The sequence below is a fragment of the Pristis pectinata genome, chromosome 3 (genome assembly GCF_009764475.1).
Source record: "Pristis pectinata isolate sPriPec2 chromosome 3, sPriPec2.1.pri, whole genome shotgun sequence".
In the NCBI taxonomy this organism is placed as follows: domain Eukaryota; kingdom Metazoa; phylum Chordata; class Chondrichthyes; order Rhinopristiformes; family Pristidae; genus Pristis; species Pristis pectinata.
In genome coordinates, this window is record NC_067407.1 from 58792081 (window position 1) to 58936259 (window position 144179).

Consider the following 144179-nt stretch of genomic DNA (forward strand, 5'->3'; position numbering starts at 1 on the left):
TGGAAATGTGAGATTTTATTTTATGAGCTACTCTGGCACAACGTTAGTAGCACAAAGTGCATAAAATTTACAGCATTTGTATTGAATTATTGTGGCAGCTCTCTCAGTGTTTAAAAAATTATTCTGATTGCCTGCACCTTTCGGCTGCCTTAGGATGGAGGCGGCCATTTGAAGATAGCTTGCTGAGAGGATTAAATTTTCAACAAAGCCTTTTGCAGTTGCATGGCTCAAGCAGCCCGTCAGTGGTGACAGGTTTCTCGAGTCCAGGAACTAGCGATTTCTTGACAGCTGTTAAGGAGCAGGAAGCAGCAAAACTGATTAAATATTAAAACTGACTAACACCTGCACTTGATTAGGAAATGCAGACACAGTGAGGAATTCGATGTATAGAATTTTCCTGCACAGTCCTAATTCTACTGGCAATGTACAATGTCCATCAATTATTAGTTAGAACATAGAACATAGAACATTACAGCACAGTGCAGACCCTTCGGCCCATGATGTTGTGCCAACATTTTATCCTGCTCTAAGATCTATTTAACCCTTCCCTCCCACATCGCCCTCCATTTTGCTATCATTCATGTGACTATCTAAGAGTCTCTTAAATGTCCCTATTGTATCTGCCTCCACCACCTCTGCCGGCAGTGTGTTCCACACACCCACCACCCTCTGTGTAAAAAACTTACCTCTGACATCCCCTTTATACCTTCCTCCAATCACCTTAAAATTATGCCCCCCTCGTGTTAGCCATTGTCACCCTGGGAAAAAGTCTGACTGTCCACTCAATCTATGCCTCTTATCATCTGTACACCTCTATCAAGTTACCTCTCATCCTCCTTCTTTCCAAAGATAAAAGCCCTAGCTTGCTCAACCTATCCTCAAAAGACATGCTCTTTAATCCAGGCAGCATTCTGGTATATCTCCTCTGCACCCTCTCTAAAGCTTGCACATCCTTCCTATAATGAGGCGACCAGAACTGAACACAATACTCCAAGTGTGATCTAACCAGTTTTAAAGAACTGCAACATTACCTCATGGCTCTTGAACTCAATGCCCCAACTAATGAAGGCCAACACACCATACGCCTTCTTAACAACCCTATCAACCTGTGCGGCAACCTTGAGGGATCTATGGATGTGGACCCCAAGATCCCTCTCTTCCTCCACACTGCTAAGAGTCCTGCCTTTAACATTATCTTCTGCCTTCAAATTTGACCTTCCAAAGTGTATCAGTTCACACTTTTCTGGGTTGAACTCCATCTGCCACTTCTCAGCCCAGCTCTGCATCCTATCGATGTCAACCTAAAGCAACCTTCTACACGATTCACAACACCACCAATCTTTGTGTCATCTGCAAACTCACCAATCCACCCTTCCACATCCTCATCCAAGTCATTTATAAAAATCACAAAGAGCAGGGGTCCCAGAACAGATCTTTTCAGTACACCACTGGTCACCAACCTCCAGGCAGAATACGCTGCATCTACAACTACCCTCTGTCCTCTATGGGTGAGCCAATTCTGAATCCACACAGCCAAGTTTCCCTGGATCCCATGCCTCCTGACTTTCTGAATGAGCTTTCCATGAGGAACCTTATCAAATGCCTTACTAAAATCCATGTACACCACATTCACTGCTCTACCTTCATCAATGTGCTTTGTCACAACCTCAAAGAATTCAGTCAGGCTTGTGAGGCACAACCTGCACATCACAAAGCCATGCTAACTGTCCCGAATCAGCCTATGCTTTTCCAAATGCCCATAAATCCTGTCTCTAAGAATCTTCTCCAGTAATTTGCCCACCATTGAAGTAATACTCACTGGCCTGTAATTTGCAGGGTTATCCCTACTCTCTTTCTTGAACAAAGGAACATTTGCCACCCTCCAATCATCTGGCATTACTCTTGTGGCCAGTGAGGATGCAAAGATCATCGCCAAAGGTGCAACAATCTCTTCTTTCGCTGCCCATAATAACCTTGGATATATCTCTTCTGGCCCTGGACTTATCTACCCTAATTTTTTTCAACAGTTCCAACACATCCTTTTTCTTCACGTCGCCATGCCCTAGTGTATCAGCCTGTTGTACGCCATCCTCACAAATGTCAAGGTCTATCTCACTGGTGAATACTGAAGCAAAATATTCAGTAAGGACCTCCCCACCTCTTCCAACTCCAGGCACATGTTTCCTCTTTTATCCCTGATCAGTCCTACCCTCACTCTAGTCATCTTCCTATTCTTCACATACGTGTAGAACGCCTTGGGGTTTTCCTTAATCCTATTCACCAAGGCCTTCTCATGCTCCCTTCTAACTCTCCTAAGTCCATTCTTAAGCTCCCTCCTGGCTACCTTGTAATTCTCCAGAGCCCTGTCTGATCCTTGCTTTCTAAACCTTAGGTAATCTTTCTTCCTTTTGACATATTCTATGTCTCTTGTCAACCATGGTTCCTTCACTCTACCATCCTTACCCTTAATGGGACAAACCTATCCAGAACCCCATGCAAGTACTCCCTAAACAACCTCCACATTTCCACAGTGCACTTCCCCAAGAACATCTGTTCCCAATTTACGCTCCCAAGTTCTTGCCCAATAGCATCATAATTCCCCCTCCACTAATTAAATACTTTCCCGTATTGTCTGCTCCTATCCCTCTCCAAGGCTATGGTAAAGGTCAAGGAGTTATGGTCACTATCTCCAAAATGCTCTCCCACCGAGAGATCTGAAACCTGATCAGACTCGTTGCCTAGTACCAGGTCCATTATGGCCTCTCCTCTGATCGGCCTGTCCACATACTGTGTCAGGAATCTTTCCTGGACACACCTAACAAACTCCGCCCCACCTATCCCCTTTACACTAAGGAGGTGCCAATCAATATTAGGGAAGTTGAAATCACCCATGACAACAACCCTGTTATTTTTGCACCTTTCCAAAATCTGCCTCTCAATCTGCTCCTCAGTGTCTCTGCTGTTATTGGTCATCTTCTTTGATTTAGCTGCAGAATTGTGTGCTGCACTCAACTGGTTAAGTCTGTGAGTGGAGGCATCTCGGTAAATGCTCAAATTTATCTATCTTCTGATATGTATTTTTGAATCATGTATTTAAAGGAGATAAAGAAACATCCCAGAGTGTTTTTAAATGCCTCACTCTCAGTTGGATTCCATTATCAAACCCCAGAGGCTGTCAATCACTTCAGCAAGATCCACTTCACAATGTGTGCACCTCACCCCCATAAGGTTTTTGTATTTTGGGCTCGTGCAATTATTTCATTCTCATCCTTCAGATGGCCAGTTTCTGCAAAGTCTCTGGAAATGAAGGGTCTCTGGGAATGGAGTTTTTGAGAAGGTTCATGGCTGCTCATCTGTAAACGGCCCTTAATTTGCAACCAGCTAGGACAAAGAGGTTGGAGTTCCAGAAGCCAGAGTGCTGTCACTGAAGAAGTGCCATGGTACACTATTTTGCTGGTCAGGTGAATTTTTTAAAAGCTACACCTGTACTTCCTTTTGTCTGCAAACTGTTTGATTCTGCTGATATTGTGCTAAGGAGTTGCAACACTAGTTTAAGAGAGAGGAATGAGGTAAGGAAAGGAGCTTTTACTGAGAAAACCCTGGAATTTAGTTGATGGATGTGAAGAATGAGGCCCTTCATTGGTTGAGACTAGGGAGAGCAGTCACCTTGGCAAGCTGCAGCCCAGGTAAGAAGGACACACAGAAAAGGAAGGACAGCTAGGACCTCAAAGTAGTTTGCCCAAATACACATGTGTTGAATTATTAAGGAGATGCATTGCATGCAGGGATAGATTGTATTGCTTGCGTAGATCACACAGATGTGCAACTAGTTTCTTCTCAGCCAGCTGTGCATGCATCTTGCATGGTTCATTATTTTATGCATTAATTTTTTCTTATGATTCCTCTACCAATCTTTCCACTGAAAGAGGTTGGGGCTGTACTTACTATGACACAGGAGGCCATTCACCCCATAGCTCCATGCTGGCTCCCAGCAGAGCAATCCCAGTCCCCTTATTTCCCTGTACCCCTGCAACTTATTCTCTCTTGCACATGCCCATCAACTCCTCTTTGATTCTTTGGTCACTTACCTGCATTAAAGGGTAATTTACAGCAGCCAATTAACTTACCAGTACGTCTTTGGGAGGAGACCAGAGCACCTGGCTCTAAATTTTTACATCAGGAGCGAGGCCCTTAATTTAACCTTTGCAAATACCCTTAAAATTCTGTTGTTAAATGCTGGAGCAAAGAGCTCAGGAACAACACAGTAAGGTGCAGATCACCAAGTACAGATGGGAACAAGGGACAATAAAAGGCAGAATAGACATGGGTGCCACTGACCAGTCATGTATTTCTAAGCAAAAATCTTGCTTCTATGTATGGGTTCACCTCTTGCTGAATAAAGTCTCTGAGCTGCTCAAGAAATCTCTGTATTAACCTTAAGCCAAGATTATGCTTTCCAATTTTCTTTTCACATTAAAGTGTCAGCTTCAACATTTTCCACAAAGCTTCACAGGAAACTACAATGACAGTTGTTCCTCTTTACACAACGGTTTAACAAGTTGCAGATCCAACTCAGTCACATTGGGGGAAGGCAGCTATCTGGATTGAGAGACAAAGGAGGCTTTTCTGGGTATGTTTGTAGCTTGAGTTGTTCTCTTTGGATAGTCAATGACTCGTGGTTACAGTTACAAACACTTACACGTGGACACACTCTCAGGCTTACACACTCAGTCCAGCAAGAATACTAATAACTGGGAGGAAATATCATTGTTCCCCCTCTATCACTGCAAAGCAGACAAACATAACATCAATCACTGAATTATGGGGAGTTGAGAAGAAAATAGATGCATTGATGATGACTCTTCAGACAATGAGATTGTGATGTTTTCATAGTTGATTTGACAAAGCACATTTAAATAGTGATTCCCATTCCATTACTGGGCATATTTTATGACCTTGATGAAAAAAAACTAAAGTAATAAAACAGACAGGATATGATAGCAATAACAGTTCCAAGAGCAAACAGTATGAATCAGTAAGGCCGCACTGGTGAAGTCCCTGAAGCAGATCCTTCCGTAACTGCATAATAATGAGTATTGGAGCATCTCTCACCTGGGTCATCATTCATTTTTTTATTGCCTTCCACAGGCAATTAATCACATTTCCCATTTGCTTGGTAAGTCAATGATAATACTATGAATTTGCAGAATAAGAAACTAAGAGATTATGTTAATGAGAATGTATAATATGTACAGTGATGACATTGAGATCTGCCCTCATCGGCATTATCTTCAGGAAGTACATTACAAAAGAAATGCAATTATGTTAAGATGAGGAACTAAAGTTAAACTGGAAAACATAAAGATCAATTCTCTGAATGGTATCTTCTGACATGCATTGAGCCAAACAAGCAGCTACAGTTTATGCTTTATAATTGGTTTTCATAGTTTCAGACTGTGCTCCTCCAATCCTGGCCCCTCCCTCATCTCCAGTTTTTAACAGTCTACTCCTGGTGGTCATGCCTATACCTTAAGCTCAGCCATTTCCTTTGAAACCTATCTGCCTCTTTGCCTCCCTGAACTATCTCTCTGAACTAATGCTTCTTGGTAGGAAGAGTTGTTTGACAATACTATTGGAATGCACCTTGGGATGATTTATTTTGGTAAGGCTGCTCTATATTGGGGCAGGTTATTCTGGCTTGGGAGGGATAGGGAGCAGATAGTGGCTGGCTGATGGCATGGTGGTGGTATTAATGCAGGAAAAGAAGTCAGCTGCAGTTCTGACACTTCTATGACTGCAGTCATCCAACAGCAGTGGTTTAGCTCATTGAAGAAGAATGAGACCTCAGGCATGAAATCTGTGTTAATTAAAACTCACTGTGGGTCCACACAGGAAATCCAGCAAGAACTTTGAGATCAATAGCGTAATGTGTGTGATATCGCTGTCATATGAGCTGCCATGATGTAAAAGGAACTAAATAAACCTTTTCACTCTCTCATGATCTCCAAAGGGCTTTAACAACCAATGGAGAGCTTTTTGAATTGTAGCTATTTAAACATAGCAAACTGCCACAAATAACAAAGTGACACAATATTGACTGGAATCCTGGGGAGTACCCCACTGCCTTTCCAAAATATTACCCTGGGATCTTTTATGTCCACCTGAGACAACAGGTTAGGACATAGTCTGTGAGGTGTTATTTCTCTTAGTGCAATACTAGTACGCTGGAGTGTCACCCTGGTTCATGTGTTGGAATGGGTCTTAGATCTACAAGTTCTACCACTGGGCCAGCTGAAACCATGTCACTGAATAAAAGCTTTTTAATAATTCACCAGTGACAATGAATCTCTTAAGTTCTTTAGCCTTCCTTTTGGCTTAGTCCACACTTAGCCTATACTAAAACCTAAACCCATTAGTTGTCTCATCTCTACCCCCATTTATGCTGTCAAATTATAAGGGAACATTTTCAAACGTGCAGAAGAATAAATAAACCACTGATCTCTTCAACAAGTGGACTTTCATTGAATCCTTATAATTGTGTGAGATCATTTTTTGATAAGGTTTAAGGAACAGATGTATGAATGTAATAGAATGGGACTCCACAATGCACAGTGCTACTCATGAGAAATACTCACCAAATGCATATAATTAAATAGGTGATTCAGTAGTTGTTATTTATCAACATTACATACTAAAATAGTATATGTATGACATACATTATAATAGATCTTCATTGAATGGAAATTCATTATAGCAGATAATCATTGATTAATGTCAGAGAATGGCAGGATAATCATTGAACGATTCAGAAATACAGAGAATTTACCTTCCATTCTCCCTACCACAGAGATCAGCTAACTCAGCACACAGGCCAAACCCTTCCCAGCCTTTGAATCTCGTTATGTTCAACACGTGACACAGTAATCCACTGAGTAGTCAGTGAAGTATCTCATCACAATATTATTTCCATAACTCATCAATTTTCACAGAATTGTGTCAGGAAAAGAAAAGGGAGGTGGTCAACCACTTGGGGAAATGTAGCCTAAACAGTATAGATGCAAAAGAAAAGCCTGATAATAACCCATTACAGTCAAAATATATCCTTGTGTATAAATCCATCCTTTTCTAAAATATGCACAGAATTTTCATCAGCTCCAAATATTTCCATCTCATTGATTCAGCAAGTTTAAGGATATAGCAGGCACTACACCTCTTTTTGTGCCTAATTTAACCCTGTCAAATGTAACAAATGCAAGCGTTCTGAGTTATAACTTCAAGGGACCACTGGCACATTGTACAGAGCTGCAGTGGTACCTAAAATGTTCAGCCATCTGCTACAAAGAGCAGCTGATGAGCCCTGCTCATGCTGCTTTTGAGAGGAAACAGCTGGCTTTTTGTAGTCACAGTGATCCTGTCTTATAGTTCTTCACAATTAATGGCATTTCATTTTTTTTTATTATTGCAATGAAAGTTGCAGTTTTTTTGGGGGAAACTTACGACACTGAAGAATGGCCACTCAGCCCATCACGTCTGACTGGTCAAACAAAGAGCTACCCAACCTAACTCCATCCTTCAGTTCTGTAGTGCTGCAGGTCATGGCTTGATAAGTGCAAGTACAAGTGCTGTTTGAATGTGATGACAGTTTCTGACTCCACCATCCTTACAGGCAGTGAGTTCCAGATTCCTAACAACCTCTGGGTGAAAAACTTCTTCCTCATTTCTCCTCTCAGCCTCCCACCAATTGCTTTAAATCAATAGCTTTGGATTCCACTGGGGGGATTAGTCCTTCTCATTTGCTCTATGTTACCCCCTTATAAATTTATGCAGCTCCATTAATTATCCCCTTTGGACTGTACCCCATGGAAGCCTCTTGTACACCTTCCAGTCAGAAGAACATGCACTGACAATTATCCATTGCTTTCTGGCACTGAGCCAACTTTGGATGCAATTTGCCATTCTCCATTTGATACCAAAGGATTTTGCAGTTTGTCCAGCCTACCATGTACGACCTTGTCCAAAGACTTTTCTGAATTCTGCATAGACTACATCAAACACACTGCCCTTGTTACCACTTCAAAAAATTCAATCATTATTCAGGCACAAACCTTCCCCTAAAAAGCCGGTGCTGACTATCCATGCTTATCTTATGCTTTTCCGAATGACTTTTCCTCAGAATTGATTTCAATAAGTTTATCATCTCTGAAGTTTAACCAGCAAGTTAGTCCCTTCCTCCCTTCTTAAACAATGGTACAAGGTTAGTGGTCTTCAATCCCCTGGCACCACTCCCGCAGCCTGGAGGTTTGACAATGAAGATCAGAGCTTCTTCAATTTCCTCTCTTGATTTTATTTAACAGCCTCGGATACATTCTATTCGGACCTGATAATTTATCCACTTTCAAAGATGATAAATGTTTATCCACAATAAGAGGTGTAGTGCCTGCTATATCCTTAAACCTGCTGAATCAATGAGAGGGAGATACTTGGAGCTGGTGAAAATTCTGCGCATATTTTAGAAAAGGATGGATTTATACATAAGGATATATTTTGACTGTAAGGGATTATTATCAGGCTTTTCTTTTGCATCTATACTGTTTAGGCTGCATTTTCCCAAGTGATTGACCACCTCCCTTTTGTTTTCCTGACACAATTCTGTGCAAATAGATGAGTTGTGGAAATAATACTGTGATGAGATAAAATGTTTATCCATAGTGTCATAAAATCATAGAGCAATACAGCACGGATACAGGCCCTTTAGCCCAACTAGTCCATGCCAACCATGGTGCCCTTCCAGTTCGTCCCAATTTCCTGCGTTCAGCCTATATCCCTTGAAGCCCCCCCCTCCATGTACCTATCCAAGTGCTTCTTAAATGATACTATTGTATCTGCCTCAACCGCTTCCTCTGGCAGCTCGTTCCATATACTCACCACCCTCTGCTTGAAAAAGTTGCCCCTCGGGTCCCTCTTAAATCTTTCCCCTCTCACCCTAAGTCTATGCTCCCTAGTTTTGAACTGCCCTACCATGGGGAAAAGACTGTTATTGTCCACCTTATCTATGTCTCTCATAATTTTAAACATTTCTATAAGGTCACCCTTCATTCTCCTACGTTCCAAGGAATAAAGACCTAGCCTGGCCAACCTCACCCTATACCTCAGGCCTTATAGTCCCAGCAACATCCTCATAAATCTTCTCTGCACTCTTTTCAGTTTAACGTATTTCCGATAACAGGGTGAACAAAACTGTAAACAGTACTCCAAGTGCCACCTCACCAAAGACTTATACAACTGCAGTATAACGTCCCAACTCCAATATTGCCCAGCGTGCTGAACGCCATTTTCCCCACCCTGTCTACCTGTGATGCCGCTTTCAATGAACTATGCATTTGTACTCTCGGTCCCTGTTTCATTACACTCCCTAGGCTGTAGTGAACCATTCATAGTATAAGTCCTACGCTGGTTTAACTTTCCCTTCCAATATTTCACATTCACCTGCAACATTAGCACCAAAAGTCTCTTCTGTGAAAAAAGCTGCAAATATAGAGCTATAAATAAAAGCTATAAATGAGAATCTTATTTATATATGTGCCATCTCCTCACATCGCTTACCTTCTCAGGCCCTGATAGGCCCTACTTTTTGTGTCCCCTTTCGCCTATGTACCTGAAAATCATCCTCAGACTTTCTTTGAAGGAATCATTGCTCACAGATTCTTGAATATTGTTTAAAAAGGAAGCAAAACTGACGAAAGATTTTTAATGATAGTTGGTTACAGACTGCCTGAACTGAGACTCAGATTGGTGAGTGTTACAATCGGAACACAAGAGCAGATGGGTTCAGATATGGTGATCCAATCCTCTTTGCACAAAGCAAAGCAATGGCTGAAATAATTCCACACCATCCATCTCCTTCTCTATTTCCATTTATTTAGTACTTGTGCTGGCAACAGGAGTAGCCATGAATTATTCCCAAAAGCCTACTTCTCATGCTGGACAAAGCACTACATTAGGTTTAAGGAACTCAGGGGTAAATACTTGTAGTGCATTGCACAACATTTTCAATCTTCAGGCTGTCTTTTCGCTTGCTAGACCTGACCAGAATGCAGCCTGTGATATAATGAGGCTAAATGAGAATGGTCCCTATGATATACACTGGGAAAGTAATGGTCAACACAAAGTGTTACAGTTTTAACAGTGTCACAATTAATTGCATTGTCAGGGAAATCTGTGGATATCTTGTTCCTTGAAGTGACAACCAATACACAACAGTTATAAGCTGTGAACATTTATAAGTTTATTTGCAGAAATTTCTTCTCTCAGAGGATAGTGAATCTTTGGAATTCTCTGCCCGATAGTGTGATGGAGGCCAGATCATTAGAAATATTTCAAGTAGAGATAGATACATTTTTGAAAGATTGAGGACATATATTGTTGACCTAGATGAAAGGATGAGGTATATTCTCACCAGATTAACTGATAACACAAAGATAGGTGGGTTAGCAAGCTGTGATAAGAACACAAAGAGCCTGCAGAAGGATATACGTATATTAAGTGAATGGGCAAGATATTGATAGATAGAGTACAATACGGGAAAAGGTGAGTTGATCCACTTTGGAAGGAGCAATGAAAATGTAAATTAACATTTGAATGGAATGATACTGTAAAATCTTGTGGCAAAAAGGGATCTGGGTTTTTGTACATGAATTACAAAAAGTTAGCTGCAGGTTCAGTTGGAAGGTTAATGGAACTGCAATATCAATGGAGTATATAGTAGGGAAGTTTTTGATGCAACTTTACAGGGCACTGTTGAGATTGCAATTGGGGTACTGCATTCAGTTCTGGTTTACACATTTAAGGAAGGATGTGTTTGTGTAGGAGCAGTGTAAAGAAGGTTCATTAGATTGATTCCTGGAATGATGTAAGAAGGAATGCTGAGAAGGTTGGGCGAATACTCATTGGTGTATCAGAGAATGAGAACTGATCTCGTGAAAACTTCTAAGATCTTGTGGGAGACCGACAGGGTGGCTGAATTATATTTCAGACTAAAGGGTTATTCATTTCAGAGATGAGGGTGAAGTTCTTCTCAGCAAAGTAAATCTTTGGAATTCTCTACCCCAGAGACCTCTGGAGGTGGAGTTAAGGCAGAGATTGACAGCCATCTAATCTGCAAGGGATGTGAGAAGAGAGTGTGAGAGTGGCGTTGAAGCCATGATCTTATCGAATGGCGGACTAGGTTTGAGGGACCAACTGTCCAATTCCTGCTCCTGTTTCTTATGTTCTTATGTTGTCATCATCCATGCTAGCTTCTGTTCTCCTGCTGTTTTGTCCTCTGAGTGTAAGTGGAGATTCAAGGCTGCCATATGTCTTGTATATCACTTCTATTACAGAAAGTGCAGTGCTTGTGATTGATTCTGGATTCCATATTCTGCTTAAAAACGGTTTCTACAGAAACAGGCAGTTTCTGGAAAATGTCAACAATCATCTCAGACCTTTAAGGCTCCCTGCAGGCAAGTATCCCAGATGATAATCTGTTCTATATGTAGTTATGACCTTCTGGTAGATAAATCCATCCACCTTGCCACCATTCATGAACCTTCTTCTGCAGTCATTTAAGCAGACAAGCTGCTTACACCGTATCTTAAGCCCACCATTGACAAAGATGATTGACAGCCAGGGAGCTTTTCCTAATTGTTACCAAGGAGACAACAAGTCTCTGAAATGTTAAGCTGATGCAACTTAATTTAAGAGTAAAGGTCATAGTAGACAGAGGATGCAACAACTCATGGTATAAATACCATCCTACATTAATTTTGGAGATTGAAATGGGGAAGGGGGTTTCGAGGGGGGAGAATGGCAGATTAAGGTCAGGTTACCTGGTTACCACCAACTGAAACAAAAGATTTCCTGCAGTCTTTGCTGTAATGTGACTACATTTCCCTTTTAAGAACCCCGAATGAATTTCCCTTCGAAGGGCATTCTGTACAGTTGACCGAGTATGTAAGGTATGGTAAGAAAGTGATGAATCATTAATATAAGGGCTAAAAAACAAGGAGTTTACAGTTGTAATAATCCTGTATTTGCAATTGTGCACTTCTGCAACAAGCCAGTCCAAATGGTGCCGAACCATTTAAAGTAGTATCAAGGGCTAACACAATGCGTGGGAAAATAGGCAGTCAACCGCATTGAGGGAAGGAAGGCGAGGGGAGTCTGGGTATTCAGTGAAAGGGGTCGCCTGATGCCTTGTTGGCAGCTGTGTTTAGCAAGGCTGAGCTTCCCTGAATGCAGCTGGTGTGAAGGCTCTTTGTCCTGGAAGAAGTGGCTAACAGAAGGAGGCTTCACCTGACAGGGACTGAGGGAGGTTACCATCAAAAAGCTAAGTTTTTGATAAAGGTACTTAGCTGAATGAAGAGGCAGAAGGAGCAACATGGGACAAGTATCAGCTGTGATCCCTCTGCTCCACAACATGAACCAATTTCAAGGCTTTGGGTTTACAGTCTTCGTTCATAGCACATCAACAGTATCTTCTCACCATTCTCTAAATGTTGTTGTCTTACTTTCAAAGGATGGTTAATTCAGGACGAATATGTCTGTGTGGACTGAAGCTCAAATCCAATCATTCCAATCCAAGATTTACCCATACTTAGAAGCTCACCTGAGGGTGTCCCAGTGCAGGAGCCTGGAGACTCCTGCATTCCTTTTCTATAGCTGCCCTGTGTGAACTTCTATCTTCTTTCTTTTGGAAACACCCAGTGGCCAGCTCCTATTGCCATGGACCAAGCATACACAGTGGTAAATTCAGGGGGCTTGACCACATAATCCAGGTGGGCACTTAAGATAAGGTAAGATATCTTTATTGGTCACATGTACATCGAAACACACAGTGAAATGCATCTTTTGCATAGATTGTTCTGGGGCAGCCCGCAAGTGTCACCACGCTTCTATCGCCAGCATAGCATGCCCACAACTTCCTAACCCATACGCCTTTGGAACGTGGGACGAAACCGGAGCACCAGGAGGAAACCCACGCAGACACAGGGAGAACGTACAAACTCCTTACAGACAACAGCCAGAATTGAACCCGGGTCGCTGGTGCTGTAATAACGTTATCTTAACTGCTACACCATCGTACCTGCCCATGACTGGCAGAGATGCCACATGTTGGGGTGACATACTAAATCAAGGACTCGTCTGCTTTCTTATGAAAGATCTCAGGCACCACTTAGAAGAAAAGAAGGGGAAATCTCCAAAATATTCCGGCCAATGTTTATACCACAAATACCTTCACTAAAGAGAAACAGAGTTTCAGGTCATTTCCTCTTCTTAGGCTGTCCCTTAGGTCAAGGGTGACTTGTTTTCACTCCTGTCCTGAGGATTCTGAGTTGGTTGATAAATTTGATGCAAGATTTGTCGGTGCTGCCACAGGGAAAGCAGGTGGTGCTTAACAGGGTGGGTGGATGGGTAGTTTGGAAATATCAAGTGCTCTTTCCACTGTCTGTCAATGCCTTCTGCTCTTCCCATCTTAGGGGCTCTATATGCTCAGTGCCTTCTGCATTTTGAGCCAGGATTCCCAAGAGTCGCTGAGGATGTTACATGTTGTGAAGAATAAAATGAGTGTTGGAGTGATGTCTTAGTCCTCTGGAAATCTATTCCCATGACGGATCTTGGAGCAGAGGGCTTAGAACGTAGAACGCTTATATGCTTAGACCTTAGACCCTTTGGCCCACAATGTCTGTGCTGAACACTAAGCCAGATTAAACTAAATCTCTTCTGGCTCTACGTGATCTATATCCCTACATTCCCTGCATGTGCCTGTCTATAAGCCTCCTAAATGCCACTATCGCATCAGCTTCCACCACTACCCCTGGCAGCCCGCTCCAGGCACCCACCACTCTCTGCATAAAGGACTTGCCCTGCATAACTCCTTTCAACTTTCCCCCTCTCACCTTAAATGCATGCCCTCTACTTGGCATTTCTGCCCTGGGGAAAAGATTCTGACTGTCTACTCTGTCTCTGCTTCTCTGGGGAGTTTGGTGTTGGGCATATGGATGCCTACATGCTGCCCACAGAAGCTGGTTCATTGTCCAATGGCAGACGATGAGAGGCTTCCTGACAGTGGGGAAAACACCTGACAGAACTCTCCAACCTGCCCACAGTGTACCAAGTGACCACAGACTGCCAACATCTGGTACAATCCAGCAGGTGACTGAAAGCTTGCCCGAGGTTATCTGGAGGAGGTTCAGGGGCAGGCTACTTTAGGCTGCAGACTTTCGGCAGTGAGTACCATGTGGGGGCGCGGTGGAGTGGAGTGGGGAGGGTATGATCAGCAGATGGGGAGCTGGTGTTGGACCCAGGTGGGGCTGTGGAAGGGGATGTTCACTGTTCAGGGAGTTGGCATTGGGTCCAGGATGGGAGCATAATTTATCTCACTGTTAATTCTGTATGCCAGCTGGGTACAAATTGGTTGCCATGTTTCAACAGTCACTGTACACTTCAAAAACCCTTCACTTTCACAAAATCTGTTGACTCTAAAAGGTGCTACTTATATCTAAATTATAGTCAGGCAGAACAACCCTTTAGCCCACTGATTCCACACCGACTATCAACCGCCCTTTTACACTAATTGTACATTAATCCCTTTCTTCGCTTCACATTCTCCTCAACCCAGATTCTACTACTCGCCTAGGGGCAATTTACAGTGGCTGATTAACCTACCTAACCACACGTCTTTGGGCTGTGGGAGGAAATTGGTGCAGCCAGGGGAAATCCACACGGTCACAGAGCGAGCGTGCAAATTCCACACCGAGAGCACCCCAAGTCAGGATTGAACCCAGATCCCTGGTGCTGTGAGGCATCGGCTTTACAGTTGTGCTCCTGTGCATTCTTTCATTCTTCTTTCCCTCACTCAATGCAGAGACTTCACTGCATTCAACCATTGCTTCTCTGCCACTATTCCTCCAGTCTATCCCTGTAATTTATCCACATCTCCCATTCCCTCAAACCTTTCCATGTCCTCACTGCCCACGATCTGAGTGTCTTGAGGCCAACTACCTCCCTTAAATGTTGACCTTTTACCCAGTCCTTCCTCTCTCAGAGAGTCACAGAATTGCTGTCTTTTAGTGTTCTCAGCATATATGCCTCACCTCATCAGTTGGCTCCAAGATTTTCAAAGCTCCTCATCTCCTTCATGTTCCATCACAGTATCTGTAGTATTTACTAACTTAGTCATGGAAGGAGGCCAATCAGCCCACCAGGTCCGTGCCAGCTTCCAGCAGAGAACATAGTCCACCCCCCCTCTATTGCCCTGTATTCCTGTAACTTGTTTTCCATCAACTTCCCTTTGATTCTTTTGCCACTGACCTATAATAAGGGGTAACTTACTGTCACTAACTAACTAACCAGTTTATCTTTTGGGATGTGGAAGGAAACCCAGTGGAAGCTGTCACGGTCATGGGTGAGCATGCAACTCTACACAGACGGCACCCAAGGTTAAGATTGAACCCAGTCCCTGGAGCAAGTGGGGCATGACTGTACCTATTTCCTAAACCCCAAGGCTACATCTGTTCTATTTATTTTCAAGGTAAATCACTCTCAATTTCCACATGCAAGTTTTTATTGCAGTAGAAATGTACATCAGTGAAAAACCTTCAAGTTACAAGTTATAGTGCAAGCACGTAAAGTGTTGATAGCAAGGTGATTTAGCCAGTCACCAGCATTTCCCCAGCCTTTTGTGACCACAGTATTTTTATTGCTTCCAATACATTACCAGAGAATGCCAAGACTTACCTTTGAGAGTTCACGGTGTTTAGTCGGCCCTTAAACCATGGAATGATGAGACCCGCCCCTGGGTTTGAGTGTTGGCTGTGATGTCATTTTGGGAGTGACATCATTTTGTAAAAGGGAAAGCACTGGAAGAAATTGATAATCCTGCAGCTTCACAAGGTCCCAATGCAGCCTCATAGGAGCAGAGAGAGGCCACTCAACCCCTTGAGTCTGTTCTATCACTAATTTACATCACTATTGATTTCTCATTTGCATTCATGTCAGGGAAGCAGCAGGTTTAAGTTATCAGAAAAAAAGGCCTCAAATTGATTAACATAAAGATCAAATCCAAGGGGAAATCCTGGCATACCATGTGGTAAAACCATTATTAGTTTATTCACATTACTGTAAAACAGAAGACCATATTCAGGATCGGCTGTGAGTTCTCCACGACATGACATTGTTTTTCTGGGATGGCGTAAGTCTCAGGGAAGGCAGTGGCAGGTTTCATGAGACTGACAGATGTGGAAGTTTGTACAGAAGCTGAGAGTCCTGCTGCCTGTAAATATTAAAAGATTTTATTTTTAGCTGGGTAGACTGTTTCAGAACAGCAAGATCTCAAAACTGCACCAGATAAGAGAAGTGAACTGAGGTAAAATTAAATCAGCAGGAGTTGGGAGATGCTAAACTGTGGAATAATTGGACTGAAGGTTCTGTTGTTCACATAATCCATTATTGCTCCTCCATATCTGATCTTCAGCGTGACATTTGCAACAGGGAGGAAACACGCTGCAACATCTGGCCTACCAGGTGTTTAGCATCTGCAATAAGTTCTGAGGATGTTAGGTTGGCTATTTAAGGAAGACAGTTGAAAAATTAAGCAGGGTTTTGTGTTTTTTGTTCAGTGACTGGGCCATATTGTAGGAGTTTAAAGCACAAAGAACAAGGAGTGTTCCAAACAAAAAGGTCAGGAGTCTCTCAAGGGTACGTGGACTGACTCAGTGCTAACTGTTTTGATAAACAAGCATTAAGAAGAATCTTGCTGCATTTTGAACATTTGTTGCAGGCTCTGCTTGGGTTAGTTTGTCACAAGCTCAGCCTATATCACTGTGGGATTCTCCATGAAGACCGTGCAGCTGATGCCACCACCTATCTGCACACTGTGTGCGATCCTTTGAACCAAATAAAATCCATTACTTTCAGTTAATTTCCCAACCAAAGCAAAAGGGTGGGAATTGGTCAGAAACATAGAACCATAGCGGTAAATAAATAAGGTGGGGGAGTTAAAACAACTTTGTGTACTTTGTGGCACAATAGATTCAGCTTGAACTAACATCAAGGGCTAACTTTCAATGGAGACACAAGGGACTGCAGATGCTGGAATCTGGAGCAACAAACAACCTACTGGAGGAACTCAGTGGGTTGAGCAGCACCTGTGGGAGGAAAGGAATCCTGATGCAGAGTTTTGACTTAAAACGTTGACAATTCCTTTCCTCCCACAGATGCTGCTCGACCCACTGTTTCTCCAGCAGATTGTTTGTTGCTGACTTTCAATGGGCAGAAAAGTACAGGCAAGAAGTTAAATCCAGTAACATGGACAGCATAACTTCAACGTGCTAACTTCTACATTGGGCTTACTATGTTACATTGGTATAACCTGCATTGTTGTCAATAACCACGGGTTGCTGATTCACAGAGCAGAAGTTCATTCATGCAACTCCAGAAGGAACAGAATTATGCTGTTGAAAATTGAGTTAACCAGGAGTAGAACAACTTTACATGCAGCAGTGATGCAGCAAGTGGAGCCACTGTCTTGCAGTGCTGGAGACCCGATTTCAATCCTGATCTCTGGTGCTGTCTGCATGGAGTTTGCATGTTCCCCCCGACCATATGGGTTTCCTCCCACGTTTCAAAGATCTGCAGGTTGTTAGGTTAATTGGCTCCGAGTGTGTAGGTAAGAAAGTAGAAACTGAGGCGAGTTGATGAAAATATGGTGATTAATGTAGGATTAGGGTAAAATAAGTGTGGACTTGATGGGGCAAAGAGCCTGTTTCTCTGCTCTATCGCTCTATGACTCTATGACACCTGGATATCATAGTTCTGGTTAGGAAATTCATCTCTTCATTTCTTGGCAGAATTTTCATTCTCACTGGCATATTTTTTGTGTCAAACTCTCCATATGTCACCAGCAAAGCAGCATTCAAAATTCACTAGTGGTGGGATTTTCAATCTCACTTGTCTGAGGATGGTACTTCAGATCAACCAGCTTTAGCTCACCCTGGTTCCCCAGTACTAGTGAAAGAGCCAACACTCAAGCTGCGTTCCTGGTCCTCACTGAGATCTGTTACCTCCCTATTACCTCAGGTACAACCTGACATATGCATTTTGACTGCTTTGCAAATGGAGTTCAGGGTCATGGTCGCTCTCAGCTTTCTAGTCTTCGGATCACTCCAGGCTGCTGCTGCTGATCTCTGTCACACTTCACACTTTGCTGCTTATTGCTGCATTAGGGAGGTCACCCTAACTCCATATACAAGGAGAAGAGACTTCATTTAGTCTTCTTTCAACTCACAGGAGCAGACAGAACTGGGATGAGTGCTAAACCACACTGCGGGCCTCTTTAATGTGCAGGCCTTCAGAGACTGCACTCATGTATGCACGGAGACATCCGTGGCAACCTTGCGCTAGAAACAGTCTCCATGGCCCCAGACCACAAAAAGCAGTCTTCCTGCAACACTCTTCTTCACCACCTAATTTCCTCTGACTCCCTGGTTGCACTCACCCACCCCCTCCTATCATTGCAGCATCTATTCATTCAGTAGCAACTCTCCCCTGCAGTTGGAAGAGTGTTGCTTTCATTGTGGTGTGTCCATTTAAGAGCTAGTTGTGAAGATCACATCTGCTGTGTCTCATGGTGAGAAATGCGAGGACCTGCTACACATTAGTTCCCTGCTGACATTGACACCGGCAGTTTCAATGCGATGTTACACAGGTAGACATGAAAACACTGTTCCGTGAATCTTGCAATTGAAGTTCTTGCTCATTCAACAATATTAAGGAACTCACAACATAGTTCCTATACCAAAAGAAAAAGTGGAGCAATGTCTTGGCCAGTATTTTTAATTTAAATTTAAGTCCTTGGTTCCTTTTGTTTCTGGAACAGGCCCTTGAAAGCAAGGCAAGAATACTATAGCATTGTGTGGACTGATTGGATCTTCAGATTGTCCAATCAAATTACTCCACAAGCACTTTCTAGACCACTACCCCTTCTCTGGATCTCAGTGTGTTTGCACAGGCTGACAGATGTCCCTCGACTTGGCTTTAAAAGGCCACACTCTTTGAATCAAAGTGTCTTCCAACACAACAGTCTCAATGAAGTGAAACTCTGTGAGAGGGATATTGGCAATAGGGATCACAAAAGTGGAATCTCTGTATAAAGCTCTTCAATTTCTCACCCACAGCCTGCCTGTTATATAAGACCGATACACTGCCTCATCTCCAGGTGGCCAAGCCAGGATGCAATGCAATAATAATCTTAAAAGCTCAATGTCAACAGCAGATTTCATTTATAAAGCCCATCTAATGGATAATGATGATGCAAAACTTCTAACAGGAGTATCACCAAGCAGAATTTGATACCGAGATACAAAAAGAGATAATAATCTTTGGATTATTATCTGGATAAGCAAAGGGTTTGGCCAATGAGGTTGGTTTTAAAGAATGGAGGAGAGACATAAAGTTTTAGGGAGGGAATTCCATGCTTTGTGGCCTGGGTAGCTGAAAGCTGGCTGGAAATGATGGAGTAATTAAAATCGGTAATGTGCAGGAGACTTGAACTGATGGAATGTGTTCTGGAAGTTCTGATGGCCTCAACATCGATTTCTGTAACTTCCAGTAACTCCGCCCCTTCTTTTTCTTCCCCCTCCCCCCCCCCCGTCTTCCCTTATTCCTACGTCTCCCTTCCCCCACCTTGATGACCTGTCCATCGACTCTCCTCCCCTCCTGCATCCTTTATTCCATGGTCACTGTCCTCTCCTACCGGATTCCTCCTTCTTCAGTCCTTTGCCTCTTCTACCTATCCCCTCCTCAGTTTATTACATCTTCTCCCCCTCCCCCACCCACCTACCTTCCCCCCTCACCTGGACTCACCTATTCCCTGCCTGCATGCACTCCTCCCCCTCCCCCCACCTTCTTATTCTGGTTTTTGCCCTCTTCCTTTCCAGTCCCGATGAAGGATCTTGGCCCAAAAAGTCAACTGTTTATTTCCCTCCATGGATGCTGCCTGACCTGCTGAGATCCTCCAGCACTTTTTCTGTACTGTGACAGATTCCAGAATCTGTAGAATTTTTTGTGTCCCTGCTGGAAGTCTTGTATAATTGGAAGGAAGGCAATGAATTGGGGGATGGGTGTGCTGAAGGGATATGGTCTGGCAAGGCAACGGAGGGATGTGAAAAACAAGGATGAATGTTTTAAAAATGGAGATGTCATTTGCATGAACAACGGTGTAATTGGATTGACTTGCAATGATTTATGGTGGGTTAGCAGAGCTTTGAATGAGTAGGTTAATGTCGTGTGGAAAGTGGCATACTGGCCAGAAGAGCATGAGAGAAGTCAGGCAGCATGCTTAAAGGTTTCCACAGCAAACAAGCTGAGAACAAAATAGGCACACTGAATGACTGTGTGGATCCTTGGTGACAAACTCCGCTCAAAGGCTACGTGTGTGACTGATCTAGCTCAGCTTCAGGTAATTTCCTGGGATGGAAATGGTATTGGTATTGGTTTATTATTGTCACTTGTACTGAGGTACAGTGAAAAATTTGTCTCGCATACCGATCATACAGGTCAACTTATTACACAGTGCAGTTACATTGAGTTAGTACAGAGTGCATTGAGGTAGTACAGGTAAAAACAATAACAGTACAGAGTAAAGTGACACAGCTACAGAGAAAGTGCAGTGCAATAAGGTGCAAGGTCACAACAAAATAGATCTGAGGTCAATTGGTAATTTGTTTATTATATAGTGAATAGTGAAATATTCACTATATAATAAACGAGATATAGTGAAAAACTTTGTTTTGCAAGCCATCCATACAGATCATTCCAAAACATAAATACATCGATGTAGTACAAAGGGACCACCAGAGAACCAAGAGTGAGTTGGGAAGAAGAGTGAGCTCCAATCCTCATGTGGACACTGGGGTGAGGTTTGTAACCCATGTGTTCCAGGTCCGACCCAGCTGGAGGGATCGCCACCACTGTGGAAGGCTGTTGTAGAGTTATAGAGTTATAAAATCATCCAGTCATACGACATGGAAACAGGCCCTTCAGCCCAACTCATCCATGCCAATCAAGTTGCCTACCCGAACTAGTCCCATTTGCCTGCGTTTGGCCCATATCCCACCAAACCCTTCTTATACATGTACCTGTCTAAAGGTCTTTTAAACGTTGCAATTGTACCTGTCTCTACCACTTCCTCTGGCAGCTCATTCCACATACCCATCACCCTTGAGCTGTCCCCTCTCACTGCTGCTGAGTGCCTCTCACTGCTTGGACTGACACTGCTACATCTCCTCCAGTCTGTGAAGAACATAGAATAGTACAGCACAGGAACAGGCCCTTCACCCCATGATGCCTGCACCGACCACAATGCTGAATTAAACTAAATCTCTTCTGCCTGTACATGATCCTTATCCTTCTAAACTTTTCTTTTCATGTACCTGTCCAACACGTTATTGATAATCACACATTTGGAAGGCAAACCACTTACATGCACATCCATATTGTTATATCTGATGCCAAATTTTAAAGGAGGTGCATATGTCTGTTTTTGCAGAATTCAGTTGATTGGAAAAATGTTCTGGGGATGAAGAGACCAGGATGAGGCAGTTCCATGACCTCCATCTACAATAAACTTTATTATAAGTGACTTAGAGAACAAGCCAGACTCACGGTCTTCCATGAACACTGAGATTTGGGGGCAACATAAAAAACGCTGGAGGAACTCAGCGAGCCAGGCAGCATCTATGGAGGGAAATGGACGGTCAACATTTCGGGCCAAGACCCTTCACCCGGACGACGAGAACCTAAGAGACTCCGCTCTGCATAGACTGGAGGACAACTTCCTTGAAGATACCATTGGTGATCTGTTGCCACAAGTGAAGCGAAGTAAGTTTATGGAGAAAGAAGGTGGTAGTGGGTGGGGCAGAGAACCAGAAGTCTGGGTGAAGGGTCTCGCCCCAAAACGTCGACTGCCCATTTCCCTCCATAGATGCTGCCTGATCCATTGAGTTCCTTCAGCGCTTCGTGTGTTGCTCCAGACTCCAACATCTGCAGTTTCTTGTGTCTCGACTGAGAATTGAGAGCCTGATTGACTCCCTTCCCCGTAGTTACCAATATCAAATAGTACAAAGAGACGGAACTGAGGGATAGAACGTGAGAGATTTATTCCCTGGAATACCGATGAGAATACATGCATCGAGGAACAGTAAGTAGAACGGGGTTCACACAACAGCAGGAATTGACTGGTGTGGGACTGCAGTAGGTATTCTCAGGAGACAGTGGGGGTCAAAGGGTGCAAGGATTGGGAGGAGTAGGGGAGAGTGAAGGCCACAGAGAAAAAGATTGGGAGGGTTGGGGACTGAGCATATTAGAGTACAAGGATTGCGAGGGGCAGGAGAGACAGTGAGGGCCACACGTTTGAGAGGGATAATGGTGGCACAGCAGTTACTGCTGCTGCTTCACATACTGACCTCGGGTGTCGACTGCATGAAGCTTGTGTGTTCTCCACTTTGGGCTCCCCAAGGTGCTCTGGTTTCCTCCCACATCCTAAAGACATGTCAGTAGGTTAATTTGGTACTGTAAATTCTCCCTCGTGTAGTTAAGTTGCTAAAGAATCAAAGGTGTGTTGAGGTCATGTAAAAGTGAATGTTACAGGGTACAGGGAAGTAAGGAGAGGGGGAATGGAATTCATGGAGTTGCTCTGCTAGGAGCTGGCATGGACGTGATGTATTGAATGGCCTGCTTCTTGGTCATATTAACACATAAGTTGTTAATAGAGGAAGAGTTACAGGATTGAGGGGGATAGGGAAAAGGAAGGGTTACAGAGCTTGGGAATTGAGAGGGCTATGGGAGAGGAAGGATTACAGGGTGTGTTGTTGGGAGAGGAAGGGTTACAGGGTGTGTCATTGGGAGGGGTGTAGGAGAAGAAGGGTTACAAGGGTGTGTCATTGGGAGGGGTGTAGGAGAAGAAGGGTTACAAGGGTGTGTCATTGGGAGGGGTGTAGGAGAAGAAGGGTTGTAGGGTGTGTCATTGGGAGGGGTGTGGGAGAGGAAGGGTTGCAGGGTGTGGGGATTGGGATGGGTAGGGGATACAGTGAGGATCAAATTAGGTGATGATTGGTTTATGCAGGGAACATGATGACAATCATTCCATTTGAAGCAAGTAAGTGGCTGAACATAAAAATAAAATCATGCGTGAATTTGAAATAGCTGCTGTTTTACACCGGCTGTAGGTAAAACCAGCAACAGATTTTCAGGGTGCATGTTCTGACTGAACTTAAACTGTTTCCAGGGTGATATTGGCCTGTGTTCCCAGCTCTACAAGTTGCACGTCATGGATGCAGCTTGCTAACTCACCCTGTATTTTACCCAAGCTTGCTTCTAGTAATTCAAAGCCAGATTTCATTTCCCCTTCTGTCATACAGACATCAATCAAGTTTTAAGCAGGATCTAGCCATGCATGTCGTGATCTATATATAAAGAATATCAATGCATAATATTGAAAAGAAATGAGAATGTCACAAAACAGATTCATTAAGCTTGGCTCACAGATTGTGATTGCATTGAATCTAATATATTTCTCTGTCGGTTTGTTTGAAATTAAAATAGAACATTCTCACCAGTGAGAATATCAGGCAGTTTTTAATATTCATATTCACTTTCTAAACCTTTGAAATCTTCGCTGTAGGTACTGGAATTGAAATAAAAAGGCTGGAAACAGGCTGTGAAATAAGATATTCACTGTTACCCCCTTGTAAAGGAAGCTATGGAGATGTCTGCATGAAACCTTCTTCTTCATTCTGTGTCCTGGCAAAGATCACCAAGCAACCACACAGAAACATACCTGAGCTGTGTAAGCATCTTCAAGATGTCACAGAAGGTTTCATGCAGACATCTCCATGGAGACCCTAATCCTATCCTCTTCCAGTTGCCGCTCACAATCCCCGACTTTACCCAGTGAACAGGACGATTGGGCAGATGTGAAGGAGATGAAGGGTTGGAATCACCGCCCGTGTCACCTGTAATCCTCCCTTAATCCTTCCCTCACTTTGTGTGTAACTAGCAGCACACCTGAGGTGTCCATTTGGAGAAATCTGCTGCAGGATCTGGATGCAGAGCAATGGTGCTGACTTAATGATATTTCAAGTGTAAAACTCAATTTTAGTTTGTTCTTGGAAGTCTGGTTTACACACTGCAATCGATCACCCTGCCAGAAATGCACAGACAATCTTTGCATTAAAGGTTACTGAGGACACCAAAAAAAGTCAAACATATCATGCAATAAGTTGACAATCTATGTTTATACTCTTCAATCCTGCAGCTAATCCCATTAACATGCCCATGTATATAAAAAAATCATGCAGCACAGAAATAGCCTCTTCTGCCCATTGAGTCCATGCTGACCATCAAGCACTTAGGCTGATCCCATTTTATACTCTCCACAACCCCATCAAATCCTCCCGGATTCTACTACTCATCTACACATCAGAGGCAATTTGCTGTTGTCAATTAACTTACCAACCCACACATCTTTGGGATATGGGAGGAAACTCATGAAGTCAACAGGAGGATGCGCAAACTCCACACAGATAGCACTAAGGGTAAGGATTGAATGCAGTTCACTGGAGATGTGAGGCAGCAGCTCTATTAGCTGCGGCATTGTCCCACCTCTAATTTCCCCATAAATACTATTGTGTTATTTGCCTCAACTACTAGATGGAGTACTGAGTCCCCCTTCGTATTATTTTCTGGTTAAAGATATTTATCTTGACTAAATTGATTTATCGGGTCTAATATTTGTGACCATTGAATTTTGATTTCTCCACAAGAGGAAATATTTTCTTTACGTCCATCTATTCTGATAAGTGTATAATCTTGAACGTTGATATTAGGCCACACCTCAGCCTTTAGTTTTCTAGGGAAAGTCCTGTTTCAGGACTCAGTACTGTTGTGTCATGAGGTGTCTCATGTTTGCCAAAACAGATACAAGTGCAGTCTCCCAAGAAGCACAGCAACTTTTATGTACTGCACAAGTAGACTTTGTCTAGAATCCAATTGATTAATGTGATTGGGTGCCTTCTGTGTGGGCAACACACTTCTGTTCAGCCTGTTTCTTGTGTGTACAGTGAATACACATGAGTGTACACAATGACATTGGCCTGTTTCAACACATGACTGATGCCACATGCAAAATATTCTACTGTGCCTGCAGAGCTTGTGAATGGCTCAGAAGCAGGAGTCAACTATTCAGCTGTATGTGCCTGCAACTCCATTCAATGAGATTATGGCTGACCTGTTACCTCAGTGCCACTTTCCTGCACTACTTCATATCCCTTGACTTCCTTATCTGGAGATTTATAAATCTCTTTCTTCAATACTGTATATTCAGTGACTAAGCCTCCACAGCCTCCTGGATAGAGATTTCAAAAGAGTTACCACCGTCTGGGTGAAAAATTACTTCTCACCTCTGTCCTGTATGGCTGACCCCTTATTCTGAGACTGCAATCCCTGGTTCTGAACACCCCAACCAAGGGAAATATCAAGTCCGCATCTACCCTCTCAAACCCCTTGAGGATTTTGTCTGTTTCAGTGAGACTACCTTTCATTCTTCTAAACTTGAGTGTATAAGGCCAGCCTGCTTAATGTCTCTTGATACAACAAGCCACCATCTCAGCAATCAGTCTGGTGAACGTTCGCTGAACTGCCTCTACAGCAGGAGTATCCTTCCTTCCTTCCTTAGGTAGGGAGACTAGATCCATACACATAATCCATGTCCATTCTCAGCAGGGCTTTACTGTATATAATTGGAGCAAAAAATAAACTTGTGCTCAAATCTTCTTGCAATAAATGCCAGTATATCAATAAAGGCCAATATATCATTTTCCTTCCGAACTATTGGAATACTTTCAATGATTCACCCCACTCCAATATTAGTTAAAAGGCGCAATACCCAAAAGGGTGTAATCTATTTTCACCTCTCCCCATTTGTGATTGCTCCCAGCTCCTGAAATCATCATGGCTCCCCAGAGTTCTTCGCAGGTCGAGCAGCAAATTGTTTCTCCAGCAGATGGTTTGCTGCTCCAGATTCCAGCATCTGCAGTTTTTTCTGTCACCCCAGAGTTCTTTCTGGACTTCTCTTTAGTTGCCAATTCACACCAAATCTCCACCTAGTTCCCAAATTATTGAGGCATCCTCCTCCCTTTTCTTGAGTCACCCCTTCCAGCACCAGTTTCCTCCCCATGCTTCCCAATCATCTCTTCAACTCCCTCCTACTCCCCCCAAGGTATCCTCTCCTCCTCCCAACCTTCCCCTGGACCTATCATCACCAATGTTCCTCAGCCATGCATTCCCCTCCCCTACCTCACCCTGATCTTCATTCTCTGTCATGGCAGGAGGAAGTGACCCCCTGCACAATTGACTTGTTCTCTGAGGACAATGTCTCAATCCTCCATCAATAGTGAATCATAAACTTGGAGTCTTGCCTAAAACTGATGAGGTACCCCTAAGAAGATTTTCTAGTCCAGCATCTTCAACAATGCTCCAAACTTTCAGCCAACATCATGTTCCCAAGTCTATAATGCAGCTTGACTCCAATCATCTTCTAGCAGAGGGTCAGGTTATTTCCATCTGATTTAATCTGACACTCAAATTAATATGTGAATCATTGATGGGACACAGTGTAGACTAGTTTGTTAAACTATGAAGAATCCATGCTGGTGACAAATGGGTAAGGAGAGAAAAAGATATAAATGTAAAATGTCCATAATCTATATAGACTCTGACAATAGGATAACCAAGAGAATTTTTAAAATATACACACAAGATTTTGTAAAGAATGCCAGTCGAGTCTATTGAAAAACAAGTAAGTGCAAATGCTAGAAATCTGAAATAAAACCAGAATATTCTGAAGATATTCAGCAGGTCAGAGAATATCACTGCAGACAAAAAAAGAGTTAATGTTTTTGGTTGATAGTATTTCATCAGAATTCAGTTGAAAAGTTAGCAACATGAAACATTCTTTTTTTCTCTCTCCACGGATGCTGCTTGACCTCCTGAGCATTTCCAGCATTATTTGTTTTCCTTCCAGTTAAACCTTTGCCTGATCTTTGGGAAGAAATTGACAATCAGAGTTTGATTAAGGAACCCACCCAGAATGTGAAACTTACTTTTTCTCTTTCGTACCCGAACATGCTGTGAATCTCTGTTTACAGAATCAAAATCTTAATGGAGTGTATATCCATTTTGTTGTTGGGTAACTTGTAAGAGATGCTCACACTTACGTAGAGCTGCAAACACTGAAAATTTGACCTGTTTGCATTTGTATTTCTGTGTGAAAATCATGCATACAAACTATTTGTGCATATTTGATTGTGCTGGTGATCATTTCTGAGTTGATCACTGACCATTAGATTATTGAGTGGACACTTCCAGCCATTCACTTAGTTTCGTATTGGCCAAGCAATTAGTCATAGAAATATTCCTAGAGTTACTCGGCATGGAAACAGGCCATTCAGCCCACCTAAGTCTATCAACCACCCACTTGCACTCATTCTACATTGAAGACATTCTACATTGAACACACTGAAGACATCATCTGGTACGTAACTCCCAATTCCGTGATGAGCAGCAGAGTTGGACTTGAAACATATGGCCAATGACTGCTTTTATCAATCACAAACAAAAGGAAGTCAGCAGATCAGTGAATTAAAGGGTCTCCATTGTTCTGTCGATGTTCTGGTCTCTGCATCCATCTGACACAGTTTGAAACTGCTCAGCAAATTTCCAACAGCATTGCTGGGGATTCTAACATTTATTGCAGGCTTTCTACATTTTCTCACAGTGGAGAGACCCGTGATGAGCCTGTGCCTCACGGTGACTTAGGGTAGACTTAGCGTCATAGATAGATAAAGCACAGAGAAACAGGTCCTTTGGCTCTGCACTGACCATCAACCATCCATTTACACTTATCCTACATGAATCCCAATTTTATTCTTCCCACTTTCTCATTAACTCCTCCCAGATTCTACCACTCACAACTACACTGGGGGCAGTTTACAGAGGCCAATTAATCGACCAACCTGCTTGTCTTTGGGATGTGGGGGGAATCCTGAGTGCCTGGAGCAAACCCACAGTGGGAACAGTGCAAACTTCACACAGATATCACCTGAATTCGGGATTGAACCTGGGTCTCTGGCACTGTGAGGCAGTGGCACTATCAGCTGCGCCACTACGCTGCACTTGGTAAGTGTAGATGATTGCCGGGGAAATGTGGTGGTCAGCCACACATACTCTCTGACCTCACAATAGTTTCTGCCTTCATGGCAGCCTTTTCTGCAGCTGCTCAAAGGCTGCCATGTTCTTTGAAGTCTGACTGGCTTCCCATGCTTCATAGCACAGTAGCGCAGCTAGCAGAGCCACTACCTGAACAGCACCAGTGAGCCGGGTTCAGTCTAGACCTCTGGCAGTATCGGTGTGGAGTTTGCACGTTCTTCCTGTGACTGTGAGATTCCTCCAGGTGCTCCAGTTTCCTCCCATATAGTAAAGATATTCTGGTTGGTAGGTTAATTGGTTTCAGTAGATTTCACCCAGTGTCAATGTTTGGTAGGAAATTCTGGGAGGGCCATCAATATTGGTATTGGTATCAGTTTATTATTGTCACTTGTACCGAGGTACAGTGAAAAACTTGTCTTGCAAACCGATTGTACAGGTCGATTCATTACACAGTGCAGTTACAATGAGTTAGTGCAGAGTGCATTGAGGTAGTACAGGTAAAAACAATAACAGTACAGAGTAAAGTGACACAGCTACAGAGAAAGTGCAGTGCAGGTAGACAATAAGGTACAAGGTCACAACAAGGTAGACTGTGAGGTCAGAGTCCATCTCATCGTATAAGGAAACCATTCAATAGTCTTATCACAGTGGGATAGAAGCTGTCCTTAAGCCTGGTGGTATGCGCCCTCAGGCTCCTGTATCTTCTGCCTGATGGGAGAGGAGAGAAGAGAGAATGACCCGGGTGGGTGGGGTCTTTGATTATGCTGGCTGCTTCACCAAGGCAGCGAGTAGACTGGGCTTCAGTGTTATATACAAAGCCCATTTGTTTTATTTATTCAGTTTTCAGCCTCTGGGCATCACTGGCAATGCCAGCATTTATTGCACATCCCTACTTGCCCTTGAACAGAGTCGTGTGCTATACTAGTTGCATGTCTGCAGTCACATATAGGCCAGGCTGGGTAACAATGGCAAATTTCCTCTCCTGAAGGACATTGGTAAACCAGATGGGTTTTTATGGCAATCCCCAGTGGCCTTGTGCCTAGTTTTGTTTTAAGTTCTAGATTATCGATTGAATTTAAATTCTATAGCTGTCACAGTGGGTTTTGAACTTGGATCTCCGAACTGAGTTCAAACCTTGCTACAGTAGCTCTGGAATTGAAATTGGAATTTAGCACACCAAAAGGAGTTGAACTCTGATATTAAGGCAAATAATTAACCTGATCTGGATTGCAATATCTGTGACTATTCAAGTCAAATTATCAATCATTTTGTACAGTCCAAATAGCAGCAATCTTGTGCACAATGGTAGCTAGCAGGAAGCTCTCTGCATGTTATTATCTTAATCTTTTCTCTGAAAACAAACAATTTTCGCATTAAAATGGAAAATCAAAACTTGCATTCTGTGGAAATTAATCTTGGCGTTGGAGGATCATAAATCCGTTCACCAAGAATAGATTTGAAAAGTCGGAATAGGAAAGCTGATGTGTGATTAGTGTCACTTCGGGATGCCAATAAATCCTTCACTCTTCTAAGCCCATTAAATCACAATCCAACTAAAACAACACCAGTGCACTGTCTGGGTTGGTGTGTGAATCGACATTTTTCATTTATTTTGTCTCACCAGTGAAGTCTTTGCTGAAATTAGATATCATTTCTAGCAGCTTCGATGCCAGCAGTGGGTTTGAACCTTCGGGCTTGAGGGTTGGTCACTTTGAGTAGAGCTGCCCACATGTGGCAGTCAGCAAAGGGTGGATGACAGTTGGTGTAAAGCCCTCAGCTGCTGCTGGCATGCTGTCTGCAGAACAACTGATGGATACACTTGTCTGACAGCAACAAATCTGCATTACTATCTGCGTTACTTCTGCTCACTTTCACTGGGCACCGAGGACTGCCTCTTTGCACATGCTTAATGTATTCTTGTATAAATTTGCATTTATATGTTTATTTTATGTTTGTCTTGTGAATGTTATGTCTCTAATGCTATGCGTCTGTGATGCTACTGCAAGCAAGTTTTTCATTGCTTCTGTGCATACATGTACTTGTGCATAAGACAATAAACTCAACTTTGACTTTGACCTCAGTGTTATTCTCACATAATTCTTCAGCTCCTTTACTGACAAGTTTAGAACTAGGGTGTAAAACCTGTTGGAATCAATTTACTAAAATGGAAGGAAACAATTTAGCTCATTGTTGATCCCATCAATCCCATTTCCTTCTCCTTATTTCCTAGGCCCCCTGCACCTTTCTCTTCTCTCACATGCTCATCAACTCTCTGTTGATTCCTTTGCCACTTACACTAAGTGGTCATTTACAGTAACTGATTAACCTAGCAGAGAACCAGGGGAAGCCCATGAAAGGAGAATATGCAAACCCATCACAGACAGCGGCTGAGGTCAGGATTGAACCTGGGTTGCTGGAGCTATGAAGTAACTGCTCTAACCATTATGCTGCCATAACCTGGATTTACAGTTAATGGGAGTGATGGTTCAGACACCAAGGGACTGTGGATTACCTGCAAGTGCTTAGTAATGTGCAAGATAATTGGGTCACTGGGGTCTTTGGAGTAAACTTTGGTTCAATGGAAAGGAAACTTCTCCCAAGCAAAGTAAGGAGCACTGAGTTATAAAGCATATGCAAGACTGAGATAGAAGCATTTCTGGACAATTGAGGGATCAAGGATTATGAGGATCAGACAAGAAAGCTGAAGTCAACCATCAGATTGCTCTGATCCTATTGAATGTCAGAGCAGGCTTGAGAGTTTGTATAGCTCAATCCTTCTCCTATTCCTTGTGTTAGTATTCTGGTAGCAGCTGAGTTAGACATGTGTTGCACAACCTCAGGGAACTGTTGGTTGTAATTTGCTTCTCCCTTTGCATTCTCTGGACCTTAACAGATGCAACACCAGGAGAGTTTGGGGCAGAGAATCTGTTGTAATCTTGACTTGAAAACAGATACTCACAAATAACACTTGTCATTAGTAAAACATATGTCGCAATTACTTGCTAAACTGACATATTTATTTGGTCTAGTCTCACCCACTGGAGTCGAACATGCTGGACCCAGCCCATGCCTCATGTTTACTCCTCAACTGACCCCACGGGCACCAACCTCTCATGGTCTTGCTGGCCCTATTGAGCTGAAGGCTTTGCTTTTTATGAACATACTTGGAAATGAAGTAAATACAACTGAGCCTCAGTGACAGATCTTAAGGCCCCACCTTAACTGCCCTAATGGCTTTTTGACATCACCTGTTGTCAAGAACATTTCCCACTCTTTCTGCATGTCTCTGATAACCCTGGATACTTTTGAGAGAGATTTAAATATTTTTTAAAGAGTTGAAAATGATAAATTATTCTTATAACACAATTGATATTAAGTAATTGAAAACATTAATATTAATCGAAGGGGCAAAAAGAAGCATTCACTTTCTCTTGCATCCTCAGTCCTGGTTAGCCACATAATTATTTCTACCCTAAGTGAATGGAGCCAGGGGTGAAGTAAAGCCAAGGGGCCAGCTATGAAGTGCACCTGGATCCTCAGCTCAGCATGACAGAGTGCTGTATACAGCAGCAGAGGGGCAGTCCAAATGCTTCAGTGTATTTTCTCCAGAGTGTTCCAGACTCCTGTATTGCAACATGCAAGTACATAAGTCAGGAATGCACCTACCTGGGAAAGATAAGTTGTTTCAGGCCATTGCTTTCAATTGCTTAAATAGCCAGAGAAAATTGGATCACATTTTCTTGTTGGAATTGTCTTCTAATAAATGCTTAGTGTATTTACTCTGCTATTGGCCTGTAAAATATCCTGCCTTGGGTTTCCCTTGTCATCATCAGCCACCTCTGCTGGGGAAGTTTGGAGCATCATGACAAGTAGACCTGGCCCTAACTCCTTCCTCATCGAGGGCTCCACAAAGTCACTTCCAAGCTTGTTGTGATTTGAGGAGGTGCCACTAAATTGTTTCCAGGTAGCTGAGTTCAGATGTGGATACCCTGATCATCTCTTGGTCAAGTAATGGATGGGTCAGTTGGTGGGTCATATCATCGACATTGCCCACTGTTTGAGTTCATGGGTTGGTTGACAGACTAAATATCAAGGTTAACTAAATATAGACACTACAGCAGCCCACTTAGAAAAAAATCCAAGGTAGTCAGGCAAAATTGACATGGTTTTGTGAAAGGAAAATCCTGTGTGTCCAATTGATTTGTGTTCTTTGAGGAAGCACATGTGATGTGAATGAAGCAGAACTTTTGGATGTGCTATACTTCGATTTCTAAAAGGCAGTTGATAAGGCAGAGAATAAAAGCTCAAACCACAGGAGGTCGTGGAAAGGCATGGTAGAAGATAGGTTGATCAACGGAAAACAGGGCATGGGCATTTTCTCGTTGGCAAAACACAAGAAGTAGGGTGTCAGAGAGGTTCGTCCTGGAGCTGCATCTTTATTACAATTTGTATTAGTGGTGTGGACGAAGGATACCAAAGGTATGGTAGCTGAACTTGCTGATGGCACAAAGATTGGTAGGAAATACATTGTGAAGAGGACATAAGGAGGCTGCAAAAGGAAATAGATAGGTTAAATGAGTGGGCAAAGATCTGGCAAATGGGAACAATGTTATGAAAGAGTCCATTTTGGCAGGAAAAATAAAGAAAAACAAAGCATATTTTCTGCACGTACACACCTGTCTAGAAAGCCTGATCATCATTTCTGCTCTTTCCGTGGAAGTCATGTGCATGCATATGACAGTCTGGAGAACTCAGCAGTCTGAAGAAACTTGGGGAGCTGAAGAGTAAAGTTTCCAGGTGCGATGGATTTGTGTGTGTGTGTGTGTGTGTGTGTGTTTAAGGTGATCATTTCTTGGTTCCACCATGGATTCTGTCTTGAAAAGGTGATGGCAAAGAGTGTTGATTAAAATTCACAAATCAACCACTGCACAAGTGACTCTCCATCCATTTTGCATATGGTATTTCAGTTCAATATGAATACGATCCATAACATCATCTGTTGTCCTATCAACTTTTAGGACTGGTTCATACAACACTGAAGAAATTAATACACAGTATCCACAATTAATAATTCCATAGAAAACAAATCAGGAAAGTTATCTGTATATTGTCACCTCAGAGTAAAGCATTGCCTGAATGAAGATCATCAATCTGAAGTATCAATATTCACAGATTAACCTGCTGAGCATTTACAGCATCTTTAGTTGTTTTCTCTATGAATATTCAAGGCATAACAAATATATAGCTTTTCCATTTGATGGGCTTAAGTTACAACATAAGCACCAAGATATTGAATAAACATGATGGTGCTATTAAAGCTATATAAACTCTAACCAGTTGACCTTGGGATACATTAAAATATATAACAGGTCAACAATTAAGAAGGTACCGTTGGGCAGAGATGAGAAAGTAACTATAATTTGGCAGCTCTTTCTATATATACAGATCATTCCGTGGGAATGCAGAACAACTTGTCAAAAAGCAACAGCAGCATCAGACATATTCAAGTCAATCTAATTCCATCTCAAGGCAATCTGGTAGAATCAATAATATGAGATAGATTTAATGAGGGATTGCAAATTCATTGTTCAGTTAGTGAGGATTTGTTAAAGATAGCTTTAAAACAAGTATCCATTTGACAGATAAAGAGATTGCAGCAGATGGGGTATACAAGAATTGTTAGGTACTTAATTGAGTATCTAATAAGGATCTTGTTGGGAAAAAAATCAGACACCTGATATAACTGAACATGCAGTAGTTTGTCTAGAAAATTGGTTAAGATTCAGGAAAAATGAGTTGGGAGTGAATGAGTATAACTCACTCTGGAGATAAATTGGAAATGGTAGACCATGCATGTCAGGAATGGGGGCAGCCTCAAGATATAGTTGAATGCAAGTGACAGAATCTCCATTTTCACTGGCAGTATGATGTTGGATTGATCAAACAATAACAGAGACCATTAAAAACCTTGAGGAAGAGAGCCAGTATGGTGGAATAGGAATTCAGATCGGAGATGCAAATTATTTGTGGAGGGGTGCACGGTAATTTATTTTTGGAAGCAAAATAGGCAAAAATTGAAAGGTACTGAAAAATATGGATTAATTGAGTGAACTAAGAACTAAATCACTTCTCAGGCAAGTTCAGGCAGATGACAAATGCAACAAATTTGAGGCTTGAAAATAGGGACAAAGAGTGGAAGATTAAATAAGTATTGAAAGTTTTCTACAATACATTGCAGAGAGTTTAAGATTAAAGCTGCAGAGAGTAAAACAATTCACGAATAATACTGGGAAGAGGAAGTTATGATTATGAGGAGAGATTCTCAATACGAAAATTGAATTCATTGGAGCAGTGATGACTTAGATAAGATTTCCCACTCTATACAATGACAATGTCGGTGAATCATCAGCTAAAAAGTGAAATTAAAACAGTGAGGACTGAGATTAGAACATAGTTGTTGGAGCATTGAATGCTATATTATTGTGAACGGTTGATGGAGTTTTCTTTTGAAAGTAAGATTGCACAAGTATTTGTATAAAGGGAATGTGCAGAGCTATGGAAAAATATATAGGGGTGGAGGGGGGGAATACATCACTTTGGATTGATTTGACAAAAAGACAATGTGCATGTGATAAATTGATTGGCTCCTATAAATTTAAATGGTTCTAATTTGCCAAAGTCTTTAATCCCAGTTCTTCTCAAGTCTCAGGATCTTATAAGCAGCAAAAATGGGGATAGCTAAGAAGTTACACCTGCTTATAACATGATCTCCTGGCTGCTTTCTTTTATGTGGAATGTAATTGCAAGCAGCTCTGGCCGATAACACCAGTTGATATTCTGCCACAATGCTGCAAATAGAGCCCTGGCAACAAGTAAGCCAGACTAATACCCGCGACTCCAATCTGGATATCCAGGTGGGAAAAAGGGAAGAGCAGCATCCAATTTAAGATCTTCATTCTCTTTCAAAGAAAGCGAACAACATTTAAATACATCAAGAATGGTTAACGATTACATATTGACTTATTATGACAATTATTATTATTGTTAACCTCATGTTTAGTCTTAATATAAACTTGAGATTCAAAGGCATCTATAAGGTGTACCTCAAAAAGACACAGCATTTCCAATTATTCTGAATCATTAAAATGGAATGAAGCATGTTATTGAGGTCAAAATTTCAACAACTCAATATAACAAGGATGTGGCATGTTCTACAACAGAAAGAGACAATTACTGTCAAAATACTGTTACTGGCACTAAAAGTAGTTGATGGACATCAAACAGAAGTCGTGTGAGAAAGTGAAGATTTTGTTTAATGATGAATCCAACAAGAGCTCATCACTTATTGTGGAATGAGGCAATTTACATTGAAACTGAGGCTTCTTGGCACAGGACAGCTGGAATATGCCTGACTGGTGAGGTCTATGTAGATTCAAATTAGAGTGAAAGAAGTAGGAAGGTAGGGTGTATGTTTTACAACTATTTAGAATCCATGTTAATATTATTTATGGGAGAAACTGCTTGAAATGCTCATCAGTAAAACCTACTCACTCTTTCTCAAAGCTGTTGCTGTCCACAGTTCCACTTCATTCATCTCTGCATTTCATAAATTAACGATTTTTCCCCCTTTTTTCGGGTGTCAGGACTCCCAAATTCTATCTTATCTCCCCTTGTCAGGTCTTTACAATCCCTTCTGATCTCCCCCCACCCCCCAGCCCTGCATAGATCTCAGCTTCATTCCCATCCCATCTTTCCCATCTTACCCTTTGCTACATCTTCACTATCCCTTCTGATCTTCCCTTCCTTGACCCTGAACAATCAGATGTCTGAAGAAAATTTAGCTTCATTTCCATCTCAATGAATCCCACAGTTAACTTTTTTTATCCCACTGCCTTTGGCTCCATGCCCATTCCTTAGGCTAGGGGATCTTCACACCTTTTTCCCTGACTTCAAAATTCCCCATCCACATGGACTAGCCCCCCAACCTGACCCTCTGTCTGTTGACTCTTTGCATTGATTTAATTGCTAATGGATAGTATGACATTGATCAAGTCACTTTTTGCCACTCCAGTATCTCACTCTAATTAACTTCCTCTGAACTTGCAACACCTCACTCACTGAAAACCAACTCCAGCATCGTCATTAAACCTTCCAATGAGGGCGGTGCTATTGTCTGACAAGGTGACCTCAACCAAAAGGTGAATGCCAGATCGCTCTGGACCAAGATTCCTCCACAGAGTGCCAGGCCACTGCTTTCCAACAATCACTGGCATCACTTCCTCAGGAGATTTTCCCCTCCATAACCTGCAACATCATTGTCCCACTTGCAGCCTCCATTCGACTCTTCCCTAAGATCCACAAGCAGGACTGTCCTAATAAGCTTGTTGTTTCAGCCTGTCTTTTTCACACACTATTCATTTCTGCCTACCTCCCACGTTGAGTCTCTTCCTACCTACTTTCTGACTCCTCTGATGTCCCGCCACTTTAACTGTTTCCAATTTCCTGACCCTGCCTGTCACATTTTTATTATGGATATCCAATCTCTATACATCTTCATCCAACTAGGATGGTCTGAGGTGCCTTTGCTTCTTCCTTGAACAGATGCTCAAACTTCCCCCTCCACCACTACCCTTCTCCTGTGGTGGTGTTGGAGGGAGCAGTTTGGGGCTCCTTCACATTGAACAACTTCTCCTTTAACTCTATTCACCTGCTGCAAATCAAAGATGCAGCTACAGGAATTTATAAAGCTTCTGACTATGCCTGTCTCTTTGTGGATCCTCGTCTCAGGCCCCATCCCTCGACTCTTTTCTCCTTACATTGATGACTGCTTTGGTGCTGCTTCTTGCACTCGAATATGTCTCAAAAATTTCATTGCCTTTGTTGCAAATTTATGCCCTTAACTTCATCTGGTTCATCTCTGATCCTTCCCTTTCTCAATTTCCCTATCTTCATTTTGGGGGATAGATTGGTAGCCGATATCCATGATAACCCCATAGACTCCCTCAGCTGTCTTCACATCACTCCCACTTTGCTTCCTGCAAAGACACATTACATTCTCCCAACACCTGTTCTGGTTAGGCCATTATCCACATCAGTGCTTCTTTTTCCCTTAGTTGTGCTTTTTCCCTTCCCTGGGTTGATGGGGCTCTCAACCAAGTCTGTTCCATTTTTCACCCCTCCTCTCTCCCCTGTCTCCTCTCACCATGGGCAATAATAGTGTTCCTCTTCTCATCACCTTTCACTACACTAACCTCCACATTCAAAAGATCCTGCTCCATAACTTCTGATAGCTCCAATGTGATATTACCACCAGATATACCTTTCCCTTGTCTCGACTGCTTTCATCATTCTGAAGAAACCATTCCCTCTTTGATGCTTTGGTCCACTCTTCTGCCCAAACACGTCCCTTATCACAACACCTCCTCATGAAAGTGCAGGAGATGCAATACCTGTCCTTATACCTCTTTCCCCACCACCATCCAGGTATCCAAACCTTCCAGCTGAAGCAGCAACTCACTTGCACCTCATCCAATTTCACGTACTGCATTCAGTGCTCACAAAGTGGTCTCTCCTACATTGGAGAAATCAAACAAAGATTGGGTAACTGTCTCACAGAACACCTCTGTTCCACTTGCAAGGAAGACCCTGAGCTGACAGTTGATTGTCACTTTAATTCCCCATCCCACTTCTGTTCTGACATTTTTGTCTTTTGTCTCCTACACTTTTCCAACAAAGCTTAATATAAGTCCGGAGAATTCATTCTTACGACAATGTCAGTCAATCTCTACTGGTCTCCAACCTATCACAATACTTTCCTGTTGTTCTATCCACCCTCCCCCAACCCTTTTCTCTGTAACTTAAAACTTATTTTATCTCCATTTTTCCCAATTATGAGAGAAGGCCATTGACCTGAAACATTGATGTCATTTCTCTCCCCACGGATGCTGCCTGATCTGTTGAGTATTCCCAGCATCTCTGTTCTCATCACTGAATATTTCTTGGCCCATTTTTGCCCTCTTAATTTCTTTCTTCTCTTGTGTTTAAGTATCAACAGATTGAAAATCAACAGCAAATCCATTTTGCAAACTTGGTTTGTACATTCTGACTATTAGAAAAAAAATCAACCAATCACCCTGTGCATGCACTTAGTGTTTATTTTCCATGTGTCTTTGCCTGTCCCATTGATCCAGCTCAATGTTCCTACAGCAGTTGCTGTCTGGCTGGTGAAGGAGGTTGCACATGACAAAGGATGACCATCAGTCTGAGTTACTAATCTGAAGTACCTGGCTGACAGCAAAGTCTGGAGGTATAACCAGGCTGGGCATAGGAATCTTGTGATTCTGAGACAGCTACGAAGCCACTGATATTCCCTGTGGAGGTAAGTCATGGGCTTGTAAGTTGTTAGAAGCTTGTTTGATGGAGTGTCATCAAAGCCTCTTTGAACCCTTGTATCCAAAGCCATCATGGCAGCAATATGAGATTCCAAGAGAAATGGTGCTGCATTTATCAGGCATAATTATGCATACCTTTTATAATTATAATAATTATAGGATTATAGTATAATAATTAGGCATACCTTATATGTATCATACAAATGCTGTAAAGAACAACCCAATAATTACATTGCAGACAGAAACCCAAAGTAAAAGCTCAGATGTTCAACCAATCTTTTTAGACACTGTTGCTACAGACCAGATATGGAACTGGCATCTTTCAGTATCGGCGAGTACAGGATGTGTATTGCATTGAGCCTTGTCTGGGTAGCTGGTGGGAGTTGAACTTTGAAGATGAGTTTGCTGACATTGTGCAATATCAGCATGAATTTTGTGTGTATCCTCTATCAGATCTAACAGACATGGCTTTATCACATATCCTAAACTCAGCATCATCAAATTTGTTTCCCACTAAATTTTAGCTTTGAGTACTTTCTTGGGTTGATCCAGTAACAACAAAGAATTCTTCCTGGTATCCTGACCTATATTTATTCCTAAATCAAAATCACTGAAAACAGATGATCTGATTATTATATTGCTGCTTCAGGGAACCTTGGGTTCAAACTGACAGCGTATTTCTCACATTAGAACAGTAACAGCACTTCAATAGTATTCCAATGGTTGTGCAGTGCTTTGGGATGTCCTGAAGTCATGGGAGAAAAGATATGAAACCATTCTCCTTCACTTATTCAAACAGATCCAGACATTCAGAAGAACAAAGTCTGTCACATGAAAGAAACTCGAAAGGAAAGTTGCTGATGTATCTTCAGAGATTCATTGGACATTCACACTGCAACAGTAATTTTCTTTTTCAGAAAATAAAACATGAATTTTGTTCCTTTTCTGCATTTGAAAATCTGAAGCTGAATGTGTGCGAAATCAATTTTCAACCTCTGCCATGCAGCGGAACTAAATAATCTTTGAAATGAGTGCACTGAAGCCATGTGTGATAAAATTCAAGCAGCAATTTTATTTGAATGAGCAATTCACGCACGAGCCCACGGACTCCCCTCTTCAGTCCGAGTTTGAAGTTGTGGAAATCCTCTGCACACAGCCTGTCAGACTTCACTGTTCACTTCTCAGCAGCACTGCCTTTTCGATCTGCTTCAGGATTTGATTTGAAGTCCTGGTTTTTATTCCCTGTTGTGACTTTCAGGTTGCTTTATTGGCTATGTAACTGATTTTGGCTTCTACATTATCTATTCCTGTCAAATTTCAGCATAGGATCAGCTGTTGCATTATTGCTCCAACAATAATTGTCTATAAGAAACGGCCTAGGGTATAGTGCCCTAAGTGCTTGAATACAGTATGATGTGTGCTGGCATTTATATTCACATGTGGATACAGTTCCATTTAGTGCTGGGACACAGTTCTGTGTGCACAGGGTCATGATTCCATCTGTGCTGGAATACAGTTCTGTGTGTATTGAGGCAGCACAACTCCCTTTTTGCAGGGAGATTTCTGTATGGCCTTAGATACATCTGATAGTACTAGAACATGGTAATGCATACGTAAAGATACACTTGTGTGTGTTTGGAGTTGGGTTGGTTCTGCTTGTGTAAGGATTCTGTTCCAATGTTTAAAATCAATCAATCTGTGAGACAAAAAGGGGAAAGATATCTGGGACAATGAAGAGGGTTTGAAAGACCAATGTAAAAATGGAGATGGAGGGAGGGACTTCCAAAGCTTCGGCTCAAGGCACCACAGCCAACAAACAGGACCCTTAACCATATTGAAGCATGTTGGTGGGATGCCAGCCAGAAGAAAACTGGAGTAGACAAATCTGGTGAGACCAAAAAGTGTATGGTGAGTGATACTTCACACTAAATCCCTGCACCATTGGTATCCAGCCTCCCCTCCATTGACTCTGTCTACACTTCCCGCTGCCTTAGGAAAGCAGCCAATATAATCAAGGACCCCTCCCCACTCCGGTCACTCCCTCTTCTTCCCCCTTCCATCGAGCAGAAGATACAAAAGCTTGAGAACATGTACCACCAGGCCCAAGGACAGCTTCTATCCCACTGTTATCAGACCCTTGAACAGATCTCTTATATGATAAAGATGAACTCTTGATCTCTTAGTCTATCTTGTCATGGGTCTTGCACCTTATTTGTTTACCTGAATTATACTTTCTCTATAACTGTAACATTATATTCTGCATCCTGTTGTTTTCCTTTTGTACTGCATCAATGTACTTTTGTATGGAAGAATCTGTCTGGATGGCATGCAAACAAAACCTTTTCGCTGTATCCCAGTACATGTGACAATAATAAACCAATTACCAATCCTTTTCAATGGAACGTAGTCAGCATATCACACTATAAATGCCCATCTCTATCTGCTTTTGAAATTAGTGAAAAGCCAATTAAGCGAATGAAGCCTGATTAAATAAAACAAGATTGTCTCAAAGAAAGAACTATGAGTTCAGATTAGTCCCCTTGCTGAATTGCCACTGACCATCTGCTGTGGGAGCATAAGAACTGCAGGCCAAAAAAGACCTCATTTTAGTCACATGACACCTTGAAAATGTAGCCATTCCCTCTTAACTAGCCTGCAACGGACCCAGACACGATGTGAGGAATATCCCAGTGTTGGACAGCTTAGGGAAGCATAGTGCAAAAATCACAACCCCACCATCCATCATATCTTACGAAATGTATGTCTCAAATTTCTTATGTACTGATATATAATTCAAAATGTTGTCTTCTGAAAAAAATATCTGATTTGCATTTGATGAATCACTACCAACTATTTCTGCCTTGTCCCCAAGGAGATTGTCTGTCCTTTCACTGAAATATTATTTCAATTATCATTCCCAATCCCCTCCATTTCCTGTGTTATGGCTCATGGCCGTCTCACTTTATGCCTCTTTTGATCTCAATTTTGTTCACCACACTCCAGAGATAATTCTATCCTCCCATTTACTCCAGGCATAGTTCAAACACTGGAATTGTTTTTAAATAAATAAACTCTTTTCCTTGCATGTAATGTAAATAAGTTCTTTTTGGGGTGGGGAGGGTGTGGGTAAGGAAATGGAATGGGAGTAAGTTTACAACATCATATGCATTCTTCCATGGGAGTGGCCCATACCTTTGAGGTGTCATGCATAATAATTGGTTTATTATTGTCACATGTACCGAGATACAGTGAAAAGGTTTTGTTTGCATGCCATCCAGACAGATTATTCCATACATAAGTACATTGATGCAGTACAAAAGGAAAATAAAACAGAATGCAGAATATAATGTTACAGTTATAGAGAAAGTATAATTCAGGTAGACAAATAAGGTGCAAGACCCATGACAAGATAGACTAAGAGATCAAGAGTTCATCTTTATCATATAAGAGATCTGTTCAAGGGTCTGATAACAGTGGGATAGAAGCTGTCCTTGGGCCTGGTGGTACATGTTCTCAAGCTTTTGTACCTTCTGCTCAGTGGAAGGGGGAAGAAGAGGGAGTGACTGGGGTGGGAGGGGTCCTTATATTGGCTGCTTTCCCAAGGCAGCAGGAAGTGTAGTCAGAGTCAATGGAGTGGAGACATGTCCAGAAATTCCTTCAGATGTGACCACTTAGTGGAAACTGCAATCGAGCACTCAATTCTTGTATTTTTTAATGAAATGTTAACTGCATTTAGTAACCTGCTGCAGTGTCTCCTCATTCAGGCCAGTAACTCTTCTGGTCTGATTATACTCCACTGGACTCTTTGGGATGTCTTCCTAAGTCTAAGGAACCATAAGTAAATATCTGTTGCTGATTGCTCTTGCTGTGACTTCAGACATTAATAGCTTTTCTCTGACACCTCGTTTTGTCTTCTTCCTCCAATATGTTGAACATTGTATCATATGTAGTTCTCTATGAGCTAAGAATATTGAAGTGTCCCTCTCCTTCTCACTGAAACTTTGCCAAATTTCCCCAATTCCCTCAAGCTCTCTCTTTGGTGGTGAATCTCTGGAATTTTCTACACTGGAGGGTTGTAGAGGCTGGATCATTGGAAGTAATTAAAAATGAGGTAGATACATTTTTGAAAGGTCAGGGGATGGAGGGTGAGGGGGAACTGGCATAGATGAGGAGATGAGGCCTGGAGCAGATCGGCCATGATTATTATTGGTTTATTATTGTCACATGTACCGAGATACAGTGAAAAGCTTTTATTTGCATGCCATCCAGACAGATCATTCCATACATATTAACATTGAGGTAGGAAAAAGAAAACAGAATGCAGAATATAGTGTTTCAGTAAGAGAAAGTGCAGTGCAGGCAGACAAAAAGTGCAAGGGCCATGCCAAGGTAAACTGGGGAGATCAAGAGTTCATTGTAAAGTTCAGAGTTACATTGAGTGGTGGGGCAGGCTTGAAGGGCCAAGTGGCCTACACCTGCTTCTATTCCCTTCTGTTCTTGTGTTCTTAACACTTATGCAGTTCTGGATTCCAACTATGGAAAGTTCAACAGCGGGTTTCAGCATCAATACACGTCCTGTTCTGAGGGATTGTTGACAAGAAGAGAGGAACACTCAGGCAATGCAATCACATCATACTCATGCCATCTACAAACGCAGACGTGGAAGATACACTTAGCCGAAAGCAGGTCAAATCAGTCACATGCAGTAATAGCAAGCTCCATGCACTGCAAAAGTTGCTGGGATTTCACATGCAAATTCCTAGTGACTGTCAACAATGTCAACTCTAATTATGTACAGATTATGTCAAATGTATTCAGTTAAAACACTGTAAAATCTATTTTGATTTACCCATTGCCCTGTATGACTTTTGTCTTTGTAAAATGCAATTCATGGTATCTATATTACAATCTTGCCCATCAGATTGATGTTAAGGCTGGATGTGAATCAGTATAACTTCTCGGATAACCTTATCTGTCTGCCCCAGTCCCCTTACAACACCATCATGCGTAACATGGGATAACTCAGCCATTCAATTCATATTCTTTGAATTGTATAACCTTTCCTTGGGAAACAGAATACTGTTGTTTGCCTTTGTCATGCCACTTCTTCAACAATTCTGGTACAATTTAATGCCGTATTAAAAAGGACGGGTTAAAGAATTGGACACCTCAGCTGTCAGAGTTTATGTAATAAATTCGCAGAGATTAAATAGCTGATGGAATGGGCCATATTCCAAGTGCTTGGCTTATTTGAGATATGGCTCACTGACTTCATTCACGGTGCTATGTTATCCATTTCAGGATATAATCTAGATCAATGGCAGCAAGGGTGGGGAAGAGGAGCTTCAACCACAGTGAGCACACTTGATAAATTAAGCCACATTGGCATATAAATTTGTTCTGATTTGGAAGCTGCCTTTGTGCTTTTAAGGTTCAATCTCCTCCTTTGTCAGCAGAATGTTTGCAATGTCTGGTAGACCCTATGAAATCCATTTCCCTTTGCATATCCGCAATGCTAATCCTCCTGCGGAATAATGTGCCTCTGCGTATTTTACTAAAATATGCACTGAATTGCTTTTTATTCAGGTGTGGATGATAGTGAACTGTATACAAACAATACCAATATACTCTGCAGTAATCAGTGTATGGTGTACAAGTACTCTGTGCACAGCAGATAGATGCAAATATATACAGGTATCCCCTGTTTACAGAAAGGGTGTGTTTGCAGAAAACATTTTGTTAGGTGAAATGTTGGGAAAGGCTAGGCAAAATGTGTTATAGTCATCTATGCTTTATAAGGAAAGGTTATACAATTCACAGAATATGAATTGAATGGCTGAGTTAGCCCATGTTACGCATGATGTGGGCAGAGAGTGGCACAATATTTGCAATGATTAAAGGCGGATTCATAAATTGAGGACACATCCGTAAAAGTGTCAATGGCATTATAGTAAAGATGTGTAAATAAAGCAATTGAAAACCAGTGAATACTTGGTAGGTGCGTAATAGCTGCTGTCTCTGCAGTATAGCAATGTCCACATACAAGTCATAAGACACATTGCTATGCTCACAGAGTGCACCAAAATTAACTGTGGCTCATTGTGTTTTTTTTTTGCCTTGGGTCAGAGATTGTGGGTGGTGATTGCATGCCAAAGATTTCCATACGGGGGGTTGGTCAAAGGTAAGGAGGAAAAAGGACCAAATGCATCTGCTCTCCCCTCCTGCCCTGCACCTGCCTACCACTATCTCTTACCTGCATCTACCTATCACCACCTTGTGCCCACCCCACCTCCCCTCTTTTGCCCACCGATCACTGCTCTGCTTTTCCCTCCCATATATTGGGCTTCCCCTTTTCCTATCTTCAGTCCTGAAGAATGGTCCTCGCCCAAAACGTTGACCACCTGCTTTTCTCCACGGATGCTGCCTGGCCTGCGAGTTCCTCCAGCATCATCGTGTTTTTCATCTAGATTCCAGCATCTGCAGTCCTTTGTTTCTCTGGCAAGTCTCCTACTGGGCAACAGTAACACATTGACTATGAATTTCTTTAGGACCTACTAATGTGTGGTAAATAACTGCAGCTCTCTCTTTAAAGTTATTAAAGGGCAGACAAATACAACTTTAATCCAAAAACAAGAAAATGCTGATGCTGGACATCAGAAATAAAAACTGAAGATAGTCATTGAACTGAAATGTTGACTCTGTTTCACTCTCCACTGATGCTGCCTGACCTGCTGGCAACCTCCTGCATTTTCTGCTTTTATTACAGCTTTAATCATTGGTTGAACCATAGAACCATACAGCACAAAACAGGCCCTTCGGCCCACCATTTTGTGCTATCCATCAAACCACCCTCACTACCTAACCCCTTCCTCCCGCATATCCCCCCATCCCACACTCCTCCATATGCCTATCCAACAAGCTCTTGAACCTGTCCAATGTATCTGCCTCCACCACCACCCCAGGCAGTGTATTCCATGCACCAACCACTCTCTGGGTGAAAAACCTCCCCCTGACATCTCCCCTGAACCTCCCACCCATAACCTTAAAGCCACGCCCTCTCGTCTTGAGCATTGGTCCCCGGGGAAGGAGGCGCTGACTGTCTACTCTATCTATTCCTCTCAGTATTTTATATACCTCTGTCATGTCTTCTCTCATCCTCCTCCTTTCCAGTGAATAAAGCCCTAGCACCTTAAGCCTTTCCTCATATTCAATACTCTCTAATCCAGGCAGCATCCTGGTAAATCTCCTCTGCACCCTCTCCAAAGTCTCCACATCCTTCCTATAATGAGGCGACCAGAACTGAACACAATACTCTAAGTGTGGCCTAACTAGAGTTTTGTAAAGCTGCATCATCACCTCACGGCTCTTAAACTCAATCCCGCTACTTATGAAAGCCAACGTCCCATTGGCCTTCTTAACTGCTCTTTCCACCTGTGAGGCAACTTTTAATGAACTGTGAATATGAACCCCCAGATCCCTCTGCTCCTCCACACTGCCAAGTACCTTGCCATTCACCCAGTACTCTGCCCTGGAGTTTGTCCTTCCAAAGTGTACCACCTCACACTTCTCTGGGTTGAACTTCATCTGCCACTTGTTAGCCCAGCTCTGCATCCTATCAATATCCCTCTGCAAGCTTCGACAGCTCTCCACACTATCCACAACACCGCCTATCTTAGTGTCATCCGCAAACTTACTAACCCAGCCCTCCACCCCCTCACATAAGTCATCTATAAATATCACAAAAAGTAGAAGTCCCAGAACCGATCCCTGCGGGACACCACTAGTCACTGCCTTCCAATCCGAGGGCAGTCCTTCCACCACAACCCTCTGCTTTCTACATGCAAGCCAATTCCTAATCCACACAGCCAAGCTTCCTTGGATCCCTTGGCCTCTGACCTTCTGAAGAAGCCTACCATGAGGAACCTTATTAAATGCCTTACTAAAATCCATGTAAACCACATCCACCGCACTGCCCTCATCAATCTTCCTGGTCACCTCCTCAAAGAACTCTATCAGGCTTGTGAGGCAAGATCTTCCCTTCACAAAGCCATGATGGCTGTCCCTAATCAGTCCATGAGTCTCAAGGTGTTCATAAATCCTATCCCTTAGAATCTTTTCTAACAGCTTACCCACCACAGAAGTTGCCCATGGGTCCGGGTAATTTCCAGTCTCCATGTCAATTAATTACTATATATTCATCATCAGTGCAAGCAATCTCTGACCTTTGCTTCAAATTTTCCTCAAGTACTGAGATTTAACTCAAGCTAGGCACTGGTGAAAATCAGAATAAAAACTGCAGGTGCTGGAAATCTAACATGAAAACAGAAAATGCTGGAATGTCGGCAAAACAAAAGAGCTGGTCATTGACTTCAGGAAGCAGGCTGGTGCACACGCTCCTGTTTATGTCAACAGTGCTGAGGTTGAGAGGGTCGAGAGCTTCAAGTTCCTTAGTGTAAATATCACCAATAGCTTGCCCTGGTCCAACTATGTTGACGCCATAGCCAAGTGCCTCCAGTGCCTCTCTTTCCTCAGGAGGCTAAGGAAATTTGGCATGTCCCCATTGACCCTCACCAATTTTTCCAGATGCATGATGGAAAGCATCCTATCCAAGAGCATCATGCCTTGGTATGGCAACTGCTTTGCCCAAGACCACAAGAAATTGCAGAGAGTTGTGGACACAACTCAACACACCACGAAAACCAGCCTCCCCTCCATGGACTCTGTCTGTACTTGTCTGTACTTCTCGCTGTCTCGGTAAAGCAGTCAGCATAACCAAAGACCCTACCCACCCTGGACATTTTCTCTTCTCCCCCCTCCTATCGGGCAGAAGATACAAAAGCCTGAAAGCACATACCACCAGGCTCAAGGACAGCTTCTATCCCGCTGTTACAAGACTATTAAACGGACCTCTTGTACAATAAGATGGACGCTTGACCTCACAGTCGAACTTGTCATGGCCTTGCACCTTATTGTCTGCCTGCACTGCACTTTATCTGTAACTGTAACACTTTATTCTGCATTGTTTTTTTCTTTCTCCCTTGTACGACCTCCAGTTTTTCCTTGTACCTCGGTATAGGTGACAATAATAATATTAAAAACTGAGTAAACTAAATAATCTCAGGCTGCATCTGTGGGATGAGAAACAGAAGTAATGTTTCAGGTGGAAGACCCTTCCTCAGAACTGGGAAGGAGGTAAAAGAAGCTCGTGAAGCTGCAGGAAGGATGGGGAGGGGGAAATGCCTCAAATCGGTAAAACCCTGGTGACCATGGGGATAAGCTGCAAACAAGGTCATCTAGTCAATGAGTGAACGGGAAATAGAGAGTGAGAAAGTAGACAAAAGGACACAGAGAAAAGATTGTAGGAGTTGCGAAATTCAGAGGAGGAAGACAGGCTTGGCAGGTCAGCATTACTGTGTGAACTGCCTTTCTTTGTGCAACTTTAGGATAAATGAGACGTCCTGTGATTTTTATTTGGTTTCCTGTTTGCCATACTGTGCACGGAGGCACACATCCTTTTGCTGTCAAACAGGATGAAATGGATCTTCTTCAGAGACCTTCTGCACAGGGAGGGACTCCTGCTGACAGGCTGATTAGAGTCTGCCTGAAGCACAAGCAAAGCTACATCGGGAAAATTTACAAGCTGCTTGGAAAAGAACAAGACAATGATTGACTGACTGCAGTTCATCTGCCAATATCAATAAGTTATTGTTTTAATCCAGCTATTATTTTATCTGTTTCATTACCCACACCTCTCCTCACAAATGTCTGCAATACATGCCAGTATTTCACCCTATCCTTCTGCTGGGATGGCATTGTTCACAACTAACTTTACTGTTTAGAACTTGAGCCAAACAAAGCAAAATACTGCAGACACTGGGAATTTGAAACAAATAGATATTTCTGGAATGATTTTAACCAGTCAGATTTACAGTATCTGTTCAATTCAATAATGAAAGAAGAACGTAAGTGCTGGAAATACTCAGCAAGTCAAGCAGCATCCATGGTAAGAGAAATAGTTAATATTTCAGATTTAATGAAAGATCATCAATCTGTTTTCTCTCTGCAGATGCTGACTGATCTGCTGAGCATTTCTGGTCTATTCTGTTTTTATTATTGAAATAAAAGTAAACAGCAAGTCAAATACACAGGAACACAAGAAAAGAGTAGGAGTAGGCCACCTGACCCGTCAAGCCAGCTCTGCCACTCAATACAATCATGAATGATCTACAATGGCCTCAACTCCTCTTCTGTACTACTTTCCATAATGCTCAAATTTAAATATTTCTACTGATTTGGCCTCCACAACTCTCTAGGGTAGAGAATTCCAGAGATTTACTACCCTCTATCAAAATAAATGAAAGTTCTGTGCACCTCCATTTTAAATGACTCATAAAAGTCAGTTGCAAGTCCTCCTGCAAACTGTTGCTTATGAAGAATCCCAGACATGAAGCATCAACTATTTCTTCGTCCACAGATGCAGAGTGTTTCCAGCATTTTCTGCTTGGTGTTGATGACAATCCCGTTGGGAATATGAGACAAACTAAAACTTAGCCAAGCTGGGGATTCTTGAGAAAGGAAAATGCTGAATCAACAACAAACTGGACTTGGATTTAGTATCTCTGAAGCTTCTGTCCGTAGCCCCACTTTTCCAGCTAATAGCCAGTGCTGTTGGCACTTAGGCTTGGGCAAGTATAGAATAAATTACACATATTAGGAACCCTCAGCAAAAGACAGGATATGGAAGTGGCCTAATGAGCCATCAGCGTAAGCAATTATCCATTCAAAGATGATTAATTTTACTTGGATTATTACCAAAGTTATTGTGGCATATGTGCTCACACTTATAGCATGGTAAATGTATTACAACACAAAGATTATGAAAGCTCTATTAAAATAGCTTGGCAGCTTATTTTTCAACATTGAGATTTCCATGCTGTGGTTGTCTTCCAGAACATCTCGTCTTTCTCTTGAACTTGAAAATAAATTGAACTTTTCTTTGTCAATGTCATTCGTTTCAATGCTGAGGTATGCTTAACCCACCTGCCCACAAGCCCCAAGAGAGAATGAACCAAGCTGCTCCTGTTGCGGGGATCCGGCCGTGATACCCCTCGGGGACTGTTTACTTGAGTCTGGAAAACTCCAATTGACCTTGCATCCAAGTCTTCTGGGGAAAGCAAGTTCCAGATTCCACTGACATCTGCACTTATAACCAGCAGTGACGAGAAGATGGTGAAAAATCAAAAAAAAACTTCAGATGCTGTGAATCTGAAATAAAAACAGAAAATGCTGGAAAAACTTCACAGGTCAGGCAGCATCTATTGATAGGAAAATGGTCAACGCTTTGGGTCTGAGACCCTTTCTCAGTATCTTTGTCGTTGTTCACGATGAGGGGTTGCAGACCCGAAAGGTTAACTGTTTCTCTTTCCACAAATGCTGCCCAACTTGCAGAGTTTTTTCCACCATTTTCTGTTTTTTTTTAAGATTGTGGCCTTGTTCTGGATTCCCACATTAAGAAAAATCATTTATCTGCATCTACCCCATCAAATTACAGAGTCCTACATCATGGAAACAGGCCATTCAGCCCACTGTGCACACCAACCATAAAGACCCATTTACATTAATCCTACATGAACCCATTTTATTCTCCTCCCTTTCCCAGATACTACCACTCACCTACACTCTGGGGCCAAATTGCAGTGTCCAATTAACCTCCCAACCCACGTCTTTGGGATGTGGGAGGAAACTAGAAGACCCGAAGGAAACCCACATGGTCACAGGGAGAATATGCAAACTCCACACACCAGCACCAGAGGTTAGAATTGAACCCACATTAATGGACCAAGATGGCACCTCTACTAATTATGCCACTGTGTCATCCCTTTGAACATGTTTATCACCTTTATTCATGTGCTCCTCAACCCTCAAGAGAATACAAGCCAAGTTTATTTGATCTGTCCTCACGATTCAGTCTATTATTTCAGTAAATCTACAGTACAGTCCTGCCAAGGTCAAAGTATTTTTCTGGAGCTTCAGTCCCCAAAACTGAACATCATACTCCTCAAAAGTTCTGACCAAGATCCTATATAACCAAGCAATTTCATTATTTTACAACTACATACCTGATCTGGCCAAGAAATTCATCTTTGATCAGTTGTATTAAAAGGCACTTGGACAGGTACATGGATAGGAAAAGTTTAGAGGTATATGGGTCAAATGCAGACAAATGGGACTAGCTTAGATGGGCGTCTTGGTCAGCATGGACCAGTTGGGCTGAAGGGCCTCTTTCCATGCTGTATGACTCTATGATTCTGTCGAACAGCATCAGAGTAGTGTCTGAAATTCATTCCCTTACCTGGCAGGAGTATGGTTTTGGAGTCACAGGTCAACACCATGTATTTAATGCTACCAGAGATGAACTTTATATTTTTAACCTTGTTTCGAATCCATGCACGAAGCCTTTAGTTACTGTCTGCAACATCAATGGCTAATTTTAGCAAAATATTCCAGTATTCCTCAGATTCAAAGCTGATGACCTCAATGCTTTACTTCATTGGCAATTCATTGAATTTTCAGTACATTTCCATACTTTGATATTTTGCAAGATACTAGAATTGGCATTGGTTTTCTTCAGATTTTATTGCCAGACAGGAAGTAACTCCAAAAAGAAACAGCATTCTGAGGCAGAACTTATGATTCCCAATCCTATTCCAGAGATATGAGCCGATATAGCTTGGTTGACATACTTGAGTTGTACTGAGGGAGTGCGGAGTCAGAGGTGCAGTCTTTTGGATGAAATTATGAACCACCTCTCTTCTCAGGTGGCTGTGAAAGCTCTCAAGGCATTACCCGGCCAGCAATTATTCCTCAAATGATGTCAGCAGTGAAGACACCATCCACAGGGCCACATTGATGCTAAGAGCAAGAGGCATGATAGGGTACAACAAGTTGGTGTCAGGGGTTTCTCTTACTGGCTTTACCCTAACAACTATTTTGCCCATTCGTATCGGACATATGACAAATGACCCTACCTTGGCATCTCAGAGCTTCTCTCTCTTTGGTTTCAGGTCCCTGGGATCGAGGACATTGCTTGGCCAACCAGCATCCTGGCAGAATGCACGTTGATTCTCATTCACCAAAGGAGTCCCACCTCCTTCGTAAGGATCTTTGCAGCTTTAACATTAAACTGAGTGTTTAATATTAACACTCATTAATATCAATGTTAATACATGCTCACACACAAACCTTGCACCAATTCCTGATCAGCAGCCAATATTTCACCCAACAAAAAATCCACACACGGTATAAGCCAAGCAGCAGGACTCAAGAGCTGCGAGCTTCCCAACCTTAACAGCATGCTACCCAACCATGCATTTGATCACACTACCAGTGTTCAATGCTCAGAGTGCCACTTCCAATTGGGAGTGAGAGCTGTGTGCAAATTAGCAGCTGCTTTTTGTACTTTAAAATTGTGACTACGCCTTCAAATTACAAAGATATTGATCATCCTGAGAGAGCGAAGGGTCTTGCATAAATGAGCAACATTCTTTCCCTTCACAGTGGTTAAAATGGAATAATTCCAAATATATCCATGTCTTTAAAATCTTGATCAGAGAGTTGACTTACGGGCTGCCTCAGGGCACCAGCGTTTACATTGCCTATCTTTTCAGGCAGATGGTACTTCCAATTTGCAGTGTTTAATATTTAGCTTTGATTGCTGATACCTAAATTAGAGGGTATCCCCAGTGATGTTAGTTCCAATTGAGGTTTGAATTATGCTCATTCCAAAAGCTCTCGAAGATAGAATACATATTCTACAATGCACTGTTGTCGAGCCCTGGCACATTATGCATAAATGTCGGCAACAAGCCTGATTTATATGACAAAGTGAAAATGTTTTGCACACACTACTGATTCCCAGGAGGGCAGAAAACAGATGCGAATCAGCCAGAACATTGGGCAATGATGTGTTTTAATTGGAAGTACTCTCCCTTTGGAATTCCAACACTGTGCTCACCTTAGTGCAGTTTGGTGGTAAAAGGAATCTCAGAATCAGCAATATACCTGATAGGGGTCTCAAGGGATGGAACTGAGTCCAGTTAAGATTACTAGAGAGAAGGTGCTAGGAAAACTAAATGGACTAAAGACTGATAAGTCTCCTGGACCGGATGAGGTGCATCCCCGGGTTCGGAAGGAGATGGCTTTAGAGATAGTGGAGGCATTGGTGATAATTTTCCAGGAATTGATAGACTCCGGCATGGTTCCAGAGGACTGGAGGGTCGCAAATGTAATTCCGCTGTATAAGAAAGGTAGGAGGCAGCATAAAGGAAATTACAGACCTATTAGTCTGACATCAGTGGTGGGAAAGTTATTAGAAACTATCCTCAAGGATGAGGTTATGGAATACCTAGAGATGTAAGGCAAGATAGGTCCAAGCCAACATGGTTTCATGAAGGGAAGATCCTGCCTGACAAACCTATTGGAGTTTTTTGAAGAAATCTCAGGTAGGGTGGATAAGGGAGAGGCAGTAGATGTTGTGTATTTAGGCTTTCAAAAGGCCTTCGACAAGGTGCGGCACAAGAGACTGGTTAATAAGATGAGAGGTCATGGAATTACAGGTAGGATAACAGAATGGTTGGAGCGTTGGCTGATTGGCAGAACGCAAAGGGTGGGAATAAAAGGATCCTGTTCTGGTTGGCTACCGGTTACTAGTGGTGTTCCGCAGGGGTCGGTGTTGGGGCCGCTTCTTTTTACTATGTACATTAACGATTTGGATGATGGAGTAAATGGTTTTGTGGCTAAGTTTGCGGATGACACCAAGATGGGTGGAGGAGTCGAGAGTATTGAGGAGACAGGAAGGTTGCAGAGAGACCTAGATAGTTTAGGAGAATGGGCAAGGAAATGGCAGATGAGATTCAACGTTGAGAAATGTGCAGTTGTACACTTTGGAAACAGAAATAAATGGGCAGATTATTATCTAGAAGGGGAGAAAGTTCAAAGTACAGAAGTACAAAGGGACTTGGGGGTACTCGTGCATGATACCCTAAAGGTTAACCACCAGGTCGGATTGGTGGTAAAGAAAGCGAATGTTATGTTGGCACACATTTCGAGAGGTATAGTGTATAAAAGTGAGGAAGTGTTGATGAGGCTCTACGGGGCACTAGTGAGGCCTCATTTGGAATACTGTGTACAGTTTTGGGTCCCATATTTTAGGAAGGACGTGCTGATGTTGGAGAGGATTCAGAGGAGATTTACGAGGATGATTCCTGGAATGAAAGTGCTTACATATGATGAGCGATGGTCGGCCCTTGGACTGTACTCACTGGAGTATGGAAGAATGAGAGGGGACCTCATAGAAACATTTAAAATGTTGAAAGGACTGGACAGAGTAGATGTGGCCAAGCTGTTTTCCTTGGTGGGTGAATCCAGGACCAGAGGGCACAATCTTAGAATTGAAGGGTACAGGTTTAAAACAGAGATGAGGAGAAATTTCTTTAGCCAGAGGGTAGTGAATTTATGGAATTCCTTGCCACATACAGCAGTGGAGGCTAGATCACTGGAGGCGTTTGAGGAGGAGATAGATAGTTATCTAATTAGTCAAGGTATCAAAGGATATGGGGATAAGGCCTGAAACTGGGGTTAGAATAGTTCCCCCCCATTTCTCATTTTTTCTTTTTTTCCTCCTTCTTTTTGGAGGAGACTCAATGGGCTGAATGGCCTACTTCTGCTCCCTTGTCTTGTGAGATCAGGGGGCTCTTCTTCAAAATAAGGAGAAGGCCATTTAGGACTGAGCTGAGGAAAATTTTCTTCAATCAGATGGTAGTGAAACTTTGGACCTCTCTCGACAGATGTGGAGGCTTAGTCATTGTGTTCATTCAGAACAGAGACCAATACCTTTCTGGACATTAGGGGAATCAAAGGTTAGAAGGGAAAGTGGCTTTGAGGTAGAAGATCAGCCATGATTTTAATGAATGATGAAACAGATTTGTAGGACAGGGTGGCCTACTCCTTTTCCTATTTCTTATGATCTTAAGTCCTTAAATCAGAATGACCTGGAGGCTTTCAGCTGCACTTCAACCAAAAACATCAAAGTGGTTTCAAAAAGAAAGGTGTGCATTTGCACATCAGTCTCTCGGAAACAACTCAAGTTGCTTCCTTATACATTAACTAACGTTAAGGTGCAATAATTTGTTATGAGTACAAATGTGCCAGCCGTCCTGTGTCCAGCAAGAACTTTGCTACATCAGTGAGTGGGGGCAGGTGCCAAAACTTAAGTGTGAATGTTTCTTGGAAAGGCCGATTAAACTAATCCATATTATATATGCACACAAACATATTCACCCTTAATTTGATCATTGATTACTTGGGGGGGGGGGGGTTGGTGAGATCAACCTGTGACTTTGCTAGCTGCCCCCTTCCCACATCTTGACAGCGAGGAGAACGATCCCATTATGACTTTATTGCAACTGGGGTGCATCCTAAGACCTGCTTCCTGCCATCAAAGGCCTTTGAGCTGCTTTTATGTATCTCTGATGATCAGAGACATTTCATAGCATCAGAGAGTCACAGAATCACAGAGCACAGAATCAAGCCCTTTAGCCAGCTGTGTCCATGCCAACCAACCATCTCCTATTCACCAGCATTTGGTCCAGAGCCTCTATGCTTTGTATCTTTAAGTGCTCATCTATATACTTAAATGTTGTGAGTGTACGTGCCCCCACCACCTATTCAGGTAAATTTATTTAAAAAGTTCAAAATATTTAATTACAAAAAATAGAAAAAAATCAACATTAATATTTTCAAAATATCCTTAAGTGCTTTAAATTAATTAAGATAGAGTAAAATTAAAAGAAAATTTATTTACCTTTACCTTTTCAATCAGGAAGGGCCACCCTATTCAAGTAAATGGCAGCCCCACTACAGACAGCAGCCACCCTTAGGATAAAACTGAGGAATGGGATGTGGAGTCTGTCCGCCCCCAGATCTGAACGTTTATACTCACCCTCTGGACCTGGTGAGATTGCAGCAGTTGAGTGAGAGATCCAATCTCCAGCCTGACATTTCAGTGTGTGAGGGACAGGAGGGGAATAGAGGAGGAGTTAGGCAGAACCCATCTGATCTGAAGGACAGGTCTTGGTAGAACAAGCAGTGAAAAGTAAATATAATTCTGACCATGACAAAACTGGAACAAAACAATAGAAAACATTGGAAGTACTCAGTGGTTCAGGCAGCATCTGTGGAAAGTGAAACAGGGTCCCAAGATTTGAGACATTAACTCACTTCTCTTTCCACAGATGCTGCTTGACCTTCCGAACGTTTCTATTTACTGATTTTATTTCTGATTTCTAGCATCTGCAGTTTTGTTTGACTTCAATTAACATAGTTAATATCAGATTTCTCCCTCCTTCAACCTCCACATGAATCCTGATTGGTTGGATTGTTTGCAACTGACCTAATAGAGTAGGTGATCAGATATTGTGCGGAGATCTGGGTGCCCCATTACAGGAAGTATGTGGCGGCTTTGGAAAGGGTACAGAAAAGGTTTACCGGGATGCTGTCTGGATTAGAGGGCATGAGCTATCAGGAGAGATTAGATAGACTTGGGTTGTTTTCTCTGAAGTTTCAGAGGCTGAGTGAAGATCTGATAGAAGTTCATAAAATTATGAGGCATAGATAGGGTAGACAGTTAGAATCTTTTATCCCGGGATAGAAATGTCAAATATTACAAGGTATGCATTTAAGGCAAGGGGGTGGGGGGGGGGGGCGGTAAATTTAAAGGAGATGTGAGGGGCAAGTTTTTTTTTAAAACACGGAATTGTGGGTGCCTGGAATGGGCTGCCAGGGGCGGTGGTGGAAGCAGATACGACAGAGACATTTAAGAGGCTGTAAGATAGACACATGAATATGCAGGGAGTGGAGGGACATGGATCATGTACAGGCAAAAGAGATTTAGTTTAATTTGGCATCGTGTTCAGCAGAGACATTGTGGGCCAAAGGACCTGTTCCTGTGCCGTACTGCTCTGTGTTCTATATCTATGCCTCAAAGTAAAATGTGATCACAGATCTGATGTCTGGCTCCTTAGGGTTTTCTCTTGCATGAAGGTTCTAGGTTCTCATCAGCTTCATTAAGGTGACCATGTAGGGGTGTCAAAAACAAGAGGGCATACGTTTGAGGGTGAGAGGGAGGAGTTTTAAAGGAGATTTGAGTTTTGATATCTGGAAAGTGCTTCCAGAGGAGATGGTGGAATCAGATACAATCACTCAGTTTAATAGTATTTAGCCAGACATTTAAAAATGCAAGCCAAAGGAGGATACAGAGCTAGTACAGGCAAATGGGATTAGTGTGGATGGGCAAAAAGGTGGGCATTGGTGTGATGGGCTGAAGGGCCTGGTTCTGTGCTGTACCATTCTATGACCTACGGTGGATATGGAAATCCTGTAGTTAGATGATGGAGGACAACCCTGAATGCAAGTGCAGAGGAGAATTTCAGACCACCTACCACACAGTGAACAATTGCCCTGTACATGGTGCTGTGGAAGTCCACCGAGTGTTACTGGAAGTTGTGAAGTGGCTTGGAGAACCCAGAATAAAACTTTAGATTACTGCAGCCAGATAACACTGACTAATTACAGCAACGTGATGTGTGCCGCCACCAGGTTATGTGTAATTGACCAACTCCCATACTGGGATGTTTGCTGTCGCTGTGTTGTGGATAATTGGCCAATTACTGGACCGAGCTGGATGATGTGACTGAGTTGTGTGCATCTTTTACAGAATGCATCAGAATAAATAGCAGTAAATTCTAAAGGAAACTGATTAGACAAAGCTGTCAGCTGTTCTGATATCTGTCACCAATGTGCAGAGTGATACAACAGTAGCTTAACTTTACCCACTCCGAAGGCTCAGTCTGAGCTGCACAGCAACTCTTATGATGCACCCAACTGTACATCCCTGCTTCTCACATTGTGATGAGTTTTGCTACCAAGCTGTAAATGACATAGGACAGTACAGTGCAGGAACAGGCCCTTCAGCCCACAATGTTGTGCCGAACTAAATAAACTAATGATGCCTAATCCCATCTGCTGGCATGTGGTCCATATCCCTCCATTCCCTGCATATTCATGTGCCTATCCAAGAGCCTCTTCAACACTTCTATCATATCTTCCTCCATCACCACCCCTGGCAGCACATTCCAGGTACCCACCTCTCTGTGTAAAAGACTTGCCCCGCACATCTCCTTTGAACTTTCCCCCTCTCGCTTTAAATGCATGTCCTCTAGTATTAGACATTTCGACCCTGGGAAAAGGATACCCACAGTCTACTCTATCTATGCTTCTCATAATTTTATAAACTTCTGTCAGGTCTCCCCTCAACCTCCACCTCTCCAGAGAAAACAACCTTAGTTTGTCCAACCTCTCCTGATAGCACTTGCCCTCTAATCCAGACTGCATCCTCTCAAAAGCCTTCACATTCTTCCTATAGTGAGGCAACCAGAAATGAATGCACTACTCTAGATGCATCCTAACCAGGGTTGTATAAAGCTGCAACATAACTTCCTGACTCTTGAACTCACTGCCTTGATGAATAAAGGCAAGCACGCTATACGCCTTCTTTACCACCCTATCAAACTCATGCAGCCACTTTCAGCAAGGATATTTAACTTTCAGGGAACATATCTAACTTTAAAACAGCATGCAGTTTATACTGTATCTATTTTATGTTACATACCATAATAATGTTTCAGACATTAACTGCTTCTCTTTCCATAGATGCTGCCTGACCTGTTAAAATACCCTAGCTTTTTCCATTTTCTGCTTTTTATATCATGTGGACTTGGTTTTTCTTACTCAATAGTTTGGGTTGCTAGGCAGGTCCCACAACTTTTCTATTAACACATTAGACAGACCAGGAAGCTTAATATGCTGCCAATTGTCCCCATTAAGCCATTTCGACTCACAATCATGGACATTCTCTTCATTTTACAAATCCTACCCCACCTCTCACTAGCAAGGGGCGCCGGAGCGCGGTGACTCATTGCAGCTGCTCTCTATAGATCTACTCATTACCTTTACTATAATTGTTCTACATCAGTGTACTGCACTGTGTAGTGAATTGGCCTGTATGATCAGTATGCAAGACAAGTTTTTCACTGTACCTTGGTACAAGTGACAATAATAAACCAATACCTCTCCAACTGAAAATTAACTTGGATTTCACTGACCCAATTCTGATGGAGCAGCAGATCCAAAACATCAACTGTTTCTCTTTCCACACATGCCACCTGTTGAGTTTTTCCTGCATTGTCTGTTTTTATTTCCAAGCTTCTGTTGTTTTTTTTTGATTTTCACAATGTTAAATAGAACTTTTGTCTGTCATTCTAACATGTATTCAAATTTCAGATGCAAAGCAAAATGTGGAGTATCACACATAAATTATACTTCCCAAGTTCCTTTGGCATTTCAGTGCATTCATGTTGACAAGACTGGACCACATAACTACCCATCCAACAGATTTAACTTTAACACCCAAAAAGTTATGCAATATTTCCCCTTTATACTCTAGCTGTAGCCAAATAAAGACTCTTCAAAAGAAGAGTCCAGATGAAAGGTCTCGACCTGAAATGTCAACTGTCCATTTCCGTCCACAGGTGCTGCCTAACACACTGCGTTCCTCCAGCATCTTGAGTGTTGCTCCAGATTCCCACATCTGCAGTCTCGTGTCTCAACTTTAAAAGAAAAGTTGAGTAACTCAGAACAGAAGCTGATCCTACACTCACTCAGCATTGACTGACATACAATATTGCCCAGAAACCTCATCACATTGATTTTATCCAACCTCCGAGTTATTGTGCTGCTTTTACTGTAACCCCAGCTGCAAATGACAACTCCGAAAGGTAGAATTAGCATGTTTGAATAAAGATTGGTATGATGTCAGGCTTTTTAATGTCAATACTGAATCACATTAGATTATTTTTAAGCCAAATTCGTATTCATAGTTCAAAGATAAAAGAACACAGGGTGGAAATTTCCTTGTGCTTGGTAGTCTAGCAGCCAATGAGACTGAACAAAAAAAAACAATAGAGAAGAAGGAGAGTTACCCCGCTCACCTCCCCTACCTGGCACAACTTGCCTGTGATCTTACACTCCTCCTCAGTCCTCCAATCGCCTCGGAATCCTTTCTCACCACTCCTCTTCCCCTCTTTATACTGGCCATCTCATCTCTCCACTCAGTCCTGATGCAGGGTTTTGACCCGAAATGTCAACAATTTCTTTCCTCCTACAGATGCTGCTTGACCCGCTGAGTTCCTCCAGCAGATTGTTTGTTTTTTGCTCCAGATTTTAGCATCTGTACCCTCTTGATTCTGTTTATGATTTAGTTTTTAAGCAGCTGCAGTGCTCTGGTTTTAAGCAGCATCTAACATTGAGTTATGCAATCAAAAGACTAGAGTGAAACTCTGAAGAAATCATGACTAGTCTGTACACACATACCCCGAATACCCTGTTCATTTCTTTTCACTGAGGCATTAAGAAGCGATTCAATCCACAAAGGAAATTGATTCCTAGGTTGACATTTGAAGACATTTCTTGGAAGACAACACAGATGGCATCTTGCCATGGTATATAAGACATGGAAAATGTAGCTCTGGAGCATTGCTTCAAAGTATGAGAGTAGAAAACAAGAGACAAAGACAGACTTTGAAAGGTAAGTTGGAACAGGGACATACACACAGTGACAATTCACATGGAATTTAGTCAGCAGTAGAGTAGTAGAGCCAAAAAGGTTAGATGCCAAGATGTGAATGAAAGGGAAGTTGGGACAGAACATATGAAGTATTTTGGGTCAAATTAGCTGAAAGTCCTCCTGCAAATGGTTTTACCTTGTGACTTGGTAAGTTTACATCCGAATTTTACACAAGATATAGCTATGGAGGAGCTTACTCAATTAGCTTCACTCTTCCTTGAATAATGATGGTACTTGATGCTTCTTCCAGATGACATGGCTACCGGAGGTGTGGACTGTAGCAGAAAGGTGGAATGGGATTGGTGGGAGTGGAAGGAATGCTCTAGGCATCATGAGTATGAGGAACCACTAAACTTTTGTTCCCTATGAGTTTTGCTCACACGTATGACTACCCAGAAGATTTCTTTCAATAAAAGCAAAGGATATTTTATTTCAGTGCACATGCGGTGTGGGGGAGAAAGAAAATTAGAAGTGTAAATGTACCCTTGTGTGGTATCACCATTACTATTACAAAGATGGAAATAGAAATTCTCAGCCAGATCTGTCCTGCAGACAACTTCTAAAGAATGATTAACTAATGTCATCTGTACCATGCAGAAGACTAATGCCTAGAAATGGAAAGAATTGTTTAGAGCAAACTGGAATCAGTTAAAAAGATTAGAGTGTTGAGTCAAAAATTGTCACAAAGATAGAATAGGCATTTGGGTTATTACCAAACTCAGTGACAGAATGACTGCCCATCACTACTTCTGCAGACCAGAACACCAATATGCATTGGATGAGAGGTAGCACATTTTATCTGAAAGCTTGCAGAGCTTTCATTGCTATTTGCATCCTTGTTATTTAGCACTTTTAAACAGCAGGAGTTTGATTCTTTCATGCTGTGATAAACTGTTCACAGCTAGGAGCTGTGTCACCTTAATCCTGGAGATTGTGGTTTGTGGTATCGCTTATGACAGTGAAGCTAATTATAGTGATATAGTAAATCACGAGTGGAGTTAAATAAAGCAGCTCATTGGTTGTGATGGGAATTAATTGTTGTTTGACTCATCCATGCTTTAGCTATCTGTATACACAAGTATTCCAACACATCTACCAACTCCAAAATCTCTACCTTCTGTAAACTTGAACGCATCCAAAACTTCTTCAAACCCTGACATAAAATTCTGTTCACCCACTTTTGAGCTTGCTCTCAATTCACTCACTCCAGCAGCATCACTCTTAAGATCCTTTACTGCACTTTCAGATTCCTCTGTTACCATGTACCTCCCTTTCTCTATAGTCTCCTTCAGCCTAGCTACCCTTCGAGATCCCCATACTCCTTCACTTCTGGTCTTCTGTGAATGCTTGGTTTTAATATCTCCAGAACTGGTAGTTGAGATTTGAGCTGTCATGAATCCCTTCCCTAAATATCCCACATTTCTCCTCTTAAAATGCTCTCTAAAGCTTACTGCTTTTGTCAAGATTGTGATCGACTGGCCTAACAATACCTCATTAGCTTGATAACATTGTTTAAAGGAACTCCTGTGACGTACGTTAGCACAATTCCAATGCACAGGAATGCAAGAGGCTACAGAGAGTAGTGAACTCAGCCCAGTCCATCATGGGCACAGTCCTCCCCACAATTGATGGCATCTACAGGATGTGCTGCCTCAGGAAGGCGACATCTATCAAAGGATCCCCACCATATGGGTCACGCCCTCTTCTCGTTGCTACCATCAGGCAGGGGGTGCAGAAGCCTGAAGTCCTACACACCATCAGGTTCTTGAATTGACTTTCCCTACCTCAGCAATGGAACACTCCAGTCCACCTCTTGCACTACCCATGAACTTGTCTCTGATTGCATCCTTTTTTTGCACTCTGGTCCTGTTTTGGCAGAGTTTTTTCTTTTTCTTTTCTGTCTTGTATAATTTCTGTGTGTTGTCTGTACCTATGAGCCTGTGATGCTGCTGCAAGCAAGTTCTTCATTGTACTGTACCTCACTGTACTTGTGCACATGACAATAAACTTGACTGGACGTTTTCCTCAGGGCTAACTCACACAGACAAATCTCTACCAATGGTCCGGCAGCAGTCTTCAGGGCAATCTAGATGGGATTGCTTCAATCCAAGTCTTCAACCAGTTTTATCAAATTTAACAGTTACCATAATATTATAGAGCTATACATCACAGAAACAGGCCCTTCAGCTCACGTCCATAACAACCTTCAAGTACCCATTTATACTAATCCCATTTACTAGCACTTGGTCTATGGCCTTCAACACCTCAGTGATTCAAGTGCCCATCCAGATGCTTAAGTGTTGTGAGATTTCCTGCCTCCACCACCCCCTCAGGCAATGTGTTCCAGATTGTAAACACTCACTGGCTGAAAAAATTCTTCCTCCTGCCCCTTGCCTTATTGAACTCAGCCAGTACAAAATTTATTTGAAAATTCTGATTTAAGCAAGTATAAAATACAGTAGATAGCAATGTCATTGAGTTCCATGCCACAGTCTAGGTGTTGAAATTTATTACTAGCATTATGACAAATCACAATCAGGATCATCACTGATATGGAATACTACTCACTCTGTGAGGCATTTTGTCAGTCTGTTGACAGGAAAACAAGTCACTTCCCCTCACAGTCGATTTCAGAGTCTTCATCCTGAATGAAGTTACTCACTGGTTTGCTTTCACATTTTAATGCCTTTGGTTGCCTGAAGCAAAGTTTATATAAAGAAAAAGAAAATCACTGAGCACTTAAACTGAAGATGTTTTTGGTGCTTTTTATTATTAATCAAAATTTGACAATTCCATTGAACTTTTTTTATTAAATGTAGAGATCAACATTTAGCTGCAAAATTCAAACAAGAAACAAAACCAGAAAATGATGCAGCTGAGTAGAAGGAAAGGGTACATGCTGTGGGAGATTATGCCTTTGGGGGTTGGGTTTGTGATCTACTTCTTGGGGGGGGGGGCAAGGGTTGGTTTAGCAAATCAGTCTGCTGTCAAGGGTTGGGTCATCCTCGAGATCAGGAGGGTTATGAGCATTGAGCCAGCCATCAGCATCTCACAATCACACTTGGGATGGTCAGTGATCTATCTCACAATCAGGAGGGAGTTGGGGGATGAGCTAGTACTTCAAGAATTGATGGGGTCATGACCAGTGCGGAGGAGATGGATTTCAGGTGTGTAACTTAAAGAGGACCTACCCGAGGTGGGGTCCTGGTACCAGACGCATCAGGATGGTAAGAACTAATGCTGAAGCAGACTTCAAATTTGCTTGGAAGGCTTGAGCCTCTGGGAGACTCTGTCCCTTCTATGGGCCACACATGCATGGTGCAGAATCACAGATGTGACCTGCATATTCATTCTGCACGTCCAGGCATCTCAGACACGCGGAATGAATATCAAAAGACCCAAAAAGTACCCAGTTTTCTTTAGTGGCAGCTTTTTAAATGGATATTGCACATACAAATATTGCAGAATTTTTAGGTGAAATGTGTTATTGTAATATTAAATGAAGGATCAATATCAGAGAAGGCACCAGGGAAACCTTCCCAGTTCTTTATAATGTTATGGTTTCTTCTTTAACCATCTGATAGGCTGGACACGTCCTTTGAAGTCTCACGTGAATAATGGCACCTTTGTTGGTGCATCACTTTCATAGTATTGCCCTTGAGTGCCAGCCTTCCGTAAGGAAAGAGATAGGAGCAGGAGTAGGCCACTCAGCCCGACAAGCCTGCTCCACCATTTGTCAAGATCCAGGCTGATCTTTTACCTCAGTCCCATTTTCCAGCACTAACACCATATCCCTCAACTCCCTCAATATCCAGAAATCTATCAGTCTCTGTTTTGAATGAACTCAATGATTGAAGGGAAACCTCCTAAGGTTCATCACCCTCTAAGTAAAGAAGTTATTCCTCATCTCACTGCTAAACAGCCAATACCTCATTCACAAATATCCTCCCTAGTCTTAGACTCCTCAGTCAGGGGAAACACCTTCCCTGCATCCAGCCTGACAAATGTTTTAAACATTCTCTAAATTTCAGTGAGCTCTTCTTTCACTCTTCTAAACTTTGGAGACGACAGTCCCAGTCTATTTAATCTCTCCTCACACAGCAAATCTGTCAGTCTTGAAGACAACCTAATGAATCTTCACTTCTCCTCTATGGCAAGTACTTCCTTTCTTAGGCCAAAACTGCACACAATACTTGATGTGGTTTCAACAAGGAACTTTAAATTGAGACATTCTTACTTTTGTCATGAAGGTTAACATATCACCTGCCCTCTTAATCCCCTGTACCACCTGTATATTGGCCTTCAGTGACTTGTATACAGGCCACCTGCAGCCCTTTGAATGTCAACTCCAACCAATCATTCACTGCAGAAAGTATCCTATCCAGATGCATCACACCTTGGCATAGCAACTGCTCTGCCTGAGACTGCAAGAAACCAGAATTGTGGGCTCAGCTCAGCACATCAGGAAAACCAGCCTCCCCTCCATGGACTCCGTCTACACTTCTTGCTGCCTCGGTAAAGCAGCCAGCATAATCAAGAACCCACCCACCCGGCACATTCTCTCTTCTCCCCCCTCTCACTGGGTAGAAGATGCAAACGCCTGAAAGCACATGCCATCAGGCTCAAGGACAGTTTCTGTCCCACTGTTATAAGACTATTGAATAGTCCCCAGTACAATAAGATGGACTCTTAACCTTACAATCTACCTTGTTAAGGCTTTGCACCTTATTGTCTGCCTGCACTGCACTTTCTCTGTAACTGTAACACTTTATTCTGCATCCTGTTATTGTTTTCCCTTGTACTACCTCAACGCACTGCTGTAATGAAATGATCTGTATTGATGGCATGCAAAACAAAGTTTTTCACTGTACCTTGGTAGACGTGACAATAATAAACCAATTGCCCATTTGACATATACTCTGCTTCTTGCATCAAAGTGGCCAACCTTGCATTTTCCACATTATATTCCATTCACTATGTCCTTGCCCACTCACTCATCTTGTTCATAACCCACTCCTCTGTACTCACAATCTCACCTAGTTCAATACTGTCAGCAGACTTGGAAATGCGACATTTGGTCTCTTCAGCCAAATCGCTGATCTAGGTTGTGAATAACTGGGACCCCAGCATTGATCTGCGTGCTCCGCTAGTCACAGTCCGACAACCTGAGCAGGATATGTTTATTCCTACTCTTTCCTTTCTGCCAACAACCAACTCTCTATCCATAGAAGTATATTACCTTCAATTTCTTGTGGTCTAACCATGTTGATCAGCTTTCTGTCTGGGACTTTATTGAAAGCTTTCTCGAAATCCAAATACACCATATGTACTAGTTCCCTCTTATCTATCAGAGACATCCACATAGGGCTTCAGTGGATTAGTCAAACAATTAAATTTCATAAATCCATGTTGACTCTTTTCAATCCAATTATTATTATTTTTAAAGTGTTCTATTATTCTATTTATCATTATGCATTCCAGCATTTTCTCCACTAATAGGTCAATACCTTCCTATTTCATCTCTCCCTCCTTTCTTAAACAGTGGACTCACTACTTAGTTTGTTACTTCCAATCCAAAGGAACAATTCTAGAAACTACAGAACCACAGAAAATGACAACCAGAACTTCCATCATCTCTAAAGCCATGTCCTGCAAATCTCTGGGATATAGATCATCAGGTCCCTGAGATTTATCAGCCTTGAAGCACACCAATTGCTTAAAATGATTTTTTGTGTAATATTTATTTCCTTCAGTTCCTTATTCTCAGTAGATTCTTTATCTTCTAATATTTCAGGCAGGTTTCATGAAGACAGAGGCAAAGTAATTGTTTAATTCCTCTGACATCTCCTTATTTCCCCATAACAAGTTCATGATCACAAGACAAGGGAGAAGAAGTAGGCCATTCGGCCCATCGAGTCTGCTCCAAAGAAAAGGGGAAAAAGAAAAAAGCAATGAGAAATGGTGGGGGGGGGGGGGGCGCGCGGGGTGGAGGCTGCTCCATGAGCAAAATAAAACTATTCTAACCCCAATTTCTGGCCTTATCCTCATATCCCTTGATACCTTGACTAATTAGATAACTATCTATCTCCTCCTTAAATGCCCCAATGATCTGGTCTCCACTGCTGTATGTGGCAAGGAATTCCATAAATTCATTACCCTCTGGCTAAAGAAATTTCTCATCTCTGTTTTAAACCTGTACCCTCTAATTCTAAGATTGTGCCCTCTAGTCCTGGACTCGCCCACCAAGGAAAACAGCTGGCCACATCTGCTCTGTCCAGTCCTTTCAACATTTTAAATGTTTCTATGAGGTCCCCTCTCATTCTTCTGTACTCCAGAGAGTACAGTCCAAGTGCCGACAATCACTCATCATATGCAAGCCCTTTCATTCCGGGAATCATCCTCGTAAATCTCCTCTGAACCCTCTCCAACATCAGCACATCCTTCCTAAAATATGGGGCCCAAAACTGTACACAGTATTCCAAATGAGGCCTCACTAGTGCCCCGTAGAGCCTCATCAACACTTCCTCACTTTTATACACTATACCTCTCGAAAGGAATGCCAACATAGCATTCGCTTTCCTTACCACCGATCCAACCTGGTGGTTAACCTTTAAGGTATCATGCACGAGTACCCCCAAGTCCCTTTGTACTTCTGTACTTTGAATTTACTCCCCTTCTAGATAATAATCTGCCCATTTATTTCTGTTTCCAAAGTGTACAACTGCACATTTCTCAACGTTGAATCTCATCTGCCATTTCCTTGCCCATTCTCCTAAACTATCTAGGTCTCTCTGCAACCTTCCTGTCTCCTCAATACTCTCGACTCCTCCACCCATCTTGGTGTCATCCGCAAACTTAGCCACAAAACCATTTACTCCATCATCCAAATCGTTAATGTACAGAGTAAAAAGAAGCGGCCCCAACACCGACCCCTGCGGAACACCACTAGTAACCGGTAGCCAACCAGAACAGGATCCTTTTATTCCCACCCTTTGCTTCCTGCCAATCAGCCAACGCTCCACCCATTCTGTTATCCTACCTGTAATTCCATGACCTCTCATCTTATTAATCAGTCTCTTGTGTGGCACCTTGTCGAAGGCCTTTTGAAAGTCTAAATACACAACATCTACCGCCTCTCCCTTATCCACCCTACCTGAGATTTCTTCAAAAAACTCCAATAGTTTGGTCAGGCAGGATCTTCCCTTCACGAAACCATGTTGGCTTGGACATATCTTGCCTTACATCTCTAGGTATTCCATAACCTCATCCTTGAGGATCGATTCTAATAACTTTCCACACCACTGATGTCAGACTAATAGGTCTGTAATTTCCTTTATGCTGCCTCCCACCTTTCTTATACAGCGGAATTACATTTGCGACCCTCCAGGCCTCCGGAACCATACCGGAGTCTATCGATTCCTGCAAAATTATCACCGATGCCTCCGCTATCTCTAAAGCCACCTCCTTCAGAACCCGGGGATGCACCTCATCCAGTCCAGGAGACGCATCAGTCTTTAGTCCATTTAGCTTTCCCAGCACCTTCTCTCTAGTAATCTTAACTGAACTCAGTTCCATTCCTTGAGACCCCTGACTATCCAGTATATTGCTGATGTCCTCCACAGTGAAGACCGATGCAAAATACTCATTTAGTTTCTCTGCCATCTCTATCATCCATTATAATCTCTCCCGCACCATTATCGATTGGTCCTATATCAACCCGTGTCTCTTTTACTCCTTATATTTTAAAAAAACTTAGTATCCTTTCGAATGTTATCTGCCAACTTCCTTTCATAATTCATCCTCTTTCCTAATGACTTTCTTAGTTTCTTTCTGCAGGTTTTTAAAAAAGTTTCCCAGTCTTCTGTTTTCCCATTAATTTTTACTTCCTTGTATGCCCTCCCTTTTGCTTTTATTTTAGCCTTCACCTCTTTCGTTATCCACACTTGTGCCTTTTTTCCCCATTCAAAATCTTTTTTCTTGAAATATATTTATCCTGCATTTTCCTTATTTCTTGTAGAAATTCCATCCATTTCTGCTCTGCCATCCTTCCAGCTAGCTTACTCTTCCAATCAATTTGGGCCAGCTCCTCTCTCATGCCACTGTAATTTCCTTTCTTCCACTGAAATATCGATACACCAGTTATCAGCTCCTCCTTCTCAAATTTGAAGCTGAATTCAATCATATCGTGATCACTCGTTCCTAATGGTTCCTTTACCTTTAGTTCCCTAATCACCTCCAGTCCGTTACGCAGCACCCGATCCAAAACAGCCGATCCCCTGGTGGGCTCATCAACAAGTTGCTCCAAAAAGCTGTCCCGTAGACATTCCACAAACTTACTCTCCTGAGATCCACTGCCTTGCTGGATTTCCCAGTCCACCTTCATGTTAAAATCCCCCATAATTATCTTAACGTTGTCACTCTGACACGCTTTTTCTATTTCTAACTGCAACTTATAGTCCACTTCCTGACTGCTATTAGGGGACCTATATATAACTGCTACTATTGTCCTTTTACCCTTGCTATTTCTTAGCTCCACCCATAAGGATTCCACCTCTTCTGACCCAATGTCCTTCCTTTTTATTGATTTTATATTATTACTAACCATCAGGGTCACACCACCCCTTCCGCCTATCCTTCCTATACACTGTGTACCCTTGGACATTTACTTCCCAATCACATCCGTCATAAAGCCATGACTCAGTGATTGCCACAATGTCATATTTATTAATCTGTAGTTGTGCCACTAGGTCATCTACTTTATTCCTAATGCTACATGCATTTAAATATAGTACATTTAGTCCAGTATCTGCTACTGATTTTGTTGTACTTCTATTGTTCAGCAAATTATCCTGACTTTTCACCTGCCTGTCCTTCTTACCATCCTCACTGCACATTATCATGGACTTGTTTGTATATACCGCATCCTCTATCCTAACATCCTGGTTTCCATCCCCCTGCCAGATTAAACCCTCCCCAACAGCTAAATTAAACATTACCACCAGGATATTGGACCCTTTGGAGTTTAGGTATAACCCATCCTTAGTGAATAGGTCATGCCTCCCCCAAAAAAGGTCCCAATGATCCAGAAATCTGAAGTCCTGCCCCTTGCACCAGTCACTCAGCCACGCATTCATCTGCCAGATCTTTCTATTCTTACTACTGTTAGCACGTGGCACAGGTAGTAATCCTGTAATTACCACCATGGAGGTCCTACTTCTCAACTTTCTTCCTAACTCCTTGTATTCCTCCTTCAGGACCTCTTCTCTTTTTCTACCTATGTTATTGGTACCAAGACCTCTGGCTGATCATCCTCTCCCCTCAGAATATTCTGGACCCGGTCTGTGACATCCCGTACCCTGGCACCAGGATATTCCTGTCTGTCTGTTATGGGCTTACATTTTCTCCTCACTAGTCTTTTCCTTTTAAAGTACCAATAAAAGTTCTTACAGTGTGTTCTTATGTTTCTCACTTATTCATAATTGTGATTGGAACTCTGGGGTGAGATCTCACGCTTCAACTTTATGATCCAGAGACCAGACTATTGCCCTGTGATTCCTGGCTGATACAGTGTACAAACTCTAATGGGCCAAATGTTGTGTGTCAGATCGACTGACTTACCTTCAGGACTTGACCTCTTACTTGAGGATTTGTCCTCTTAACTGTTGTGGACCTGAAGCTATGAGAAGGATTGTTGTCCTTCATCCAGATTGAGAGTACCAAGATATCTTAATCTTGTTAGCTTGAGATATCAACAGGTCGATGGAGCATTCATTGAGGTTGCCACCTGCACACGGTCAAATAAGCAAAGATGACAAAAGGCCCCCATATAAATTGCCTGCTCTACAGTCATTACAATAAACAAAATGTTTTACAATCCTGATCAATAAACATTCAAATGGAGATATCAGAGTGCAATTTCACACACAATAGCCCATTCTACATCATCCATGTCATATTCTTAGCTGAATACCACCATATCATTTTACACAAGGTGACCGTCCCCTTTGTTCAATACTCCATTCACACCAGCGCCATCACTGTCAGATATGTTCTGAAATATGCTGACTTTCTGGTGGAGTACCAACTCATTTATAGACAGCACATTAAAACAACATTTAGGCAGCAGAGGCAGTCATCTGAGTAACAGCTTTTAATACATTAAAATTTCTTGTAACACTAACTAGTAGGGCATTCCACTGCTCAGCTCATCCCATGATGAGGCGTGAGTGCTGATTAGCCAGGTCCTTATCAGCATCTGGGATCTGTGGCTTCGCCACAAACATTCTAACAAGGTGCCGAAGATGACCAGAAGTCCAATGTAGCTTTCATACTGGGTCCCAAGGGGGTAGATATTAGTCTTTCATCCTTGGAGGGTGGGCTTAGAGTCTGGTGAGACTAACAGAATGCATATCAAAGAACACTATAGCACAGGAACAGGCCCTTCGGCCCATGATGTTGTGCCAAACTAAGGAAACGTCTAACCAAACTAATCCCTTCTGCCTACACATGATCCACATCACTCCACTCTCTTAAGAGCCTCTTAAATGTCTCTATCGTATCTGCCTCCATGACCATCCCTGGTAGCACATTCCAGGCACCCACCACTCTGCAAAAAACTTTCCCCCTCTCACCTTGAATGCATCCCCTCTAGTATTAGAGATTTCTACTCTGGGGAAAAGATACTAGCTGCCTACTTTATCTATGCCTCTCATTTTTTTAATATAAACTTCTATCAGGTCTCCCCTCAGCCTCTGTCGCGCCAGAAAAAAAACACCCAAATCCTTCCTATCTTATTGGGGTCAAGTCATGAATGAAGTGGATAGGTTTCTCCAAAGCGTCTCAGTCATGGAGTAGCACATTTCACATGGTTCTGCACTGAAGAGAGAATCACTGCTGAATCTGGGTGGATCTCCATGTTGCCCAGACTCACCACCCATATTCCTTTATCAGCCTGGGATGAATGGAGAAGGCTGAGTGAACTGACCTTCTGCACCATTAAGATGCCCTGTGAAGCCTCTGCAACAACCAGAACCCAGGCAGCAGATTGCTGAAGCCCCGCCTCTAGAACATCTTGACAGCCCATGACAGAAGTGAAGTTCTGGTGGCAGGGATCTCCTGTCAAAGATCTTCAGAGTTTCATAACAATGTTTTTAAAATTAAATATTTGAAATTAAAAATAACTTACTTTATTTTAGTTGCATCTAGTAATGAATAAGTAATAAACTAAGGATTAAATAAAGCACATACTTAAAATAAGCAAAAAAAAGTAACAACTCAAAGTCAAATTTATTGTCATATGCACAAGTGCATTGAAAAACATTTGCAGCAGCATCACAAGCACATAGCCTTAGAGACAATATTCACATAAATAGAAGTTACACAAGAAAGAAGACAATTAAATTTAAAAAAAAACTAAGTCCATTGTAGTACACAGTGGTCATAGTGTTGATATATTGAGGTAGTGATTAGGGTTGTGCAGGTTGGTTCAAGAACCAAATGGTTGAAGGGGAAGTAGCTGTCCTTGAAGCTGGTGGTGTGGAACTTCAGGCTTCTGTACCTCCTGCCTGCCGTTAGCTGAAAGAAGATGGCATGGCCCAGATGGTGGACGGCTTTGACGATGGATGCTCCCTTTTAGAGGCAGCACCTCATGTCAATACTTATGATGGTGGGAAGGGTTGTGCCCACCATGTATTGAGCTGAGTCCACTACTCTCTGCAGCTTCTTACATTTCTGCGTATTTGAATTGCCATACCAGACCATAATGCAACCAGTCAGGATGCTTTCAACAGTACATTTGTTAGAGTGACATTTTCCCTTCTAATTTCCAAGCCAGGAATCCTCAGTCAAGTGAATGGGGACTCCACAACTATGCCAGGTCTCGTTCTCCTGGGATGACAGAGGCAGATTTCCCAACATAATTCTGGAAACACCAGCAAGTCCAGGATCTGATGTTGGATTCAATGATGTATGTGCCAGCACCTGTACCTCAACCCATCCCAACCTACAGGGGGTCTGTCTAAATCCCAAGCTTACCTGTGAGCTGCTGAACACCTATCACAATCAGCATGATTCAGTCCACTGATTTTTGCCTGGGTGGCTACATTTGGCAAGGAGTACTAATCATAGTTGTAGGTGTGGGGAAGCTTCTCAGAATGGCATGGAGAACCTACCTTTGTAGGGCTTTGGTCAGCAGAGAGGCAGAAGCCATTACCATTCCTTAGGCTGCCCTCACACACCCAGGATGCAGTACAGAGCCGGTTTTAAGTACAGAGGCACATGAAGGGAGCTGAGAACTGAAAGTCAAATGGACCTTCTTTTGAGAGCCTGCTGCATTGGTGGGAGCAACGGAAATGCATATCAAAGCAACACAATATGCAAGTATCCAACATGACATCAGCCTAACTTTAACAGTCAGAAAACAAAGACCACCCTGGCACTTACCTGCTGGTGTTACTGCACTAGGTTTTTTATTGTCAGGGCAATTGATCATTTTGACTGCTCCTTCAAACATGGCAGAAGTTGATAATGCTTTTTTCCAGTCTATTCATCCATACCCTACCTTTAATTGCATACAGACCTTTGATTAGAACACCACACCAGTTATGTAATTAGCTTACTCCACCAATTTGGAATAACAGTGCGATAATTGAAGAAAAGATTTATGAGGATGTTGCTGGGACTTGAGGGACTGAGTTATGGAGATAGGTTGAGCTAGCTGGGACTTTATTCATTACAGTATCGGAGAACGAGGGGTGATCTTAGAGAGGTGTCATGAGAAGCATAGCTAGGATGAATGCACATAGTCTTTTTCCCCCCCAAGATTGGGGAATCAAGAACTAGAAGGCATAGGTTTAAGGTGAGAGGGGAAGTGGTTTAATAGGAACCTGAGGGACAACTGTTTCACAGAGGGTGTACCGTATATGAAATGAGCTGCCAGAGGAAAGGGTTGAGGCAAGTATATTAACAACATTTAAAAGACACTTGGACAGGTACATGGATAGGAAAGGTTTAGGGGGATATGGGCCAAACATGGGTAAATGGGACTATCTTAGATGGGTATCTCAGTTGGTATTGGTATATTATTCACTTGTACCGAGGTACAGTGAAAAACTTGTCTTACAAACTGATCTTACAGGTCAATTCATTACACAGTGCAGTTACGTCAAGTTAGTACAGAGTGCATTGATGTAGTACAGGTAAAAAAAACAATAACAGTACAGAGTAAAGTGCCACAGTGACAGAGAAAATGCCGTGCAATAAGGTGCAAGGTAACAATAAGGTAGATCATGAGGTCAGAGTCCATCTCATTGTATAAGGGAACGGTTCAATAGTCTTATCAGTGGGATAGAAGCTGTCCTTAAGTCTGGTGGTACGTGCCCTCAAGCTCCTGTATCTTCTACCCGATGGAAGAGTAGAGAAGAGAGAATGTCCCGGGTGGGTGGGGTCCTTGAGTATGCTGGCTGCTACACCAAGACAACAAGGTAAAGACAGAGTCCAAGGAGGGGAGACTGGTGTCTGTAATGCACAGGGCTGTGTCCACAACTCTCTGCAGCTTCTTGCGATCTTGGGCAGAGCAGTTGCCATACCAAGCCGTGATAAATCTGATAGGATGCTTTCTATGGTGCATTGGTAAAAGTTGGTGAGAGTCAAAGGGGACAAACCAAATTTCTTTAGCCTCCTGAGGAAGTAGAGGCACTGGTGAGCTTTCTTGGCCATGGCATCCACGTGGTTTGTCCAGGACAGGTTGTTGGTGATGTTCACTCCCAGGAACTTGAAGCTGTCAACCCTCTCAATCTCAGCACCATTGATGTAGAATGGACCACTTGGCCTGTTTCCACACTGTGTGACTCTATGACTCTAATAGCATTGACCTGCCCTCTATAGCTATATAATCAACTACCAGAAGGCTGTTGGCAACTTTAACCAACCCTTAAATCATGAGGAGGGGAAAACAGAAACAGCAGGTGGCAAGGAAAAAAAATAATGGACACCAGAGTTAATGATGATTCTTTATGACAATTTGAAAAATCCTGTGGCAATTCCAATGAGTAAGAAACGTCTTTCATCTGGGAGATGATGAGCAGGCCACTGATACAGAGAACATCCTCCAGTGGTTGCCCTTCCAACAAGGTTATGTTTCTCCCCCAATCAACAGCTGGGTCTCAGTTCTTCTGGCTTGGCTGCATCTAGTGCTTACTGTGTTTTTTTCCCCCCAGGGTCTCAGCTCTCTCATACCTACAGCATGCAGTTCCAAGTCCCAGTAGTCACTGCTCTTTGAGCTGAGGGAACGAATCAAGTCTGAGAAAACCTGCAATAATGAGCGCCTTATGGCATTTATCACAGTGACAGAATTGTAAATGATGCACTTTATTTTTTCCTGTATGTATTTCCCCTGCATGGAAGGATGGAAAGCAATTAACGTTCGCAGGAAGGGAATAGGTCTTCCACCTGACCAATCCTGTGCCATGCTAATAATTCTGAGAAACCTTCCTGTCTCTCCCCTCAGTCAGCAGGTATCCGTTTCTTCCTTTATTTCTAAGTGTAGTTCGGGGAATTTGTCCAAATAGGAACCACTCATTCTGCAACAAGATGCAGCATCTCTGACAGCAAGCTGTTGTTCCTGCAGCTTAAACTGATCACACTGGTGGGCATTATCAAAGATAGAGGGGGAGAAAGGTGAAGTGTCCGAAGTATCCGCACACTCACAATGAGCTAAATGATCTCCTTTTGGCAACTTGATGCTATCACTATCTGCAAGGCTCAATGGGTGTAGTCTACGGTTTTGCTTTGCCGACCTGAATCGATCAGCAAGAAGAGCCCGCATTGAGAATCCTCAACAAGATCATGGGTGATGTCTGTGTGGAGCTTGCAGATTCTCCCTGTGACTGTGGGTGCTCTGGTTTCCTGCCACATCCCAAAGCCACACAGGTTAATAGGTTAAGTGGCTGCTGTAATAGCCACTTGTTTGTAGGTGAGTGGTGGAATTTGAGGTGAGTTGATGATATTGTGGGGACAATTGAAGATGGGATTAATGCAGGATTAGTGTAAATGCGTGGTTGATGGTCACCATGGACTTGGTGGGCCAAAGGGCCTGTTTACTTACTGTATCCCTCTTACTCTACAGCTGTATTTTAATGTGGGAAAACCAACACGGACTAATTTCTAAACCTAAAATTGTCCAAGGTGCACATGAACAGACAATGAGTCAGACTATTGGTATTAGAAGGAGCAGCACAGGGAGTGAATAAGGTTCTTCATCTGAGGAACGAGTCAGATGGTCAGTGCAGCAGTACAGGGAGTGTGGTGGTCCGTCAGTACAGAGATTGAGTCAAGCTGTCAGTGTAGGGAATCAGCACATAGACCTTTTAGTACTGGGACTGTCAATAATCACTGAGATCATAGTTATTTGGCAACATTACATCAAAGAATGGTTTGAAGCATATTTTCTGCTCAGAGGAAGTGAGTTGAAGTCATCTCCATGTTTTTGATGTGAGGGGTAATTTTCTTAACAGCTCCTTTCAATCCAAGGACAAAACAGGAAGTACAAAGAGTAGATAGCTCACAAGTGCATTATAAAAACCTTGTTATCTCTCCAGTTGAGCAAGTGCAAGAACCTGGATTTGCTCAGTCTATTTTCTACTTAGGCAGTCAAACAAATTCGTTTACTCTTTGGCAGTGAGTAATCTTCACAGGACCAGTTCTCTCAGAAAATGTAGAAAACCAAAATATGTTTTGCTTTCTGTGGCATTTTCAAACACAAGATCTTAATTATTGGTTTACGAGCTCTGCACACTTAGCGACAAAGGAAAGCTGTCCCACTTTCCACTTGGTTAAGCAAACTGATAGACATCGATATACAGAGGAGAGAGAAGATGCAACTCTCACAGGGAGAGAATCTGTTGTCAGTGTACAGCTGTACCCAGACAATGCTTGAAACATAGCAGGTCAGGCAGCATCTATGGAGAGAGAAACAGAGCTAACAGTAACCTCACTGAAAATATCTGATGAAAACTCTGATCTCCAGTGCTATCAAGAAGCAGATACAACAGCAATGTTTTATAGACAGACACATGAACAGGCAGGGAACAGAGGGAGATGGACCTTATACAGGCAGATTAGTTTAGATTGGCAGTGTGTCTGGCACAGACATTGAGGGCCAAAGGGCCCATTTCTGTGCTATACCATTCTATGTTATTTCTGTTTCTCTCTCCCCTGATGCTGCCTGACAGGTTGAGTTTCTCCAGCATTTCCTGTTCTTATTTTGGATTTCCAGCATCTGCAGTGTTTTGCTTTCTGATTACTTTATAGACAAATGTTAGTTCATCATCTCCAACCAATCATCCCTAGGAATAGAATGCAAAAATCAGTGGATATCACTACACACACTAGGTGCAGAAATAGAGCTGTACAGGTTAGAGTAAATGATCTGATTGTAGGAAATTAGCAAGTGTTGTTCCTTGCTGAAGTGCGACAGCAGGTGTCACTAAATATTTTTAAGTTTATGGGCTATAGTTCTGAGCTGGCTGATGAGACCAATGCAGGAATCACCAACTCTTCCACAGATGGGGAGGTGGATCACAGGCATGCAGCTTGTGTGGCTGTCTGTCCCTTCCACCACTGATAAGGGCTTCTGTGTGCACCCAATGCACATACAGGAGGGCAGGAGTCACTGCTGCCTGGTAGACCACAAGTTTTCTGCCAAGTTTGAGGTCTTAATCTTCAAATGCTTCCCTTCAAACACCAAAAGCAAGGCTGGTGCATTGAGGGTGATGGTGAATTTCATTATCCATCTCCACCTTTGCTAAGAGGCAGATCCTGAAGTATGGGAAGTGGTCGGAGCTTTCCATGATCTCGCTGTGTACCTTTATTGGCCAAAGACAGTGTGGTACACTGGGGCAGGTTGATAGAGGACCTTAGTCTTATGGATATTGAGTGTAAAGCTCCTGTACACTTCAGTGAATGCTGAATGCTCCATGCAGGCACAATTATAAGCATTGTCTGTGTGCTGCAGCTCAGCTACTGAGGTTACAGTGAGTTATTCTAGAGTGTAGTTGTCAGAGGTTGAATGGCTTCCTAATAGTTCTGAGGAGTTCCACTCCCATGGGACACTCATTGGAGGCGAGGTGTAACACTGTGGCAAGAAAGATTGAGAGAAGTGTTGGGGCAATGATTTAGCCACGTAGGGCCTGTGTTCACTGATATTTGTTGTTGTGGACTTTGTTTGTATCAAAGTTCACATTCTGTTGTAGAGCAAGCGCAAGATGGAGATGAATTTCTGTGAGTAGCCAAATTCAAGGGGTGCATGGTCCACTCTGCCTACAATTGACAGAGTCAAAGGCTTTGGTGAGATTGAAGGCAGCTGTGTACAGTGACTGGTGGTGCACCCTGCATTTTTCCAGGATTTGTCAGGTAAGACTTTCCCCAGTGGAAAAACCACAGCCTAAGGAAGAAAAGGTGGATGGGGAGAGTGCAGAAAGCCATGACATTGCAAGGGTTCTTCAGTGCTGTAAGAATGATCTAATGGCCAAACACACAAGGCCCCAGGCCACTGGGAGTCAAAGACACAGGTAATTTTTCAGGGACAGAGGCAGTCACACCCACTGGAAGGAATTTAAAGACGACCTCAGCTATGACTCTCTCCATGATGTCAGTGACCTTGACTCCATCGCACAGCAAACTATTCAGGGCAACCTTGCAGTGACTCCTTCGTTTAGATGAGAAGGCCATATCCCAACTCAGAAATAACAAGGCCTTGGAAACTGAAATCCTAAAATTTGGCAGTGAAGAACTTCAATCAAAAATTCACAATGTATGGACTGTATCTGAGAAAATGGGATTATACCAAGACACCTCAGGAATGCTATAATCATGACATTGAAGAAATGTGGCAACTTTAGGGGTGTCTCCCTGCTACCTACCACATGGAAAGTCAGTGATAATGACTGATACCTGTCCTGTGTGAATGGAAGAATAAGAAATGTGCAGGCATTTGTGTTTATTTACAGGATGTGGACAGCATAGGTATGTGTGGTACTCAATGCACTGAACTAAGGGACCATTTCAGAGAACAGATTTAACATCACACACATTATATATTGTGGAGCACTGGTAATGTACTTTCTACTGTGGTGGTGAGGTACCTTTTACTGTGCTGGAGATGCATGTACTGGTGTTTGTGTTACTGATGAAATTTATGCTATACCCTAGTGGTGCACTCACACTGTGGTGGTAATCCACTTGTATTGTTGGTGATGAACTTGTACTGAGTTAGAGCCCAGTACAAGCAATTACCCACATGGAAACATTGAGTCCATGTCAACCATCAACCACCAATTTACACCAATCCCACATTAGTCCCATTCTCATCAGCTCACACTAGATTCTACCACACACTTGTGCACTTGAGGCAATTTACAGCAGCCAATTAACTTTGTGAGCCCCATGTCTTTGGGACATGGGAGGAAACTGGAGCACACACAGGAAATCCACATGGTCACCAGGAGAATGTGCAAACACCACGCAGACAGCACCGGATGTCAGGATTGAACCTGGGTTTCTGGCACCAGGAGACAGCAGCTCTACTGGCTGCACCACTGTCACTGTGCCAGTGATGAACTTCTACCATGGGAGTGATGCACTTTGTGCTCTTCTGCAGAAGTGCTTATACCCTCTTATTGCAAGCTAATAAACTTACAGAAGCAATCATTTAGAATATATTCATATTTACTCAAAATTCTCAAATACTTTTGCACCTTTTACTATCACTGTGTCTGCCTAGTTATTACTGTTCAACTGAATGATTTGTTTTAAATTGTTTCATAGCTTTTCTCAATTTCCTCCAGGTCTTTCAATAACCCTATGATTATCTTTTGGATGAGTTTCTGCAGTTCCTTCCTTCATCCTGGTGGTCCTTCTCTCCTTATTACCCATAAGATTTGCACAAGCCTTTGCTCCTCTTATCAGACTTTCATTCTGTTAGCTGATTGTTTATTTACTCTTGGCTTGTTCATCTTGGGGATGTTGGCAATCCCTGCACTCAGCCTTATAAATGAAACAATGGACAACACAGCTGCCACTATAATAGCAGTTAGATTAAAAAATTAACTAAACAAAGCGGAGTGCTTCAGAGCAACTATTGCTCTTGTTTATGATAGCAAATTACACCTTCAGAAACCAACAATAAATCATGCTTAGAAGGTTATCACTGAGCTTTTCTGGATTGCTAAGGAGCCATCAGTAACTAATCATTGGAGTATCTTGACCCAAAGCTCACTTGCCTTTACCTTTATACATGCTTTACATGGGGTTCCAGTCTAGCACACCTCAATATTAAGATTCTAAAAGATGGCTTCAAGTTCCTTCACAGCCTTTGACCTCCCTAACTCTAATGTCTTCCAGTCCTAAGACCCTCCAGACATCTGCACTCCTTCAAATCTGGCCTTCTCTACATCCCTATCAGTGACAACCAGCCCAATCCTTGAAATTCCTTCCTTAAACCTCATTCATAGAACATTACAACAGTACAGTTCCTCCAACCCACAATGTTGTGCTGACATTTTATCCTGCTCTAATATCTATCTAACCCTTCCCTTCCACATGACCCTCCATTTTTCTATCGTTCACGTGTCTATCTAAGAGTCTCAAATGTCCCTGATGTATCTGCACCCACCACTCTCTAAAAAAGTTTGCCTCTGACATTCCCTCCTCCCCTCCCCCACCATACCTTCCTCTAATCACCTTAAAATTATGCCCCTCATGTTAGCCATTTTCACCCTGGGAAGTCTTGACTGTCCACTCAATCTATGCCTCTTATGTTGAACACCTCTATCAAGTCACCTCTCATCCTCCTCTCCAAAGAGGAGAGCCCCAGCTCACTCAACCCATCCTCAAAAGGTATGCTCGCGAATCCAGGCAGCATCCTGGTAAATGTCCTCTGCACCCTCTAAAGCTTCCACATCCTTCCTATAATGAGGCAAGCAGAACTGAACAATACTCCAAGTGTGGTCTAACCAGATTTCTGTAGAGCTGCAACATTACCTGGTGGCTCTTGAACTCAATACCCTGACTAATGAAGGCCAACACACTACACACCTCCTTAACAACCCTATCAAACTGCATGGCAACCTTGAAGGATTTATGGACATGGACCCCAAGATCCCCCTGTTCCTCCACACTGCTAAGAGTCCTGCCATTATCCTTGTATTCTGCCTTCAAATTAGATCTTCCAAAGTGTACCACTTCACACTTTTCTGGGTTGAACTCCATCTGCCACTTCAGCCCAGCTCTGCATCCTATCAATGTCCTGTTGTAACCTACAGCAAACTTCTACACTACCCACACCACCACCAACCTTTGTTTCATCTACAAACTTACTAACCTACCCTTCCACATCCTTATCCAAATCATTTATAAAAATCACAAAGAGTAGGGGTCCCAGAACAGAACACCACTGGTCACCAACCTCCAGTCAGAATAAACACCATCTTCAACCACTGTCTATGGGTGAGCCAATTCTGAACCCACAGCCAAGTTTCCCTGGATTCCATGTCTCCTGACTTTCTGAATGACCCTTCCATGAGAAACCTTATCAAATTCCTTACTGAAATCCATGTACACCACATCCACTACTCAAGCTTTGTCAATGTGCTTTGTCACATCCTCAAAAGATTCAATCAGGCTCGCGAGGCATGACCTGTCCTTTATAAAGCTATGCTGACTGTCCCTAATTAGCCTGTGCTTCTCCAAATGCCCATAAATCCTGTCTCTAAGAACCTTCTCCAGTAATTTGCCCACCACTGAAGGAAGACTCCTTGGCCTATAATTCCCAGGATTATCCCTACTCCCATTCTTGAAAGGAGGAAGAACTTTTTTTACCCTCCAATCATCTGGCACTACTCCTGTGGTCAGTGAGGATGCAAAGATCATAGCTGAAGGTACATCAATCTCTTCCCTTGCTTCCTGTAATAACCTTGGATATTTCACATCCAGCCCTGGTGACTTATCTATCCTAATGTTTTTCCAAAAGTTCCAGTACATCCTCTTTCCTCACATTGACATGCCTTAGCACATCAGCCTGTTATACACCATCCTCACAAATGTCAAGGTGTCTCTCATTGGTGAATACTGAAGCAAAGTATTCATTGAGGACCTCCCCTACTTCTGACTCCAGGCACCTGTTCCCTCTTTTATCCCTGATCGGTCCTCCCCTCACTCTAGTCATCCTCCTATTCTTCACATAGATGTAGAATCCTAGGGTTTTCCTTAATCCTATTCACCAAGGCCTTCTCATGCCCCCTTTAGCACTCCTAAGTCCATTCTTAAGCTCCCTCCAGGAGCACGTCTGTTTGTAACTCTCCAGAGCCCTGTCTGATCCATGCTTTCTGAACCTTGGGTAAGCTTTTTTTCCCCCCCATTTGACAAAATGTTCTACATCTCTTGTCAGCCATGGTTCCTTCACTCTACCATCCTTACCCTGCCTCAATGGGACAAACCTATTCAGAGCCCCAATGTGAGTACTCCCTAAACAACCTCCACATTTCCATTGTGCACTCCCCCAAGAACATCTGTTCCCAATTTCTGCTCCCAAGTTCCTGCCTAATAGCATCATATTGCCCACTCTCCCAGTTAAATACTGTCCCATATCATCTGCTCCTATCCTTCTCCAAGGCTATGGTAAAGGAGAAGGAGTTATGGCCATTGTCTCCAAAATGCTCTCCCACCAAGAGATCAGAAATCTGATCAGGCTCATTTCCTAATACCAGGTCCAGAATGGCCTCTCTAGTTGGCAGTCCACATACTATGTCAGGAATCTTTCCTGGACACATCTAACAAACTCTGCCCCATCCATCCTCTTTACATTAAGGAGGTGCCAATCAATATTAAGGATGTTGAAATCACCCATGACAACAACCCTCTCCAAAATCTGCCTCCCAATCTGCTCCTCAGTGTCTCTGCTGCTATTGGGGGCCTGTAGAATACTCCCAATAGAGTGATCACTCCCTTCCAGTTTCTGACCTCTACCCACACTGACTCAGTAGATGATCCCTCCAGGACATCCTCCCTTTCTCCAGCTGGGACACTGTCCCTGATCAGCAAAACCACTCCCCCACCTCTTTTCCCTTCATCCCTGTCCCTTTTGAAATATCTAAACCCCAGAATATCCAGCAGCCATTCCTGCCCTTGCGACTGCCAAGTCTCTAATCGCCACAATGTCATAGTTCCATATACTGACCTATGCTCTAAGTTCCTCACCCTTGTTCCAGATATTTCTCACATTAAAGTGGACACACTTCAGCCCATCCAACTGACTGCAATTTTGCCCTTTCAAATGCCTATCCTTCCTCAGTCTTTCTACACACTTCATCTATTCATATGCTAAATGTACCAAGCTGACTTCTCACTTTGGTTCCCATCCCCTGCCAAACCAGTTTAAACCCTCCCCAACAGTTCTAGCAAACCTGCCCACAAGAATATTGGTCCCCTTCCAGTTCAGGTGTAACCCATCCTTTTGTACATGTTGTAACTTCCCCAGAAGAGATCCCAATGATCAACAAATCTGAAACCTTGCCCCCTGCACCAACTCCTCAGCCACACATTCATCTGCCAAATCATTCTATTCTTATCCTCACTGGCACATGGCACAGGTAGCAATCCAGAGATTACTACCCTTGAGGTCCTGCTTTTCAGCTTCCTACCTAGCTCCCTATATTCCCTCTTCAGGACCTCATCTCTTTTCCTACCTACATCATTGGTACCAATATGTACCACAACCTCTGGCTGTTCACCCTCCTCCTTCAGAATGCTGTGGACCTGATCAGAGACATCCCTGACCCTGGCACCCAGGAGACAACATACCATCCAGGAGTCTCTTTCACATCCACAGAATCTCCTGTCTGCCCCCCTTACTATGCAATCCCCTATCACTACCGCTCTCTTCTTCTCCCCCCTTCTCTTCTGCACCACACAACCAGGCTCAGGGACAGAGACCTGGTCACTGCAGCTTTCCCCTGGTAGATCATCCCCCCCAACAGTATCCAAAGCAGTATACCTGTTATTGAGGGGAACAGCCACAGGGGGGTACTTTGCACTACCTGCCTATTCTCCTTCCTTCTCCTGACAGTCACCCAGCTACCTGCCTCCTGCAGCTTAGGAGTGACTGCCTCCCTATAGCTCTTATCTGTGAACTCCTCATGCTCCTGTAAGAACCAAAGGTCATCCAGCTGCAGCTCCAGTTCCTTAACACAGTCTGTAAGGAGCTGCAGCTGGATGCACCTCATGCAGATGCAGTTATCAGGGAGACTGGACGTCTCCCAGAACTCCCACATCTCACAAGATGTACACACCACTGACCCTGGAGCCATTCTAACTACTCTGGCACTAAAGTAATAATCAAAGAAAGAAACTTACCAGAGAGTTACCTTAGCCACCACTCACCAAAGCCTCTTGAGCCAACTCTAATCCTGGTCCAATCCAACAATGGCTACTGCAAAATGGCCACTTAACTTCTTCCTACCTTCCTTTTATTTGCTGCTGTTAATCAGCCAATCAACTGGTAACAATTTACAAATGTGCCTCGTTTAGACTCTTGTGAGGTGAAACTCACAAGCACATGCACAGAGGCTCACCCTACCCTCTCCTTTTAGACATATTTCGACACCAACCTCTTTGGTGAGCTTTTCATTGAAGGAAGCAAAGGCAATGGTTTAATGAGGGAAAGTGGCACTGAGGTAAAACATCAGCTGTGATCTCACCAAATGGCAGAACAGGTGTGAAGAGCTGAATGACCTGGCAAGCTTCTACTTCTTATGTTCCCATGTTCATGACTAACATTCACTCATGGACATATCAGTTAGATTTAATTTGATAATGCACTGTGGCATGTTTACAATGATTGGAATATCATGTAAATATCATTGCAGAATTATAGTAAAGTTCAGCACAGGAACTGACCCTTGTAGCCCACTTCATCTGTGCTGACCCTGATACCCATCTATGCTAGGCCCATATCTTTTTATGCTTTTCCTATGCAAGTAACTGTCCAAATGAAACATTGTAATTGTATCTGCCTCTACTGCTTCCTCTGGCAGCTTGTTCCATATACCCACCACCCTCTGTGTGAAAAACTTACCCTAAGATCTCCTTTAAATCTTTCTCCTCTCCCTTAAACCTGTGACCTCTCATTCGAGAATCCCCTACCCTGGGAAAAAGGCTTTGACTACCTGTCCCATCTATGCCCCTCATAATTTTATAAACCTCATTAAGGTCAGCCCTCAGCCTCCTGCGTTCTAGTGTGAATAAGCCCAGCCTGACCAATCTCTCCTCATAACTACAGCCCTCCATTCCAGGTAACAGAAGAATCGCTACTGCAAGCTCTCTATTGCTACTACATTATTCTGGTAATAGCCATCAAGAATGAATGCATGGAATGGCAGTCTTTGGGGCAACAGATGTGAATGATTTCTTGGCATGAGTTGTGAATTTACTGTTTTCCAGGTTTCCACAGCTGTTCTCTGAGAAGAACACACTGTACGCAACGTTGAATGGCGTCATCCACCTTAATGAAAAGCTATATTTTGTTTTGCTTTTGGTTTACTGTTCTATATGTCGTTAGTTAACTGAGTATAGTGTGTCTGGAAACAAATATTAGTTTTTAATCTTATATAATAATTTTAAATTTTCTCCAGATTAGTGTGGGGGCAGAACCACAAGATGAGTCATCTCAAGACTGGGTCCTGCTCACTGGATGGTCACGGAATCAATGCTTTGAGATCATTGGGAGCAGTACGGCTGCCAAAGGTGCGACTGCAGGACCAGTAGTGGGAGCAAGCACAGGCAACAGGTTGCATTGAATGTACGCCAGCCTGCTGAGGTAATGGTACAGATGGAATGAATTAATTAATGGAACATTTAGTGTGAATAAATTAATGGGACAGGAGGTATAAGTGAGTCCATGGCTCTGTCAGCATGAATGTCCGACTGAAATATTACATTTGAACAAACACATGCTACATTAGATGTGAATTAATTCATGGGCAGTTGGCATCACAAAGCACAGTTGTCAGCAGGAATTAAAGGGTGGGCGTTAATTAATAGAGTGTCAGGTAAGTATGAAATAATGGAGCAGTCAACCTGAAGGAATTCACATGGTGGTGGGCCTGACTGGAACAGTCAGCACAAAGAAACAAATGAAGCGATCAGCATGAGTGAGCTGAAGATGATTCAGGTGCGATGAAAGTAATGGGGCAATGGGCACGCCATGACCATACCAAAAGTAGTTGGATTTACACAGAAGGAGGCACTGGTGAATGATGGAATTCAGAGTGTGGTGAACACAATGGCTTGTCACCAAATACTCTAACGTACTTCTACAGACGTGCTATTGAAAGTGTCCTGACCGGTTGCATCATGGTCTGGTATGGCGATTCAAATGTACAGGAACATAAGAAGCTGCAGAGACTAGTGGATTCTGCCCGATAGATCGCAGGTTCGCGGGTTCAGGAACAGCTGCTTCCCTTTAACCATGCGGTTCTTGAATCAACCGGCACAACCCTAATCACCAGATGTTAGCAACACTATGATCACTTTGCACTAAAATGGATGTTTTTTTGTTCAAATTCTGTTCTTTCTTGTAAAAATTGTGTTTAATTTATGTTTATGTTTTTCTTGTGAATGCTGCTTATACAGTATGATGCTATGTGTCTGTGATGCTGCTGCAAATAAGTTTTTCATTGCACCGTAATTACAATGAAAACCATAATTATCATTGTGCATACAGTACTTGTGCATATGACAATAAACTCGACTTTGACTCTGACTTTTGACTTTGATATTTTGGATGCTGCTGGCAGTTCTGTACTAAGTTGCCAGCATTTGTCTGCAGAAGTGCTTCTAAGTTTTGGCACACATAAGTCCCAAACCTAGGGGCTGCTCTTCCTCGCATGATCTAGCTGGTTCTGACTAAGTTTCTGCAGCACTTTCATTGAGGAATTTGCTCTTGGACAAAGTGCTGGATTAGACCTGGTGCAGGATCTGAGAACCCATTGACTTCAATGAGGATTGGTGGGGATTGGAGGGTCACAGGGAAAAAAGGGAAGAATAAGGTAAGTTCTAATTGTTGTTGATTTGGGCAATATTTTTAATTATTTAAGAGAGTTTTTGTGTTTTTATTAGGTGTTATTTCTTTGTATAAAAAAGTAATAATTTGTTTTTTTCATTTTAAATAATTCTGAACAATATTTACATACTACTTTTAAAACACTGAAGACACAAGCGACTGCAGATGCTGTAAATGATGCAGGGTTAAAACCCGAAATGTTAACCGTCCCTCTGTTTCCACTAGTGCAGACTGACCCACTGAATTCTCTGGAAAGTTTTTTTTTGCTTTAAAAACCCTGACAGCTGTACTGGAGGGTCTAGAGTCAGGGTGAGGGGCAGAGGGTTTAGAGGGGGTCTGAGGCTGAATTTCTTCACCTGGAGGGTGATTAGAATCTGGAATGCACTTCCTGAGCTGGTGGTGGAGGCAGGTACTTTCATAACATTTAAACATAGAGCACAGAACAGTACAGCACAGGAACAGGCCCTTCAACCCATGATGTCTGCACTGAACGCGATGCCAACTTAAACTAATTCTCTTCTAAGATAAGATAAGATTTCTTCATTAGTCACATGTACACCGAAACACACAGTGAAATGCATCTTTGCGTAGAGTGTTCTGGGGGCAGCCCACAAGTGTCGCCATGCTTCCGGCGCCAACATAGCATGCCCACAACTTCCTAACCCGTATGTCTTTGGAATGTGGGAGGAAACCGCAGCACCTGGAGGAAACCTATGCAGATGGGGGAGAACATACAAACTCCTTACAGACAGCAGCTGGAATTGAACCTGGGCCACTGGCACTGTAATAGCATTACGCTAACCGCTACACTACCATGCCTGCCCATGATCCTGCACATGACCCATATCCCTCCACTTCCTGCATGTTCATGCGTCTATCTAAAAGTCTCTTTAAATGCTACTATCGTGCCTGCTTCCACCCCTATCCTTGGCTGCCCATTCTAGGCACCTACCACTCTCTATGTGGAAAAAAAAACTTGCCCCGCACATCTCCTTTAAACTTTCCTCCTCTCACCTTAAACGCATGCCCTCTAGTATTCTACATTTCTACCCTGGGACAAAAGATTCTGACTGTCTAACCTATCTGTGCCTCTCATAATTTAATAAGTTTCTATCAGGTCTCCCATCAGCCTCCGACGCTCCAGAAAAAACAACCCAAATTTGGGAAATATACAGATGAACATTTGAATTGAGGTGAACCAAGTGTTGGTAAATGGAATTAGTATAGATGGGTTCTTTGTGGAAGGCATGAACATGGTTGGCCGGAAGGCCTGTTTCTTTGTTGTATGACTCTCATGACTTCAAAAAGTTTTTTGTGCAGAAGGAGGCTCACACAAAAACAAGTTCACTCACGCTTGTGTCCAAGGCAACATTGACTGCAACTAAATACCTTAACTCCCAGCACTCATTCAGTTTGATTGGTCTATACAGGCAATCCAAATCCATCATCTGTAATCTCTTGTATCATTCTATCATCTGTAGTCTCTTGTCTCACCATTTTACTACTCCACTGCAAATTCACTTCAAGGTATGACAACCTTGAAGAAGTTTTCCTCCTCTCTTTAAGTGGAGTTCTGTGAGACCTTCTCCTACTGCTCCCCCTCTGGGATTTCTGCTGCTCACCTGCTCTTTGACCACGTTCCCTTGCTCAACCCCTTCCCCTCAGCTCTTTATACTGGCTGTCTCCCCTCTTTCAGTCCAGATGAAAGGCTTCAACCCGAAACACCGACTGTCCATTTCCCCCCACAGTTCCTGTTGAGTTCCTCCAGTAGTTAGTTTTTTGCTCCAGGTTCCCACATCTACAGTCCCTTTTGTGTCCACAAAACTGCTGGATAACTGACACCTAGAGAAGGTTGCAGCACAGAAATCACCAAGCTCAATGACCAGAATTACTCAAAGAATAATTATTTTAGATGTTGGACTTTGAAATCCTTTATCTATTGTCACTGGTTAACTTTTTAGGAATGTACTTGGAGAGGAGATGGAGAATAAACTAACCTTGAGTTACTTCTCCCACTGATTAAACAAGTAATTTGATGGGTTGGCTGGGTAATTGAAAATAACATCTCACACACTGTGCTGGAAACCCCTTCAATTTCTTTTGGTCAGGTGCTATAAAGAGAGACAAGAAGATTGGAACAGAGACTTTGGAGCAGGACGCTTGCAGGCACAGTCAAGTTTTATTTTGGAAGAGATCTAGTAAAGTCTTTGCAAAGGTTAGAAAGCAGGAGGATAGTCAGATTGTGCCCTGATGTGGGATAATGTGCAGTGTTCTTTAATAAAGACAGAACATTCTATGACTTATCAAAAATATGAACAGAAAATGCTGGAAATGCTCAGGAGGTCAGGAAGTATCATGAGGCACAGAGTTGAAGACTCTTTGTCAATGAGCTCTGAAGAAAGGTTATTGAGAGGAAACATTAACTGTTACTCCTTCTACAGATGCTGCCTGATCTGTCGAGTTTCCAGCATTTTTTGGTTTTATTGCAGATTTCCGGCATCTGTAGTTAATTTTTTTATTACTTTAGGACTACTCAACAGATCAAGCTGCATCCGTGAAGAGAGAAGCGGATCTATCGTTTCGGGTTACAACCTTTCTGTGCTGTATGACTCCAGGACTCTATCAGAACTGGTATTGGTATTGGTATTGGTTTATTATTGTCTCTTGTACTGAGGTACAGTGAAAAACTTGTCTTGCATACCGATCGTACAGGTCAATTCATTACACAGTGCTGTTACATTGGGTTAGTACAGAGTGCATTGAGGTAGTACAGGTAAAAACAATAACAGTACAGAGTAAAGTGTCACAGTGACAAAGAAAGTGCAGTGCAATAAGGTGCAAGGTCACAACAAGGTAGATTGTGAGTTCAGCATCCATATCATCGTACAAGGGAACCGTTCAATAGTCTTATCACAGTGGGGCAGAAGCTGTCCTTAAGCCTGGTGGTACATGCCCTCAGGCACCTGTATCTTCTACCCGATGGAAGAGGAGAGAAGGGAGAATTAACCAGGTGGGTGGGGTCTTTGATTATGCTGGCTGCTTCGCCAAGACAACGAGAGGTAAAGAAAGAGTCCACAAATCTCTGCAATTTCTTGCAGTCCTGGGCAGAGCAGTTGCCGTACCAAGCCGTGATACATCCAGATAGGATGTTTTCTATGGTGCATCAATAAAAGTTAGTGAGAGTCAAAGGGGACAAACCAAATTTCTTCAGCCTCCTGAGGAAGTAGAGGAGCTGGTGAGCTTTCTTGGCTGTGGCATCCGCGTGATTTGACCAGGACAGGCTGTTGGTGATGTTCACTCCCAGGAAGTTGAAGCTCTCAACCCTCTCGACCTTAGTACCTTTGATATAGACAGGTGCATGTTCACCACCTCCTTTTCTGAAGTCAATGACCAGCTCTTTTGTTTTGTTGACATTGAGGGAAAGGTTGTTGTCATGACACCATTCCACTAAGCTCTCTATCTCCTTCCTGTACTCTGACTCATCGCTGTTTGAGATATGGCCTACAACGGTGGTATCATCTGCAAACTTGTAGATGAAGTTAGAGCAGAATCTGGCCACAGAGTCATGAATGTATAGGGAGTAGAGGAGGGCTGAGGACACAGCCTTGTGGGGCACCAGTGTTGAGAATAATTGTGCCGGAGGTATTGCTGCCTATCCTCACTGATTGCGTTCTGTTGGTTAGAAAGTCAAGGATCCAGTTACAGAGGGAGGTGTTGAATCCTAGGTCTCGGAGTTTGGTGACAAGCTTGCTTGGGATTATTATATTGAAGGCAGAGCTGTAGTCAATAAACAATAGTCTAACATAGGTGCCTTTACTGTCCAGATGCTCCAGAGCTGAGTGTAGGGCCAAGGAGATGGCATCCGCTGTAGGCCTGTTTTGGCGATAGGCGAATTGCAGTGGGTCGAGATTGTCTGGGAGGCTGGAGTTGATGTGTGCCATGACCAGCATCTCAAAGCACTTCATGATGGTGGATGTCAGAACCACTGATCGGTAGTCATTGAGGCATGTTACCTTGCTTTTCTTCGGTACCGGGATGATAGTGGTCTTCGTAAAACAGGTGGGAACCTGAGATTGAAGCAGGGAGAGGTTAAAGGTGCAGTTAGAGATGAAATAGGTTTGAAGATGCAAAGAAAAGTGGTGCAAAGCCGGGTGAGTGGGGTGTGGTGCACAGGTAGAGGCAAGGATAAAAGGGAAGATCTGCGATGGGGTGGAAAGCAAGAGAGATTAACTAAAAGGGAAGAGGATGTGAAGTTCTAAACAAGAGGTCCATACCGTGGATGCAAGAAATCTGAAATAAAATTGCTATTGATTACTTGAAACTGTAGAACCCAATGTTGAGTCAGGAAGCCTGTGATGTTCCTGGTCAAAATTTGAGGTTTCGTGTTCCATGAGCTTATTTTGAGCAACATTACAACAAGGCAGGAGGGTGAGGACAGAACGGGAAGAGTGGGTTAGAGAATTAAAGTGACCAGTGGCTAGAAACTCAGAGTCACACTTGTGGAGTGATCAGAGCCAATCTTATACAATGGAGATGCTGTGAATACAGTATTGGAAGAAATATACCATATTCTGTATGGAGTATGCAACACTTGCCTTTTTACCTCCTCTCCTCCCACTGTCCAGCCTCCCAAAGAGCATCTGCAGCTGACACAGCAATTGCCTTGCCTTTCTTTCTGTCTTCAAGAATTCTGCCTATGTTTATTTCAGATTTTCAGCATCTGTACCATTTTGCTTTTGTGGCATGTTTGCTTCTTTAGTTTGAACTAACCGTACAGTGTAGAGCTGCTTGTGAATGTCTTCTTTACATACTTGCCTTAATCTTCTTAATAAGATGAACTAAAGCTCATCTCAACTGGTATTAACACACCCAACTTCAGGATGATTAAAGATATATAGGGTTGCATTATTGTCTCAGTAGACACAGGGCAGTGTCAGTCGACTCCCATTAAATGAAAACACTCAGATGGGAGCAGCTGATGTCACTGAACTTGTAGAAGAAAAACATGCAGGGGTAACTTTGTAAAATGAATTACAAGAAAGAAATGAAGCTTGAAGTCGAGATCTCTATCAGTTGATGAAGCTAGGCTCCTCCAAACAGGACCAATCCTCTCGTACTTAGCTTGAGTTGACGCATTCTATTACAGCTGTTTGATATATGTAGATGATGCAGAACTCCAGTAATTGCCAGAAATGGCACATTGTCTCCAGCTGTAGCATGTTAGGTGGGTAGTTAATGTGCGATAATATTCGCGTGTGCCGGATGATTTAACAGATGGAATTCAAGGTTGTCTAATTTAAATTCAGAGCCCATCCAAGACTTGAATATTGTGTTCCCGTCTGGGTTATTTTATTTCCAGCAGTCCTCACATGCTCCCAAACAAGATACAAGCATTTACAGGTACCAAGGGCAATACTGACAATTTCACACTGACATTAAAGGTGTTTTATTTTCCCAAAAGGGACCTGAACTGCATTTTCTGTTTCCTTTGTTATTCCTTCTTTGTACATGAAAAATAGAGAGCCTTCAGTGATTGAAGTCTCCTGAATGTGCAATGCATGCATCATGATTCACTGAATTCATAGAGAGCGAGAGAGAGAGAGAGAGAGAGAGAGAGGGTTAATGTAGAGGATGATGTATTTTCCATTGTTTCCTTTGCCTCTGTTTGCTTACATTGATTTATAAATATTAATGTCTTTCCTTACATTTTAGTGTAAGCTGATAAGAATCACAGAAATCCATGGCAGAAAAGGTTTTCTCTGGAGCGGTAGAGGCTGAGGGGAATCCTATCAGTTTATGAAATTATGAAAGGCATAGATAGAGGAGACAGCCGGTATCTTTTTCCCATGGTTGAAATGTCTTATACTACAGGGCATTCATTTAAGCTGAGAGGGAGTAAATTCAGAAAAGATGAATGGAGCAAATTTTTTACACAGGCAGTGGTGAGTGCCTGGAATGTGCTGCCAGGGGTGGTGATGGAGGCAGATATGTTAGAGGCATTTAAGAGGCTCTTAGATAAGGACATGAATATGCAGAGAATGGAGGGATATGGACCATGTGCAGGCAGAAAGGATTAGGTGTCATTAGCTTAATTAGTTTGGCACAACATTGTGGGCCAAAGGGCTTGTTTTTTCAGCTGTATTGTGCTGTATTTCAGAAGGTGTTTGTTCTATTTCAGAAGGTGACTGGCTGGCTCATTAAATCGGATCACACTCTTTGAGAAAGCTAGCCAATTAGTCCCAGACCCCAGTCCCTTCCACATAAACTGTAAATCTTTCCCTTTCAAATATTTTTCTAGTTACCTTTTGCAAGTTGTTACTGAATTCACTGCCATCACGCTTTTAGGCAGCATGGTCTTCCAAAAAGAAAAGCTAAAGTTAAGGGACCCCCTTTGCTACAGGAGACCAAAGGAGAAGGACATGAAGATCTTTGGCAGAGAGAGTTCATAGTCCGAGGATCATCTTATTCTTCCTCTCTGCAGAGGCAGAGTCCTGGGTGAAGGATGACTTGCCTCCATTCAAATTCTGTGGGTTCTGAGGTGAATGAAGGGTCCTAATTTTGTGAGAGTTAGAATGCAAGACAAACTGGGTGGGGAAAGAGTGACCTAAGATGGGAAGAGAAGGGAGAGGGCGTAATAAGGAAACAATCGATGTTTGCAAATTTTGGTCAAATGATTAAAAAAAATCACTGTGACTGGTTTGATGAAAATGACTTGCAGGTCTGGGAGCTAATTAATCATTACCAGAACTGGAAACACAGTCACAACTCCAGGAGAAAACATGGATTTAAAATCATTTGTGGACTAAGGTCCAACAAGGAATCTAAGCCCTCAGTAAATCATGCTGCCAGGGGAGGTGGTAGAGGCGGATGTAATCACGGCATTTAAAAAGCATCTGGACAGGTACATTGATAGGGAAAGAATGGAGAGAAATACGGAAAAATAGGAATAGTGTTGATAGACATCTCTGTTGGTATGGACAATTTCTGTCAAAGGATTTGTTTCCGTGCTGTACAACTCTATAGCCTATCTCTCAGTTATCTTCTCTCAGAGCTCACAGAATGTCCAAGAAGTTTTCTCTGGGAGCAACCCTATTATTAGTATTGGTATTGGTTTATTATTGTCACTTGAACCAAGGTGCAGTGAAAAATTTGTCTTGCATACTGATCGTACAGGTCAATTCATTACACAGTGCAGTTACATTGAGTTGGTACTCAGTGCAGTGAGGTAGTACAGGTAAAAACAATAACAGGACAGAGTAAAGTGTCACAGCTACAGAGAAAGTGCAGTGCAATAAAGTGAAAGGTCACAGCAAGGTAGATCGTGAGGTCAGAGTCCATCTCATCGTATAAGGGAACCGTTCAATAGTCTTATCACAGTGGGGTAGAAGCTGTCCTTAAGCCTGGTGGTATGTGCCCTCAGGCTGTATGGTATGCTATTATCCTCACAACTGGTAAGGAAGTAACATTTCCAAATTGTGAGAGACATGCATGATCCAGATGGAGATGTAGGGCATTTCTACAGTGTACAAGGCAAACAAGAGCAGTTTCAGCTAAGCTGCCAGCAACACCACTAGGAAGACCAATCACTGATTGCAGATGAAGACCAGAAACCTTAAGTGGGTTGTATTGTTCATGGGTCTCTGAACCAAACCGTCCCAATTGATTGTGAGATATATTTAGCACCTCTCACGTTGCACTTATGTGTCCCATAGTGCTTTACACCCAGCTAACTAATACTGAAACATTGTCGTTGTCCTAATGTAGAAATTAGGGCAGCCAAGCAATATTGCAAATGCAGATAATCTGTTTCTTCATACTTTTGGTTGGGGGATAAGCACTGGGCAGAACACCAGAGGTAATCATGTTCACAAACTTCAGCAATGCCGTCAAAAGGAAGAATGAAGTAAAGAAATGCCCCGCTCAATTTTTGTGCAGGTTCAACTGAGACCTCAAGGGAGAAAAAGCAGTGAAAATCTATCAACCAATTTTCATGCTCGACTGCATACATCAATCAAACTGAATCTCTTGAACTGATTTCATGCCAACCAGATTGAGACAATGTCACCCAACAAAAGGTGGAAAACATTTGTCACTCAGTGTCTTGAGTTGATTTGCAAAGCCCGATATATCCACATGCGTGTTCGTTGGTTCCATTTCCTTCTGCGAGCCCTGCCTTTTCTATATCTGCCAAGGTGCATTGATGTGAGAATATACACTGACCTGTGGGCAGCTATGTCAACTCAGCACTGGAGCAAGACACCCAAACCATGGTCCACAAATGTGGGAGGCTTGCATTTAAAAGCTTGCTTATCAAATTGGAACTGTCTTTTACAGCTCTGCAAAACAAATTGCTTTTACGGTCCAGTGCTCTGCTGTGGTGTGTGTTACTCTGAGGGAAAACAAAACTCAGACTGGATATGAAGCAGTCTAATGGTGGATAATGTGCTTACGACACTGCCATCAGTCTCTGTCCAACTGCTTGTCACTGGTGTTGGGACCTGCTGTGCAAGTGGTTTCTATACAGTGTGTATCTATTAGTGCCCACCCTGTGCTGTGTAGCCCTTTACGCAGTGGTGATTCCTTCACCGTGCTTGTTGATCTCTGCAGGATTTTCCATTGAGGATTGTACATTTAGACACTGAGGTAAAGCAGCTGGTGAGAAAAGCATATTCAACACTTTGTGGCATCAAACATAGCTTACAGCACTTTGTTATTGTTTTCATCCAGGCTGGAATTTATCAATTTATAATTTCCCTTATTGTAAGTTTGTGGCTGGAAAACTTCCCTTGGTGAAAGAAGCCTTGATGATGGTACAACTTACTCATCAGATTTGAAACAAGCCTGGAGACATTTTAATTGGAGACATTTTAACAAATCCAGAGATAATGATGACCCAGGGATGGAGGACCAAAATAGGGGGAGATGTATTAACCTGCTTTATCAGTGTTTTGGGGTGAAGATTGATGCAATCAAGCGTGTACTACATGCACAATACTTCACTGACTGGAAGCTCTATTTGAGTCAGACCGTGCTGGATTTGGCCCACATTTTGTGATTTGCAGTCACACAGGACTCGAGACTGAGATAACTATTTGTGTCTGCACAGCTCCTGAGACCTCACTGAGACCACTGCCATGGTCCTTCCTCGAGGCACAGTGGGAGTGGGTACCAGGCATCAACGAGGCCAAAGGCAGAAGGCTACTAAGCCCCATCCAGGGACCACCCTGATAACTTTCCAACAGTTCAGCTGCCAGAAGACTTTTCACTGCTCCCAAATGTCTCAGATGATGAGAAATGTTTAGAAACAGTTGAAAAAACTGTAAATGCTTCCAAAACAAAAAAATTATTCACAACGTTTTCACAAAAAAATAAATCCACTTACAAAAACATTTAACCAACATAATTTAATTAAAGACATTAAAATGGATTGATAAAGAAAGACTTCACTTCCTCTTTCAGTAAGCACGGTGACCTCATTCAAATGGACGGGGCAACTCTAGATGAGTGAGGTAGAGTGAGATGTAAGTTGTGCCATATTTGACTTCCAGCTTGTTCTGCACTTTCACTCTCTGGTGAGGGGAATGCTTCAGTGCTGACAATGTAGTCAGCCAGCAGTTTTTTACAGAACCAACAGCTAGCTGTCAGTGTCATGTGACCTGATGTGTAATGGCCAATGCTGTAGTAAACATTGTAGCAAACCAAATGACACATCAACACAAAAACATTGCAAACAGTGCAAAACAGCAATTGTAAAACAATCACAATGCAACATAGCACCTAATGTAATGCCTCGAACAGAGACACATGGCAAATAATGCAACATATTAAGCACAGGTGCATAGCAAATAATGCAATGTAAAAAAGTCGGATACAGTATGTGGTAAATATGCAACATAGAAAGAACTCAAATGTTCCAAATAATGAAACAACATAGTTAAAAAAAACATGGTGAATAATGCAATACAGCAAGGACAGCAAGTTGTAGCAAGGGGACCAGACCCGCACTACAATAATAATGAAACATGGCAAATATGATGGCAAAGAAAATAATGCAAGCTAACAAGTACAGAACAGTATAAATGTTGCATGTAGAAAATATAATATTCCACAAATCCATGCACGACAAATGCTAAAACAAAGCAAATAATGCAACAGTCATTTATGAAAGCATAGCTAATACAGCAGTGCACCTAATACAAAATTCATGGGAAATGATGCCTTGAATAGTACAATATAACAAAGGCAGTACTGAAAAAAAAACCTTTATCTTGCTGTTCTAAGGTAGTAAAGACTTTCCAAGGCACTTCACAAGGAAACTGATGCTGAGCCACACATAGGACCAAATGCTTGGTCAAAGAAAATGGGGTTGAAGGTTTGGCTCAATGAGGAAGGAGAAGTAGAGGGATGTAGATCTCCTGGGAGAGAACTTCAGGGCATGGACACTAATAGTGAAATGATTAAATATACGATGCAAGAGACTGGAATTGCAGATGATACAGAATGTGAAAGGGCTGGAGGAGATGAGACTCATTCCTCAATCTACACAAGGGGTACCTTCCTGGAAAACATCCCATTAGATAAAATTTCGGAACTCGAAAAGACTGTACGTAATGCATTGTGGGCATTTCAGTGCAGTGTATTCCTATGGGTAGAATATTGTGCACTATTTGGTGGCAAAAAATAAGTTTGCAAGTAGAAGACATATACTCTGAAGAGTCATTGGCATTAAAGTGAACATTAGTAAATCAAATGTTGATAAATCAAGGAATTCCAGTACAGAGGAGGGGAGCATGGAAGGAATTAAAACAAAGTATGACTGTTTTAAAACTCGGGCACAAAATAATGCAGATGCTGGAAAAATGAAATAAAAAACAAACATTCTGGAATTACATAGCTGATTAGGCAGCATCTGCTTGTTGTGCTACAATATTTGTATGGGTCTAATATGAACTGTATTGTATTATTTGCTATCTTGCATTGTTGCATTATTTCCCATGTTATTGTACTTTATTTTCTATATCATTGACCAAGTACTTTCTATCAGTCAGTGCATGGTTTGTTGAAAACAATCTTATGTTTGCTAAAATATTGCAGATGCTAGAAATCTGAAATATAAACAGTGAGCACTGGAAATACTCAGCAGATCAGCAGCAGCGGTGGAAAGAGAACAAATTAAGTTTCAGGTCAATGACCTTTCAGATCTTTTATCAGAATGTTAACTCTTTTTTTTCTCTCTCTCTGCATATGCTGCCTAACTTGCTGAGTATGTTGAGCATTTTCTGTTTTCAAATAAAAATGAAGCATTGGGAGCCAAAGTAGATGCTTTCAAAACAGAACTTAGGGCGGTATGTATTTGGATGATCACAAGTTCTCTGAGAGTAAAGCAAAGGGACATAGGAGCAGGAGTAGGCCATTTGGCTTTTGAGCCTGCTCCGCTATTCATCAAGATCATGACTAATCTTCTACCTCAGTGTTATTTGCCATTACTATCATCATATCCCTTCATTCCCTTAATATACAGAAATATATCAGTCTCCATTCTTAATGAACATAATGACTGAGCCTCCATATCCCTCTGGGGTAGAGATTGCCAAAGATTCACCACCCTCTTCAGGAAGAATTTTTTTCCTCATCTCAGTCCTAAATGGTCTGACCTACCAACCGAATATTGAAAGGCCTGGATAGAGTGGATGTGGAGAGCATGTTTTCGGTGGGAACCCCCCTTCCTCAGTCCCCCCCCCCCCCCACCATGCTTCTTCCCTTTCCTAGCCTCTTTTTTTCGACCTTTTGTTTCCTCTCTCTCCTTTCCTTTGACCTATCCCCCAGTGGATCTGCTCTCCCCTCCTCCCCTGCACCTGCCTGTCCCTTACTTACATCTACCCATCACCACCCTGTGCCCACCCCGCCTCCCCTCTTTTGTCCACCTATCACTGGTCTGCTCTTCCCTCCTGTATATTGGGCTTCCCCTTTTCCTATCTTCAGTCCTGAAGAAGAGTCCTAACCCGAAACGTTGACCGCCTGCTTTTCTCCATGGATGCTGCCTGGTCTGCTGAGTTCCTCCAGCATCATTGTGTTTTTCATCTAGATTCCAGCATCTGCAGTCCTTTGTTTCTCTAAGATTTAAAGGAGACCTGAAGGGCAAGTTTTTCACTCAGACGGCATGTGTAATGAGCTGGCAGAGCAAGTGGTAGAGATGGGTACAATTACAATGTTTATAAGATATTTTGACAGGTTCATGGACAGGAAAGGGCCAAATGCAGGCAAATGAGACTAGCTCAGGTAGGCAACTTGGTTGGCATGGACAAGTTGGGCTGAAGGGCCTATTTCACTGCTGTATAACTCTATGACTCTATGAATGGAGACAGAAGTAGGATCAGGTGGCATAAACAACATGAAAGATTTCATTTATTTACCACAGCCAATAGAAGTCTTACTGAAGCATAGTCAATATTATACTGTCGAAAGCTGATTCATATTGGTCAAGCTCCCTCAAACAGCAATGTGATAATGATAGGTCTTCTGCTTTTGGAATTTTGATTGAGAGTTGAACATTAACTTGACTACCCTGGATAACTCTCTCTTTCATTTTCAGATGGTGCTGTGGAATCTTAAATTCCCACAAGAGACAACAGATGGGAGCTCCATTTTGCATCTTGCATAAAGTACAGTGTTTCCTACAGGGCATCATTCTCTCTGTGCTACACAAGCACCTCGACTCACAATGAGAAGCAGCAAGTACCAAAACGGAGCAAATAATGTGAAACATCAATGCTAAGATGAATCAAAAAGTGAAACCAAACTAGTACTGAAATACAGAAAATGATACAACACGAAAATAAAAACAGGAACATGCAAGCAGTGAAATATATACTGGTGAATAGCAATTAATACTGCAATATTCCAAGTGAAAGTAACATAGCAGCTAATACAACACTGTTTGCACTGACAGAGTGGAAATATTGCAACAGTCAGTACATAAACGTTGTGAATAATATAGTCGAGCAAATAGAAAAACCAGCAAATAGTGCAATATGGCCAGTACCAAAACAAACCAAATTGTGCAATACTGTTTGTACCTAAGCATAGCATAAAATCTAACACTGCAGGTCAAAAACATAACATGCTGGAAATATTCAGCACATCAGGCAGCATCTAAGGAGGGAGTTAATGTTTCAGGTCAACGACCTTTCATCAGAATCAGTACTGTCCGGTTGCCATGAGATGTTTTGATGAAAAATATTAACTTTGACCTGCTGAGTATTTACAGCATTTTCTGTTTTAATCCAGATTTCTAGCATCTGTATTACTTTTAACACACCATGTATTTAATGATAGCAAATAAACAATAACTAATGCAATTTATCAAGAAGATCAGTACTGGAAATAATGCAGCATTGCTAATAATGAAAGATAGCAAATAATACAACTCAGCTGATACCAGACCATATGAAAGACACACCAAAATAGCATTGCAATTAATAATGGGATGCAAGCAATACTAAAAGATTGCGAATACTGCCGTGGAGTGCTCCACTGCAAATGTCAATTGATGCTAGTTGAAGCTGGTTAATTTTAAATCCGATTTTGACAGATTTCAGATAACCACAAGTATTGGGGGAAGTCAGGGAAAAGATTGTTAAGGCCATCCTCAGGTTGCAACAGGGTTCTGTTCCTGAGAACTGTTCGTAACCCCGAACAATCTGTAAGTTGGAAATGAACAAGTGTGTGGGAGAGGATCACAGAAAGAGCGAGCAGGCATGGGAAGAGTGGCCGCCAGCTGGCCTCACTCACTCAGCGAGCGAGCGAGCGAGTGAGCGAGCGAGCGAGTGAGCGAGTGAGCGAGTCTGCTCCGCGCTCCCAGCCCTGCTTGGCTCCACCCAGCTCGGGGCTGGCGGGCAAAGAAGGTGAACGGAAATGCCCCGTTCCCACCCAGTAGAAGATGCCTGCAGCCCCGCAGCAGCCGGTAACTCCACCCCCATCCATTCTGCCGGTCTTCCAAATGCTCGTTTGTATGCACAGGATGCCCACAAGTTGGGTGTTTGGAACCTGGGGAGGACCTGTCGTGGGAATTAGGTCACAAAACAATTGTGGTCTTGTTGAGTGAGAATCTCCTGCTGCTTCTATGTTCCTATAACACAGCAAGCACTGAAACAAATTATACAGTACAACTCAGCAAAGTCAGTCATAGAAACTGATGTTGCTGGCAAATATGCTAATAATGCACACACGACAGGTATCAGTGGTGCAACAGAGCACTTAAACATACCAGCTAATACAGTGACAATGAGACTGTTCAAAGAAAATCAGATAAGTCCAGGGAGATGCTACTGGTTGGGTGAAAGGGGGAGGGGAAAGATGGGCGTAGGTGGATGGGTAGGTTTCGGTGGTTCTAGAAGGAAAGTCTTCATTGGGAGAGCAGACAGCATGATGGGAAGAGGGTCAGGATTTATATGGGAATCAGCGAGTAAGTGTTGGAAGGTATGGTCAGTATGGACCACCGATCAGAGTGAATGTTGACGACAAGGGTTCTGTGCTTTAGGCAGAAGGTTGGTGGTAACATGGCCAAGGGGAGTGGTTTGGTTAATCAAGGGTGGGATGTCTAGCCAAATGGGGCTCAGAATGATGGTGTGGTAAATATATTCTGAGGGTGGAAGTGGTGGTGGGAAGGTTGAAAGGTGGGGTGATAAGGTCAGTAATTGGGTTGTCAAGGGGGAAGCAGGTATTGGTAATGGTTTATTATTGTCACTTGTACCGAGATACAGTGAAAAACTTGTCTTGCATACCATTCGTACAGATCAATTCATTACACAGTGTAGATACATTGAGTTAGTACAGAGTGCATTGAGGTAGTACAGGTAAAAACAATAATAGAGTACAAAGTAAAGTGTCACAGCTATAGGGAAGTGCATTGCAGGTAGACATTAAGGTGCAAGGTCATAACAAGGTAGATTGTGAGGTCAAGAGTCCATCTCATTGTATAAGGGAACCAGTCAATAGTCTTATCACAGTGAATAGAAGCTGTCCTTGAGCCTGGTGGTATGTGCCCTCGGGTTAATGTTAGGAGCTATTTAAGAGGGAGGCCTGAGAAAGTTTGTTAAAGAGACCTACTGAGGCCAGTTCTCAGTGACAGACTGTACGGGCAGCACAGTGGCACAGCAAGCAAAGGTCCTGTCCCCACAGCCTCACAGCTCTAGTGACCAGGGTTCAATCCCAGTTTCTGCCGCTGTCCATGTGGAGTCTGCATGTTCTCCCCGTGACCACCAGAATTTCCTTCAAATGCTCCCATTTCCTTCCACATCCCAAAGATGTGTGGGTTGCTAGGTTAATTGGCAACTGTAAATTTTCCTCAATGTATCCATGGGTGGTAGAATTTGAGGGAATTGATAGGAATTGGGGGTGGGGGGTGGAATTGTTGTGAATATATTCTGGGGAAAAGAAATGGGGGAATATGAGTTGGTATAGACTTGTTGGGTTGAATGGCCTGTTTCTATGTTGTAGGAAATGTGGAATAGGGAGCCGCTCCTGCATCTCCTTTCGGTAATATTGATGCAGTCCTCACCAGTGCTGTGAAGGTTGACTTTTGCTGTGAACTGTGAACTGCGAAGGTTGACGTGAGTGGAACATACCATCCAATTTCTCAACGAGCAAGCACTGAAACGTAGAGAAAATTCAGCAAGATGGACAGGAAAGAAACACATTAAGTGCAAATAAACAGCAAATTGCACAGCAGTGCAACATTGAAATAAAACCCAGTACAAAACCACATCTAGTGATGTGCCTAATATCACAACACAGCAAGTACTGAAACATAACAAATAAATGCAGCTCAATGAGTGCCCAAAGATGACAAATAATACAATGGTACAGAACAAAGAAATAATGCATTATATTCAGCGCAAAGCACACCAAATAGCAAAACAGAGCAAGACTCAAAATGTAGTAAATAATGCAATGCTCAGTTTTGTATCAGTGCAAATAATGCAACATAAGACATACCAAAGCATGGTAATTCACATACTACAACACAAATCAAGAGGGAAGTAGTTTTGCAACAATTAAGCAACACCGAAAATATTGCAACAGAGAGCATTACGGCAACACATTTTTCGAAGGAAATACTGAACTGGCCAGCAGAGTATATCACAGTGATACAAATAAACTGCACAGCAGGTGGTGTAATGGTGAATGTAATTGTGCTAAAAGGTACAATAACATCATATAGGAAATACACAAAATTAACAACACTTCACTGTCTATTACTATCAATCGAGCAAGTAAAGGTTTAACAGCAAATATGAAACACAACAAATAACAACTGCAAAGAGAGCTTGGTATACACAAATGCACAGAGGCTTACAAAGAAAAAAACAATACAACTGCAATTAGACAATATATCAGGTTCTGTAAAAGCAAATAAAACCTTTCATAAATGCCTACAGCATTGAATTAACCAGTATAGATAGTACTAGAATAGCATAAAGTATTGCAGAAAAGAATCTACTTGTAGCAAAGAATTAGGGAAAGTACTGCAATAGCACCCAGAGCATCCCAGAAAATACCGATGCAAGAAATGAACACAAGAAGCAATGTAACCACAAAATAGAGAAATATTGGAAATACAGTTAAAATGCAGAATTTAGTATAAAAGGAAATAGAATGTTACAGAAGGTGCTGTAATAACAACAGAACCAATAAGTACTGGACACTGTAATCCAATGCTAATCACTGATATAATGGGCTTGTCAGTGTAATGTTCCTGATATGCAGTGTTGCTCACTGTAAAACCTCTGGCACACTTGGCTCCTGAATGTATCTCTCATGATATAATGTGCAGCTTAATATTCGTGAAATGCTGGGCTCCTCAAGCCACAATCCTGATATAATGTGCCTCTCATTGTAAGATTCTTGATGCAATATGCCCTCACTGCATCTAATTTACTGTACTTGTCACTATACCTCCTTAATGCAGCAACCAGATGTAGTGCAGTCTCAACCATTCAACAATTCAACTGTTTATGGCTTTCTAAAGCAATTTCATTCAGTCCACATGTTTAAGCCAATCTCTGGCACTGCAGTTTTCAATTAGAGTGTTCTGAAGTTCTGCAAAGTGTCATTGCACAAGAACATATTGTAGACAATATAATTATACAAAAAGAATACTTTCAAGAGCTCCTACTAATGTGAAATTGCTAAGCGCAATTTAAAGTGTCTAAAAGCCTTTGACTGCTTTTGTGGCGGATTCCCTTGGGGTTGTAGTGTTTAATGAGGACCAGCCAGAGGGAGCTAAAATACTGAAATTCAGATAACTAAACTGTAAGGTACATCCAATGGCAAGTGTGTAGTGTTGTTGGCGTGCTTGGAAAGGAACTAACAAACTGTCAGGGGAATTTATGTGTTTAACCTGCACCCTGAATCTGGCTTTCACATGGAGCCCGGTTGCCCTCTTAATTATGGCTCAGATCGGGACAACACACAAAGAAAATCTCTCGTACAGCAGTGGTGAGTTTCTCGAACAAGTTGGTTTATTCAGGCCCTGTTACACTGTACACTGGGGAGCACTTAGAGTGAGAGCTCAAAGATACTCCAGTGACCCAAAAATTTTCAGCAATTTATAGTATTTGCATTACAATAGTTACATGTGGATTTCACAATTTTGTCAGTAACCCATTTTTCTTTGTAGCATTTGATCTTAGTTTTATCTCTTTCTACCTGACAGATGGGACTTTGTCTTCCTTTACCAGACAGCCATTCCCCTATTCTCCCTGCAGATGGGTGCTTTAATTTACAGTCTTGTCTGTCTGTCGTGACTCTGCTTTTCTTATGGTCTGCTCTCCTGCACTTAAGCTACATTTGTTTATCTCTGCTCCAGCTGGCTATCCCTTGTAATCTAAACACTTCCCTGATCTGAGTACTACCGTTTCTTCTAAGTGACCTTTAAGCCACCTCCACTATTGGCCTATTTTCCCATCATCCCTTTCTAATTTGTATGACACTTAAGTTGATCATAGTACAAACTTTCCCATTTTTCTTATAATTCCCCAAGATTCCTTCTTCACATGCTTCATACTATTTATACCATGCGTTATTTTATTGCGAAGTCATTGCAAATTTGCCTCAGCAATGGGACATACAGTATTTTTTTTCTCTGGGGTTGTTGAAAAAAGTTGATGACTCTCACTTGACAAGCCATCCGTTTGTTTTAAGATTCTATTTACATGGAATAACAGGTCTCCATGTTTACTGATGAGAGTGCACAGCAAAGCCATAGTGATGAGAATCAGCGCTGTTGACCCACCACCAACCTCCCAGTTGCCAGTGTTGAATAAGAGTGGGACAATATAGCTGCCTAAGTTTGCTGTATCAGGACACTTGACTTGAACAGCTGATCTTAAGAATCATTCACCTCAGGCATCAACTGTATGAACGTGTTCCTTAAAGCAATGAATGTCATGACAGTTCAACAAGAAGGCAAGGTTATAAGAGCCCTGAGTGATACAATATCCAAGCTTTAAAAGCAATGTCTCCGATGGTGATTGGGCCAAGAGGATATGACACTGTGACAAATCTTCTTATGCAGTGGAAAGTGAAAGACATTTTCTTTTTAAAGATGCTGTGAAGAAATTGGAAGATTACTTTAATCCAAAGCTGTTAGAAATAGCTGAAAGCTATTAGGATGGGTGAAGGAACCAGAAGTATTGTGAGACAGCTGGTGATTACATTGTTTATTGAAGAACTTTTTACTGCATGACAATTCTGGTGAAATTTTACATCATTCCTTATGTATTAGGTTTGCCTGTGTTCTGGTAAATGAGCAAATATGATAAAAGTTGTTGAGTATGCAAAATCTATCATTTGGACTTGCAAATTGCTGTGTCGATGGAAAAGGAATTCAAGACGACAAGAGAATTTCATCCATCACCAGTGACTGGCATTGGCACAATCCACAGAGATTCAGAGCAATTTCCAAGCGTACCAGGTCTAAACCATCTGAAGTCTGAACCAGTCTGGTTAGTTGCGATCATTACAATGGCCGTCAGCCACCAAATTTAAAATGGCCAAATCTTCCAGTTGCCAAATGAAACCTAACATTTCGACAGCCCTGCAGATCCAAGGCTAAGGCAAGCAACAAAAACATTATCACTGATAATTTAAAATGGCAGAAAAGGGCTTCATGATTTCAAAGTCCGTTCAGGTAATGAGAAACTGGGATTGTACAACACCTATGCCAGAAGAAGTAATGACAATAAACAGACTTATGAGAAAAGGTGTTGATTAACAACCAGTGCATTGACATGCGAATAAATACTGACGAATAATGAATCAAAACACTAGCTGCAGCAGGTTTGGGCAGATGGAAAGGACCATCAAACTGAAAACTTACTCTGCCAGGATTTTACAGACATTAGGATAAAAAGAGTGCACAGTGCAACATAATGAGCAGCTACCTGTCATTGTAGCAAGCTATGAGAACAGTCAAACCTTAGTGGGGATGGATTGGCTGACCGACTGCTCAAGGTAGATTGTTTTCAGTGCCACCATTTCAAATTCACAACTTGACTCCAATGAAATGTATGAAGGTACGTTCAAAGACAGCTACCCTAGCAGAATGGATCAGACCAGATGCAAAGCCAGTCCTTTTGCAAGCCCTTTCCAGCTTTAGATGCTGAAAAGAATCCATTTCCGACTTCCCAAGATTTACCTGCAAAGTTAGCAGGATCAAGGTTGTTCACAAAATTGGACCTCTCCAAAGCCTATGTACAATTCACAGACAACAATGTGGTGGAGACAGGTGAAATTACAAAGCTTAAGAGACATTTGGACAGGTACATGGATAGGAAAGGTTTAGAGGGAAATGGGTCGAACACAGGCTAATGAGACTAACTCAGGAAGGCACCTTGATTGGCATGGATAATTTGGGCTGAAGGGCCTGTTTCTGTGTTGTATAACTCTATGACTTTGACACTTCCATATAGGTGGCAGAAACTTCAGATCTATTGGGCAAGTGAAAGGACTCAGACTCTTTGAATACCACCTCTCGGACCGTTGCACCTCCCTCACTTGTAGTCACCCCCTCCTGTCCCTGGCCACATATTAATCCCAAAGTATTTAATGAAAAATGTGTGACTGCCTCCTGGATCAAATGGTCCAGGAAATGTTCCCCTTCCCTGATGTCATACAGTGTCTGCAATTGAGACTCCATCTCTGCAACACAGAGCCAAAGTTTCCCTCAGTGAAGACATTTACCATAGCGGTATCCACACACTCCAACAGAATGCAACATTGACGCATCTCTTGTCCTCCAATTTTTATAGTAATTTAACTTATTAGTTTTGTGATTTTTATTGTTGATTTAGTTATTGAGCCTATTAAGTTAAGTTTAGTTGCTAAAAATGTAAATGTGATTTGTTAACTTCAACTCAGCCTGCAGACCACAAATTTTGCCTTTCCTGTAATGTCATGCTGCAGATTACTTATTGCACCTCCCACTCTCCTAAGCTCTCTCAGACTCCAGCTCCCCCTCACCGGTCCTGTGTCTCTCCACCATCCCAGATCCTCACTCCTTCTGTGGAGCATCTGTGGAGGCAGAGGGATGGCTGACATTTCGGATTGAGACCCTGCATTATATCCTGACCCACCAAATTCCTCCAGCAGTTTGCTTCTTACATTTGAATGTTAGTTTCCTGAGCCTGGACTTAGAGAGCTGAGTTAGTATGCAATAGTTTAATCATAACTGCACACTTTGAATGGCTTTGATGCCTGGAAGCTGATTTATTTCCTACACTGTTATCTCACATTACATACAATCTATAGCACTGAAATAGGGCATTTGTTTCTATAGTCTATGACGGAGGTTACGGTTATCACGACTCTCCTCCCATCCTGTTATTTACCTCCGTCACTGTCTCCTATTGTGCACCAGACAATGATCACCCATTAAAGCCAACTTACAAGAAAATAGGAGCAGGTGTAGGCCACTGGGCTCCTCAATCCTACCCCACTATTCAATATGATCATGGCTGATCTACGCTGGCCTCAACTCCTCTTCTGTGTCAGTTCCCTGTCATCCACAATGCCTCAGACTTTCAGATATTTATCTCCCTCCATCTATTGATCTGGCCTCCATCACCTTCAGGGGCAGAGAGTTTCAGAGATTCACTTCCCTCTGAGAGAAGAAATCTCTACGCACCTCAGTTTCATATGACTGGCCCCTTATTATGTGGCTACATCCCCTTGTTCGTGTCTCAGCATCTACCATGTCAAGCCCCCTGAGGATCTTGTATGTTTGAATAAGGTCACCCCTCATTCTTCTACACTCTGAGGAATATAAACCCAAACTATCTGGCCAGACTTAAGGACAGCTTCTACCCAACTGTGATAAGACTATTGAACAGTTCCTTTATAAGATGAGATGGACTATGACCTCACGACCTACCTTGTTGTGACCTTGCACCTTATTGCACTGCACTTTCTCTGTAGCTGTGACACTTTACTCTGTACTGTTATTGTTTTTATCTGTACTACATCAATGCACTTTGTACTAACTCAATGTAACTGCACTGTGTAATGAATTGACCTGTACGATAAGTTTGTAAGACAAGCTTTTCACTGTACTTCGGTACAAGTGACAATAATAAACCAATACCAATACCAATACCAATACCTTGCTTGGTGGGACGACCCTCTCATCCCACTCTCACAACCACTCCTGCTGAGTGGTTCCATTCATGCTCCACATTATTTCTGGCTCCATTGTGTGAAGCACAAAGTCATATCCTGCATCTAAGATAATGGGATTGAAATTCCTAGCCAGCTAGACTTAACATCATATAATTGAGTTAAAAATTCCTAGCCAGCTAGACTTGCCATCACACGATTGTTGCTGCAATGTGAAATAATGAATTTTTAGCTTTGTCATGACATTGTTTCCTTCAGTTAGCTGTTGCTGTGTTTTACCAGTTGGAACAAAAGCTCCCCAGTAGCATGTTGATATTTACAAGGAGCCCTATAGGAATCTACGATGTCAAGCTCCCTGAGGATCTTGTATGTTTGAATAAGGTCACCCCTCATTCTTCTACACTCTGAGGAATACAAACCCAAAATATCTATAGGAATTCATCAGAATTGGTGGGGGGGGGGGGGGAGTGGGTGAGAAATGGTGGTGGATGGTGGTGTCTGGGAATCTGTCTGTGTGTACAAAAGCCATTGGAGGGAATGTCATAATTTGAAGGAATCGTTCAAAGTTTACCAGGATTTGAACGTGGTGGTTCCTGGGACTCAGCTAACGTCTGCAAGGGGTTCCTTGAGGGAGTGTGGCAGTTTGCCAGGAGTTTGCCTGCATTTGGCTGGGAGTGGCCAGGATGGGGGTTGGGCTGAATCCCAGAGAGATATCCCCTGCCAGATACTTTGAGGGACCTTGGAAACAGCAAAATAATTAAGGTCAGCCAGCACAAGTGAAGACAGCCAGAGAGCAAGAGAGACGATGATGCTGGAAACGTTCATGCAAATGAGATGGTAATATTCGCGCAAACCAATTGTTCTGCTTGTCATTCTCGGTTAAAGGAATAGAAGGTGGGTGAAACACTGCAGTTTGAATTGATAAGGCTGAGAATGCAGGTCATGAGTAAGCTGCCCATGTTACCAGCTAAAACGCTGCAGATTATTTGCAAACCAGCTGTACTCTGGAGTTCTGTCCCCTCTCATCCTCCGTCTCCCATGTAGTTCATCAACATATTCTTATTTTCAGAGCCACAGTCCAAATAATCAGCATATATTTATTCCTTCTCTTGTGGGTTTGATGCCATGCATTTCAAATCAGACTCTAGGATTCTGGACTGTGCAGGTACCGGGTAAACCGAGCTGGAAGCATTATTTGTGCTACTGCCACAGCATCAGCTGACGGACAAGTTCTTCGTGGAATGCTATCTGCTTTAGCTCTTCGTTTGTCGGTGGATTGCATTTTTTCATTTCTAAAGGCAAGCAACCAGAAAATGACCCATGCGGACAGGAGCCGAGCCTTTATCATTGCATCACCTTCCTTACATGTGTGATATTATTCAATAGATTCATATCACAGTCTGTGCTACGCGACTCTCCTCTGCAAGCCTTTTAACTGACTGTGCATTCCTTAGACAATCCACCACTCCCCACCAACCCCACTTCCACCTCACCAGGTTACCCTCACCAAACCCAGCATACACCCTGCTTTGTTTCAGCTGGTAAGAAATTCCATTTTTACATTATCATTCCTCTTGAACTGTGTTCTAATCTCTTGAGTGACAACACTTTTGAGATTTCATTCCAGTTCAGACTCTTATTCTGCATGAAACTTACATCCTTGGCCACAGTAAAGGATTATCATATTCCATGTAAGTTAGGAGCTGCTTCTTTTACAATCTCAAGATTTAATGTTGATCATTTTGGTGGTTGAACTGCGTGCAAGGATTTTAAAGGATCGACTGCTGTTGAAGAATGACAGGTTTAAGCCTTTCAATCCTGGAAATAAAAGGCTTAACGTGTGAGGGGCATTTGATAGCTCTGGGCCTATACTTGATGGAGGTCAGAAGGATGAGGGGGGATCTCATTGAAAGCTACTGAATACTGAAAGGCCTGGATAGAGTGGACGTGGAGAGGATGTTTCCATTAGTAGGAGAGTCTCGAATTCAAGGGCACAGCCTCAGAATAAAGGGATGTCCCTTTAGAACTGAGATAAGGAGGAATTTCTTCAGCCAGAAGGTGGTCAATCTGTGGAATTCATTGCCACAGAGGGCTGTGGGGGCCAAGTCATTGGGCATATTTAAGGCAGAGATTGATAGAATCTTGATTAGTGAGGGGAATAAGGGTCTGGGGAGAAGGCAGGAGAATGGGGTTGAAAAAAAAATCAGCCATGGTCAAATGGTGGGGCAGACTTAGTGGGCCAAATGGCCTAATTCTACTCCTGTATCTCATGGTCCTATGGTCTAACTGAATTTGAATTTCCCTTTCCTCTACCTAATCATTTCCTTTTATTTATTTCCCCTGGTACTTTGTCATCTCTTTGGTGCTTTTTAACACATGAAGTCTACCAAGATTCTTGATCCCATTAAATGCTTCCTAAGATTCCAGTTCTTGCACTGTTTCTCTGAGACTCAGCTTTGACTTTGAGAGACCAAGGGCTATTTTAGTTAGACTCCATTGGGGATTGCAATGTCTGATCATCCCATGGTTAATTCACAGAACTGTAGAATTGCTACAGCACAGAAGGAGACCATTTCGCTCATCAAGTTTATGCTGGCTTGTCATCAATCCCATTGCTCAGGGTCCTGCAACCTATCTCTCTCAAGTTTGTATCCCTTTCATAGACATTGATTGATTGCTCCCACTACTCTACAAGCAGTGAGTTCCAGGTCAGAGAGTCATGAGGTAACTTAGTACAGAAACAGGCCCTTCGGCCCAACTTGTCCATGCTGACAAGATGCCCATCTAAGCTAGTCCCATTTGCTCTCGTTTGGCCCACATCCCTCTAAACCTTTCCTGTCCATGTATCTGTCCAAACGTCTTTTAAATGTTATTATTGTATGTGCCTCAAACTCTTCCTTTGGCAGCTTGTTTCATATATGCATCATCCTCTATGTGAAGAATTTGCCCCTCGGGGCCCTTTGAAATCTTGCCCCTCTCACAAACTTATGCCTTCTGGTTTTTGACTCCTTTTTCCTAGGAAGAAGGTTGAGGGTCTTATCCGTGACCCTATCCATGACCCTCATGATTTTATACACCCCTATAAGGGCACCCCTCAGTCTCCTGTACTCCAAAGAATAAAGTCTCAGCCTGCCCAACCTCTCCCTATAACTCAGACCCTCGAGTTCTGGCAACATTTTCGTAAATGTTTTTTGCACTCGTCTCAGCTTAATGACGTCTTTCCGATAACAGGGTAACCAAAACTATGCACAATACTCCAGGTGCGGCCTCACCAATGTCTTGTACAACTGCAACATAATGTTCCAACTCTTATATTCAGTACCCTGACTGATGAAGGCCAGTGTGCCAAACCACTTCTTCACTACCCTGTCTACCTGTGAAACCACTTTCAGGGAACTACTTACTTGTACTCCTAGGCCCGCCTGTTCTATAACATGCCCCGGGGTCCTAGCATACCTTGATTTGACTTCCCAAAATGCAACATTTTGCACTTATCTGAACTGAATGCCATTTGCCATTCCTTGGCCCACTTGCCTAGCCCTTTAAGATTCCCCTGTAATTTTTGCTAACCTTCTTCACTGTCTACAATATCACATATTTCAGTCCTAACTATCCTACCCTCTGCGTAAAATAAACTTCTCCTCACATCTCTCTTGCATATTTTTCAAAATGATAAAATATGTGCCTCCTGATTCTTGAAGAGAGTTTTCTTTAATAAACCCCATCTAAACCAGTTGCAATCTTGTGTATTTCTATCAAGTTTCCTCTCAAACTTCTTTGGTCCAAAGAACCCCAGCTTCCCAACTATAACAGTGTGGCTGATATCCCTTATCCCTGGAATCACTCTGATGAATCTTCTGGTGCTTTCTCTGGGACCTTCACAATTTTCCACAATTTTCCTGAAGTGGTGACCAGAATTGGAATTCACCAATTATGGCCTCAGGGGTATTTGTACATTTAACTTGCCTGTTTTAGTTTCCAGCATCTCATATACTGTGTTAACTACCCTCTCAACATACCCAGTTGTATTCATAGGATAAATGCACATGTACACCCAGCTCACTTGGCTCCTGCACACCCTCTTAATCTGTGTCGTCCATATATTTTTATCTCATTCTTTTTACCAATATTTATTTTCTCACACTTCTCTGCATTAAATTTTGTCTGCCACTTCACTCCCTGTTTAGTCAACCCATTTTTTTATTTCTCTTGCATTCTGTTACTCTCCATTACACTGGTTACCACACTTACAAACTCGGTGTCTTTCTCAAACTTAAAGATTTTATTCTGCACACACATGTCTAAGTCATCAATAAAGATGACAACATAATATTACAACTATATTATCAGGGAATAAAGTTGAATATATCAACTATATTCCCTGATAGTTGATCAGGGAGTAGATTAGCTATTCAAAAGATCAGGGAATTGAGAGCCATGGGGAACCGGCAAGACAGAGGAGTTGAGGCCAGCATAGATCAACCATGATCATATTGAATGGTGAGTCAGATTTGAGGGGTTCAGTGGACTACTCCAAATTTATTGAGTTTCTTGTATTTTTTGGTAAAAACCATTTTTGTAATGCATCAACATTACTTCATTTACAGTGGAGTTGGAAATGAAACTGAAAATAGTGCGAAAATCATTATAATGGAGGAAGATCCTTATTGAAACAGTTGAAAGGAGTTAAGCACCCTGACTGTCTACTATAGCAATGCCTAGTGGCTAAGTTGACTTACTGGCAACAATTACAATTATCCGTCATTGTCTAAGGTATGACCACAGTCAGTGGAGCACTTTCCCTTGATGCCCACAGACTTGGGTTTTAGCAGGGACTCTTGATGCTACACCTGGTCAAACATTGGTCAACGTGAAGGGCAGTCACTTTCACCTCATCTCTGGAATTTGGCACATTCATCCATGTTTGGATAGGGACTGGGTAACCCCAGCAAAACCTGAATTTAGCACCAGTGAGCAGGTCGCTGGTGGGTAAGTGGCATTGACACTTTGTTGGATTGTATGTACACTGATGGGTGATAATTCACTGGATTGGATTTGTCCTTTTATTGGACAGGACATGCAACTGGGCAACTTTTGGCATTGCCTTTAAACTTCCCCCCTCTAATCTTAAAAGCATGTTCTCTGGTGTTTGACATTTCTACCCTGGGGAAAGATTCTGACTGTCCATCTATGCCTTCATAATTTTAAAAACTTCTGTCATGTTCCCCCCTCGGCCTCCAACACTCTGGGGAGAACAACCCAAGTTTGTCCGACCTTTCCTTATAACTCAGACCCTCTAATCAAGGCAGCATCCTGATAAACCTCTTCTGCACTCTTTCCACAGCTACATCCTTCCTGTAATGAGGTGACCAGAACTGCACACAATACTCCAAGTGCAGTCTGACTAAAGTTTTATATAGTTGTAGCATGACTTCCTTACTCTTATACTCAGCATCCCTACCAATGAAGGCAAGCATGCCATGTGCTTTCTTTACTACTTTATCCACTTGTGTAGCCACTTTCATTGAACTATGGACCTGAATCCCAAGATACTTCTGTACTTCTATGCTCTTAAGGGGTCTACAATTAACTGTATATGTTCTCCTTTCATTTGACCTCCCAAAGTGCAACACCTCACACTTGCCCAGATTAAACTCCATTTGCCACTTCTCTGCCATATCTGTAATATATCCTGTTGTATTCATTAATAGTCCTCTACACTGTCCACAGCTCCACCAATCTCGGTGTTATCTGCAAACTTGCTAATCCACCCATCTACATGCTCATCCAAATCATTGATATATATCACAAACAACAGAGGCCACAACACCGATCCTTGCAGAACACCACTGGTCACAGACCTCCAGTCAGAATAACAGCCTTCATTCCATGAAGAAATGAAGAAGCTGAGAATGATACTGAACTGAATTCCCTCATCAACAAGCATCCCACCTTTGATGATAAGCCCACAATGTTGTGCCGATCTTGATGCCGATTTATACTAAATGTCCTCCTCCTGTTTATCATCCATATCCCTCCATTCCCTTCATATTCATGTGTCAATCTAAAAGCCTCTTAAACTTCACCAAACTGCCTGCTTCCACTACTACCCCTGGTGACCCATTCCAGGCACCTACCACTTTCTGTGTAAAAAACTTGCCCCTCATTTCACCTTTAAACTTCCCCCCTTTAACCTTAATAGCAGGTCCTCTGGTGTTTGACATTTCTACCCTGGGGAACAGGTTCTGACTGTCCACCCTATCTATGCCTCTCATAATTTTAAAAACCTCTATCAGTCTCCCCTCAGCCTCCAATGCTCCAGGGAGAACAACACAGGGTTGTCCAAACCGTCCTTATAGCTCATACCCTCTAATCTAAGCAGCATCCTGGTAAACCTCTTCTGCACCCTCTCCACAGTCTCCTCATCCTTCCTATAATGGGGCGACCAGAGCTGCACACAATACTCCAAGTGTGGCCTGACTAAAGTTTTATATAGCTGCAGCATGATTTCCTTACTCTTTTACTCAACACCCCTACCAATGAAGGCAAGCATTCCATATGCCTTCTTTATCATCTTATCCACTAGTGTAGCCACTTTCAGTGAATTATGAACCTGGACCCAAAGATCCCTCTGTACCTCAGTGCTATTAAGGTGTCTACCATTAACCATATACTTTCTCCTTTCATTTGTGTGGATTCAGAATTGGCTTGCCTGTAGAAAGCAGAGGGTTGTGGTGGAGGGAGTGCATTCAGATTGGAGGGCTGTGACTAGCGGTGTCCCACAAGGATCGGTTCTGGGACCTCTGCTTTTCATGATTTTTATTAATGACTTGGATGAGTGAGTAGAAGGGTGGGTTGGCAAGTTTGCAGGCAACACAAAGGTTGGTGGTGTTGTGGATAGTGTAGAGGATCATTGAAGATTGCAGAGGGACATTGATAGGATGCAGAGCTGGACTGAGAAGTGGCAGATGGAGTTCAATCCAGAGAAGTGTGAGGTGATACACTTTGGAAGGACAAACTCCAAGGCAGAGTACAAAGTTAATGGCGGGATTCTGGGCAGTGTGGAGGAGCAGGGGGATCTGGGGGTTCATATCCACAGATCACTGAAAGTTGCCTCACAGGTGGATAGGGTAGTTAAGAACGCGTATGAGATATTAGCATTCATAAATTGTGGGATTGAGCTTAGGAGCCGCAAGGTAATGATGCAGCTCTACAAAACTCTGGTTAGAGTACTGTGGCCAGTTCTGGTCGCCTCATTATAAGAAGGATGTGGAAGTGTTGGAAAGGGTGCAGAGGAGATTTACCAGGACGCTGCCTGGTTTGGAGAGTATGGATTATGAGGAGAGACTAAGGGGCTAGGGCTTTACTCTTTGGAGAGCAGGAGGATGAGGGGAGACGTGATAGAGGTGTACAAAATATTAAGAGGAATAGATAGAGTAGACAGCCAATTTCTCATTCCCAGGGCACCAGTGCTCAATACAAGAGGATATGGCTTTAAAGTAATGGTTCAAGGGAGATATCAGAGGAAGGTTTTTTACCCAGAGAGAGGTTGGGGCATGGAATGCGCTGCCTGGGGTGGTGGTGGAGGCAGGTACATTGGTCATATTCAAGAGAGTGCTAGATAAGCATATGGAGGAATTTAAAATAGAGGGATATGGGGAAGGTAGAGGTTAGATAGTCTGAAGCGAGGTTTAAAGGTTGGCACAACATTGTGGGCCAAAGGGCCTGTTTTGTGCTGTACTGTTCTATGATTCTATGACCTCCCAAAGTGCAACACCTCACAGTTCTGTGTTCAAACATCCGGAAAAGGACTTGAATCTTTAACTGCCTGCCTCAGAGACAGGTGTGTAATCACCAAAGCCATGGCTCAGAATGGAAATTAATTGAATCCTTCTTCTGGGCTACATTTCTACTCAGTGAGCAGCAATTACTACTTATAACCCTGAATTATTTAGATATATGCAGAGTTAAGGAGGTGTTCTGAGTTACTGCATATTTATAATCACTGGCAAAAATATCCAAGTGAACTGTCCTGATCGTGAACGAGATTCGGGAGGAAGATGCAGAATGATTTTGGCCTCAGCACGTGAGGCTTGCAGCTAGAAATATAACAGCTCATTATTCAGTACCAATAAGCAATGTCACATAGGTGTGAATGTGAAAGGGCCAATTCTCCACAGATCCTTCAGGACCTCTGATGCAGCCAACATGTGACCTTAAGATGAATGGTGGCTTAATCTGTGTTTATTGCAAGGTGGCAACTTGATAAGTGGGTTGTGGCTTGCATCAAGAGCAGAAATCATTAAGGGGCTGATTGCAATTGAAACTGTCCACTGGCACTCATCATTGAAACTGCAACTGATTTTATTGGCTAGCATTTGACCTCACAGCCTCGATAATTGGTTAATAAGACACTGTGGTGCAGCTGGTAGAGCTGCTGCCTCACTGCGCCAGAGACTTGGGTTCAATCCTGAGATTGGGTGCTGTCTACGTGAAGTTTGCATGTTCTCCCTGTGACAGTGTGGGTTTCCTCCTGGTGCTCTGGTTTCCTCCCACATCTGTAAAGTTTCTGGGACAGTTTGCCTGGATCTCACCAGTAATCTATCAACATTTATTCTGGAAATTCTCTTATGACTTCATGGAAAAAAAAGTGTAGTGTGACTTGATCATGCTGAACATTCTTCTGGAATCACCTGGAGTGTATGCGGTCATGGGTCTCTTGCTGAGTCGCTCATGGTGGTGAGAAAGGTCCTCCCATGACACCCAGCACCTCCGTCCCACTGTGAGCTGGCTTCCGGGCTGCAGAGGTCCGAGACTGTCATCCACCTCTTTGCAAGGAAGGAGATGCATTGGTATCTATCCCTGTTCTTTAGCAATGGCTCAACTACACTTGATTCTGTGCTCTGGAGGCTGTTCCTGGGGACACGCACTGAGACAGACATCAGTTGCTGCTGGCAGGCCATAAACTCAGTTCCAGAGGCCCTATACTGCTCCCAGAATTGGTTGGTCCTCATGTAGAAGGAATCATTAGTGATGGAATATTGCTGACCAGCACACTCAGTATGTGCTCATAGTCACAGAGGTACAGCATGGAAACAGACCCTTTGGCCCACCTATGCTGGCCATCAATAACTTGTTTCAATTTTAAATTAAATTTTTTAAAATTTTATTTACAGCGTGGTAACAGGCCCTTCCGGCCCAACGAGTCCGCACCACCCATTTTAAACCCAAATTAACCTACCCTTACGTCTTTGCAATGTGAGAGGAAACCGGAGCACCCGGAGGAAACCCACGCAGACACGGGAGAACGTACAAACACCTTACAGACAGCGACAGGAATCGAACCCCAATCGCTGGTGCTGTAATAGCGTTGCGTTAACCGCTACGCTACCGTGCCTAATTCTACCGTTACCTATTTAATTCTCCCTAGATTCTACCATTCACATTAGGGGCAATTTACAGCGGCCAATTAACCTACCAACCTGCACATCTTTGGGATATTGGAGGACACCAGAGGAAACCCATGCAGTCACAGGAAGAACACACAAACTTCACACAGACAGCACCGGAGGTCAGGATCGAACCAGAGTCTCTGGAGCTGAGAGGCAGCAGCTCTACTAGCTGTGCCACTGGGCCACCCACTAAGTGCAGTGATACACACTCAAGCAAGGAGTGACCTTTGCAAGGTATCAATGGGGAAAGGCTACTGTATAACGCCACCCCCACCAAACTCCTTCTGCATGCAATGTGCAAGAGGACGTAACCACTTTGGTGCATTTATTAAAACTGAGAATGTAAGATATAAGATATTTATTGATTAGTCATGTGTACATTGAAACACACAGTGAAATGCATCTTTTTGCATTACTGAGAATGTGCTGGGGGCAGCCCACAAGTGTTGCCACTCTTCCGGTGCCAACATAGCATGCTCACAACTTCCTAACCTGTACGTCTTTGGAATGTGGGAGGAAACCAGAGAACCCGGAGGAAACCCACGCAGTCATGGGGAGAACGTACAAACTCCTTACAGACAGCAGTGGGAATTGAACCCCTGTCTCTGGTGCTGTAATAGCGTTATGCTAACCGCTACACTACCATGTCGCATTACATGACAGTAATGTAGAAATATCTTAACTATAAATATATGAAATAATATCTATATTTGTATGAACTGTAGTATGTTTTTCCTGTGGAAATCCTTATTTATGAAATATACTATTTAATTGTGCACAGATATGTCCACCAGCTCCCCCTTTGGATTGTCAGAGGAATGGAAGGAGGGGAGGGAGCCTGCATCAGTTGACACAGGAGGGCCAGACAGGAGGAGAGCAAGGAAGACAGGAGCTCCTCTCTGCGTATAGGACATCATTTTCTCACTAGATTTCCTCCAAAAGGACCTCTAGCACCTCTTCCAGGAACCAATTCACCTCAGTGCTCGGTTGCTGAGCCTCGATGGACCTGGTGCTGTTTGCCATCCAGACTATGTTTTCAGTGGAAGTGAGTGCAGGGAGTTTGCTTACAGCACTCCAGGGGATTGCTTCTGATTGGCACCTGAAGCCAGAGGTGTCTTAAGGCACATTTAAATCATGGTAATTATCAAAGATTAGTGAGATCGAGCTAAACTTTCAAACCAATGTGTTTTAATAATAAAGCACTCTTGTTAATAAAGCATAATCAGTGCCAGCTTTAATCCAATGTTATGGACTAGGTTACTATTGGTGAATGTCCCTTTAAGATAGAGCATAGTGGTGTGTGTGTGAGTGTTGGTGTGGTTACGACAACAGGAGATAAAGGACGTAATGACGATTTTGAAGCAGTCAGTCGGAGTCAATCTGAAGGGGAGAGAGAGAGAGCCACCAGCCTGCTAGTTTCTGTATCGATGGATGAGAAACAATAACTGTGCCTGTCACTACAATCCACGTATGGAATTTTGGAGTAATCCGGTGGAGTCCACTTTGTCGTTAACCTGTAGAGGGAAACAGGTATTTGTGTGGATGGCCACGTCTCGGATGCTTTTCGGGGTGGCAGATACTTTGGAACAAAGCAGTGGAGTTCACTTTGTTGTTGACCTGTAGAAGGAAACAGGTAGTTGTGTGGACAGCCACGATTCGAGAGCCTTTCGGGTGAGGAAGATGCGGTGGAGTGGTCACTGCTGAGTAGACACTGAGGTGTCGTTTGGGTTCCCAAGTGGAACATTTGGATTTTGTAATATCTCTATTTTCTCTCTACATCTACATTTTGTCTTCAGTCAACGGTGGTTGCTGAAGAAGCCCCTGATCACGTTTCGCCTTATGGCTTGCTGAACTGAACTTTAAGAACCATTCCTGGACTTGGAGTTTGGGAATTTGCCACACACACTACGAGTTTAGTTTTTGGGGTTAATGTTTAAGGTTTAACATTTTTACTTCTAACATTCTAACATTTTTACTTTCATTTTTCTTATTATCATAAGTAGCTATTAATAAAGTAGTTTTTAACACTGAATCATGACTTGGTGTGTTTCTTTTGTTGCTGGTTCGTAACACCAAAAAAACCCAAAGTGTTCTCAGGTACATTCTCTGCTCAATGCAGCAGGGTTATAATCTGTTTGAGAGCTGGTGTGGCTGACTGAAAATCAAAACAAAGTCAAGTTTACTGTCATATGCACAAGTACATGTATGCACAGGTGCAATGAAAAACTTACTTGCAGCAACATCATAGGCACATAGCATCAGATAAGCAGCATTCACAAGAAAAACATAAATTAAACATAAATTATACACAATCTTTACATGAAAGAACACAACTAGAACACAAAAATTCCATTGTAGTGCAAAGTGATCAAAGTGGTCATAGTATTGCTAAACTGTAATGCTTAGGGTTGTGCCAGTTGGTTGAAGAACAGAATGGTTGAAGGGAAGTAACTGTTCTTGAGCGTGGTGGGCTTGGACTTCAGGCTTCTGTACCTCCTGCCCGATGGTAGCTGTGAGAAGATTGCATGGACAGATGGTGGGGATCTTTGATGATGGATGTTGCCTTCTTGAGGCAACTCTTCCTGTAGATATTACCGATGGTGGGGAGGGATGTGTCCGTGATGTATTGGGCTGAGTCCACTATTCTCTGCAGCTTCTTACATTCCAGCATATTTGAATTATTCCTTCCTTTTACAGTAAAACTCAGTTAATCCAGCATGCTCACAACTTTCGCGAACCGAACTGCCAGACTTTCCAGATTATTAGTCAGATATACCAAGATATTATACCAAGATATAGTGAAAAGGTTTTGTTTGTGTGCCATCCAGACAGATCATGCCATATGTACGTAAATACATCAAGGTAGTACAGAGGAAAAAAAACAGGATGCAGGATATAGTTCTACTGTTTCAGAAAAAGTGCATTGCAGATGGACAAATAAAATGCAAGAGCCATGACGAGGTAAATTGAGAGATCAAGACTTCATCATTAACGTACAAGAGGTCTGTACAAGGGTTTTATAACAGCGGGATAGAAGCTGTCCTTGAGTCTGGTGGAACATGTTCTCAAGCTTTTGTATCTTCTGCCCAATGGGAGGGTGGAGAAGAGGGAATAGTCTGAGTGGGAGGGGTCCTTAATTGTGTTGGCTGCCTTCCCAAGGCAGAGGGAAGTGTAGACAGAGTCAGTGGAGGGGAGGCTGATTTTTGTAATATTAAGGAGCCTGTAGGTATCATGACTGAGTGCGACAGATGCAGAATCATCAGGATGTCCAAACAATTGGCAGAGGTTATCAGAATTTTACTATATATAAATCAATTGCTACAGTCTCTGCGTATGCGCTGTGTTGTAGTACCAGGAGCAGAAATATCACAAGCATCAAAGGAATAATGGCTGATAGACTTGTGCCTTCTAGCACTACAATCTGGACCATCATTCCAAATTACACCATTCCCTGGAAGATCTGACCTTTAATGAATAAACCACTTAAGGATTAATCAAGAGAAAATCAATCACAGCGGCTCTCAATTCTGCATCGCAGAGAGACTCCATCTGACAACACTTTATCTCTCAGAACTCCTTCTCGCATTGCCATGACAGAATTTGCAAAACTGAAGTGTCCTTTTGAATTTTTTTTACAGATTGTGATGAATGTAATCACTGCCTTCTTCCTCCTTCCGTAGTAAGTGATTTGTTCTTCTCTGACTAAAAATACCCATGAACATTTGGGCTACTAAGTAGAAATCAAATAAATTACCTTAGTAAGTCTTGCTTTTTTTCCCAAGGAGCTGAAAGAGCTTTTTTTTAAACCACTGCAGAGTGAGAGTAGGTTTTATAACAGCAGCAGCCTCTGACTTATTCTCATGAATAGATAAATCAGATGAAATTATCCTTGTACTTCTGAATTGGTAATTCTACAGAGGGGGATGGTAATTAAACCTTTTTCCCATTTTTTTAAATTTCAGCTACATCAGGAAAGAAATATCTTCAATCATTCTTCCCATAATATCATTGAGACTTGACAATTGTCAGGTCCAATATTAAAATCCAGGGTAGAAATGGAGGTAGATGTTAAGAATTGTTAACACCTGGTTAATTCAAAAGCACCTCTCACACTGATGTGATTTGATCTGCAAAGAAGTGTTGCTGTGTTTCTCAGGAGGTTCTACCAGTGTCTGGGCCTGGAATTTACTTGAATTTAATTTTACACTGGGTTTTGCTTCTCCAATTCACATTATGGTACCCCATGAAATGTAACTATTATCTGTACAACTATTTTATTTCCAAAAATATACTTTATTCCTAAATATATACAGGAAATACAATACAATTGGTACATGCTTTTCTTTACATTCATTGTCCTATTCTATTTACAATGCATCAATGACACTCATGTTTCTTCTTTAAACAATGGACACCCATGAGGTGTTTGGTCGCATACAGTAATGGGACAGGCCACAGTCCCAAAAGTGAAACTAAGAAATTTCCCCTTGAAAGCTACAGTGAACCAATTGTAATGGCAGCCACACATACTGGTCAGGTCACTAAGAACATATCAATGTGCTTTTTTAAATAGAAAAACAGTAAAACTTACTAAATTACTCCCAAGGGCAGCAAGATGTCAATTTCATTGGTGTGGGACTTAAGGACCAGAGCACTTGAGGGCAGCAGGTCACGGTGAGGTCATTAGCAAATGAATTGTAGCACTTTTTGACCGTTTAACAGTTTCATGATCACTTTTCATGATCTGAGTTGCTTTATTCTATTTTCAGGTATTTCAAAGTCTGAAAGCACTGGCATGCTGTGATTATAGGTCCCAGGATAGTAACATGGGAATAAAATCTTGCATTAAAGAGGAGGGAGGCCATGAGCAGCCACACCAGTTGTGGTTCAAACTTAAGCTTAAAAGCTTATTTTGTCCCCTTTATGGCTCATCTGATCTGATTAGTAGCTGAGCAAAACTGGCCAGGAGTTCCCAGATTCAGCTGGTGTCCTGCGGAAATTATTTTTGATTTCAGCAGGAAGGATAGTGTCAACTGGGCTGGCAGGTGGAATAATCAGCCTGGTTTTCCCACCTCGATTTCCACCCAGAAAATCTGTTGGAAGTTGCAGCAGAATTGAAGATATGGTGGCTGTAATAAAATGGCTTGTGCTCACTGTAATGGCTGCCTGAACAGCAAAGTAACTGTAACTCACTTTCCTCCAGTTGCCAATGACTTTGGATGAAAAATACCTTTGCCTTTGTTTTCACCAGTGAGAGAGCCTAGAGTGAGGGAACATAGGTTCAAGACAAGGGTAACTCAATTAAAACTGAGGTACTTAGAAGTTTCTTCTTACAGGAAAGGTTTAGAGGGATATGGGCCAAACGCAGGCAAATGGGACTAGATTAGAAGGACATCTTGGTCGGCATGGGCTGAAGGGCCTGTTTCTGCACTGTACGACTATGAAAGTGGTGAATCTCTGACCAGTTCATTAGCAACATTTAAAGTGGAGGTAGATAAATTTTCAAAAGATTAGGGGATTAAATACTGTGGAGAACTTGTACAGAGGAGGAGTTGAGGTCAGCGTAGACCAGCCATAAGGGGCCGAGTGGCCTACTCCTGCTCCTATTTTCTTGTGCTCTTGTGTAAAAAAAAACAGGGGAGGGGTTTGCAGGAGGGTAAAACATTGCCTCAAAGTTTCCTGGAAGATGGTCCCCAACTGTGCTCCCCTCTCTGCTAGACTCACGTTTCCTGGAACATATCTTTCAGCGGCAACTTCCTTAATGAGTCTGGATCCAGTGTGGTCAGCAAGACCTGCCTGTTGTCATCATTAATAGCATGAACAAGAGCCAACCATGAAATGGCTTTAACAAACGGCAAAATTGCACCCCAGGTTTAACCAGTAGTCAAGCCTTTCAACCAGCGCAGACACTTTGATCATTTAAAAACATTCAAAAGATATAAAGTATTAGTCACAATTTTTAAAAACAGATAAAAGAGTAGAAGATACTTAAAAGTAATTATCTTCATTTTAAGTGGAAATGTGAGGAGAATAAAATGGGATCAGTATAAGATTAGTGTAAATGGTCAGCAGGGACTTGGTGGGCCAAAAGGCCTGTATCCCTGCAGTGTGACTCTGTATGTCTATTAACATAACTAATTCAAAAATGTAAATAATCTGAAGCATTTCTCTCTTCCTCGCAGCTCCTCCTTACCACCGAAGTGAACAGTTGTTGAACATCTTCAGGTGTAAGCTGGCACAGGTTCAGCAATCAGATCTGAAGGGGAGTCTGGCACCCTGCTGCAGGACATCAGAAGAGTCAGGAACTGTTAGCGAGACCCTTTCAGAAGGTCCAGGACTTGCGCCCATACACACTTATGCGGATGTCTCGAGCTTCCTGGAAGTTATAGAGGAATTCCCTGGAAGTAGCACTGCATGGTAGTGTAGTGGTTAGCATAACGCTAATACAGCGCCAGTGACCCGGGTTCAATTCCAGCCGCTGTCTGTAAGGAGTTTGCATGTTCTCCTCGTGACTGCGTGGGTTTCCTCCGGGTGCTCCAGTTTCCTCCCACATTCCAAAGACGTACGGGTTAGGAAGTTGTGGGCATGCCATGATGATGCCAGAAGCGTTGGCGACACTTGCGGGCTGCCCCAGAACACTCTACGCAAACGATGCATTTCACTGTGTATTTCGATGTACATGTGACTAATAAAGATATCTTATCTTATCTTAGGTAGACAGGGTGGTGATTCTCTGTAAGTGGCATCACAGGTAGACAGGGTGGTGAAGAAGGCTTTTGGCACGCTGGTCTTTGTCAGTCAGGGCAATGAGTATAGAAGTTGGCATATTATGTTGCAGTTGTACAAGATATTAGTGAGGCCGCACTTGGAATATTATATTCAGTTTTGGTCACCCTGCTATAGGAAAGATCGCATTAAGCTGGAAAGAGTACAGAGGAGATTTACAAGGATGTTGCCGGGACTCGAGGCTCTGAGTTATCGACAGAGGTTGAGCAGATTGGGACATTTTCCATTGGAGTGTGGGAGAATGAGAGGTGATCTTATGAAGGTGTATAAAATATGGGGGGTATAAATAGGGTGAATGCGTACAGTCTTTTTCTCAGGGTTAGGAATCAAGAACTAGAGGACATTGGTTTAAGGTGAAAGGGGAGAGGTTTAATAGGAATCTGAGGGGCAACTTTTTCACCCAGAGAGTGGTCAGTATATGGAATGAGCTACCAGAGGAAGTGTTTGAGGCACATACATTAACAACATTTAAAAGGCACTTGGACAGGATCATGGATAGGAAAGGTTTAGAGGGAAATGAGCCAACTGTGGGCAATTGGGACTAGCTTAGATCGGAATTATGGTTGGCATGGACCAGTTGGGCCAAAGGGCCTGTTTCCGTGGTGCATAATTCCATGACTCTAAATGCTCACCACTCTACATAAAATCTGCGGCATTTCTCAGGAAAACTTGAGCCAATTCCTTTTGTTCTAACAATGATAAAAAGAAAATACAAACTTTTCTCACCATTGGGAAAGGTTGAAAATCAGTTAATTAGAATTGGAAATCATGATGACCCCAACAGTCAGCCTGGGCTGCCAATTTCCCTGATCTTCATACTTCACAACCATTTAGATGTATATTTGACTCCTTATTCTTGAATGAATTTGGTCTTTTGAAGACCCATTATGCTATGGCTGCCTTATCGACAATGTTTTCCCAGTGCAGTTCCACCAATAACATTAGAGTTCGACTGTTCTAAAGTTTAAACTGCACAAACAACTTTTTTCAAATTGAGGAATTACATTTTAACCTAATTAAAGGAGGCATGTAAAAATTGTTTCTACGCAGAGAGCGGTGGGGCCTGGAACTCACCGAAAGACTGGTGGAGGTAGAATGGAGATACAAGAGACTGCAAATGCTGGAATCTGGAGCAAAAAACAAACAAACCCCTTGCTGGAGGAACTCACTGGCTCTTGCACCATCTGTGGAGGGGAATGATAACTGTTGGCATTTCGGGTCGAAACCCTGCATCAGGACTGAGTGGAGAGGCAAGAAGGCATGTATAAAGAGGCGAGGGGAAGTGGTGAGACAGGAGTCCGAGGTGACTGGTGGACTGAGGAGGGGTGTAAGGTGACAGGTGGGTTGCACCAGGTAGGAGAGGGGAAGAAGTATTGGAGGGGCGGGGAGTTGGGAAACAGTGGCAGGTGGATGATAGATGGAGGCAGAGAAAGAGTGAAAACAAAAGCAAGAAGACAAAAACATGAGAGGCAGAAGGGGCAAGATGGGAGGAGGGGAGGGTGAAGGTTGGAGATCGGAAACATCATTAGTTCTTTTCCCCTTACAGATGCTGCTCGACCCGCTGAGTTCCTCCAGCAGATTGTGTGTTACTGGTGAAGGTAGAAACCCGTATTGCATCTAAAACTGGAGTGCTTGACGTACCATAAACACATGGGTTGTGGATAGAAGAAGGAGGATTAATTTAAATAGCTTTTCTTCAACTGGCATGATCATGTGGGCTGAATGGCCTCCTACTAACCTACAGGAATATACAATTCTATGATTTACTCATCTTAAGCTTCCCTATAAAATAAAAGGCACACCGAGGAGCAAAGTCAAAGGATAAGGTCGATGTCCTTTCACCAGCTGACTGCTGGATCAGTTCCACTGGCGTTAGTGCTATTGCCTCATGGCCCTAGTGACCCAGGCTTGATTCTGACCTCTGGCGCTGTCTGCGTGGACCTTACACATTCTTCCTGTAACTGCATAGGTTTCCTCCAGGTGCTCCAGTTTCCTCCCATGTCCCAAAGAGGTACAAGTTGTTGGGTTAATTGGCTGCTGGAACTTATTCTGGGTTCATAGATAACTTATGAGAAAACTGGGGCATGTGAGAGAGAATAGGTTACACAGAAATAAGTAAGGGAATGGTAAGTTGGTTTATTATATTCACATGTACCGAGGTACAGTGAAAAATTTGACTTGCAGACCGTTCATACAGATTGTTTCATTACAACAGTGCATCGAGGTAGTACAAAGTGAAACAATAACAGAATGCAGAATAAAGTGTTACAGTACAGAGAAAGCACAGTACAGATAGACAGTAAGGTGCAAGGTCACAACGAGGTAGATTGTGAGGTCAAGAGTCCATCTTATCGTAACAAGGTTTGATGGGATGGGATTGATGGGATAACTCTGAGAACTGGCATAGACTTAATGGGCCCAATGGTCTTCTTCTACATTGTCAGGACATATGGATCCTCAATAAAAATGTTGATCTAGCCCAAAACCATTTTCTTTCTTGTCAGTCTTCATAAGTCGAAGTACAGGAAGGAGATATAGAGCTTAGTGACATGGTGTCACGTCAACAACCTTTCCCTCAATGTCAACAAAACAAAATAGCTGGTCATTGACTTTAGGAAAGGGAGTGGTGTACATGCACCTGTCTACATCAATGGTGCTGAGGTCAAGAGAGTTGACAGCTTCAATTTCCTAGGAGTGAACATCACCAATAGCCTCTCCTGGTCCAACCATGTAGACGCCACGGCCAAGACAGCTCACGAGAGGCTCTAATTTCTCAGAAGGCTAAAGAAATTTGGCATGTCCCCTTTGACACTCACCAATTTTTATTGATGGACCAGAGAAAGCATCCTATCTGGATGCATCGCGGCTTGGTATGGCAATTGCTCTGCCCAGGACCGCAAGAAACTGCAGAGAGTTGTGGACACAGCCCAGCGCATCACGGAAACCAGCCTCCCCTCCATGGACTCTGTCTATACGTCTCACTGCCTTGGTGAAGCAGCCAACGTAATCAAAAACCCCACCCACCTGGGTCATTCTCTCTTTTCTCCTCTCTCATTAGGCAGAAGATACAGGAGCTTGAGGGCACCATACCACCAGGCCCAAGGACAGCTTCTATCCCATGATGATAAGACTATTGAATGATTCCCTCATACGATGAGGTGGACTCTTGACCTCACAATCTACCTTGTTTGACCTTGCACCTTATTGTCTACCTGCAATGCACTTCCCTGTAGCTGTGACACTTTACTCTGTATTTGGTTATTGTTTTTACCCTGTACTACCTCAATGCACTCTGTACTTACTCAATGTACCTGCACTGTGTAATGAATTGATCTGTACAAACGGGATGCAAGACAAGTTTTTCATTGTACCTCGGGACAAGTGACAATAATAAATCAATACCAATACTGAAAATTCATGTTGATACAGGTTTAGTATGAAAAGGAGTCTTGCACTTCCATTCTGTGTGAGAATGTAAACTCATTGAGGTTAAGCTCTTCCAACGCACAGAGAGTTCTCTGCAGCCCACAAGCGAGTCCGCCTGCTGGCCAGGATGTTGCACGTACCGGGTTTGTCTTCTCTACAGTACAGACAATTAAGCAGTAACTTAAGTGAGGTATTTAATCTGTTTCAGGAAGTTGATAGAATAGTTACAGAGGTGGCATTTCCTCACGTTGGTGAGGCATGGACAAAGGGACACAACCTTACAGGTTGAGCTATCCCATTCAAGGGTGACACCAGGAAGCAATCCTCCACACATAAGGTGGTTGGAATTCAGAATTCTTTGCCAAAGAGGCTATGACTCAATGGGAATATTCCAAACTGAGATTGCTGGTTTTTGTTGGACGCACTCCAAAGTTTGGGATTTGGGAAACATCCTGTCAGTTTGCAGAGTTCCACATCTCACCTCCCCCTTCTTACAGTAGGTGCGAGCTTTTAATTTATTTCAGGCAATCAAAAGTAAAGAGCATTCAGTCATTAGCAGCAGAACAGATGTGTTAATAGAAAGCTGAGAATAAATGACTCATCCAAGAAGCAGTACACCTTTAAGTACATTAGTAATGGAATGTAAGAAATCATTCCAATCCAGATTGATGGCATTTGAAGCATATAATTAGCATTTGAAAAAGAAGTGGAAGAAAATATCACTATAACTCCCGACTATAGTCCCAGTGGGATATAACCCTTTGTTGCATTCAGTGGCAATAAGAACACGGTAGTGTTAACACCAGGTTCACACACATTGGATGCATTTCTGGAGGGATTCAGTAGTCAAACAGCCTTCTTTCTCCAAGTCCAATACTTCTTTCAGCCAACAAATAGGAATGCTTAAAGAAAATTAAAAGCATACTTTTTTTTAATGCTCTCTCGGGTTTTCTCCCTGGGTTGCTCTCAGCTGAGTCTGAGAGATTAAAATTTAATTCCTGGAATCTCCAGGACAATCCTGGAATATTGCCAAACCCTTGTTAACACAGTCTTCAGTACTAAGCTCACCAGAGGCTGTAAAAGTTTCACTGTTAGATCTTCCATTAAAATCATGTTGGGCAAATCACTTAAACATTTTAGCCTTGAGTTGATCTTGCTGGCCAAGACTTAGTTGGTGGCAGCTTTCCCCACTAATCAGGATTTTGCTTGTTCAAGTCCCACTCCAGAGACTTCATCACAAAATCTGGTCCACCACTCTTGTGAAGTGCTGAGATGGCGTTGTACTTTTGAAGGTGCCACCTTTGAAATAAGCCATTAAACTGAGACCATTCTCCCCTATCAGTGAGTGTCAGGGATGCCACAGCAGTACTTCGAAAAACAGTGCTTGGAGTTTCTCCCAATCTTCCGACCAGTAGTTAAACTTTGACAGACATCACTAAAAGATATTGTCACCTTGTTGCCAGAGGGATCTTGCTATGCGACGTTTGTCTCTTCTCCTTCCTTCATTCCAGCTTCAAAGTGTTCTGGGACATCCTGAGGCCCTGGAAGGAGCAATATTTATAACTCAGATTGGGAGCAGATATTCACTATCAGGTGCTCCTTCATGAAGCCATGGGCTGTCAAACGTCTTGCATCCACATCTCCCCTGCCACTATCCTTTTCCCGTTAGTCATAGAGCACAAAAATAGTGCCTTTGGCCCTTCCTGCCCATGCTGACCATCAAGTACTCATCTATACCAATCCCACTGACCAGCATTTGGTCTGCAGCCTTCTATGCCTTGGCAATCCAAGTGTATGTCTAGGTACTCACATGTTGTGAGAGTACTTGACTCCACCACTCACCCAGGCTGTGTGTTTCAGATTCCAGTCACCCTGCTCATGAAAAGGTTCTTCCTCTGATTCTCTTTAAATCTCTTCCCCTTTACACTAAACCTATGCCTCCTAGTTTCTGGGACCTCCACTACCAGGCATATTTTCCTATGATCTACTCTTGTTATGCCCCTCATCCTTTTGTATGCCACTATCAGGACCCCCTCACCTTCCTCCACTCCAAGGAAAATACTTCCAGCCTCTCCAGTCTCTTCTCATTACTGAAACGTCCCATCCCAGGCAACATCCTGGTGAATCTCCTCTTCACTCTCTCCAATGCAATCACATCCTTTCTCAAGTGTGGTGACCGGATCTGCACACAGTACTCCAGCTGTGGTCTCAACAATATTTTATAAAGTTATACCCTAACCTCTTTGCTCTTATATCCTATGCCCTATCTAATGAAGACAACTATCCTGCATGCCTTCTTTGCATCTCTATCTACCGGTGCTGATGACCCTTGGACTTGTACACAACATCACTGCAATCCTCTATATTTTACAGGGCCCTATCATTCACTGTGTATGCCCTAGCCTTTTTAATCCCCCAAAATGTGACACCGTTGTACACAATGACTCTTAATTCCCTATGGATTGCCAGCAACACATCCTGTTATGCAAAGATCTGGAACTTCCTGAGAGATCCTTGCCAACAATTTAGCAGTTCTGCTTGGACTTTGCACCCTCAGAGAGGGTTGGTTTCTGTTGTGATTGTGGGGATCAGCCCACTGAACCTGAACCTTGTATAAGTCCACTCAGGTAAGAGGCAGAGTTGGGGAAGAACATGGAGAGCCTTGGACAATTTACATCTTTTGTTTTGAATGAGGTAAATTAAGTTAAATGCATTTAATATCTTAAGTGTTTTTGAGTAATTTCATTTTTATAATCCTTTTGCCATTTTCAATGAATTTTTATTTCACTTATATAGGTAGTTCTGCTATAACACAATAGTTATGTTCCTAAGAAACCTTGTGTCACAGAAAGTCATGTTATAACAGAACAAGCTGCAATTGCTTCCAAAGCACAGATTTAAACAGGTTTTCCCAATCATGATCACACTATAACCAACATGGCCCATTTAATGCAAATAGTGTCCCCTAATCCATCAATTGCATTATTATTGATTTGCATTATGGTAACACGAGTTATAGCAGAACTACCTGTTATATAATGATTTCAGTAGCTTTTTAAACAATTATTCAAAGACATTCAGAAAATGCTGGGAACACTCAGCTGGCTGGGCAACATCTATTGAAAGAGAAAGGTATTTCAAGCTGAAGACCTTTCTCCGAATGCTGCCTGACCTGCTGAGTGTTTCCAGCAGTTTCCATTCTTATTTTAGATTTCCAACATCTGCATCTTTCTATATATTTCCACACACATTAAAGCTGCTTGACCTTCGACAGCTGGTTCAGTCAGGATGCATGACAGAACCAGATGTCGAAGCACTTTTGCAGGATTTACAGCCAGAGGATCCAGATATGGGAAAGGTGGCAGTGTTGCGGTTGGAACTGGTTTTGGGAACTGAGTTACCTCTTGAAGGTCTGCTCCAGGTAAGTGTGGACCTGAGAGGTGGGGGAAGAGCAAGGGGTGGCAGTTAGCCTGTACCATGATGTACCAGGACTGTCGCTCATACACTACAGGTGTGTTACTTCCTGCCCTGATTAGGAGTTAAGGCTGTATACTTAAGGAATGTTGATAGAAGGGATACACAACCCACAGCAATATGCTTGTCAACAGGTTAGTTCCAAGGAGATGTGAAAATCAAAAGAAAAACTGCTAAAAATATGAACTAAAAACAGAAAGTGCTGGAAACAGCCTGCAGGTCAGGCAGCATCTGTGGAGAGGGAAACAAAATTTTTATTTCATTTTGAAGTGTTTCCAGCATTTTCTAGTTTTGTTCCAAAGAGTCTAACTCCCTGACTCAGACCTGGAATTGTTCCTCAGTTGTTGACAGGGCTAATAGGCATTTCCCAATATTCTCTGTTTCTGTTGGGGATTCCCAGTTTATCCTTTCCTCCCACTTTTCCCCATACTCTAATTTGTATTGGTATTGGTTTATTATTGTCACTTGTACCGAGGTACAGTGAAAAACTTGTCTTGCATACCGATCGTACAGGTCAATTCATTACACAGTGCAGTTACATTGAGTTAGTACAGAGTGCATTGAGGTAGTACAGGTAAAACAATAACAGTACAGAGTAAAGTGTCACAGCTTCAGAGAAGTGCAGTGCAGATAGACATTAAGCTGCAAGGTCACAACAAGGTAGATCGTAAGGTCAGAGTCCATCTCATCGTATAAGGGAACCATTCAATAGTCTTATCACAATGGGATAGAAGCTGTCCTTAAGCCTGGTGGTATGTGCCCTCAGGCTCCTGTATATTCTGCCTGATGGGAGAGGAGAGAAGAGAGAATGACCCGGGTGGGTGGGGTCTTTGATTATGCTGGCTGCTTCACCAAGGCAGCGAGAGGTAAGGACAGAGTCCAAGGAGGGGAGGCTGGTTTCTGTGACGTGCTGGGCTGTGTCCACAACTCTGCAATTTCTTGTGGTCCTGGGGCTATTGTTGAACAGTTGTTGGATGAGATCAGAAGATTGTCCCTGGTAAGTTCAGTGCCGCTGGCCTGAAACCCAAAATAGGATAAAATCAAGGTGGCTGTATGAATGACACACCGGGGTCAAAGTCGAGTTTATTGTCATATGCACAAGGACATGTTGCACAGGTGCATTGAAAAACTTACTTGCAGCAGCATCACAGGCACAGAGCATCAGTTAACATATTTGCTGGGATTCTCTGAGGGAACACAGATGTGGAATTTAGTGCACAGATATGCTGATAATGCACAGAAAGCTCTGAAATATGTATACTGTGTTTGTCAGTGATTTGTTTTTAAACACAGGCGCTCCATTAATATCTAATTTTTGAGCTTCCCATCAGTATGTGGCAGCAGGAGTATTGAATTCCTATGCTGCAAGTTGAAGTAATTGGATTTGACATGAAGGGAGAAAGAAGGGTTGGAACAGAATGCAGAAGGACAAGAGCTTTGCCCATCTTCAGTGAAGTCAGGAGGCAAAGTGGCATAGCAAGTAGAGCCACTGCCTCACAGTGCTGGAGACCTGGGTTCAATCCTGACTTCAGGTGCTGTCTGTGTGGAGCTTGCACCTTCTCCCTGTGACTGTGTGGGTTTCTTCCCAGTGCTCTAGTTTCCTCCCGCATCCCAAATATGCACAGTTGGTAGGTTCATTGGTCATTGTAAATTGTCCTGAGTGTAGATTTGATGAAAATGTGTGGAGAATAAAAAATAGGATTAATGTAGGTTGAGTGCAAGTGGGTGGTTGATGGTTGGTGTACACTTGGTGGGCCAAAGGTCCTATTTCCATGCTGTATCTCTCCATAACTCCTCCCTGGACATGCTGCGAGGGGCTACGAGGTTACATGGAACCAGAAGGAACTACTGTTTCCTGGAAGCAAGGGAAGAAGCCTGCTTCTGAGATGAAGCCAACATGACTATAGGGAGGGAGGGAAGGAGGGAGGGAGGGGCGTGTCAACAGAAGGCATGCTTCAATGGCATAAGCACAGCAGGAAAGGTGAGAGCAGTGTCAAGTTGTCCAACATCCTGATGTGTGACTCACTCTTCTCTCTTTCCTCTTCATTTTCTGGAATACCTTCCACTGCAGGACATCAGTCCTCACACTAACTTAGCCTGAGGACCATCTATGCCTCTATTTTATAAGCACTCTCACGTAATCATCTGTCTATCCATCATTGACATTTAGCCTCATCTTTATGCAATACCATGCCTCTCCCTCATAGTCATCTTCAAGTGATTCAACAGCCAGTCTCGTGCCAACTTGAATCCCTACAGCAAAAGAGTTAAGATCTTAGTCACAGTTATGATTCAAGAATCCTTACCACGACAATACTCATTCACATCCTTTATCTCCCACAGGACCTTCCAGCACTCGGTAGTAAGTTCAGCTTCTTGATGATTGCACCTCTTCCCCAACTCCTTCGGGAATGTACAGAACAATCTCCCCCATAAAGCACAAAGTCCTTCGTAATTTTCTTTTAATAAGATGCATGTTCACTTAAATTACAGCTTTTATCCTGGTGAAGAAAGCAGGACCTTGACACAGTTGTGCAACATCATGAATGATTGCTGGCTGGTATCTGAATTGAAGATGATATTTAGTACTTAAAGGTCATAAATTTACCTTAATTTATCATCTGAAGTGATCCAACCATTTGACCTTACATCACAAACAATCTACCTTCAGTATCATCTCATCGCTTGTTTATTTTAATGTGGTGATTTATGGCCACTAACTTAATAGTAATAACCAATAACACCCTGTTCACCGCTATTAACTTCTTGTATGTTGCTATTTTTGTTGCCTATTACTGTGATTGGTTTCCTGGACTAATTAAGTGGCATTAAATTTTAACAACCTGTCCTTTATAGCTTTCATTATTGTGGTTTAACTCTAACCTTGGAAAGAACATTTCATTGTAGTGTTAGAGTAAGCACAGAAAGGACTTCACTGCAAATGCTGTGATATTCCGGTGCAGTACTGAAGGGGTACGGTACTGTCCGAGGCAGCATCCCTCCATTAGGCATTAACTCAAGACTTTGGCTGCCCTCTCAGCTGGACATGTCACTACTCTGAAGAAAAGCTGGGAAGTTCTAACCACTTTTTTCCATCAATCAACCTCATTAAAACAGATTATTTAGTTGTAATTTTATTACGTAAATATAATCTAATATTATTATTGTAGAACTATGTAATAAATTAGATCATATGCTGTTGAAAATAAGCTGATTGGCTGCATCATGGTCTAGTACAGCAATTTGAATGCACAGGGACATAACAAGCCGCTGAGAGTAGTGGGCTCAGCCCAATACATCATGGACACATCCCTCCCCACCACTGGTAGAATCTACAGGAGGTGCTGCCTCAAGAAGGCAACATCCATCATTAAAGACCCCTACCATCCATGCCATGCCATCTTCTTGTAATTATCATCAAACAGGAGGTACAGAAGCCTGAAGTCCCACACCACCAGGTTCAAGAACAGCTACTTCCCTTCAAACCATTCGCTTCTTGAACCAACCTGCACAACCTTGATCACTACCTCAGTAGAGCAACGCTATGACCATTTTGATCACTTTGCACTACAATGGATTTTTTTTTGTTATAATTGTGTTCTTTCTTGTAAAAATTGTGTATAATTTGTTTTTCTTGTTAATGCTTCTTATCTGATGCCTGCGATGCTGATACAAATAAGTTTTTTTATTGCACCTGTGCATACGTGTACACGTGCATATGACAATAAATCTGACTTTGACTTTGACTTATCTTTGAAGTATAACATGTTGTACTTGTTATAAGTTATCACTCACTGCGGCATGGTAGTGTAGTGGTTAGCGTAACGCTATTACAGCACCAGCAATCTGGGTTCAATTCTGGCCGTTGTCTGTAAGGAGTTTGTATGTTCTCCCTGTGTCTGCGTGAGTTTCCTCTGGGTGCTCTGGTTTCCCCCCACATTCCAAAGACATACGGGTTAGGAAGTGTGGGCATGCTATGTTGGTGCTGGAAGCATGACGACACTTGCGAGCTGCCTCCAGAACATTCTATGCATAAGATGCATTTCACTGTGTGTTTCGATGTACATGTGATTAATAAAGATATCTTATATTCTGTTGGATCACCAGGCAAAATATGTGTTGTGAAACAGGAAGAATAAACATGCTAATGAATCATAGAGCCTTTATCAATCATTTAATTAATAAAGAGTGTGGAAGAAAGTTAAACTCTGATGTGATCGGGGTTTAACCTTATGTGCCAGCACACAACTCAAAGTCAAATTTGGTCAATGGATCCATAGGTATGAAGGCCAAAGCCTACAGCAAGAAATAGATGGCACCTTCAATGATTTCTTCACATGGCTACAGAATACAGACAGTAAGTTCATTCCAAAGGAGTGGAAGAAAGGTTAGTGAAACATCTCATTTATGATGCAGAGTGCCGAAATGAATCCTTTGATGAGGAGAGTGGAACTCACTATAACACATGCAACTACAAGTAGACAGATGAAATTCTGGCTCCTCAAAGAGCTAATCAATCATTGGGAAGGGGAGCGGGTGAATGCAGCAAGACAACAGAAACAAAAATATGAAAACCAGACTGAAAGAAAGGTCTTGGCAAATGTGGATGACTTCACAAACTCACAACTGGCCTGTGCATGGATCAAACTTCCAACAAAATGGCATCAAACCTCCAACGAAATGGCAATCTCAATCATGGGGGGGAATGTGCCAACTAAAAGTTAGAACATTCAGAGAAGGTGGAGGACCATGAGTGGAAAACACAATGCAAAAGAATCCAAACCGGAAAATGCACATCATAGAAGATAAAAGGGAGTTTGAGGAGACACTTGATGCTGGAAGTATTTATCTGTAGGGAGTAACTGGAAATTGGCAACAGTCATAGAAATTAAATCCACACCTCCATCTGGATTAAAAAGGAGATATGCAATAAATTTACGACTATAAATCTAATGCTAGCGCTAGATACAGGAGTACAAGGTAACATCACCCCACTTCATTCATGCCAAACCATCTTCCCTGAAAACCAGAAGGAGACAGGGATCCAAATGAAAACATTTTGTAACAAAATAGTCAACCCACTGACAGTGCATGGACGAGGTACAATTATTATAATTCATCAGTTAAATGCTGACTAATGTGTCAGAAAGGAGGAAGCTCTTTGGAATGGTAAGTACACCAGATAGACTGCAGTTAAACCCAAAGGAAGTCACAGCAATAGCCAAGATGGAAGGACCAATGAACAAGAAGTGATTGAGAAGTTTTAAAGGACTAAATGAATACATGAATCCTTTCATTCCTCACTTGTCAGAACAGCTGGCAAACCTAAGAGAACCAGCGAATGTAGATACTGGGTGCCAATGGTTACCATGTCATGAAGAATGTTTTAAGAAACTCAAGGAAATAGTGTGCAGGGAGACAAGTCCATCATTCTATCACAGGAGGACAAAAGACAGTCATTTTAGGAGAAGCACTTCTACTAAAGGTCTGGGATCAGCTCTACAGGGAAGATGACATCACTTGCATATAAACACTCATAATGCAAAAACAAGATACACAATATAGAAAGAGAACTATTAGCGCTTGTTTAGGGATGTGAGAAATTCTATACTTACATTTGTGGGACAGAAACAGATCAACAACTTCCAGGGAACACCTGCGGAGAAAAACTATGTTGAGCATCAGCAAGACTGTGTTCTTGAGGCTTCAGAATTCTAACTTCATTCTCAGATAGAAACCAGATGCACTCTCTCATCTGTCAGAAGCAGGAGATGGGAAATGAAGTAAATGCGTTAGCAACAAAGCTGAATAAAGTGAATAAAGTCAGAAATATGCTTGGCAAAGATGAGGAGTTACTGATGCTGTCTGAATCATGATGGTGTGTGGCCCAAGAAAATGAAGCAAATGCAGCTCCCCATAAGATATTGTTGGTTAAACAGAAATAACAACTCACTGGAAAATGGTAGTCCACTGGCTGGATCCAGAATCAGCATATCCTGAATGATGGATGCAGAATTAATTCAGAAGATACATAATCTGTAAAGAAATGCAAGGTGAGAGCTAGATTAGCTGTGCACTGGATTGACATCTATAAAGATGTAGAGAGAATAGTGGCGACATGCACAAAATGCCAGAAATCCAACTATGTTCAATCATTATCGGAATCATTGGAAAGGCAAACATCCCATGTACTGGATCCAAATATGAAAACGTGGTCAATGATAAAAACAGTGCCCCAGATTATAAATCATTGTGATTGGCCGAGTCATCAAAACCAAGTCCATGTCCAACCTATACTAGAGCCAATATAATCAGGAATTATCAAGAACAACATCAACAGCAAAGTGAGAAGAAGTGAGTGTAGCTTTGACAGCAACAGAAGTAATTTGCTCCACATCATCGAAGCAATGTACCAGTTCATTGAAGGAGGAATGACCACAGCCATGTGAACAAAATGGAGACGTAATACTTGGCCCAGCTAGTCCCCGACAACTATCAACCACCCATTCTTTAATTTAAAAAACAAACTTCATTCGTAATAAAAATTTATATACAAAAGAAGAACACAGTGCAAAGCTCTTTACATTCTTCATGTTGGTCTGTCTATGCATTCAGTGGTGCTGGTTCTATACATTGTAGAGTTAGCACATCTTTTTATTTTGTACATAGTACCATTGCCACTCATGTGGCCCACCCATTTATTCCAATCCCACATTAATCCCTTTCCTTTTCATTCTGTTCACATTCTTGTCAACTACCCCAAGATCCTGCAAGATCCAACACACCCAGGGCAATTTACAGTGGGCAATAAACTTACCAACCTGCACATTTTTGGGATGTGGGAGGAAACTGGAGAATCTAGAGGAAACCCACACGTTCACAGAGAGAACGTGAAAACTCCACACAGATGGCCCAGAGTCAGGGCTGAAGCCACATTTCCAGTGTTGTGAGGCAGCTGCTCTACCAGCTGCATCACTTCACTGGCTAAGCAATATCAGGAATAGAGATTAAGATAGGATTGAAATAGATTATTCGTGCAATTTTTTAAAATTAAGAAGTGAACGTTATTGTTATTATCTTATGTAATAATTGTTATATTTTATGTAATAATTGTTTTATTTTTGTAAGATAGTGTAAGTAGCAGCATGTGAGAGGATCTTGACTACACAGACTGCAATAGATTACGGAAGTTGCCAATCACCAACTTCACAAGGGAGGGCAGTTAAGTATGGCTAATAAATGCTGGCCTTCCCTGTGATGCCCACTTCCTGTAAATGAATAAAATTGCCTGTAGTTGCTTTAACATGATCAAGATTAATTATTCAATGTAGAATCTTTGAATTTTATATAAGATGCATGAAAACAAAGAACAGAAAATTATATTTTGTCTCCCTGATCAATAAAGTAGATGCAATGCTGGTTTTGCTTCACAACGCACTACAGTCCATTTATCACATTCTAATCCTTCCTATTCTCAGCTCACCTGTACAAGCCACTAATGCATAATGTACCTGGTCTTACTTTTATCAGGGACAGTGTGTTTCCACTCCAGATCATTAACTCTCAGAAAACACTGACTGGAAATTGTGTGCATTGTGGCTTCAAGTGGGTGGAGAGAGAGGTGGTGGCAGACAGGAAGAGCTGTTTGTTGACCCTCACCAATTGTCTGGTGTGTGACAAACAGCTGCCTTTTTCTTATCATGACCTTGCAACTGTCAGACTATGGGAAAAGTACCAAAAGATATCCCATATCAGAGAGGACATTCAATTGCATTGCTTGCACTCACACATCAAGTCTCCTCAATGATTATGGCATCCAACAAATACAAAATGGTTAGCTTGTTCCTCTGTGCATCGGAGACTGGTGGTTATTACTGAATCCACCATATACTGGAGTGACAGCACAAATATCCGTGCATCAGGCTGAGTCACAGATGCTGTTAAACATTGCTCCACAGTTATCTCTCCTGCTCCAAAACCATTTTCCCATGGTACACCATTTATGTTAACGCCTGAACAGATGTCAGAGCCGCACGGAAGTTGCATTGTTTGATCACTGGTGAATCTGTCACACGCTTCACTGGTGGCTGCATGTTCTACAAATAAAAATTCGACAACTAGGGAGAAGAATATCTCGGAAGGAGCTGAGGGATGGAAAGGTGAGCAGTGTGTTCTTGTAGAGATTTAAACCACATAAATCACAGAAATGAGAATGCATTAAATGACTGACTTACTAGTTTCAAAGCTGGAAGCATTTTTTAAATGTTTATACTGCTTATATTTACTACTGGAACTACTGTTTATATTTCCACCATCCTTGAATGTTAATTTAGTTAGCTGGGTGTCACTAACTGACCACTACTGTCTCCTGATGTTGGTTGAGTGCTGCACTGTCTCGTATCATATTATCATGATGTTGACACTGTATTACAATGCATAATAATCATGTATAATATTTATCAGTCATATGAGGAGAAATTAAACAGATTGGCTTTCTACTCTCGAGTTTCAAGGAATAAGAGATGATTTCATTCTTATGAGGCTTGGCAAGGTGGATGCAGAGGTGATGCCTCCCATGGCTGGGTCACTGTCTCAAATTCAGGGCTCGGAATCAGAATCAGAATCAGGTTTATTATCACTGATGTATGCCGTGAAATTTGTTGTTTTGTGGCAGCAGTACAGTGCATTGCATAGAAGTTACTATAAGTTACAAAAATAAATAAACAGTGCAAAAGAGGAATAATGAGGTAGTGTTCATGGGTTCATGGACCGTTCAGAAGTCTGATGGCAGAGGGGAAGAAGCTATTCTTGAAATGTTGAGTGTGTCTCTTCAGGTTCCTGTACCTACTCCCCCATGGTAGTAATGTAAAGAGGGCGTGTCCCGAATGGTGAGAGTCCTTAATGATGGATGCTGCCTTCTTGAGGCACCGCCTCTTGAAGATGTCCTCGATGGTGGAGAGAGTTGTGCCTGTGATGGAGCTGGCTGAGTCTACAACCCTCTGCAACCTCTTGCAATCCTGCACATTGGAGCCTCCATACCAGGCGGTGATGCAACCTGTCAAAATGGTCTCCACCGTACATCTGTAGAAATTTGCAAGAGTCTTTGGTGACATACCAAATCTCCTCAAACTCCTAATGAAGTGGATCCACTTGTGTGCCTTCTTCATGATTGTATCAATGTGTTGAGCCCAAGATAAATCCTCTGAGGTGTTAATGCCCAGGAACTCGAAGCTGCTCACTCTTTCCACTGCTGATCCCTCAATGAAGACTGGTGTGTTTTCTCCCAACTTCCCCTCCCTGAAGTCCACAATCAATTTCTCGGTCTTGCTGGTGCTGAGTGTGAGGTTGTTGTTGCGACATCAGCCAATCTATCTCACTCCTGTATACGTACTCATCATCATCGCCAAGAGGGCTGCAGCGGATCAGTTGCTGAGTACATTCAAGACAGAAGTCAATAGATTTTTTTATATTAGGGGAATCAAGAGATAAGGGGTCAGTGCAGGAAAGTGGCACTGAGAAAAAAGATTGGACATGATCCAGTTGAATGCTGAAACAGTGCTGTGGAGCAGAATGGTGTCATTCTGCTGCTATTTTGTATGTTCTTAAGATCTCATAACCATAGAGTTGTACAGCATGGAAACAGGCCCTCTGGCCCAACTCATCCATGCTGACCAAATATCGATCCGAGCTAAACCCATATGCCTGCATTTGGCCAATATCCTTCTTGGCCTTTTATATCCCTATACTTGTCCAAATGTCTTACATGGAAACAGGATCTTTGGTCCATCATGTGCGCACCTGCCATCAAGCACCCACCCACACTAACTGTACATCAAACCCATTTTATTGTCAACACATTCCCATCAACTCCCCCCACCCCCAGTTTCTACCACTCACCCACTCACAAGGGGCAATTTACAGGCACCGTTAACCTACCAACCTGCACATCTTTTGGATGTGGGAGGAATCCGGAACATCCAGGAGAAAACATGAAGAATGTGCAAAGAGGAAGTGGTTGAAGCGGGTACATTAACAACATTCAAAAGGCACTTGGACAGGGTCATGGATAGGAAAGGTTCAGAAGGATAGGGGCCAAATGCGGACAGATAAGACTAGCTTTGATGTGAATCTTGGTCGGCATGGACCAGTTGGGCTGAAGGGCCCGTGCTGTATGACTCTATGACTTCACACAGATAGCACTGGGGGTCAGGAATGAACCCAGGTTGCTGGAGCTATGAGGCAGCGGCTGTAATAGTTGCACCACTAAAATATGGAGAGGTTTTGATGTTATGTTGCTACAAAAAAGTCCTGGTTAGACCAAACTTGGAGGGCAGCGAGCATTTCTAGACACTGCATTGAAGTTTAGGGATATTGATTCTGGGAAGTGTAAATTTCCAGAATAGCTAACCTCCAAAGTTTCAATTTCGGCCACTGTCTGTAAGGAATTTGTACGTTCTCCCATGTCTGTGTGGGTTTCCTCTGGGTGCTCCAGTTTCCTCCCACATTCCAAAGACGTACGGGTTAGGAAGTTGTAGGCATGCTATGTTGGTGCTGGAAGTGTGGCGACACTTGGGGGCTGCCCCCTGAACATTCTACGTAAAAGATGCAATTTCACTGTGTGTTTTGATGTACATGTGACTAATAAATATATATTAGCTTCAAGCTGTTACTGTATTCTCTGGAGTTTAGATTAAATAGTGATTTGATTGAAATCTACAAGATATTATGAAGAACTACTTGATTAACTATAAACTATTTCCAAAATGTGGAGATGTTAGAACTTGAATGCAAGTCTAAAAATTAGAGCCAGTTATTTTTAGAGTGTACCACAGGCTAAAAGCTGCAGATGCTGAAAATCTGAAATAAAAATGGTGAAAGTTGTAAATACTTAGTGGATCAGACAGAGCTAATGTTTTAAGTCAACGGCCTTCCAGAACTGAAAAAAGGTCAACGTCCTGTAACACCAATGCTGTTTCTCCCTCTGTGGATGCTGCCTGACTTGCTGAGCCCTTCCAGAATTCTCCACATCTAATTCAAGAGTAAAGTTAGAAAACAATGCCAAGGGTGGTGGAAATTTGGAACCTTATTTGCAAATTGCAATAGACTTATAGCTAGTTCCAGTGTCATGCAGCACAGAAACAGACACTTTGGCCCCTGATGCCTATGCTGCCCTTGTCCCTATCCAGACTGATCCTCCGTACCCATATTGTTTCTGCTTCACCTTGTCGTATTTGCACCCCCTTCACGTTTCACGGTCCACTTCCAAACACCCTGCTTATCCCGACGACTGATAACTGTTGCACATTCCTCGGTGAGTTGCCCCTTCACTCTGTCCATCCTTGCTCCTGGTTCACCCTACGTAGTCCACTGGGCCGTCAACCTCTCAGGCCTGCTTGAGCTCCACCCTGCTGGCTCCGCACCCAGTATACCAGATCCACTCCGGATCACCCTGCCAGCTCTGCGCTTCTTTCTGCCACCAGCTACCCTGTGCCCTGCTGAATTTCGCTCCGCCATCTCAGCCTGTGCACACTTCACCCCAACCGGTGCGCTGGCTTGTCACCCTGCACCTCTTCGCACTTCCGATCACTCTGCGGCTGATTACTGACCCTCGTTCCTTGGATGGTTGTCCCTTTGCCCCGTCCACCCCTGCTCCTGGTTCACCCTGGTTCTCGAACTCTCTTGCTCATGCCCTGCACCACCACCATTCATTGCAATGAAAACTGTTCCAGCATAACTTGCTTATCAATAACATTACAGAGTGACTGAACCACAAGGCAATCAGCTCTGGGTGATTCTTTACTCAGTGTAAAGTTATGACAACCATTTTAATTTAAAACTTGGCCGTGGAGAAAATGTCAATAAATTTCAGGTTCTGTGTGAATGATTGGCTTATTTTCTTTTCTGCCTCAGACAAACCATAGCACTTGGAAGAGTACAAGGTACATTGGAAGCAATGTAATACGTAATATTTACCATCAATGCCTCTGTGCATCTGCTCAAAGTACTTCAGGCATCACCACGCTGCAAGCAGATGACGTTGAAGGGGGAGAGAGACCCAGCTCTAATGGAATGATGGAGAAACTGATTAATTCTAGTTAGGGTACTTTTACAAGATACTTAAGTTCTTTCATAAGCGGATGGGTGAGGTTTGATGGATTGACCGTTTATTTCCCCCACTTCATTTCTACAGCTGTTGACATTGGTTTCTTTTAGACCATTTCATCATTGGATCATCATAAACTCCGCCCTGCCTTTTGGTTGCAACTGTTATTAGAAGAGGTTCGACAATATCAGAAAGCACAAAATAGAAGCAGGTTTTAAGAGTCGTCCCTTGGGACCATGTTTTCTATTTGTGCTTTTGACTAGTTACTGGGAAAATAATTAGTTTTCTTGTATTCCATAGGGGGAAAAAATCAATTTTGTACTCCTTACTTAAGCACTCTTACTATAACAGGAGAACACATGGTGAGAGAGTGGATTGTTGAAAAATAGGTCAAGAAATGTAGGCACATTAAAATTTGCTTTTTCCCCTCATTTGCATCTCTCATTCCTGAACAGCAGAGCCTTGAAGCAGAACCATTTGGTGAAACATTTCAAATTCAGAATTTTGTTCAGAATCTGGCACCATGCTTGACTAATGATAAGGGGTCCTTGCAGAATTTGTTATTGAGCACTGTCCTTAACACATAAACACACAAAGAAAAGCAATTCTTATAGTATTCAGAGTACTTCATAAAATTTAAAGATTTAACATTTCATTTGCAACATGTGTAGAATGTCTTTAATACAGATATTTTGTGCGGAAAATTACTTTGGAAAATGTT